This window comes from Pollachius pollachius (genome assembly GCF_949987615.1).
Source record: "Pollachius pollachius genome assembly, chromosome: 2".
NCBI lineage: Eukaryota > Metazoa > Chordata > Actinopteri > Gadiformes > Gadidae > Pollachius > Pollachius pollachius.
In genome coordinates this window covers 27,826,283-27,970,461 of record NC_136935.1, presented here as the reverse complement: position 1 = coordinate 27,970,461, position 144,179 = coordinate 27,826,283, and the positions used below count along the sequence as shown (strand labels likewise).

Here is a 144,179-nt window from a genome sequence, read left to right as displayed (position 1 = left end):
AAGATCTGTAGCATATCTGACCGTGGAAAATCCACTTCCACCAAAGTGTAAGTGTGGTTCAGGTATAACCAGACAATATTTAAATATTCATAATATTTAAACGATAAAAATAATTAGGTTATGGGCCGACTTCGGTTAAAATTCAGCCTCTGCTGGCCCACAACTAGGTAGTCTCATTTCCTCGTTACAAGCTTTAAGTTAATTTTATTTAAATTATTATAACCATGGAGCCTTTATTTTCTTGCTGTTATCTTTGCATCCTTTCTCGTTATATCGATGTCAATTCTCGAAACACAGTGGAAAGGCGGAGCCAAGTAACTGATGAGCGGACCTGAGAGGGCCTCTCTGTATATAACAAATATCTATATCTATATCTATACATATATATCAGTGGAGGCTTCTCCAGTGAGGAGAGGTAGAAAGATCCTCCTTAACATTGTTGAGAATAGAAAACGTAGATTGCCCAGACTACTATAATGAATTAATGTGCTTTAAATATGACCACATTCATGCCTTTGTATTTGTAATGTTCGTTTCCCTGGGTGAGGGAGATTAGCAGCCCCTATTGCCTATTGAAAATTACTTCAGGGCGGACGTCCTCCCTCAGCCTCCATTGACTCCCATTCATTTCCCCCGAAAGTGTTGGTGGCTGGTGAATAACATGGGGTTCAATGGGAAAGGGGAGGAAAGTCCTCCTCTGAGTGGATGTGACTAGCTCAGGGATCTGGATCGCGCCAACGTCTATTCACGAATAGGCTGGAGCCCTGGCTGCGCTATGAACCAATAAGCAGGAGTCCTGGCTGTGGAGCAGCCCGGAGGGAGGGATTATCCCCTCAAATCTAGGCTACGAGAACCAACAAACCCGGCGCTCGTCGTATGCCTCGTTTCCACTGAGCGGTGCAGTTTGGTGTGGCTCGGTACGCTTATATTGGCATTTCCACCGCCAAAAGTTGGGCAAGGTCCCGAAATAAACGCGCTTAGCATACATATTTTTCGACACTCCTCCGCTGGGTTACCAAGAATACCAACAATTGTAACTGAAAATAAACATAGCTAAATCACAACCAATAGCTTCAGTCATTGAGGGCAAAAATAGGCCCAGATTTTTTTATTTACTTTTACAAATCAAGAGTAGGCCTGATTTGACTAATGGGCTTTGCATCCTTTCCTTCTGCCCTTGTAGTCCATTTCAAAGACATGCTGCCCACCAGCCTTCAAATTACAGTGATGCCACTGGTGGCTTTGTATCAATTTTATTCACATAACTATCCCTCCCTAGTATTTTGTAGTTCACCAAAACACCCTGAAACAACTTGAGTCTCACATTCTTATGCCACCATACACCAACAGTGCAAGCAGGCCAATGGCAACCAAGCGCGCAGTCCTTCCTCCCTCACTTTAAAAACCACCAGCTGCCACTGATATACAGTGGGGCAAAAAAGTATTTAGTCAGCCACCAATTGTGCAAGTTCTCCCACTTAAAAAGACGAGAGAGGCCTGTAATTTTCATCATAGGTAAACCTCAGCTATGAGAGACAAAATGAAAAAAAAAATCCAGAAAATCACATTGTCAGATTTTTTAAGAATTTATTTGCAAATTATGGTGGAAAATAAGTATTTGATCACTTACAAACCAGCAAGATTTCTGGCTGTCACAGACCTGTAACTTCATCTTTAAGAGGATCCTCTGTCCTCCAATCGTTACCTGTATTAATGGCACATGTTTGAACTCCTTATCAGTATAAAAGACACCTGTCCACAACCTCAAACAGTCACACTCCAAACTCCACTATGGCAAAGACCAAAGAGCTGTCAAAGGACACCAGAAACACAATTGTAGACCTGCACCAGGCTGGGAAGTCTGAATCTGCAATAGGTAAGCAGCTTGGTGTGAAGAAATCAACTGTGGGAGCAATTATTAGGAAATGGAATACATACAAGACCACTGATAATCTCCCTCGATCTGGGGCTCCACGCAAGATCTCACCCTGTGGGGTCAAAATGATCACAAGAACGGTGAACAAAAATCCCAGAACCACACGGGGGGACCTAGTGAATGACCTCCAGAGAGCTGGGACCAAAGTAACAAAGGCTACCATCACTAACACACTACGCCGCCAGGGACTCAAATCCTGCAGTGCCAGACGTGTCCCCCTGCTAAAGCCCGTGCATGTCCGGGCCCGTTCGAAGTTTGCAAGAGAGCATTTGGATGATCCAGAACAGGATTGGGAGAATGTCATGTGGTCAGATGAAACCAAAATATAACTTTTTGGTAAAAACTCAACTCGTCGTGTTTGGAGGAGAAAGAATGCTGAGTTGCATCCAAAGAACACCATACCTACAGTGAAGCATGGGGGTGGGAACATCATGCTTTGGGGCTGTTTTTCTGCCAAGGGACCAGGACGTCTGATCCGTGTGACGGAAAGAATGAATGAGGCCATGTATCGTGAGATTGTGAGTGAAAACCTCCTTGCATCAGCAAGGGCACTGAAGATGAAACGTGGCTGGGTCTTTCAGCATGACAATGACCCCAAACACACCGCCCGGGCAACGAAGGAGTGGCTTCGTAAGAAGCATTTCAAGGTCCTGGAGTGGCCTAGCCAGTCTCCAGATCTCAACCCCATAGAAAATCTTTGGAGGGAGTGGAAAGTCTGTGTTGCCCAGCGAAGGTCCAAAAACATCACTGCTCTAGAGGAGATCTGCATGGAGGAATGGGCCAAAATACCAGCAGCAGTGTGTGAAAACCATGTAAAGACTTACAGAAAACGTTTGACGTCTGTCATTGCCAACAAAGGGCATGTAACAAAGTATTGAGATGACCTTTTGTTATTGACCAAATACTTATTTTCCACCATAATTTGCAAATAAATTCTTTAAAAATCAGACATTGTGATTTTCTAGATTTTTTTTTTTTTCATTTTGTCTCTCATAGCTGAGGTATACCTATGATGAAAATTACAGGCCTTTCTCATCTTTTTAAGTGGGAGAACTTGCACAATTGGTGGCTGACTAAATACTTTTTTGCCCCACTGTATATATATATATATATATATATATATACAGAGGTTAAATTGGGCCGGGGCTGTCCGGGGCGGAGCCCCGGCACATAAGCGGCCGGGTCTGGAGTTCTGCGCAGCAGATCAGCTCCAGCCGATTTTGGCAGTCTGCCTAGTCCATCACGAGCAATGTTGTCCTACTCATTTACAACTTTTCCATTGCAAATCTATGTTGTTTTAAAACACAATTCTAAATAATGGAGTAGGGATAGGCTGGCCTAGACATCTGGAGCAAGTTTGAGAAGTAGGCATATCGCGCACGAAACTTGCGCAGCAGCTCCTCCTCCCCCCAGATCAGACAACACAACGTCAAATCATTCTAACGGTCATCATCAGACATAATTATCGTAGTAGACAGGTGAATGGCGAGGTAAGAGAAACGAAATTAAACCAATAGGCTAATATCATTAGATATGGGCTTGCATTTTCATTAAGCAGGAAAAATTAACCTTATGCCTGCCACACACATAAAGATAATCGGGCTGATTTTGCCCCGATTTTCCCCCTTCCGACCACGGACAGACATCGCCCGATTATCTTAAACTCTTAAGATTATTTTATAAGATTCTCTTGTAGTGTGTGATGTGTTAAGAGTGAAATTCGGCCGACAATCGGCTCCGAAATCAGTCGGCGCCGATAATCGTAAGTATTAAACATGTTCAATATTTACGATTGTCGGCGGAGAACGTTGTGGTGTCAAATCGTCTTGTGTGGGGGGGAAGCCGACAATCGGGACAAATCCTAATGTGTGTGGTGTGCTGTGTTTGGAATATCGCAGGACACCACACACAATACGATCAAAACTGTTAAATCACAGATTTTTTATCTTCATGTGTGGGGTCTCTCACAGATAAAAAATCGGTTGAGATTTATAAAATCTTTATGTGTGTGGCAGGCTGACATGCAGGGATAGCCTGCTACTGGTATGTCAAATGGCAAGCGCTAGTTAAAAAGAACAATGCTGCTAATTCTAAATGATTTAGCAAGTAGTCTATGCGATCTCCGAATCACATTTCTCATTCCTAGCTGGATGAATTTCAAACTTATTTGTATCTATGAATTGCAGTGCATTGCCTAGGCTATTTATTTGTGAGTACAGTAGGTCCTGTGATTTAATGTTTGCATATAGGCTACACAGCAGGTTAGATTTAAAAGCCACCAAACATGATGGTGACGTAGCCTATCGGCTAGCCTTTAAGAAAAAGATAGCTTCATTCATTCATTCATTCAAAAGTGTTTTATTTAAAGAACGTTTGATTACATCATTATATAATATGAACCATTTTAAAAGACATTCTATCTACTTCTTAACTTAGGGTGAAAGTCAACAAGTGAACATTTCAGAGATAAAAGGTAAACATGAGTGGAACAAAAAGGAGGAAGCTTACAGATTTCTTCAAAAGGTGGGCAGCTGCTATCCAAGACATAATTTTGAAATAATTAAGCTAGGCCTGTGTGCAGAAGTCACTGTAACCAAGCTGTGATTTGTTGCTAGATCTTTTCATCCTGATAGTGTGTCTGTCATGTCTTAAGTGCTGTCTCTTCCTCCACTAAACTAAAAATGCAGAGTTGAACAGAACAGGGATGAGGATGGAGCTGAGGGCAGAGGAGATGAGGCTGGACAGGGCAGAGGAGCTGAGGATGGACCGGGCAGAGGAGCTGAGGATGGACAGGGCAGAGGAGCTGAGGATGGACAGGGCAGAAATGAGGACACTGAGGGCAGAGGAGGTGAGGCGGGACAGGGCAGAGGAGCTGAGGATGGACCGGGCAGAGGAGCTGAGGATGGACAGGGCAGAGGAGCTGAGGATGGACCGGGAGGGACAGGTGCAGATGAGCATGTAGGTGCAACTGACAACTTCCCTGACTGCTGGAAGAGACAGCAATATGATTATTTTAAAAAAACCTACCCATTTCTTGTGGCAAAAAATAAAAAATTGGGATGTGAAACATGCAGTGCGGCATCATCACTTGGGGCAGAGAGAACAGGTAAACTCAGATACACATTTTCCAGTGAATGGCAAAACTGCAGAGTAGGTCCATATGGCAGTAGTACAGAGAAGCAAATGAAATCTTTAAGAAAAAAAATAAATGAACATAGTGCCTCCCAAAGTCACAAAATTGCAGAAGATATACTGAAAAAACAAGGTGAGCAAGCTCTTGAGTCAAGTTTTTTGAAAACACAAGGTGAAATTTTAGCATCAACTCACAATGTCTTTAGAACAGCGTACTACCTGGCAAAGGGCAACAGGCCTTACTCTGATCATCCTAACCTAGTAGAGCTACAGAGGATGAATGGTGCAAATGTTGGCCGTGTACTCCATTCCAATGTCACATGTGCAGACATAGTGCATTTCATATCTGTAGAGATGAGACAGGCATTACTGAATAGTATTAAACAGACTCAGCCAAAGCTCACAGTTATTGTGGATGAAAGCACCTCATTCAGTAAGAAATCGTGTCTCATTGTGTACCTCAGAACATCTGTCCATGATTCTGAGCCTCTTACGTTCTTCTTAGATTTGCTTGAATTAGAAAGTACAACAGCAGATGGAACCACTGGTGAATTACTCAAATGCCTCTTAAAACATGGTCTTCATGAGGATTTTCTAAAAGAATGTCTGGTGGGTTTCTGCTCTGATGGAGCTGCCGTAATGGTGGGGAAAAAGAATGGAGTGTACACACAACTTAAAACTAAGTTCCCAGGTCTCATTGGTTGGCACTGTCTGAACCACAGGTTGGAGTTGTCCGTGTCAGATGCTGTGAAGACATGCACTGAGACCAACCACTTTACAGCTTTCCTTGACAAGTTGTACTGCCTATACCATCAGTCACCCAAGAACCATAGAGAACTTGATGCTGCAGCTTCTGAGGTTGGTGTGTGTCTTAGGAGAATCGGTAGAGTCTTAGGGGTAAGGTGGGTGGCTTCATCTTTCCGAACAGTGAAAGCCATTTGGATGATGTATGCTGCACTCCACAGTCATCTCACAGCTGCAGGTCAAGATGTTAACAGAACATCAAGTGAGAGATCTATGTATTCGGGCCTAGCTGTTAAATTGAGTTCGGATGCATTTCTGAGGAACCTGGGACTAATGATGGATGCACTGGAGGAACTCAAAGACCTGTCTGAGGCCCTGCAGGCCAGAGACATTAGACTGTCTCAAGCAGTGAACCTCATTAAAAGACAGACTGATGTGTTTACCGCCATGAGTGAGGATCCAGAAAATGCCCCCTTCTATAGAAAGGCATGTGAGGCAGTGCAGCAAGGGTCTTTCAATGGCATAGCACTTCATGGTGATAGAGGGCAGAAGGTCATCAACCCAACCAAGTTTTATGAGGCCTTATGCCAGAGCATGAAGGAAAGAATGGTGAGGAGTGAAGAGGAGTCTCTCTTCACCAAGATTAACATCTTGAATCCCGAAACATGGCCGAGCCCTCTACCTGTGATGTATGGGGAAAGTGAGTTGAGGGAACTCTGTGACCAGGTAAAAGTTGGTTTCACTGGAGTGAAACAAGCTTACCGTGAGTACAAAAACAAACCAGACACAATGCAAAAGGCCCTTCTCACACTTAGACATTCCGTTAATACCATTTCTGTCAGCAGTGCAGAGTGTGAGAGGGGGTTTTCAGAGATGAATAATGTTGTGACTCCATTGAGATCCAGATTGAATGTGGAGAATGTGTCGGCTTTGATGTTCATTAAGCTGGTTGGCCCTCCTCTCAAATCTTGGAAGCCTACCAGGTTTGTCAGAAAGTGGGTGGCAACCAGAAGGTCAGCTGATCACTTGGCCTGTAGGAAAAGGGAAAGTAATGATGTGGTATCTCCATATCAGACCATATGGGAGGTGATGAATTAGATGCACATGATGCAGTGTAAATAGAAAATGTAGTAACAAAGGGATTACCATTGCCCATTATTTGTTCAAATGTTTGTTTTCATCCATGTCAATGTACCTTAAAGACATATTGTTTTTGTTGTTTGTTTTTGTGAAAATAAAATCAGCTCTTAATGTGACCTCATCAAACACACTCAAAATCTACAGTGTACATATTAAGCAACATATAAAAAATGCTAATTTCTTTAATGTACTAATATAACGACTATCATGGATTTTTTTTTTGCAACCTTAATTTTGGCTCTGCGTACTCTGCGTATGGGGAGCGGCGGCCCCTTTGGATCAGAGCCCCCCCACATATAAAATCCCAATTTAACCACTGTATATATATATATATAATGTACATATATATGTATATACCTGTGTATATTCTGAGAAACGCTCCCATCCAAAATGCATGGGTTTACATTTTGTTCTATGCAGTTCAATAAAGTTGGACAATCTTGCTCTGGGACACGATTCAATAGATACATTTTGTGTAAAAAACAGGGAAATCAGAGTATCCCTTGTACACTACCTTTACCCTTTGATACATTTGTTGTTTTAACAAATAACTAGAGGGGGCACTGTACTATATGCGCAAACCCCTTCTGAAGCCTTTCTCTCTCCCTCTTTCCCTCCCTCTCTCTATTACTCTCTCTCTCTCGTTTCTGTCTGTGGAGCACGAAAAATACGTTTCAGTTTTTGATGTCTGCTTCAAAAATCTGAAATATTGACATATAACTAGAGGGTGCACTGACTGTACTGTCTACGCGAGAGATGGGGACTCGAGTCTGAGACTGTGACTCGAGTCGCACTTAAGTCGCACAAACGGTGACTTCAGACCTGACTTGTGACTCCACCCAAAAGACTTCAGACTTGACTCGGACTCGAGCTTCAAGACTCGTCAAGTCATGCAATTATTGCTTTTTAAATCTAAGTTTATTCATGTATTTCTATGTTCCTTTATTGGGGCATATACGTTGGGGAAACGTGTGACAAGCTTCATGTCCCGTGCCCTTTTCCAAAATGTGCAACGTTACGCACGCGCTATGTGCGTGCGCACTCACATATAAAAAAAAATCATTGATGATGGTGACACCAAGTCCTCCCGGAGTTGTGCCTTTTGTCATTAGTTTTGCGTTCAATAACTTTGTATACAGTGGCAGTAAGCGAACAGCAACATGCAAGGTGTGTGGCACCAAGATTAATGATGCCGGATCAACAACGTGGAACATCAGGCATCTCAAAACGCACCCAGATAGGTCAGTCACTTGCTAATGTGAAAGACGTTAAATTTAGCATATCGCCACAGGTAACAAGCTAACCATCGAAAAGTGATGTTGTGCTATTTCTGGGAATTGGCAAATTGTATCTTTATAGTTGTATGACGTGGCAGACTTAGGTTAATAAATCACCAGGTGTGATTATAATACAAAGCTTTTAGTGGTGCAATGGATCACGGGTTACCCATGATCCGTACGGATCAACCCTCACGGTTCAGCACGCAAGTGATCTGCGGGTCGGCTGATAAAAAAAAATAAAGGTTGTGCGTTCACGTGATCGGCGCATGTATTTAGCATATTGAGCCCCCTTTCTGGTTTGTCTAGGATGAAATATAGTGGTTGTTGAATATACCGAAATGTCGCCCCTGCCTGCTTCAGAATGGCTGGCTTTGGGAATTCACAAACCTGTCCTGTCCCAACTACCCTAAACGTTTGTTTTCAGAAATGTGCAACCCACCGAGTGGTTAGTGGTGTTCGTTGATGTTCCTAATCAAGTAGCTTAGCGAAATACAGTTTCTGTCGTGTTTTATTTGGCATTTTGTAAATCCCATTGAAACGGGGACCGGAGCCGGAAACTGAAAGGGGTTGTTTATGTTTGGTTGTAGTCTTTTCGCTCGGTTCTCTGTCTAAACAGTAGGGCTAGAACCGAGCGAAAAGACTACAACCAGCCCCCCTTTCCGTTTCCGGTCAACAAGCAATGAGTTTTCCAACAGAAATCAATGGATTTACAAAATGCCAAATAAAACACGACAGAAACTGTATTTCGCTACGATACTTCAAAAAAAGATGAGGATGTCTGCATTGCCTGGGGAGAGTGTAGACTCTAAACTCTCCCCAGGCAATGCAGACATCCTGGATTTAAAGGTGTAAATCCAGGTCTGTTGTGCTTCCTTTGGACACAGGTTTTTTTTATTAGGTGAGTGCTGCATGCAGCGCTCAACTATTGTTCTTCATAAGTTTTATTCTTTCTTTCTTTCTTTCTTTCTTTCTTTGAAGCAACTTTGGGACCTATCTCCTTCCTCAATTTTTCACCGAGAGACTCTTTAAAATAAATTTTAAAATATTCAGAATAGCTTGGAATCGCGCGCTTCTTGTTTTTTTTTTTTAAATATTTAATACTTTTTAAGATATTCTACTTTTAAAATCGTACCTTTTTTTTAACATGGGAGTCAAAGGGAGGACGGCAGAGCCTTCCTCTGGTACTTCAACTGTTTAAGACGTAACTAAATCAATTTTCAACCGTTTATCTTCGTTCAAACCATTTAACAAATCTACACACTTGTATCTTCAATAATATCTCAACGGAATTTCGATATCATTTAAACTTTCTTCAGAATCACAGTTTTAGTTTCAAACCGTCATATTCTACAGTTGGTTCCATTGACCCTGTCTGCCCATTCTGACACTTAAATTACTTAAGACATCGTAACTCGGTCAAATTTCAACCGTTTACCTTGGTTCCAATCATTTAACAAATCTACACACTTGAATCTTAATAAAATTTAAACGGAATTTCGATATCATTTAAACTTTATTCAGAATCACAGTTTTAGTTTCATACCGGCTTCATTTTCAGTTGTTCTTATTGATTTACATTGACGCTGGAGCGTGATGACGTTCAGCAGTGTTGCCAGATTGGGTGGTTTTCCCCGCCAGTTTGGGCTACTTTTGGAGGACGTTCAGGCAGTGTTGCCAGATTGGGCGGTTTTCGTGTTTTCTTTTTAATCACGCACTGGCTTGCTATTCTCTTAAAGACACACACACACACACACACACAGTGCAGGGCAATACATTTGATGTTTCAGATTCTTCAGTTCAATTCATTTTACGTTTCTGCATTTTTAGCAATGCTTTGCACTTTTCATTCAACGGTCACTTTATTTGTTTCCAACCATTTACTTTTTCTTAACTGGTGTGCATGTTTACATTGTTTACTCCATTTAGACTTTTGAACTTTTGTTCAAATCCCTTCACTTGATTTAAGCCATTTAACATTTCTTTATGTCTTAATCTATGTGGCTTTATTAAAAGATATTTTCAACCTCACTTTGTACTATAGCACTCACCGCATTTTCTGCAGGAAATGCATTTTCTAGTTTTATTTACTATCCATGTTAATAAAGAAGAAGGAATAATGCCTCAGATTGCACTTTATTTTGTTTTAGAATATTTTAAGGTTTAATTTATACATTGGAAGGACATGTTGAGTTAAGTTTTTATTTTATGTGGACACAAGCAATTTTTAAAAAATATTTACTTTGCTTAAAGGAAGCAGGATTATTACCAATTTTTTCACTTCATTTTGTTTTTACACATTTGAAGATTTTACTTAAACTCAAATTTATGTTGTTATCTTTTTTGTTGTTGATCCGAAAATAATCGGACCCATGACTCAAAAAATGTGAAACGATCCGAACTGTGAGTTTTGTGATCTGTTGTACCCCCATAAGCTTTGTTTTATAAATGTTTACATTTTTAGAATTTTTAAAGAATTCAACTTCTGTAATGATGGCTGCATATTGCACACTTGGTATTCATTCTCTAAAATCACCTTTAATTAGACAATCAAAGCCAAAAACTCTCAAATCCATCCCATATGTGTTCAGCACATCTTGAATTATTTTTGTACACTAATAATGACCATAGAGCATTCCAGTTGATTATTTCATGAAGCTGATTATAGTGGAGTTCAATGCAGAAATGAACCGGTGTGTCCAAACTTTTGGACAGTTGTGTATGTCAGTTTTAGGCAGGTTGTATTAGTGGCAAGCAAAATAATTTCCCATGTCCATCTACAGGTTTACAGAATTCACCAATGCTAAAAAAGGTAGACCCACTGTTGGAGAGGGACAGAGCAGCATGGAGTCATTCATTATTCAGCCAGCAGGCTTGCAAGTGTACAATCAGGGACACCCAAGGCAGAATGCCATCACTGAATCAATCATAAATGACCTCATCATTTCATGCAACCTGCCACTGTCATTGATTGAAACGCCCAGCTTCAGAAAATTCTTGTCAGTGGTAGAGGAAAAAATATTGTCCAGTTAGTAGGTGCGCTGTAACAACAAGAAGAATGAATGGACTTGCAGAAGACAAAGAGGCCAAGATCAAATCAAACTTAGAGAAAACAGATATCCAAAGTCTGTTACTTTGGATATCTGGACTGACAGGACCATGCGTGGCTTTTATAAATTACTGCCCACTTCATGGAGCTAGACAGAAGCAACCCAAGACTCCAGTCAGTTCTATTAAGCTGTGAAAGATTCACAGGATCTCACACTGGTGAGAGTATTGAGGAATTTTGAGGAAGTATGTGATAACTTCACATCAAGCACAATTTAGCTAACATTATCTCTGACAACACTTCGAACATGAAGAAAGCCTTTACGGTTGGTTTTCCCTCTGCTACTACAAGTAGCGAAGACGATGACCTGGAAAATGGTGACCTGTGGGAGGACGTAAATGAGGATTACAAGGATGAAGTTGAATCCATTCAAAGCAGCTGCCGGCAAAAATGACTTCAGTGCTTTGCACATTCGCTGCAGCCCGTTGTGCGAGATGGACATAAAGATATAAAAGTTCTGAACAGCGCAATGGAAAAGGGGACAAAATATTGCTCTTTACTGCACTCTGCTTGAGGCTTGAAAGAGGCATTTGAAGCAACTTTAACGTCGCTTTACGGGTATATTTGTAAATGTGAAAATGGGGATTTGGGGACATTGTCTACTTGATGTCTGCATTACTAGATCCATCATCTGCCTCTTTTGGCTAGGGCAAGATATCCAAGCACCAGATGAAGTGAAAAGTGAAGTCAAAGAGATGATAATAGGTGGGTGTACCCACCCTTTCCAAACACAAACTAACATACACATCACATTATGCATATTAAAAATGCCAATTATGTTGTATATTGCCTAGATTTATTCACAACATTGGCACTGTGTATATCAGTCCCATGATGCTGTAACTAAACATGGCTTTTGATAAACTTACAGACCTGGTCTTGGCTGAGGCTCGGAAAGTTGCTTTACTTGAAAGCAGCAGTGGAGTCGATGATCAGGAGGAGTCACCACCTGCAAAAACTCCACGTCTTTTCTCTCGCTAAAGACAGTCCAAGGCATTCCCGCGACTCTATCTTGTGGCCGTTTCCCGGCTACCAGTGCACCAGTGGAGAGGGTGTTCAGCCTTGGAGGGCTTATCATGCGTCCTCACCGTGCCAGGCTTTCCAGGATTTAAAACCACTAAGGTTTGTTGCCAGAAAGGTCATCTGGCCCATATCCAGTGTTTTGAGAGAGTTAATTTAGAAAATCAAATGGTCTTCTTATTTCAGTTTAAGTGGTAATTGTTTGATTTAAATTTCTTGAATTTTGTTTTTTCATTTTTTTCAATTGTTCCATTTTTGTTGTTAAATAGCAATACATGTTTGCACCATGGTTGGTGCGTTAACTCTCAACCCAGATGGTTCCCTCAAACTTTGAACAATGACATTTTTTTTAACGTAATACATGATGAAGTTTGGCTTTACAGCCAGTTAGCAACATAGACAAACATGTATTCTTTGGTGCAGATACCAAAATGTTGAAAAATACAGTTATGAAATTGAAACAGATTTCTTTTTGTGTTTCTTCAGATTGCATTGCATTAGACCCCATGAAGTTATCCTTCAACTGATTTTGATACTGTATTTTATGGATGGTAGCTACAAGCCATGCTTTGAATTCATAAGATTTAACAATACAGTGTTAGGGACAGATCAGATGTAGCCTGGTCCTACCAGACTCTCGTACTTCATTTCATTTGCACAGAGAGTCTGGACCTACTCAATTGACAAACGTTAACTCACTTGAAGGTGGGTGTCTGTTGAAGTTTAAAACTATTGGATCTGCCCAGTGCCACTCTGGATCTGCCATAACCAATCGCTAACATTTGGCTTGGAATCACGTTGCGAGGCAGGCTGTAAACAAACCTAACACCGTGCGTGAAGATGTCCGTCAACGAGAGCTGACTTTAACGTCATTGTTCTCAGCCACTCCCTCTGTTCGCTGATTGGATGCAGAAAATTTGGACGGAGAAAACCCACTAACATACCGCAGACCCAGACGTAGTACTGAAGGGAAATTCAAATTGAGCGGAAGTACTTAGGCGGGCGGAGCCATGCTAGATCAGATGGCCAGAGACTTGAGAATTTACTTGGACTCGTGGCGAAAGACTTGAGACCTGACTTGAACTTGCCCCTCAAAGACTTGAGACTTGACTTGGACTTGCCGTGTTCTTTTTGGAAAAAGGTTGCCGAGTCAGGATCGCTTGTAACTCACTTTATTTGGTATAGGTTTGCTATTATATCTATGAAGCAAAAGGAGAGGAATTGAATATGCACGCGTGGAGATACGCTTAGTAGGACATCTGATGGATGCGTTACCTGGAGCGTTCTGGCCCCATGGGCTATGTGTTGTGACTTTAATAATGGGCAGGCGTGGACTCCGTTATGTGCTCTGATTGGCTAAGCAAGGTGCTGAGCTCCCGCCTCCTGGATACCCGTATGTGTACTCGGTGCTGATCCCTTGTGGCTATGTGTTGGCATTGTAACTTGTTTTGTGGCTTGGTGCTGACCTCTTGTGGCTATGTGCGGGAATTACAATTGTTTTTGTTGCCTTGAGCGTCTGAGTTTCTTGAACACCCTGGGCCGCTGGTATCTCTAGAATTGATACATGAATGAATGGCTCCTTGGATGAGCCGGACATTCTTGAACACCCTGGATCGCTTGTATCTCTAGAATTGATACATGAGAAAGAAGCCTCTCTACACAACAAAAATTGTGGAGTTGAAATGACACTGTAAATAGTTGGTTTAACCATTATGGAGTCAAATATGTAAGAGAGTCAGTGTCATTAGGCAGTGTTGGGACTCAACACTCACAGTGTCATGAGACCGTGCCTCTCCTAACATTTTCTCAGCAAGACGAGGATGCCATATTTCTTTTTCTTTGAGGTGACCACGAGGTAAGTCAAGCTCCTTGTTCTAATTTTAAAAATATGTCCAAATAATTATTTTCTCTCTCACAATATGGTGACTGAAGACTTCACATTTGTATTTATTAACTAGAAAGCATGTTAGCAGTGATGGTGATTAGTTCTGTATAAGTTTGATGGCTTGCTCGGTTATAGCTATATCAGCAACTATCTTCTCTAATGGCAGGCTAGTTTTGTTTAAAGAACAATTCGTATTTTGAACCACCGTGACCATGGCCCGGGCACTCCCGCGACTCCCGGCTTTCCATTCTCCAGCGACTCCCGCCGTGCCCCGTGAATGAATGAATGAATGGCCCGGAACCGCGGACGCCGTGAGTGCGGCCACGGCACTCCCGCATCTCCCGCCGTGCCCTGTGAATGAATGAATGGCCCGGGAACCGCGGGCACCTTGGACGTCCGCAGGCCGGGAACCGCGGGCACCGTGACAGCAGCCCGGGCAATGCGGCTCAGGAAATGCGGGCACGGCACTTCAGCGTCTCTCGCGACTTCCGCCGTGCCTTGTGAATGAATGAATGGCCTGGGCACTGCGGGCACCGTGACAGCGGCCCGGGCGTCGCGGCCCAGGCAACGTGGGCACCACGAAAACAGATTGCCCGCAGAGGCCTAATTAGGCCTATATATTTTGTATTTGAAATGCAACCATCTTTTCGTGGAGACTACGCTCAGTCAGAACTTAAATCTTCAATGCACTTTCTTTTGTCTTTCTAGTGTGACCAGAGGGATATCTTGGCAATTATCCTGCTGCAAATTGCCCTGATAGTAACTCTTTCGGTGTTGTGGCTTCGCTGGTGTCATTCCTAGCTTCGGTGAGATTTGCAATTAATCATAATTATTATTAGTTTTAGACGTATCATCATAGTGCAGACCCTTTAGTATTATGTTTTTTATTTTCTCAGACAATGCTTGTAAAAGTGAAGTTCAGAGAAAAGCAGAAATCAATCAAAGTTATCGAGAGTGATGGGACCTGCAACTACCAGAAGTTCCACCAAGCAGGTCAAACATGCTTTGAAACAGAGTAATGAATATTGATTTTGCAACTTGACAACATGCACTAACTTGGCAACCTGTTACTCCTGCAGTGATAGAAAAACTTGGCCTGCCTCCTGATGTTGAAATAATTTACAAAGATACCTCTGGAACAGAAGTGGACCCAGACATTTTTTCTGAACTGTTGAAAATGGGGGAAGATTTGTTGAAGGCATATGTGAATGACGGTAAATTATTGTAATGATATTATTAATTCATATTTGGTTGATTATGAAGCTCGTAGTCATTGTCTATGTTCTGCTTATAGGTGATTCTATTTTTCTTGTTTTGTTTTAAAAGGGAGGATTGAGGATCTTGATGTGTCGGTGTCCTCTGAAGCATCATACCCCTCAAATGCCTCCACAGTGGATGACACTCCATGTCCAAGCAAGAAAATCAGAATGGAAAACCAAAGTCACAGAGAAGCCGCTAAAAAGCTAATTTGTTTTAGTAAATGTTAAATTACCAAAATCACATTGAGTGTTCATTGTTGAAGTTACATTGAAACAGGTTATACAATTATTTTATGTGGTAATGTGTTTTGCATAGATGGTCAATGAAGTTCTTTAAAGAAAGCCAGGGGGAGAGAAGATTATTGAAGAGTATCATAAAACACATACACTGTGCGATGTAACCAGAAGACAGCTTGTTAATATCTTGTTTGCCGACATGTTGGAGGTGCATGGGTATGTTCAAGAGCTTTTGACGGTGCCGTGTTCCTGAAGAAAGTAATCTAAACCGGATTGCTTTTAACTCACTTTATTTGTTAAATGTATTAACAAATTGTATTTGTATTTCGGTATGGTAACTATGAAGCAAAAGGAGGGGAATTGTATTTAACACGCGCGTGGAGCGACCCACGGCTGGCCTATTTTCTAGCCACGGGGCTACCAACGGGGCTGCCATGGGTTTCTGACCTGATCTTACTCCCGCTCCGCGTTTGTATCAAGTAGGCATGGCCTATGCTTCCTCAGTGTCTAAAGGTGCTGCTATCTGTGGCTGGAGTAGTTATTGCAGCTTGTATGTTGGGTCCTGCTCCAGTGCCCTTGTCTCCCGTGCCCTCGTCTCCGGCGGCGTCGTCTCCGGCGGCGTCGTCTCCGGCTGCGTCGTCTCCGGCTGCGTCATGGTCTGGTTTGGGGTTCGCCAAGGGATCGCGTTGCCTCGTGTCGCGGCTGCTGGTTGGCGTTCACTCAAAAAATCTCCGTAGCTTGGTCGATTTGCCTGCATTCTCCACCATATGTGATAACCCGGCACGGTGAGCGAACGACCTCCTCCCCAAACAGGACACAACTTTGCTGGGCAAAAGCCAAAAAGGCATGTTTAATCCAAAATCAAACAAAATGTCTCATGCTGAAAATAGTACAACAACGAAAAAAACCTGGTAGGAATCTACGGTCCTATCCCCCGTGGGTGGAATCCCGTCACCCACGAGGACCGGTCTCTCCGTATAGGAGATCCAGGGCTGGGAGAGTCCTGAATGAGTGGAGAAGCAGGCTATTTAAGCCCTGCTTCTCCACCTGTTCCTCAGGTGCTCTGCATGTCCTTAATTGGCCCGGGCCGGGTTGCCACAGTAGGCCAACAGAAAAACAAGATCCAGAAGTTCTACGTCATTGTGGATGGCAAGGCAATTCCATGCAGAGCACAAACATCAGTCGCTACATTTGACGAGCTGTTTAAGACACACTTTGTTTTTGGAACGTAATATAGTGAGGCACTTGATGGTTTCTACACATTCGTACAAATAGCTGTGTACAACATCGATGTTGGTATGATCAGAGAAAAGCCAAGAATTAGGGAGCTTATGGCTAGGTTTCTTAATTTCAAGAAGTAACCTGCTGTACAATTATGTTTACTTGTTATGTTTGTAAAACATCGCATCCAAATTCATATTCCATTTGTTGGCATTTGAAATTTCATCACAGCCTTTATCCTGGAAAATACTTGCGCTTGAATTGTGCAGAGAGTGGATGTTCATCAGTGTTTGGAACTTACTCTGGCTTTAAAACACATTTAGTTCAGGTTCATGTAAATAAAGTTCTGTCCAGTTCTAGTGACCTAAATGAAGGGAGAAAAGGGAACGAGGGTCCCTCTGAGTTGCACAGTGGATGTGATGCTGAGGTTCCACACATCTATGAAAATGATCTGAAAAGTGGAGATTTGGAAAATCAGTGCTCGTCTGAGACGGCGATTAAATTGAATGATATTTGCGGGTCTTTAGTTGCACAGTTACATGCCAAAATGGTGTCTCATAGTACAGTTCAAGCGGTAGTTGAGGCAATTGAGGAATTGGTTGACAACATACAAACCAAAACGTGGTACCATTCTTGGTAATGTTCCATCAGAGCTTTCTGATGGACAAAGATACTTTGGAGACAAGTGGAGAATTGTGCAACCAGTAGAACATGTTCTAGGTGTGAGATTTGATGTCAGTCGTGACAAAAAAAAACTGGGAAGTACAGCAAGGTCCCTGTTACAGATAAATTAATCTATGTCCCAGTCCTAAAAACTATCCAGTCAATGTTCAGTAACAAAGAAATACTTGAGGCCTTTCAGCACACAAAAGGAAAAACAGATGGGTTTTATGAGAACATTGGTGATGGGGAATATGTGAAAAGTAACAGATTATTTGGTTTTGAGGTGAATGCATTACAGCTTCAGTTATACTATGACGATTTTGAGAAAGCTAATCCCTTAGGGTCCAAACGGATCCACAAACTTGGTTGCATGTATTTTATTTTTAGGAACCTCCCTCCAAAATGTAATGCTGTACTGATGAACATTCAACTACTTTTGCTTTTTCACATGGATGACATCCAAAAGTACAGTTTTGATGCCGTTCTGAAGCCTCTATTGGATGATTTGAAATGTTTGGAGACAGATGGCGTACATATCCCAGTATCTGATAACTAAAAGGGGAGTGTTGTGCAAATCACTGGAGACAACGTTGCACTTCATAGTCTACTTGGATTCGTTGAGTCATTCAGTGCCACATACTGTCGTCGTTTTTGTTTAGCAGACAGGGATGCTTTTCAGAGGATCTTTTCTGAAGATCAACCTGGCATTGTATTATGTTCTAAAGAACTTTCTCAACACATCAGCAGTTTGAGAGAAAATCCACAGTTTTTGTCAAACTTTGGTCTGAAAAGGGAATGTTTGTTTAATAGACTTAGCTATTACCATACTTGTGATAACTTTGCTGTGGACATTATGCATGACATACTGGAAGGTGTTGCTCAATATGAACTGAAAGTTGATTATCAGCACTTGATTGATACAAAGAAAATTTCAGTCACTGATCTGTTTGAACGGATTCATGCTTTCAATTATGGATACCTGGAAAGAAAAAAACGGCCAAGTGCTTTGAAGATGGATGATAGCAAATATCTTGGTCTGAATGCAAGTCAGGCATGGTGTTTATTGCGCAATACACCTCTCATTTTTGGAGATCTCTTTGAAAACATCTGCTCTGTATGGCCTGTACTTCTACTGTTGTTACAGATTATATATAGTTTTCTAACCACGTTTAACTGATGGCATGATAAGTTATCTAAAACATTTAATTGCAGATCACCATAGCCTCTTCGAGAGGACATTCCCGACCAAGAGATTAATACCCAAGCATCATTTTATGGTTCATTACCCGCGTTGTTTAAGACAAACAGGCCCTCTCCTTCATGTTTGGTGCATGAGGTTTGAGGCCAAACACATTTTTTTCAAATGCTCAGTTAAGAACTTCAAAAATGTAACCAAAACATTGGTGAAAGCACATCAATCACACATGGCCTTTTACTGGGAAACATTTAACTTCGAAAGGTTTGAACATGGACCAATACGTCTAAAGATGGTTTCTTATTTAAAGGGATATGAAAAAATATGTAGTTTTGACATTGGGATTTCATGCCCATTTCAGTGCATTCTGTATCGAGGCGAGACCTAGTCCATTTGTTATTCTAAGCGTTAAGAGTTTGTTTTATTATAAAGCTTTTGATAAGCAATATGCTTACAATTCTGATGGAAACATGTATTTGATCCCTCACTGTCACCTTTTCTAATTCTGTGCTATATTGGAACCTTCATTTTCCAATAAATAATATAATGGTTGACAGCTAAACTTGTTTGTTGTGTCTTTTTAGAGCTAACTAACAATTTTTTCCATTAAACATTGTTGTATTAATTATTTGGATGGATCATTGAAAGCTTTTGGTGGAAAGCATGACACTAGTTAGAGTAAAATTTACACTAAATTAGATTTGAAGTTTAACTGCACACTAGTGCAATGAGCTAAACCAACACTTTCTTTTGTTAGTTTGTAACTCTGCACATATTCATTTTTGACACCATTTAGAGTTAAATTAACCCTAAATTAGATTTGAAGTTTAACTCTGCACACTCGTGCAATGAGTTAAACCGACACTTTTTTTGTTATTTTGTAACTCTGAACATATTCATTTTTAACACTATTTAGAGTTAAATTAACACTAAATGTGATTTGAAGTGTAACTCTTCACACTAGTGTAATGACTTAAACAAACACTTGCTGTTGTTCTTTTGTAGCTCTGAACAGATTCATTTTTAACACTATGTCAGAGTTACTTTGTTAACACTCGATGTGGTGTTAATTTAACACTGACGAGATTGGGACAAAATAAACACCAGGATAGAGTTAAAATTGACTCGGACAGATTCAATTTAACACTATGGATTTTGATGTGTAGTCTTGTTGGTATGAATGTGTGAATTTATGCCACAATTCCCTCCTTGGTCATCACATATGGCCATCCTACAAGCAATATAAAAGTATAAAATATGAAGTGAAACATAAAATATAAAGCGAAATATGCATACACCATCATGCAACAATCATCAACACCACCAACCATCTCGTATAAATCAGGGGGGACGGTGGGTCACAAGGAATACACAGTGGGCTGCAAGCCTCACTCAACAACAAAGCAGTAGACATACAATCACCATGTCATACAATCATTACTAAATCAGTAGTAACACAATCATCATTAAATCAGTAATTAAAAAATAATCATGTCATGCAATCATCAATCATAGATTTGAAAAGGCACACATATAGGGTCAATCATAAAAAATAATAGAAAACACACCAAACACCTCTTGTACACAAAGTTCTACACTTTCAGCATGCATTGAAAGTCAACACCACAGACATAAATGACATAAGATTACATTTTAAATTCAAAAATTCCCTCCAGATATGCATAGATATTGAACGAGTCAGGTGATCGTCATGTAATGGTGCGCTGTATGTATGTGGGGGGTTTTGGACATCGGTGTAGTCATTGATCCTGTTCGCTGTCATCAGGCCCTGAAGACCACGAGGCCGGCTCACATGGAGAGGTTACTAGCACGGTCACATGTGAGCCTCGTCCAGGCGTCCAGTCGTCCACTCGCCCGTACCAGAAGTTAGGAACATGTTCCCAACCGTCCAGCCGGATCAGGACTGGTGGATCCTCGTCTGTGTTCACCGGTTCATACTTTATCTCCATGTAAGCTTGGATGGCACCTGGTGCAAACAGGCTCTCCATCCATCTAGTGAAAGGGTCATCAATGCCGGAGTTCTCTGCCAACTCTAATCTGAGGGACTGTAACCCTGCCAGCGCCCTGGCCACCGACCCATCCGGAGCTGTATTGTTGGGGATAAAAGTACAACATGTCAACCCTATCATCCCATACCCCCCTCCTTGCTCTGCCAATAACATATCCAAGGCTAGCCTATTCTGATAGATCATTCGGGAGGTGGCATCTAATTGTTCTGATATTCCTTTGACTGCATCCGTTGTAAAATTGACAAACTGTTGCTGATTATAGTATATATAATTTATCCAATCAACATTTTTGTTAATGGCGGACCACCAAAACAGAATTGATTCAAACCCTGCCGCTATTTGATTGCAGCCTGTGGTTGTTGCTCCTGGCTCGGCTGGGTCTGTGGTAGTTGGTCGGCTCCGGGCGTGTCTGCATCTGGCTTCTCTTCTGGCTCTGGAACTTTGTGTTTCTCTTGTGGGAATATAAACTGTGGTATAGCAGTTAGTTGTCAAACATATTTTCTTAATTCTATTTCTAATTGCTCTTATGGAAGTCACTAACCTTAACTATCTTTAAATAAAACCAATCTATTGGGAAGGGAAATCGAAGCCAGTATATCAAAAACCAAAGGTCGATATTGGTGGGTTTACCATCAGCCGCCTTGAAACCACGCTGTTCTCAAAGTTTAACAAAGTCATGTACTAAACCGAAAACGTTACAAGAGTCAGTATATACGTGAAGGTTTAATAAATGAAAACATGATCAAGTGAGCCAGTGCCCACAGTGACTGCCAAGAAATTGTGACTGTGCCTGCCTTAGGTTGTCCCGGGTGTCAAGGTGGGATCTTACCCGTCGTTGGCTAACCAGCCTTCCATACTGGCTTATTGCAGGATGCCGTGTCTGGGATACAATCAAGTTCCACCCATAAGGTAGTATGGATTGCAAAGTGGAGGGATGGAGACAGAGTCTTCAGCCCCTGCTACCCATGCAGCCAAGTGTGTGCGTAATGGATACACATCAGGGCGATGACCCTGTGTGTGTGAGGGGGCGGATGATGGCGCCAATCAGAAAGTAACTTTTTGTTGGAGTGAGAAGGAAAATATTCTCAAATATTAACATTTGATCAAAGCGTTACAGCAGTAGTAGTGGCATTTGAAAGGTGAACCCATTACTTCTGAATGTAAATTGAGAATTTAGCATGTAGGATCCCTTCCCAGCAGATGTAGTGCTAATCCACCTGTCATCCTTGACCAAAGAGATTTATATTTTAATTGGTGTAGTCCTACTTGTACAGTTTATCAAGATTACATTTTATTTTATTTTATTATTATTATTATTATTATTATCCTTATCATATCCATATTTATTCAATTATCCTTTCCTTTGTGAAATAATAATAATCACTTAGTTAATTGCAACACCTTCTTTAGTCCAATTGCATTAGATTATCATCACTGTTAACGTATCAACGTTATTGTCCTTATAACCACCTCATGAACTTCGATGTTCATCATCATGAATGATTACTGTTGACCTAGGAAGACAAAAAAAAAAAAAACTAAACCTAAAGAAAAACAAATTAGCCATACTGTGAATATCCAAACATCTTTCACAATTTAGTAATTGGTTGACACAAATGTAATTGTAATTCATTATAGTAAAGAGCATTTCCTTATTAACTCTATTGTTTCTTCTTAAATATGCTTTCAGAACCACCTCGTGTGTTCCAACACTCAGGCTCACACACACACACGGTTCTTTCCTCTTCTTTTTTTCTTTTTTTTTTAACCCCCACTTTTCAATGTGGATAACATGAATTAGAAATTTGGATAACATTTTATCGTACTTATTTTGTCTAATCTTAATCTCGTGTTGTCGATTATAATCTCTATTATATAATCACTTTTAATATGATGTCTGTCATTACCGTAATCCCTCAGGAAATATTTTATTTGTGTTGTCATTTTGGTACTTAAACCTCGTCAGGTCTGTTGAACTGTGCCTTAACTACCGCGCCCCCAAAGGGTTTATTAGGGCGGGTCCCACATGCTCTGTTTGGTGAGGGGGGAATTCCCTGAACTCTTAAAAAGAGTCCCCAGCGCTGGTTGACCCCTGGAATTCTGTGGACGAGCGGTCTGCATGTTGTGGAAAACTTCAAATGCTTATTGTTCATGTTATGGTGTCTAGATAATAATCCCTAAATCCTGCGATCCCCATGTAACTCTAATAAGAGGGGGCTCTCCCCTGATTTATTACCTCTGGGCTGGGCCCTTCCTCCTCTCTCTGCGTGTCTCCATGTGACTTTCTCCCTCTACTTGCTTTACCTCTCTGAACTTCCTCTGACTCCTTCCTAACTTCTTTCCTTTGTTACCCCTCCTTTTCTAGCGTCTTCTTTTCAACTTTCTCATCTCCAGTCAACATCTCTCTAGACGTTCTTTCTTTTTTTTCTCCATCTCTCTCCTTCCTTTTGGAACAAAGCTAGTACTAACATCTCTCTCTCCCTTTTCTATACTGTCTTTGTTTGCTAGTGGACAGCGGCTTGCCTGCTTGGGCATTGGCTGCTAAGTGCCTAGCTACCGTAGCTCTCAGCTGGGCCGGGTTCTCTTGTTCGGGTCTCGCCTCCGCTAGTCGGGGCTGTACGTCGAGTGCGACCATTACGCTGAAGCGGGTGTGCTCTGGGGGCTGGGTGTGGGAGAAACCAGTGGAAGTTTCCCTTCTCGGCCAGCAGGGGGGTTGTTAAAATGAAACCTAACTACAGAGACTACAAAGAACTCCAAATATGGCGGATGGGGTACTACAAAGTTAGTTGGAGTAAGAGAACCCCAAATATGGTGGACGGGGACTACAAATGTATTGAATGGGAAAACTGCAAATATGGCGGACGGGGACTACAAATTTATCAAATGAGAGAACTGCAAATATGGTGGAGTCCCTGTCCGTGGTCCTGAAGCAACCGTCCACTCTCAGAAGAACACGCTGTCTATCGCTACCTCTAATAGACAAGAGGAGGGGATATGGTCCCTCTCGCTCGTCCTTCCACTTTTAGCTCTCCTTGTCTATCTTTCTCGATCTCTCTCACACAAACGCACTCGCACAAACGCACGTTGACACATACACGCTGACACGCACGTACACACTGACGCACACGGCTTCTCTCACTCTCTCGCACAAACGCACACACACAAGCGCACGTTGACACACGCTGACACGCACGTTCACACTGACGCACACAGCTTCTCTCACTCTCTCTCACATGGCTCTGTCTCGCACCCACGCACACAAAGTTTGGAAAGAGGTATATGCCCAGCTGCTCATGCTTTACTAGTGAGGGGCGAAAGGTGTCTACTATTCCTGTCTGCTTTGGTCAATGTAATTAACCGTCTGCCAACGCACCCAAAATCATCAACCACAGCAAAAATAGCGATACAAAGGAGCGTTACAGAGCGTAAAATAGTGAGCAAGCATTGCGCACATAGCAGGGTTATTTGCACAAAAAGCCTTATTATTTAAGCAGGGTAGCACAATATAGGTAACAGTGTTGCTGTGTCAGATTCTAACCGACACCTTATCACACCAAGGAGTATCTTCTCTGGACCCGCCAGACTCCTATCACGCACAGTTCTCCTTAAGCCGGACCACAAGTGTCCCTCTGCTTCTACCTAAACTGAGCCAGGCTATAGTGTCCCTCGACCCCTTACTTTGATGAAGCCAGACTTAGTGTCCCTCGACTTCTAACATCTACACGGAGCTAGACTTAATGTCCCTCGACCCCTTGTTGAAGCCAGAATATAGTGTCCCTCGACTTCTAACATGTATGCGGAGCCAGAATTAATGTCCCTCGACCCCTTGTTGAAGCCAGACTACAGTGGCCCTCGACTTCTAACATCTATGCGGAGCCAGACTTAATGTCCCTCAACCCCTTGTTGAAGCCAGACTACATGGTGTCCCTCGACTTCTAACGTCTATGCAGAGCCAGACTTAATGTCCCTCAACCCCTTGTTGAAGCCAGACTATAGTGTCCCTCGACTTCTAACATCTATGCGGAGCCAGACTTAGGGCCCTATCTTGCATTCGGCGCAATTGACTTAATCACTGGCGCATGTGTCGTTGCTAGTTTGAAACTGGCGCAGAGCGTTCTTTTCCCTCCTGCGCCAGGCGTCGGTAAATTAGGGAATGATCTTGCGCCCAAAGGGGTGGTTCGGCGAAAGGAGGAGGCGTGTTCTGGCACAAACGTTCCCTGGTGCTATTTTGCAGTTTCAGAAATCCCTTGCGCCACAAACCAGGAAATACCTGGTTTAAAGTCAGTGGCGCGTTGTTCAGATGCTATTTTAAGGGCGCATGCATCATTTTGCTTGTGCACCTTGCGCATACACTTTGCTTCTCTCATCTACCTAGCCACACATTCTTGGTAAATTATTTGGGAAAGAACAGCTGATACAGCGGTAATAAGTTGTACTTTTAAATCAATGCATCTGCAAACACCGTACAGCAAACACATATTTTCTTGACACAGACATTGTGTACAAGCCCATAACTTTTAGGATTGATGAATGTATATTAACAGGGGGACACATGCATATTAGGAACACAAGTCAATAACGATAATGCATTCAATACTGATAAGAAATTATGTTTATAATGTATTGAGCATATCATTAAATAGAACCTCAGTTACCGCATATCATATGTGTCTTAAGTTTTCTTTAGCGAAATTTATTTGAGGACAAGTATTTCTGAAGTTGTGGAAGAAAACCTTATTCCATGTGTGAATTAGGCGATATTATTTGGCCATAAACTGAGCCATTTGAAGTTTGAAATGCATGTGCATCTGTCTCATCGGAGACCGCAGACCCGCTGTCAAAATATCAACTCGTCAGATTCGAATGCGCTCATGGCTCTTAAAGGGGATGGGAGCTGGCACTCTCATTGGTTTATTGCATGTTACGCCTCAACCACACACAAGAGTCATTTTTGCGCCGGTAAAATAGCGACATCGCCATAGAACTGCCCACAAAGCTACTTGCGCTTGGCGCTTCTCACTTGCGTTTCAGACCATTAGAATAGGGCCCTAGATGTCTTACGGCGGCGTCTAGAACGTACGCACTGGTGGCCATCTTGCCACAGTCAGCTGCTCAACCATAACATTGTGTTGGTAGTGGTACATGTACTTTTTAAATAACCATAACTTTATGTAGTTATAATCTTGTACCTATTTTAGAACATTATTCTATTATTATAGAACCTAACATAATTATTCATAAGTATGCAGTTTCATAACTACATCTCTGACGTTTATAACAAACCAAACCGTTTGAAAATCGGTTGAAAATTTAGCAAGTTATGGTTATTTAAAAAGTACATGTACCAATACCAACACAATGTTATGGGTGAGCAGCTGACTGTGGCAAGATGGCCACCAGTGCAGACGTTTGACTTAATTGGCCAGGAGCGCGGACGAGACATCTAGGGCCCTATTTTAACGGTCTGAAACGCAAGTGAGAAGCACCAAGTGCAAGTAGCTTTGTGGGCGGTTCTATGGTGATGTTGCTATTTTACCGGAGCAAAAATGACTATTGCGCCCAGCGCAAATCTAAAAAGGGTTGGTCTGAAGTAGCCTAATTTCCCGTAGGTGTGGTTTGGGTGTAACATGCAATAAACCAATGAGAGTGCCAGCTCCCATCCCCTTTAAGAGCCATGAGCGCATTTGAATCTGACGAGTTGATATTTTGACAGCTAGTCTGCAGTCTCCAATGAGACAAATGCACATGCATTTCAAACTTCAAATGGCTCAGTTTACGGCCAAATAATATGGCCTAATTCCTCAAATAAATTTCGGCAAAGAAAACTTAAGACACATATGATATGCGGTAACTGTGGTTCTATTTAATGATATACGCAATACTTTATAAACATCGTTTCTTATCAGTATTGTATGCATTATCGTTATCGACTTGTGTTCCTAATATGCATGTGTCCCCCCGTTAATATACATTGCCATGGACTGTATTATGCGTTACGTGTTTAGTTTGCGTGTGTTTAAACAGATGGACGCATACACGCGCGCCCGCATTCATTAATTCTTTTACACATACACACACGCACGCCCGCATTCATTCATTCTTTTTAACACTCACTTGCGGTAAAACAATGTTTTCTCACGATCAAATACTCATCAATCCTAAAAGTTATGGGCTTATACACGATGTCTGTGTCAAGAAAATATGTGTTTGCTGTACAGAGTTTGCATTTCTGTGTGGCTAGGTAGATGAGAGAAGCAAAGTGTATGCGCGAGGTGCACAAGCAACATTATGCATGCGCCCTTAAAATAGCATCTGAACAACGCGCCACTGACTTTAAACCAGGTATTTCCTGGTTTGTGGCACAAGTGATTTCTGATACTGTAAGATAGCACCAGAGAATGTTTGCGCCAGAACACGCCTCCTCCTTTCGCCGAACCGCCCCCTGGGGTGCAAGATCATTCCCTAATTTACCGACGTGTGGCGCAGGAGGGAAAATAACACTCTGCACCAGTTGCAAACTAGCAATGACACATGCGCCAGTGAGAAAGTCAATTGCGCCGGATGCAAGATAGGGCCCCAAGTGTTGTATATATATCTATGGTAAAAAAAATCTGGCAACACTGCTGAATGTCCTCACCCCCAGCGTCAATGTAAATCAATGAGACCAACTGAAACAAAGCCGATATGAAACTTAAACTGTGATTCTGAAGAAAGCATAAATTACATCGAAATTCCGTTTAGTAATATTGAAGATACAAGTGTGTAGATTTGTCACATTTTTTGAATGAAGGTAAACAGAAGAATGATTTAGTAACCATGTCTTAAGTGTCAGAGGCTGGCCAGACGACTTCAATGGGACCAACTTAAAATGCAGCCAATATGAAACTAAAACTGTTATTCTGAATAAAGTATAAATGATATCGAAATTTTGTTTTGATATTATTGAAGATACAAGTGTAGATTTGTCTTTGCTCGCTGTTTTTTTTTTCATCTTCACGGAAGTGAAGGTGGCTGGGTGTCTAGCCCTCCAGGCGGGAAATATGTTAGACATCTAAAATATTTTTTTTTTTTGATTCAAGACATGTTGGGTCATTACAAGTCAAAGAGGCAAAGTCCGAGTCAAGTCTCAAGTCAACAGCAGTCAAGTCTAAATCGAGTCACAAGTCATGCGTAATTTTGTCAAGTCGAGTCTGAAGTAATCAAACTCATGACTCGAGTCTGACTCGAGTCCAAGTCATGTGACTCGAGTCCACATCTCTGGTACCTTGCATGTCCATCCACTGGAGGCATGGATCTGTTACATTCGTTCCCTCAAATCAAGAAACTATCATTCAAAATCAACAAAGTCTTCCAGCATCTGTGAGAGACTCTTTAGCCATGCAGGGCTCCTGTTCACAAGTAAAAGATTACAAATTCACTCGCACACACTCACAATCAGACAAGCTCAAGAAATTGGTTTAAAAATGTTTATGTGCAAAATAATTGGAACAGTTATTAGTATTAGTTATTATAAAGAGTAATAAGTTATGTATTGGTTTTAATTCATATAATTTTGGGTAAACCTAATTTATTCTAATTTTATTTAAAGGTTGATGTATTTAATTTTGCAAATAATTAATTTATTATTGTTTTAGTTAAAGGGTTGTTCGTTTTATTTTTAAGGACCTTATGTATTTTATTTAAAAGGATGTTATTTACATTATCTTTATTTGAACATTGCTGTGTTATATTTTGTTGGTGTCTATTTTATACCGTTTGTGTTGCTCTGTATATTTAAAAAATAAATCGGAGAAACTCAGTACTTCTTCAGTACTTGAGTAGACTTTTCACTGCATACTTTTTTACTCTTACTTGAGTAAATATTTTTACGAGTACTTTTACTTCTACTTGAGTAATTATAATCTTAAAGTAACAGTATTTTTACTTGAGTAAGATGAGGTCGCTGGCACAACACGGGCACTCGTGAGTGCCCACACTTTGAGTGTTTGACGTTGTGCCACCGACGTGGTCAATGAACTCATGAGTGCGCGTGTTGTACCACCGACGTGGTCAACGCACTTTGAGTGTTTGATGTTGTGCCACCGACGTGGTCAACAAACTCACGAGTGCCCGTGTTGTGCCACCGACGTGGCCAACACACTTTGAGTGTTTGATGTTGTGCCATCGATGTGGTCGACAAACTCACGATGGCCGTGTTGTGCCACCGACATGGTCAACGCACTCACCGGGGTTGCTACAGCGAACATTGAGTGCTTTCGTGTTGTGCCACCGACGTGGTCAATAAACTCACCAGTGCCAGTGTTGTGCCACCGACGTGGTCAACACACTCACCGGGTTTACTGCAGGCAAACCTTGGGTGTTTGATGTTGTGCCACCGACGTGGTCAACACAGTCACCGGGTTTGCTGCAGCGAACATTGAATGCTTTCGTGTTGTACCAGCGACGTGGTCAACAAACTCACGAGTGCCCGTGTTGTGCCGATGACGTGGTCAACACACTCACCAGGGTTGCTACAGGCAAACCTTTGATGTTGTGCCACCAACGTGGTCAACAAACTCAAGAGTGTTTTCAAGTTGTGCCACCGACGTGGTCAACGCACTCGCCAGGGTTGCTGCAGGCTAACCTTGAGTTTTATACATTATTACTATTATTTTATTTATTTGGTAGGCCGCATCTTTCTACCACCTTAGTGAGAAGGACTCTGAACCACTCTTTTGTCATTGGCAGGCAGATTTTGGCAAAATAAACAGGTGATTCGGGGGACGTGCGTTGCCGAAGCTTGAGATAGTGGAGCATGGAAGCATAAGGACAGAATACGTTTTTGATTCTCGAAATAATGATGGTTACGCCTGCCCCTAAGCTATCGCTTTTAGACCGTTTTAAGAAGATGGAAAAATGCCTAGAAGAGAAAGTGATGTTGGCGAAAGTCAGGCCCCGTGTAGGGAAAAATATCTGAGTAGATGACGTGTATTCCCCTGGACGCATAAAACCATAGAAAAACTAGTAGTAAATAGTGAGAAAAACTGTCTCGAGTAATATGTTAAAATAAAGATGGAATATCCCAGTTCTGAGAGAGCACACTGTAAAGGATACGGGAGATACGGCAGCTACGGCGGAGTTGCAGTAGGCAGAATGGCGAGACACGCGGCTGGTGCGTAGGCTGTGTTGGCAGAGGAAGCCAAGGCCGATGGGTGCGTGTTGAGGGTTCCCCAAAGCTGCGTCGGCTACCTGCAAGATTTCCTCCCTTGATAAGCTGACTTCCACTGGGACGCCTTGTTGGTCCTGGAGTTCTAAGAGTACTTTGGTTGGCCAGGATGCCCAAGAAGCTGACTTTACCTGGATCCTTGAACTCCTGCGCGATATGGTAGGAGATAGAGGAATAGCATCCTTGTCGGATTCAGAAATGTCGAACTCTGGGTGAGTACTAAGTGACAGTAGTGACAGTGAAGTGAGCTGCTGAGAATAACGAGCATCGAACAAAATACCTATGCAGCAAGAACGTGTGTTAGACTTCTCTTTATAAAGCAGGTGTAGGCAGGTGATAAGTGATTGGTGATTGGTAAACTGGCGCGCGTGAGTCCTTCTGGTAGAACTTGCGCTAAAGCTTACATTTCTCTTTGAGTCCTTATTCCTTTAAACTTTTACTTGTGTACAGGTTTTTGGCTGCTCTACCAACCTCCGGTTATCTTATGTGAAGAACATTGTGTTGCCCTGTGTATGGACATGCTATATTAATCAAGCTGGACATTACTAGCAGGGAGCTAGTAATTTGTGCTAACGCTTGCTTCTTAGCAAGTGTTAGCACATTCTATGGTTGCCAACATCTTCGTTGTTGGCAACAATAGAATGTAAACAAACCGGGAGCTTCCAGCTTGGCCACAACCAGCACGTAATGCCCCTCTACAACCGTAAGGTCATAGGGCCAACGCTCCCCTCTGTCTGTTGGAGACTGGGGCCCAATTCGAAAAGTCAAATCTCCTAACCTTTATGACACCTTTTCTTAACCTTTGAGGATAACGTAATCGGGTCAAGGCGAGATGAAAAGGTGCTTCCTTTCAAACTTAGGAAAGACAGCACTATTTAAAATGAATTAGACTCCAGTTTTCCTAACCAACGTCATTGTGCGACGGCGAGTATTGCTGATATCATTAGGCTCTAGCGTGAAACTAAAACTTTTGAAGATAGACTACAAAATGCGCTCTTCCTATCCATGCGTTCTTGTCATATTGATTTCAATCAGGTTGTCGCCAACAGTGAGAATGACTTAGGTCAGACTTGGCCAACGTGAGTATAGACCACTTGAATCCCAATTCACATGTGAAAAAAAGAGGCTAAACTTATTTTGATGTTGTGTCTGATTGTATCCTCATCTCATATAAGTGATCTTTGCTCATAACATTAAATTACAATGAATAAATTAATGAGAAATCCAATAAAATAATTAACTTATTGTGTATTATACAAATCGGTGTGCAGCATCTCTATCCATCTGTCTTGCCCTCTCTCACTCTCACACACACACAAACTCTCTCTCTCACACACACACACACACACAGAAATTTGTTTGAATGGCAGGAAGGGAGTGTAGTTGTTAATAATGAACTCTACAGATGGTGTGGGCTACTCCGAGGGCCAGCCCTTTTCCCCCGATCCCCCAAACACACACACACACACACACACACACACACACACACACACACACACACACACACACACACACACACACACACACACACACACACAGACACACACACACACACACTCTTGTGCCAGCTCCTTATCTTCCAATCTGCAGACCTAGGTTTCTCCTTTAGCTTCCTTCCTTAATAGGAAACGTTTTTTGTGTGTCTATATTATTAAGTGTGTGTGTGTGTGTGTGTGTGTGTGTGCGTGTGTGTGCGTGTGTGCGTGTGTGTTTGAGGTTAAGGGGTAGTCTCAGGGTCTGTTCCACCTTAGTTTCCTGGAAGCGACAGAAACCAGATTTAGTTTCAGTTTATTCTGTGTTTAAATGGCAATATTTCTTTCCAAGACTCTTCTGACTTTGAAAGTGAAGGCGCCTGGATGGGCATCAGAGCTTCATAAACTAGCATACTGAACTGACAGAGAAGATTAGACCTCACATTTCAGAGGGAAGGTAGCATTTCCCTAACTAAATCTTTTCAAAGAGACGTCAGCATGCAACAAACACACTTACAGCCCTATTTATTGGCGTGCTCCCGTTATGTAGCCAGGTACCTGGGCCAATGGACAATGTGTCGTATCTTCACCAGTTTCATAAACCGCTCCCTGGTACAGGACAAGAGCAGAACAATCATTTGTTTTATTAGTGACACAAGGGTTTGTCAGATGCCTCTGGGAAAAATATTGGTGCATGCAACAAATCAAAGACACCATTTATTAGCATTATTTAATGCAGTAATAAGCATTAACTAATAATTAGCAAACAGTTAATCAACAGTTCACTTATGGTCTAGGAATCCTTTACTGACGGTGTTTGTTTACTGATGTGTTGAAATATAGGTGTTGATGTTTACGCTGATGGTGTTCATGTTTACTGACGGTGTTCATGTTTACTGACAGTGCTCATGTTAACTAAGTTATAAATAGCAAGATGGCTTTGCTGTATACCCACCGCCAACCCCCTGCCTGTGGGCCCCAGGTCTCAGTGAGGTCCTCAGCCTGTGGGGCCACAGGTCTCAGTGAGGTCCTCAGCCTGTCGGGCCCCAGGTCTCAGTGAGGTCCTGTGGGCCCCAGGTCTCAGTGAGGTCCTCAGCCTGTGGGGCCACAGGTCTCAGTTAGGTCCTGTGGGGCCCAAGGTCTCAGTGAGGTCCTGTGGGGGCCCAGGTCTCAGTGAGGTCCTGTAGGGCCCCAGGTCTCAGTAAGGTCCTCAGCCTGTGGGGCCCCAGGTCTCAGTGAGGTCTTGTGGGGCCACAGGTCTCCATGAGGTCCTCAGCCTGTGGGGCCCCAGGTCTCAGTGAGGTCCTGTGGGCCCCAGGTCTCAGTGTATCTAGAGATCCTGAGCCTGTCTAGTTTGTTTTTCCTCTCCCTGCATTATTAATACATATGCTGACATTTTCACATTAAAGACTGGTTCTCAGGCTCGCACCTAGTGTAATTGTATGACACACACACACACAAACGCACACACACACACACAGACGCACACACACACACACACACACACACAAACATACACACCAGCACACACACACACACACACACACACACACACACACACACAAACATACACGCGCACACACACGCACACACACACACACACACACACAGGCTGGGGGCCAAGGTCCCTGTGGATAATTCACTAATAAAGTTGCACAAGTTGGAAAGCCAAGTTAAGCACCTAGCCTGACAAAACAAGGAAATGTAGGAAACTTGCACATAAAACATGTTATTTGATTGTTTTTAACTATCCCACCTCATGTATTTTTCTACTTAGAATGTATTGTTTTATGAGATTATTTAATATGCAATCATTGGGAAAGTAATTAGTTATTTGGTATCAGTTATAAGTAAAATTAACTAATATTCAATTTCTACCAGTGAGAACAACAACCGCAGCACACTGTGCTTTCCTATAGGGTGTTAATCACCCTTGAAATTATCTTTGGGCTGCTGCTAGTCGGAGATAAAAGATATGCAACGCTTATATTTGACATGGGATGAAACTTGAACACGGACATTGAAAACTTTAAAAATGTTAACTGTTGAGGAGCTCGACTTCCTTTTCTTTCCTGGATGCCTGTCTCCGGTTTAATGGTTTACAGACACACACAAACACACACACAGTTCCCCCATCATACAGTATAGTTCATGTCGGTGACTTTCGGATTGTACAAGAATGTAAACATAGGTGTTTGCATTGCACTTCTTGCACAGAACCCGTGCATCCATAACCTCCAGCGACAGGGAACACGTTGCTTTCCACTTCAACATGTTGATATGTCTTTCCCTCCAGGTGTACATTAGATGTTCCCAAACATTGCTAAATACATGCACACAAAAGAACACACACACGCACGCACACACACACACACACACACACACACACACACACACACACACACACACACGTGCACTCAAACCAGTGTCCTGGGCCACACTACAGACAAAGATTGATCCATGTTTACACACACACACAGACACACACACACACACACACACACACACACACACACTAGTAGTGTCAGGATTCCCGCCGCTTGGACTGTTGTTTTTGTCTCCCCCTACCTGTTAGAGTTTTGACAGTTCTGGAATTTTTTTTTTTTTTTTGGCCATGTGTTTTTAGTCATGTGCCCGGGGTCACGCCCATGTCCTTTTTTGAGCAACTTTCTGCCTTTGTTCTTTCCCTCCATTTTCTCTGTTCACCTGTCTCTCATTTTGTGTCAATTAGTTTGAGTTGAACCCTGCCTTTGTCAGATCGTCACAGCGTGTACTGTATGTTACCTGACTGCCACGTGAGTGAGACTAGCATGAATCTCTTAGTTGAGAGTTTTTCCGGTTCTGAACCCTGCCTGTTTGTGACGAAATCTTATGCCTGTCATTTCTGGATTATCTGCCTGTACCTGTCTGCCTGTACCTGTCTGCTTGTACCTGTCTGCTTGTACCTGTCTGCCTGTACCTGAACAATTTTTTGCCTGCCGGACTGTTCTGGATATAAATTTCAATCACTCCAAAGTTATCTGGATCTGCGCTTGATTCCCGTTCTGAGTGAAAGGTAGCTATGTGAACAGACAAACTTTTTTATTTGTTGAACTTGAGTCGCTGATGAATTCTTAAATAATAGGTTAAAAAATTACTTTCTTCTTTATTATATAATCTGTAGCCTCGGTCTGGGAGCATGCACATGTATTGGCTTTATGATGTATATGCTAGCCATCATGTCTCAATCTTCATGTAATGGTAACACGATAAAGCCATCAAATAAGTTAACAATATACACACGTATTGTTTATTTGACAACATATATTTTAAACGTTCCAACATATTGATCACAGTGTATTGTCATGATAAAAATGGCACATAAACAAAGAAGTTGAAAACAAGAAATTTTAATAAATTATATAATCAATATCTGACTTAAGAATAATACGGCATTCATAAAAAAATGGAAATATTTTAAACATCAATACATTGATATTCAGACAATATGAACAAATCTAAAAAGGCGGTGGGTCCGCCGGCCTGCTGGTGGTCTCTGGGGGGCACTCCCAACCAAATGTCTGTGAGACTAAGACCCGCACCAAACCACCACATGGACCCCGCTCCTTCTGACTTTCACTCAACCAAAGTTACTCCCCCAACACCCTATCATCCCGATCCATCAGCCCATACAGTCGTGTTCAAAGGGATCTCAACAAAACTAAAAAGTCGTTTTTTTTTCGTTTTCATTTTCTGCCGGTTTTGGACTGAGCGGGGCTGGGGTGCTTAGGTGTGATTGGCTAAGCAAATGGTTTGGGTTCCTGATTAGGCCGTGGTAAAGAGGAAGAGTAGCAGGTGTATAGGGGGGGCCTGGGGGTCTCTCAGTCCAGCCGTCTCCAGTGGGAGGGCACACAGCGACACACCTCCTCGCTGTAGGAGAAGCCCTCCTCACACTTCCTCCTCCGGGGCTCACAGGGGGGCCGGTGGCAGCTGGAGGGAGGGGGGGGGGGGGGGCACACAGAACGACATCACATGGAGGAAAAACATACATTCATCCATACATTAAAAGGGTTGTTTAAGTGTTAATGCAAAGATTCATGAGAGAGAAGACTGAGAACAAGACAAGAAGATCAACAAAAAACAATTGAATTCAATCCCAACAATCTACTCGGTAGTTCTCCCTCTTTGACACTAAGGACAGATAGCAGTTTCTGGTAGCTCTTTTTGCTGTTTGTCTGTTAGAGATAATGTGTGAGCAAGAGTTTGAAGTAAAGCAAATTGTGTCTGCTGTAGTAATTGGCTGCTCTGACGGAGATCCTTTGGGGAAACATAAGGGCACACACAGATCAACATCACAGACAGATTCTTACTGCTTGGCGGCTACACTCATAAATCACTCTGAACAGGGTCACACAGGGTCACGGCTGGCTGGGCACATTGTCTGCACACACACACACACACACACACACACACACACACACACACACACACACACACACACACACACACATGAATCTGCTTCAATGTATGTTGCATGTGTGTGTGTGTGTGTGTGTGTGTGTCTATCTGTGTGGGTTCCCTCCTGTTCCTAAACAGGGGGAAATGGTTAAGTGACTGCTGGTACAAGTCATTAACTCACTGAGGTCTTGTATTACATGCCTGTTACAGGCCAATACTGACCCTTCTAACCCCCCACATACACACAAACACACACACACACACACACACACACACACACACCAGGAGTCTTCCCGGGAGCTGCTGTTTCATGCAGGAAGGCAGCACCCCCTACCCTGAGGCCACATGCATGTTTCTGATAAAACTAATGGATTTCAACTCTTTATCAAATATGATGGTTTTATTACATTAGAGTTTTTGGAATGTGCTCACTAAAGGGCTTTTTTCAAGTTGAAATCCATAGAGGCTGTAATAAATGTCATGAATTACACTGCAACACTGCAGCAGTCCTGAAAAAGTCCTATCACCATGGATGCCATTAATGCAGGACAGATTCATGCTGATGGGATGAACCTTTTCTCAGAACCCACAAGCCCGCAAGTGCACATCGATTGGTCGAACGCACAAGCCAAGCATCTTTTTCTCAAATTGAAACGTGATAGCATCTCCAAGTCTGGTTCCTTTAGCTCCTTCATTGACCTGAAACCACTGCACATAACAAACACACAAAGTGGGAGCAGCTCTGGGGCCAACCTGCTGTAAGGGCCCTGTGATGGGATGTGCCTCACCTGCAGGTGGCCTGGTGAAAGCGGCGTCCTCTGAGGAAGCACCTGTTGGGCGACTCGCTGCACTCGCAGGAGCAGCGGGCCCGGTTGAGGGGCTGGTGCCGCGGGCAGGTGCGCTCGCAAACGCACCGGCAGCTCTCCCTGTCGAACACGTGGTGTGCCGGGCAGGCCGAGGGGGGCTGGGCGTTGCACACACACTGACAAGTGTTGCGGTCCAGGTGTTGGTGGGGGGCGCAGGGGGACGCGGCGCCATCGCCGTGGCGACACACACACTGGCAGCTCTCCACGTCCAGCTCCTTGTCTGGACCGCACACATCTGCTGCGAATGTGTCTGCAGGGAGCGAGGGAGAGGAACCGGGGTGAGGGAGGGGGGTCAAACAGGGGGACGTTTAATTTGTCTGACCGCGGGGAAGGAAGGTTACTCGACACGGATTAAGGTCACTGCGAGGGAACCTGGCGAGCCGGCGTGAACTACACATGACCTAACTGTGTTCACTGCAGCAGTACGGCGACCAGGAATATGACTATGAGCGAACATCACGGGCCCAAGAACCGCTTGTTTCCCTACAGCAGCTGTGACCACTAGTGTGATGATTCTCTTCACCAGGTACCCTCCTGAACTCAACCAGGACATGCCCTGCTACCTGTTTGGGCGGGACCATGTCATGTGAACTATCAGAAGAGCGCCTGGACATTGACCTAGCTCTACCTAGCTCCTACCTTTGTTGAGTGTCATATGTCCCTATGTAGAGGAATAGATCTTTGTAGAACGAGGGTCAATATAAATGCAGATCCTTTATTTCGCTTCGTAAGTGTGTATATACTTATTGATGGCGTAAGTAGAGCTTCCACTTGCTGACATATAGATTTTTGTTAAAAAAACGGTAATAAGCCGTTGGAGTTTTACCTCCCCTCACATAAGTCAAGTCAATAAGGGGAGGTAAAACTGGTTTCTATAGCAAATAGGAAATGGCCAATGGAACCCATATGTAGCTTGTGAAATAAAAACTCATAAAAGTAAAATATTAGTCCATTAAAACCAACCCGCCTCATAGAGTCGACACAAAAAACACAAGCTTATTATTTTGTCACAGCCAGGAACACTTAATCAAAACTCTGACCATCAATGATTCACACTAAGGGCCCTATCTTGCATCCGGCGCAATTGACTTTCTACACTGACACATGTGTCGTTGCTAGTTTGCAACTGGCGCAGAGCGTTCTTTTCCCTCCACTGCCACGCGCCTGTAAATTAGGGAATGATCTTGCATCCCAAGGGGCGGTTCGGCGAAAGAAGGAGGCGTGTTCTGGCGCAACATTCCCTGGTTTCAGAAAACAATTCCGCCACAAACCAGGAAATACCTGGTTTAAAGTCAGTGGCGTGTTGTTCAGATGCTATTTTAAGGGCGCATGCATAATGTTGCTTGTGCACCTCGCGCATACACTTTGCTTCTCTCATCTACCTAGCCACACATTATTTGTAAATTATTTGGGAAAGAACAGCTGATACAGCGGTAATAAGTTGTACTTTTAAATCAATGCATCTGCAAACACCGTACAACAACCACATATTTTCTTGACACAGACATCGTGTACAAGCCCATAACTTTTAGGATTGATGAGTATTTGATCATGAGAAAACATTGTTTTACTGCGAGTGAATGCGGGCGCGAGTGTGTGTATGTGTAAAAGAATTAATGAAAGCGAGATTAAGATTAATGAAATCTGTTTAAACACACGCAAACTAAACACGTAACGCATAATACAGTCCATGGCAATGTATATTAAGGGGGGGACACATGCATATTAGGATTACAAGTCGATAACGATAATGCATACTGGTAAGAAACGATGCTTGTTAATGTATTGCGTATATCATTAAATAAAAACACAGTTACTGCATATCATATGTGTGTTAAGTTTTCTTTGCCAAAATTTATTTGGGGACTCAGTATTTCTGAAGTTGTGGAAGAAAACGCTATTCCATGTGTGAATCAGGGCATATTATTTGGCCATAAACTGAGCCATTTGAAGTTTGAAATTCATGTAGTCATGCGTCTGTCTCATCTGAGACTGCAAACGCTCTGTCAAAATATCAACCTGTCAGATTCAAATGCGCTCATTGCTCTTAAAGGGGATGGGAGATGGCACTCTCATTGGTTTATTGAATGTTACGCCCAAACCACACCTACGGGTAATTAGGCTACTTCAGACCAACCCTTTTTAGATTTGCGCCGGGCGCAAGAGTCATTTATGCGCCAGTAAAATAGCAACATCGCCATAGAACCGCCCACAAAGCTACTCGCACTTGACACTTCTCACTTGCGTTTCAGACCGTTAAAATAGGGCCCTAAATGTTTATAGATTGCAGATATTCATATTTTTCAGCTAAATGCGTCCTATGTCCATGGGACGCATGTGAAAACATCAGAATTGCTCAAAATCTGTCACATATTGGGTTGATTGAAATGTGGTTTGTGGATTTTGAGAGGCTATTGTAACTTTAACAACAGGCAACTGTTTTGCACGAGTTTGAAATGTCATAATATCGTCTTTAAAATAACACTATAATCAAGAGTCCGTAGACCAATCATATGCTCGGTCAAGCCTTCAACAAACATTCACCTGTGTGGGTTAAAGGTCATGGAACATTGGTTTCTATGGGATTATCTCCACACTACAAACTAAAAGTGGATTTCCCTGGAGGGGTGGAGAATATAGGCAGCCAGAGTAGTGACCCCAAAGAGCATGCAAAAAACCCCACCCCCTTCTCCACTTCATCTCTCTGGACCTTTGGCGTTCAAAACACAGCCGTAGGAGGAAAGACATGAATAACCAAGATGTGTTGTGAGTCGAAACTGACAGGAATTGTTTCACAATCAGGTGATGTTGTACCATCAAATGTCAAATAAAACAGGGTTTCATAAGGAGTTACATTTATTTTGGGTTACAGCTCAGGTTTATGGGAAGTGACGCTCATTGCTTGGATTTGTAATACTACAAAGCAGACTTGTTTTTCTTTGCCTTCCCCCTCATGTCCTACCACCAACTCCCATCCCAGCATTCCTCCACCATGACCAGCTTTCTACAACAATACGCACCACTCGCAGCCTCACTGGGGCCTGAGATCAGTCAAAGGGCCATGTAATAGGTTGTCGTGTTTAGGGTGGGACGGCTAATGGGGGACAGCATGTAATAAATATGCAGTCGATGGGCTGATGTGCATGTTAGCTGGGTCTAGTGGTTAAGGGATGGTGTTTCAGAGAGTGGTTAAGGGTTGGTGTTTTAGAGAGTGGTTAAGGGTTTTTGATTCAGAGAGTGGTTAAGGGTTGGTGTTTTTGAGAGTAGTTAATGGCTGGTGTTTTAGAAAGCGGTTAAGGGCTGCTGCTTCAGAAGGTTCTTAAGGGTTGTTGTTTCAGAGAGTAGTTAAGGGTTGTTGTTTCAGAGAGTAATTAAGGGATGGTGTTTCACAGAGTAGTTAAGGGTTGGTGTTTCAGAGAGTGGTTAAGGGTTGGTGTTTTAGAGAGATATAAGGATCCCAGTGACAGAGAATCATCAGCATAACAAGGGAGTTGTTGTGTTATGATAGCAGTTTTTATAGAGTGCTGGTTTAGTGTGGAATGACCCGTGTGTATGTCAATGAGCTTATGTGTTTGTGCTCGCTTTTGCATATGTGCGTGTGTGTGTTTGTGTGCGTATTTGTTCTGGCCTGCGCAGAGGCATTCTTCCATGCATCTGTTTATACTGAGTCCACATCATGTTATTGTAGGGACACACACTCATAACAAGTCCAGTGTGATCAGGTTTCACTGTGGAAGCATGCACATGCAGTCCAGCACATGCACATCAAGGAAACTGAAACAGTAGCAGACTTTTGAATGAATTCAGCATAATACCATTAAATGTACCAAAATACTTGTTGTGAAGTCTTTTTTACCAGACAATCAAATTATTCCTTCCCTTCACAGTTTCTGCCAAAGTAACATAACAGCAGAACACTTTCACAATAATATGGCAGACCAATAACCCGATTGACGACAATATAGGCCAATATTTGGGTTCCAGAGCTCTATCGGTATGGCATTTCACTTGAGGGCTGATAGATTTCTTGAACCTAACATAATAAACCATATAAATTGAAGGCTTTATAACTCCATATGATCTGAAGACAGGTCAGGTTTCCCCCCAAAAAAGGAAATAGTGGTGCTGTTGCACCAAGCTTCATGACTGTGTTACTAAATAGGGCTGCTGTGACGCTGACATTGAGTTGACGTCCTTGTTCATTCCCATATCCATCTCAAATGATTATTGCACTATTTGTAAATGTGCTATAAAATGTTCTGTCATGTAGATACTTCCAAAGTCTAGCATATTGTATCTTTTGATGCGTTATTGGGACCCGTTTCCTTCGTGTGGTTTGAGTCCTAATGCTGAAGGCATGTGCGTGCGATGCATGGACGTGCACGTTGCGCATTACCCATGTGCTGCGGGGCGGGCCTCAGAGGTGGAGGTGGAGGTGGTGGAGGGTGGTTCTGTTGCCAGGTGGTTGTCTTAGCAACACAGCGGCAAAGCCTGGTGTTCCAGGCATGGCTTGACCGGCAAGTCCTATTGGCTATGGGACACCTTTAAGAAAGAGAGATACAGAGAGGAAGAGAGGGAGAGGGAGGAAGGAAAAGAGCGGGAGAGAGAGAATGGGATGGAGGAAGAGCAAGAGAGAGAGAGAGAGGGACAGAGCGGGAGAGGGAGAGAGAGCGATGGGGAAGAGGGAGAGAGAGAGAGAGATGGGATATAGGGACAGTGTTGGAGAGAGAGATAGAGGAATACAAGAAGAGAGAGAAAGAGAGATGGATTGGGATAGAGGAAGAACAAAAGAGAGGGAGAGAGATAGGGACAGAGTGGGGTGTGGGAGAGAGAGAGAGAGAGAGAGAGAGAGAGAGAGAGTTGGGGATGAGAATGACAGAAGGTGGAGGCTGTGAACATATGAACATAAAACATGAACCTGGTGCTGGATGAAAATATAGAAAAAAGCAACATTCAATGAAATACCTACACACAGATAGGGACACGAGTCCAACTAATCAACATCAAGCGAATGAATAAGAGGTCCACTAGAAATGTCTATTTCAATAAACTGGACATCTTCCATTGCTAATAGTTAATGCTTCATCCTTGTTTGTATTATTTGTGAAAAAACGTTTGCAGTTGATTTTTATAATGATAACTTTGGTTCTCAAGGCTTTAGCTCATTACAGCACACCTTAGGAAGCTCCATTGATATTAAATATCACGACAATAAATGAGTCTCTACTGGACTCCTGTTTCCTGTTACATATTATACTTCAAAACAATACAAATCTTTGACGTAATGACTAAAGTGAAAATGGAAAAAAGAATAAAATGAATCCAAAAATAATTGTTTTCGGATTGGATTCAGATACAGAGTTCCACATTTCTCCATTGACCATGAAGCAAATCTTTAAGTGCACTTAACAGAGGTTTCATCAGAGGAAAGACTGGTATTAAAAATAACACAAATTATGGGTCTGCTACTTTTACATACCAAGTAGCAGACTTATATTCATCATTTAGTCTCCTGCTCTACTGCTGAAGCGCCCTGTCTACCGTCTGCTGCCCTGGTACAAGAAATGTTGAATTGGGTATTTATCTTGGACCTTCTCCTAGACTGGGTCCTTTCCCCCCTGGATGATGTGATGAGATGAGCCGATTAGAGGCTCCAAGCATGTGATTGATCAGAAGCAGACTGGAATCTGCAGCCTCGACTGACACATCCTGGCAGCTAGCCTGAAATGCTTCAAACCCCTCTAATGGCTGGGACTTTCCTTTGAATTGCCCTGAATATGATGAAAGAGACTTCCTGGCCGAGAAACTGAGGTTATCTAGTCGATCTATGAGGGCCAGATTTCTCCACACTTAATCTTTAAGACAGGTCATATTTTTTTTATGTGCATAACCTGTATGCATTTCTCACTATAAACCAGCTCATTGTATCTCTACAGTAATTGTATGTAGAGGAACCCACAACAGAATATGTATATAGATGTAAAAAGGTTCTGAAGAAAACGGAATATGAAAGGTGATGCTCTCATCATTGTAATCAACAACAACATGTTCTGTTGAAAAATGTGCACTAATTGTGGGCAGATGTTTTATACAGTATGCTTGTATTAACAATTCTAGTCAGATATTACACAAACTCTATGTTTATGCTCTTGTTACGCATGTTTTGCTGTTTTCACATGGAGTACAAATAGTTTGTGTCTGCTGGGTCAAATTCCGCTATTGAGATCCACTGTTGATAAGAAAACCCAGAGAGACTGTGGTCAAATAAACAACATAGATCAAGAAGGCTTTTCTTGGATCAAGTTCATTTAACAGCAGAAGATGAGATGTCATTCATTTATTGTTGCTTACTGATCTTATGTATATGTACTGCGACTGCGATTACATTGTAACAGTGTTAAAAAATGACTGATTTGCGTTATGTAATATGGGTTCCTTATCTATTCGAATGCAGCGTTTAACATTTTAAAATGTGTACAGATGTTACAGTTCATATAATCATGGCTTGCTGGTTTTTCTGATGATTCGGCTCAGGGAACCTTAAGCAAAGGTATTTTTTGTGTGTTTTAAGGGGCTCAAGTCAATTTACATACCTATATATTGGGTAACATATAAGCTAAACTGCACTAGCACAACATACATATAATAATGATGATAGAAATCTTGGAAAGAGTGATAAACATTGAAGTACACAAAACTGTATCCGCTTTAAACAATGAGTAGGGAGTAAGGTGAAACTGTAAAGGTTCACCTTTTATGTTCAAAACATAAGGGTTTAGTTATGAGGAATATGCATAACTTAAACGTCATACAACATCAAAAGAATAGGAGCAAGTGGAACAAATGAAAAATTCTGATTATAAATAGGAATTTAAAATAATTGCTTCACATTTTTTTAAATTTATGCTAATGTGTTTTGTGGTTCAAGGGGGTATTTAAGTCGATGAGAAAATACAAAAATGTATACCAATAAACACCCTTGTCAAAGACGCTTTACGGGTGGACCCCAGCATTTAACAGGGGCGCAGGACTGTCTGATTCTTTAGGGGTTGACCCCAAGAACAGGATTCTCTGGTTCTTTAGGGGTGGACCCCCAGACCAGGACTCTCTTGTTCTTTAGTGGTGGACCCCCAGACCAGTACCCTCTGGTTATTTAGGGGTGGACCCCCAGACAAGGACTTCTGGTTCTTTAGGGGTGGACCCACATACCAGGACTCTCTTGTTCTTTAGTGGTGGACCCCCAGACCAGTACCCTCTGGTTATTTAGGGGTGGACCCCCAGACAAGGACTTCTGGTTCTTTAGGGGTGGACCCACATACCAGGACTCTCTGGTTCTTTAGGTGTGAACCCCCAGACCAGGACTCTATGGTTCTTTAGGGGTGGACCCCCAGACCAGGACTCTCTGGTTCTTTAGGGGTGGACTCACAGACCAGGACTCTCTGGTTCTTTAGGGGTGGACCCCCAGACCAGGACTCTCTGGTTCTTTAGGGGTGGACCTTCGGCGCAGGCCTCTCTGGTTCTTTGAACCCAGAGAACCAGACTGGAACATCTCTGTTTGCTATGCTTAGATCAAGTGACACCGCTGTTTGTTTTCTCAACTTAATCGGTCCTTCTTTCCTTCCTCCCTGCATGTCCAGGCCTTTTCCCTTTTTTTCCCTCTTCTCTATCTTTCACACTCAACTTGTGCCTGGATTAAGGACAGGGAAGTTTGATCGGGTAAAGAAATATTCAAACATTTAGTTCTTCATTAATGGGCTTTTAACAACGACATGAATATTTGAGGTATATGCAAATTGTCTTGAGTTGTTTTGAGGAGGGATATTTGTTAGCACAGCGCTAACAACAGAACCAAACGCTAACTTAACACAATCTAACAAACCAGAAGCAAACCTAAAATGCATACATTTTGAGCGTCTTGCTGGATGCACCCGGTATGCACCAGGTACGTCTAGCTCCCTATTGAGTGAGGGCTTAGGGGTCATCATAACTTTTGGAGGGAACCGCGTGCAACGTCCTGCTATTCACACAGCATAAAGACGTACAGAATCGTGTCCATTTCACACGACTCAGCACCTAAAGAGGAATGAGGCATGACGCATTATCAACAGAGCATCAATTAAAAAAACGCATCTCAACTGGCAAAAAATATTAGCGATTCACATGTTGACCCTCTACAGACGGATAAAAAACAATGATGTTTCATAACATTGTTAACGTTGGCCGTCTCATGATCTTGTGCTGTCTCCCTCGAAGTGAGATGGTACACATTGAGAAGTTCACGAGAACGGTCAACTGATCCTGCAATTACCTCTTCTGCACAACCTCTATGAAGACACACGCAAGGCATTTGTCGGTAGTTAAAACCTTGTAGCTTCACAGCCTCAGACCCTGTCACGTCTATTACGTCTACACCTTGTCTAATTTCTCTCAATGTTTTTTGTGCTGAATTGTGAGTACACAATATAGGCTGAGGCTACCTGGATGTTTTCACAAGCTAGAACTGAGTCTTAAAAAAAGCTAACAAAAAATATAATAATGATATTATAATTTAATATCCTAACTTTTTTTTCATAAAGTATTTGTTTGGTGTTTTTTGTGGTTCAAATACTGTAAAAACACAAAACGTTGTAACCACCTCTTCATACAGGCCGGGCCCACACAGGAGAGACAATACTCTTTGAATACTCTTATATAATGTAATATAACTACTGTAATATAACTACTGTAAAATAACTATCCAGTATCCTTGATGAATCACTATTTCATTATCCATGTGTGTTTTGCAGAGCTAATTTAGACAATTCCCACAGCATCTGTCATGACTCAGCTTCTGACATACATAAAGTGCTCTTCCAGTAAACCGATGTTGCCCTGATTTGACGATGAAGGAGAGTGGTGTGTGTGGGCAGAAACCTTTCCCAAGTGGTGATTGTGAGACCTCCGAGCGGTGAAGAGAACTTGGCAGTGTCAAAAAGCTAAACTGTCGGGTCAAAATAATTGAGCTTCAGTAGAGGAAACAATGGCATGGAAAAAGATTCTCACGCATCCACACACACAGGACTGGACAGGGGATCACAGTGGAAGAATTGGAAGAAGCAATGCAGAGAGAGATGGAATCAATAGAGATATACTGAAGATAGATCAGGAAAGATCAAGGGAGGGAGTGATTTTGGGAGCGAGAGAGATAAAGGAAGATAAAAATATAGCTAATAAGACTTTCTTCCTTCTAGCTCCTTCTTCAATCCTGGTTCCCGCTCTCTTTAGCTAATAGGAGACATATGGGTGTGTGTGGGTTTGTGGCAATGGAGGTTGATACAAATAGGTGGAAAAGTCCTCTTTTTTAAATATGAACTGAAATAATCAACATTGATAATGTGTTAGTTATGACCATTATAAAAAAAATGACACTAAAGAAAATATTTAAAAAATCAATATATAGCTTTTTTTAGCAACAAAAGAAAATGTGTCTGTTAGTATTAGAGCGCCGACATTTTCGATGACGTCACTGGCATGGTAGGACTAGGTCAGGGGCCTTCAATTAAAATTTAACAAGGTCCAGTTACTAAAAATTCCTTCCAAGAAAGGTCCAAACCTCTAACCTACCATGTCCTAATAGCCTACTTTTGTCAAATACAATCAACACGGCATATTTCCTTATAATTTCAGATGTATTTATTTTCAATTTCCAAATAGCTTACATTTAACCATGAAAAACAAGTAAGACAAAGTAACTTATATTAACATTTCAAGTAAACAAAACAGGTACAATAGGCCTGCATTTCAAGTAACCATAAAAAGTGCATAAGGCCTACATGTCAAGTAAGCAGAACAGGAACACTAGGCCTACACTTAAAATAAACACAAAGTGCATTAGGCCTACATTTCAAGTAAGCAAAACGGGTACACCAGGCCTACATTTCAAATAAACACAAAAAGAGCATTAGGCCTTCAATTCAAGTAAGCAAAACAGGTACACTAGGCCTACATTTCAAGTAAGCAAAACAGGTACCCCATCTGTAGTGACTGAGACAACCTTTGTTAGATCAATCCCCCTCTTTGACAGCATCTCCTTAATAGCCTCATAAATATCTTCTCGTCATGTGTGTGTCTCAAGTGGTGTTAGACCCAACACGTCCTCACAGATTTCTTTTTTGTCTTGATGAAAAAATCACACATAAACCAAAAGCTGGGCATTATCCGTTACATCTGAAGACTCATCAATGGCTAAGGATGGGGCACTCTGAACAGCCGCATCAAGCTGTGACAGTGCGTCATCTGATAACATTTCAGATTTTCTGGTTGTCGTTGCAGCTGACATTGGGATTTGCTTTATTTTTTCACACAATTCATCCCTTTGTTTACCTTCAAGTAACGTCTCGGCAGCGGCGTTCAAGCACTCCTTCACAACAGTGGCGTCACTGAAAGCTTTTTTATGTTGCCCCAAAATCCATGCAATCTTAAGTGAGCATTCATTTGCACGTTGCTGGCCTGTAAATGAGTTTGTGAAGACTCGCGTAGACCTCTCATACTGAGCTCTCAGCTCGGATATTTTCCACGCTCTTACTTCTGACTTCTGGGGATACTTTTCCTCGAAGGATCTGTGTTTGGATTCGTAATGCCGCTTAATATTCCCGCTTTTTATCAGCGCCACGGTTTCAACACATAAAAGACACTACAAAGGTTTAGTACTGCCTTGCGGGAGAATATACATGTATTGGTCAGTCCATTCATCTTTAAAATGTCTGTTTTTGTGGTCAACTTTCCTAATTTTCGAGCAAGCCATTTTCTCATTCCAAATCGCTTTTCCGGTAAACAAACAATTTAATTGGCTATTTTTTGAGTGACACTATTACGCGAGGGAGGGGGGGAGGTCGGTGAGGGGGGGAGTTCGGTGAGTGCATGATCTTCGCTCCGCAGATCATTGCTTTTTGCTGTTTTTATGTTCTACTACGGACTATTCTGCCTTTCAATTTGTATTTCAGTGAGAAATGTCTTTATTAACATAATCATGTTTTGTATAGTGAAATATAAAAAAAAAAACATGAAATTTTTTTTTGCATTATTTAAAATTGGTCATGGGTCCGGATAGGACCGTCACTTGGTCCGGACCCGGACCGCGGTCCGCCGTTTGGAGATGCCTGGACTAGGTCGTTGCTGCAGACACGCAAACGTCTTCTACACTCCACAGCGGAAAATAGTGATTTTAATATGGCTGCTTACGCGTTTGAGCCTGTGAGGGACATGCCTATAGTGTCCGACTACCACCCGGTGGAGAGGGATCAATTTCAGGCTCCAGCTCCACCTTCGGATTGTGTGGGTGTGACTGGTGTGCGTGTGGGTGCTGTCGGAGCATGGGCACTGCCATTGAATCGGTCTGCTGCCGAGAGGTCCCGGTCAACCTTGACCATCTAATGGTGGGATGAGGTTGCATAACCATGCATAGGGCATTTCGGATGCTGTGCGGCGAGAGAGAGGTTTTGGAAGTGGCCATGCTCTCTCTAAGGGACGTCCGAGCGGAGACGCTGGAGCGCCCCATAAATAGCAACCACAAGTAACAAGGCGAAAACGATCTTTCTCCCGCATCAAAGTTTTTCTTTGATGCGTCAGGAATATCTCCGTAAAGACAGACTCATTGCGGAAACACATCAAGCTTTACAAACGCTGTAGTACCTATATATTCAAAGCGCTGGTTCTCCACAAAAAAAAGTGGAGCGCATCCAGCCTGCGCGCTGTATAAAAACATTAAAGTCAAAGAGGAGATAGCAGTTGTTTAACCTTTTAGATTGAGTAGAAATACTTTTTAATTTAAGGCTATTAATTAAATTGACCAAGGGGCTGTATTTAAAGCTACAAAAATAATACAAAGAAACCCTGTAGCTTTCAACGCAACTATAACGTCGCTTCAGGCGTTTACACGAATCCTAACACGAAACCGCATAGGTCCGGTTTTATTTGAAACCACCCTGGGACCATGGATCTATTAAAGAACATGGTTTATTATCTGCCTAATAACATGGTTATGAAACACATGGTTTCACCAAAAAATCTGCTCCGTGTGGACGGTCCTGAAAGACATGTTAGATGCACTTTGGGAGATCCACCCGCGGATGAGCATAGATGCGAGGCGGATTCCCAAGCTTCACGTTTACTTTAGGTGGATGTTGGAGGTTTACTTTCTGGTGGATGTTGATGGATATTGCACAGATGGATATTGCACAGATACATCTTACTATGAAACTACTCCTTCGGGTTTAACTCTCTTTGCATCAGCAATCGGCTACTCGGCGAACATCAGGGTGAGTAGAAAAGGAAATTTGTGGAACTTCTGTTTACAGAACCGCCGTGGTTTAATTAGCAGCTTGGAAACATAGATCTGTGATATCGTCAGAGTAATAGTTTATACACTTTATGGTCGGAGTGCTAGCTTGTGGAGAGTGACATGGGGCTATCGGAGGGCTAGCCAGTTTTAAGGCTGCCAGCCATGTATTAAGGGCTGGTTTCCTATTCAAAGGTATCCTGTGGAAATGTATGATTACCCCAGCTGCCTTGGCCCTATATAATTCATTACTGCAGCCAGGGGCAATGCAGTATGATCCTCCTGTAGACCTGTTTGTTTGCTTTTCCGTAGCCATTTCAGCGAGCCTTAGAGTCTGACTCATTACCTGCTATGGCTGCTAGAGCCACAGAGTAGGAGTAGGTTATCATGCCAGTGACGTAGCTGATTGTTGAAATCCAACATGGCGGCGCCCCGTAACATCAATAACATTTTCACCATACAATTTAATCCCTTTTAGCAAGTTCAGCCATTTTTTGTTATTGTACCAAAGAGAAGGCAGTCAATACATCTGTTATATCAACTAAACTTCAAATTTCAGTTCAGTTCATCTTTAAGGACTCATCAGACACAGTGTGCATTGATTATTACAGCTTCCCACTGTGCTTTGTGTGTGTGTGTGTGTGTGTGTGTGTGTGTGTGTGTGTGGGTGTGTGTGTCTTATGTAACTATGTCTTGTTTTCTGTTTTGCGTATTCTGGAATCATAAAACTGCCAAGGCCACAGTTATAACTATCACCAAATGTGTTGTTTATAAGTTTCATTTCATTCATTAATGTAGGGAAGTGGCTGCATATTTGCACATTTCCACAAAATTGAATTACCCTATATCTCAATCATATGAAAATTTGACAGAAAATTTTATTGAGATATAGGGTAATTTCATTTTGAAGCATGCTTTCTAAAGACTTAAAGGTAAAGTGCGTATAATCAATTGGCTTCTAGCGGTGAGCGAGCGCTAAATGATGACATCTTCTACGACCACACAGAGTAGCCAAGTGTCAAATAAAAAGGTTACTTATAGACAGTGTTGGGAGTAACACGTTACAAAAGCAATGCATTACTTATTTCTGTAACGCGGTAATGTAAGGCATTACAAAAAAAGATCATATTTTACTCAGTACAAATCTCAGTAACGCGCGTTACAATGTATGTTAAACCCGAAATTAACTTGTGTTTTGTTTTCATACAAATTTGCCAACACTGCGAGATTCACAGAGGAGAAAAATATCTGCGCAAATGTTCCTTCCCCTTACTGCTAGAGGTGAAGATCACGGCAGGTCCAGGGTCCAGGGGGGCTGATTGTAGTCTTTTCGCTCGGTTCTCCGTATCAACAGTAGGCCTAGAACGGAGCGAAAAGTCTACAACCAGCCCGGCTTTCCGTTTCCGGTCAAGGATCAATGAGTCTTCCAACCGAAATCAATGGATTTACAAAATGCCAAATAAAACACGACAGAAACTGTATTTCACTACGATACTTGATTTGGAACATCAACGAACACTACTAACCACTTGGTGAGTTGCACATTTCTGAAAACGAACGTTTAGGGTTGTTTTAAGGACAGTTTTGTGAATACCAATAGCCAGCCATTGTGAAGCAGGCAGGGGCTATTTGAAATTAGACAAATACCCGAGACAGGACCACTAGTCAAGATTTCGGTGTCAACCACTCTATTTCATCCTAGACGAACCAGAAAGGGGGCTCAATGTTTGTTCTTTTTTTTACATTCTACCTAGCTCTATTGATTTCAATATGAATACCTAAAGTTACAATATTTATTTTATAAAATGTATTACACCATGAGCCATAACTGCGACCATTATATTGTACTTTTGTTAGCCTTAAGCATAGCTCCGTCATTATGCCATACCACATCACCTCCTGCTGTGTAATGAGCTGCATTGAACACAATAAGATCTATTGAGAACACCAAATCCATATTTCCTGTTATTTTGGTGAAAGTAATGCAAAAGTAATGTAAAAGTAGTGTAATGCCTTACATTTCTAAGACAGTAATATTGTAATGTAACTTATTACTTTGAAATGACAGTAACAAGTGATAAATTATGCATTACTCTTTTGAAGTAACTTGCCCAATACTGAGACAGATGTATACATTGTATTTAGTGATTCAGTCTGTATAATGATATAGGCCTAGGTCAAAGCTTACAAGTGAGATAGTGAATATTGTTTTTAATGTGGTAATATGTCTTGTTTGATTGTCAACATAATAATCGACTTGGTTGCTTTTAATTAAATAAGACAGCGGCTCATGTTGATGGCCACCTGCGAGAAAGTGCAAAAGAAGTAGGGATAGCAAGTCCCTCCTCCATTACTAGAACTTCCAGCCCAAAATGCTTCCCTTTTTGTATCAGGAATTCAACTGAAAAACGGGGCTCACTTACACTAGAATTGAAAGTTAATTAAATTAAGATCTAATAGAAACTTGCCGAATCAATTCCCTGAAGAAGACCTAGATATAAAGGGCACATTCTAATCCAAAAAATACACAACAATATTAATTTTCATGGGATTTTACACTGATTAAAACATGCTTCTGAATATTATATTCCATATCTGCAAATCTGTCTGCTAGATGCCTCCAAATTCTACAAACCACCTTTTCACATTTAAAACGCAACAGCTTGTGATACTGACATTGGGTCTCTGCCGTCCCCACCTTAGTCATGTCACCATATTGGAGGTAGACATGGATATAAATATGTGTGTGTTTTAAACAATGACCATTAAGCTTCACACAATCAGCTATCTTGAAAAAGATAGAGCCTCATTGAGAGAGAAAAAGAGAGCGAGAGACAGAGAGAGAGTAAGAGTATGAGAGGGACAATGAGAGAGAGCAAGAGAGAGAGAGCAAGAGAGAGATTAAGAGTGAGAGAGAGCGAGAGCAAGAGAGAGATTAAGAGTGAGAGAGAGAGAGAGAGAGAGAGAGAGAGAGGGAGGGAGGGAGAGAGTAAAAGAGAGAGGTGGAGGCTCTTACTCTGGCAGGGCTCTGCGGATGATGCTGTGGACCTGTTTGTAGACGTCGGGTTTGGACAGACAGTTGCAGCGGGTGTGGTTGGCCACGCTGATGGTCACCGGCTTGGTGTCCTGGGTGTTGGGCACCGTGATCTCAAAGAGCTGCAAACAGAGAGCGGGAACATCAGCAGGATGAAGGGAATCCAGTGGTTCATCCAGCAACACAAACAGGCCAACACGGTGTGTGTAGGCACATGCGCACCTGTTGTGAACTGAGAATGTATGACTTTGTGTGAAGCTGCATCTTGGCAGAGGGGGGTGAGGGCTGACAGGGCTCAAACCGCAGCCCGCTGAGGAGCTGTGTGTTGCGCTGAATGTCCAGGGGCTCAGAGAGCCTCTTTATCTCGTTGTATAAGGCGCTTAAAATGCCTTTATCGAAGGCTCATTAGTCTCTGTGCCTGCATTTCAAAGACTCTTCAAACTTTCTCCCTCTCTTGCAGACGCTCTCGTATACTCCCTCTCTGACACACATACACACACACACGTACACATGCAGACACACACACACACACACACACACATACGTTTTCATATACTCACACACACACGCACACGCGCAGAAACACATACGTGTTCATATACTCACACACACACACACACACACACACACACACACACACATCCTCACACCCACACATTCTCTTGCTGTCATGTCTCTAGAAATCCTCTCCCTCAACACAGATCAAGACCATTAAATCTGACCTGACCTGGAAAAGTGCTATGCTAATGGCTGCTTCAGGCACACACACATACAGGCACACACACGCACAGGCACACACACATACAGGCACACACACAATCACACACAGGCACACACACGCCAACGTCTTATGGCCAGAACCAAGTATAAGTGGCGAATCCAAAACACTATGGAAAAGGGTACAGGTGTCAAATGAAGTCAACATCAAATGAAGAAATACAAACAAAGGTGCAGACACGGTCAGGAAGCCGTCTTAAAGATACCTGAAGCAGAACAGCCCATTGAAACACTTTACGACCACATCTATTATCCCGGTCTCAATTCTACCACCACACACCAAGCCCCTCCTGAATGGCTTCCAGATGCCTCAAGATGCTTAAAACAATATTCAGCAGCAAAGTGCTCCACTGGAAAGGGCTGTGGACCAGGAAATGTTGGTGTTTCAGCTCTGCTCCAAGCACCTTCTACACAGAATTACAGCGGAATAAGACACTTTTTATGTCATTCAAAAGCTCACTCTACTCTTAAAATCCTCTCTTCTAAGTCTCGAGTTACATAATTTACCCAGCCTGCGGCAACCTTTCAGGAAAGTGCCAGCGACAATGTTTTAAGGGAACACTTAACTAGCAGACTAACAGTATGTCTGATGAAACCTTTGGCCAGCACCCACGTCCCAGCACCCTGAGAGGCTCTGTGGAGGCTGAGCTATGTGATGACGTGCTTAACAGAGGAGCTGATAGGTTGGATGGGCCCCACATGGATGGGATCCATCGCACATGGCATTATGTGGTAACTTGGTGGTGGAGGATTGCCATATTTCAGCAGGACAAATAAGAAACATAGTTGATAGGGAGCTTGATTTGATTATTAATGTTTGTTATGTGGAATACAGTTACATGCACACAGTACACAGTTTATGTTGTGTTTATGTTATCTTTTTTTGCATTTGATTATATAAACGCAACTATCCCAGCCTTCATCCATCTGTCTGGGAGAAGGCCTTAAAGTGAAACCACTAATGAGTTCTCAGCCATCCATTTATCCAGCCCAGAGTTTGCAGACCAACAACAGCTGTGCAACCTCCTGAACAATCCAACATTGTACAGCTCCTCTTCAGGACCGCATCCCGGCTCCCGGGTCTACAGCTTCTCTGAGCAGGCGAGAACGTTATGTCGCCGCTGCTCTTCCACCCACCAGAGAACGGCCCCACTGCTTTCATCTGACTCTCCCGTCTCCCTGAAGACCCTCGCTAACTCAGTTCAGTACATCATCCCTTCTGCCTGCTCTGCTCTTAAACCAACCAGATCGCACGCATGTTCCCTCTGCAGTCTCCCTCCAGATGACACACACCACCCTGACGTAGCAGCGATCACCGGAACTCCCTCAATCTTTAAAGCTTAACCAAAAAATGAAACCAAACACAGCAAGTGTATAAAAGAACCAGTGGTTGAGACCTTCTGCGAGATGAGTGCAGAGCTAATTCAGTTCAGACTTGTTGCTTTGTGGACCGATGTGTGGGACATCGGTCATTTATTCAGCAATAGATCTTTGTATTCATTATTATTATTGTTATTGTTAGGGGGGGGTCCCTAGTTTTCAAACCCTGACTACGGCCTTGCACAACATTCAGTTCATCCTCCAATCTGCTGCCTCTGCTCTACAACCCACCAGAGCAAGCGCATGTCCCCCTGTCCCCATGTCCCTCTGTCCTCATGTCCCTCTGTCCCCATGTCCCTCTGTCCTCATGTCCCTCTGTCCTTATGTCCTCATGTCCCTCTGTCCCCATGTCCGTCTGTCCTCATGTCCCTCTGTCCTCATGACCCTCTGTCCTCAGGTCCCTCTGTCCTCATGTCCCTCTGTCCTCATGTCCCTCTGTCCTTATGTCCCTCTGTCCTCATGTCCCTCCGTCCGCATGTCCCTAGGTCCTCATGTCCCTTAGTCCTCATGTCCCTCTGTCCTCATGTCTCTCTGTCCTCATGTCCCTCTGTCCTGATGTCTCTCTGTCCCTCGGTCCGCATATCCCTGTGTCCCTCTGTCCTCATGTCTCTCTATCCCAAGGACATGAGGACAGAGGGACATGAGGACAGAGGGACAGCACTGTCCTCATGTCCCTCTGTCCTCATGTCCCTCTGTCCTTATGTTCCCCGGGGCCACTGGGCCCCTTCCCAGCCCCTGCTGTCCTCCTCCCCTCAGGGTCCATCCTGATGGTATTCCCTTTGTGTAAGGTGTGAAGCACCACCTTCAGACTACTCTCACGCTCAAGGTTCAAGGTTAATTCACATCATCAATGGTGTTGTTGTGTTGTTGTCATCAATGGCTGATGTTCATGTTCCATCTGCATTGACCAATCATCACTCAAACCTAATTGAAGAATACAATTTACTTTGATTCCAAAAGTTATAATACATTAAATGCCATCCACCAGTAATCCTTTCTAGTTAAAACCACATCCAATAATGATTGAATAATTGATAATAATAATAATTGAGCGTGTGCATGTGCCCACTGTCTTCTTCTGCCTCTACCGGCTCCCTGAAGACGACCGCCCACAACACATTCGGTTCATCCTCTGTCCTGCCAGTTCTTCTCTTCAACACACCAGAGCGCACGCATGTTTCGGCCGTACCCCCCTGACATAGCAGCGATGAGCTCACCGACGACCAGACGGCTCATTTCGTTAGAGCTAAAGATCAAACTGGAGACTAAATACAATTTAATGGAGAAATCTGCGTTTAAGACCTTCTCTGTTCAGACTTCCTCCTGTTCCCCTTCCGCTTTGTGTCCGCTGTGTGGCACATCTGTTATTTAACCAGCAAAAGATCTTTGTACTGTATTATTTGCCCTCTATAATTATAAATGCCCTCAGAAACAATGAGGAAAATAAACTAATTCTGAGTTCCCACAAAGAAAGGTCTATAAAATAATCTGTGTGGAGAATATGCAAATGTCATTTTTCTACATTCCCTTTGTATTATAAATTAATAAAACAAAATCTCATGATTCTAAATTAGCGATCAGTTCATGGGAGGTTTAGGGTGATTATGGGCGTTCCTAGGACCATGTTTGCTTAACGATGGGCTGTGACAGGTTTGGACTCTCAGCTTGTTCTCTTACCATCTCAGGACGGTTGGTAGGTATGAACAGAAGCCCTGTACCTTGTCTCCATGCACTGTTTGAACCCATCAGAAGTTCTCCATGTATGATGACCAACCAAAAGGAATATATCTGCATTCACTTTGTCAACTTTGACGCCGAGGCTAAAAGTCTGAATAGTAGTGAAATCACGTGGGATTAGTTCATTAATGGAACCGTTACGGAGAATGCCTCTAAAAGAAATAAGTACATTCTGCCCATGGCAAATTAATCCAAACACTTATTGATGAAGTGAATATAATACTTATAATAATTACAATAATACTAATTATGTACCATTTCTATAACTCCTCAATTATATTCAAACCCCCCCCCCCACATGCCATCATAGAGTATCAAAATAACAGCCTCAACAGCAGCACCACCCGTAATATATAAAGTAATATCGAAATAATATATAAGTAATCTATAATACTTTCAGCAGCAGCAGCAGCATTACAATATAATAACAACTGCCGGCTCCAAAGATGAACGAAAATAATGATGCACATGAATAAGGTATAAAAGGAAGTCATCAAAAAAAAAAAAAAAATTTTCACACAACCAAAAATCGACCTCAAAGTTCAGTATTGTATTGTCTCCGCCTCCGATGCGAAAAGACAAGAGCTAAGAAGGCTGTACCATTTCAGGGAAGCAGGGGGGGGGGACTCTTTTTATATACAGTGGGGCAAAAAAGTATTTAGTCAGCCTCCAATTGTGCAAGTTCTCCCACTTAAAAAAGATGAGAGAGGCCTGTACTTTTCATCATAGGTATACCTCAGCTATGAGAGACAAAATGAAAAAAAAAAATCTAGAAAATCACATTGTCTGATTTTTAAAGAATTTATTTGCAAATTATGGTGGAAAATAAGTATTTGGTCAATAACAAAAGGTCATCTCAATACTTTGTTACATGCCCTTTGTTGGCAATGACAGAGGTCAAACGTTTTCTGTAAGTCTTTACAAGGTTTTCATACACTGCTGCTGGTATGTTGGCCCATTCCTCCATGCAGATCTCCTCTAGAGCAGTGATGTTTTTGGGCCACACGGACTTTCAACTCCCTCCAAAGATTTTCTATGGGGTTGAGATCTGGAGACTGGCTAGGCCACTCTAGGACCTTGAAATGCTTCTTACGAAGCCACTCCTTCGTTGCCCGGGCGGTGTGTTTGGGGTCATTGTCATGCTGAAAGACCCAGTCACGTTTCATCTTCAGTGCCCTTGCTGATGGAAGGAGGTTTTCACTCAAAATCTCAAGATACATGGCCCCATTCATTCTTTCCGTCATACGGATCAGACGTCCTGGTCCCTTGGCAGAAAAACAGCCCCAAAGCATGATGTTTCCACCCCCATGCTTCACTGTAGGTATGGTGTTCTTTGGATGCAACTCAGCATTCTTTCTCCTCCAAACACGACGAGTTGAGTTTTTACCAAAAAGTTCTATTTTGGTTTCATGTGACCATATGACATTCTCCCAATCCTGTTCTGGATCATCCAAATGCTCTCTAGCAAACTTCAAACGGGCCCGGACATGCAATGGCTTTAGCAGGGGGACACGTCTGGCACTGCAGGATTTGAGTCCCTGGCGGCGTAGTGTGTTAGTGATGGTAGCCTTTGTTACTTTGGTCCCAGCTCTCTGGAGGTCATTCACTAGGTCCCCCCGTGTGGTTCTGGGATTTTTGTTCACCGTTCTTGTGATCATTTTGACCCCACAGGGTGAGATCTTGCGTGGAGCCCCAGATCGAGGGAGATTATCAGTGGTCTTGTATGTATTCCATTTCCTAATAATTGCTCCCACAGTTGATTTCTTCACACCAAGCTGCTTGCCTATTGCAGATTCAGACTTCCCAGCCTGGTGCAGGTCTACAATTGTGTTTCTGGTGTCCTTTGACAGCTCTTTGGTCTTGGCCATAGTGGAGTTTGGAGTGTGACTGTTTGAGGTTGTGGACAGGTGTCTTTTATACTGATAAGGAGTTCAAACAGGTGCCATTAATACAGGTAACAAGTGGAGGACAGAGGAGCCTCTTAAAGAAGAAGTTACAGGTCTGTGACAGCAAGAAATCTTGCTAGTTTGTAGGTGACAAATACTTATTTTCCACCATAATTTGCAAATAAATTTTTAAAAAATCAGACAATGTGATTTTCTGGATTTTTTTTTTCATTTTGTCTCTCATAGCTGAGGTTTACCTATGATGAAAATTACAGGCCTCTCTCGTCTTTTTAAGTGGGATAACTTGCACAATTGGTGGCTGACTAAATACTTTTTTGCCCCACTGTATATTGGGTAAAAACTTGTAATTTGGCTGAATTGAGCGATAGGGTACACAATTAAGAAAAAAAAAGCGGTGGGCCTGTTCATAACTAATTTAGATATTTTGTAATGTAATAATTATCATGGCCCCCACCAGGCACTTGGGGCCCTGTGTACTCTGCATATAGGGAGCGGCGGCCCTGTCTACTCACACCCCATTTGACTCCCTCTCCTCTCTCTCTCTCTCTCTCTCTCTCTCTCTCTCTCTCTCTCTCTCTCTCTCTCTCTCTCTCTCTCTCTCTCTCTCTCTCTCTCTCTCTCTCTCTCTCTCTCTCTCTCTCTCTCTCTCTCTCTCTCTCTCTCTCTCTCTCTCTCTCTCTCTCTCCACGATGCAACGGGAATGAAATGGAGTGCTTCTGATGATAGTTATTGGAGAGAGAGGACCTTCAGGTTTGGTTTTAAGAGGCTAGAAGAAGTTTGGATGGAGAGGTATCCATTTCTGTTACACGTTTTAGATATGGATTGGTCAAATTCTTCAAACTCCATCTGCGTTCTGCTTGTCTCTGTTGTTTTTCTCATAGGAAGCAAGAGAACAGAAATTGTGTTGCGGGGGAGCGGGATAATGCTCATGACCCTACAGCCTACTTCCTCCTTCCCTTCTTCCTCTTCACTCCCTTCCTTCCTGCCTTCCCCGCTGGCTTCTACATCATTTTGCTTTCCATCCCATCCCTCTCTACTGCCCGTCCTCTGGATGAGGGCTCAAAGCACTTCCTAGATGACCACAACTTATCATGCTCATTTGACCTCAAGGTTTTATCAGAAATATATCTAGGCATCTATGGAAGAGTTGGCGAAATCTCCTATTACTTTCCTCACTTCTGCTTCTATTGCTATTCTTTATCTTCTATACATCTTTTCCACACTCATGCTCACATCTCTCCCCTTTCTGCCATTCTCCTCCTCCCCTGGTCTACTTTCTCACCTCCCCGGTGTCACTGCCAAACTGCATCTTCATCGTGAATCAGTGAAAGCCCCCTGCCTGCTACTGAGTTCCTCTCCTCGCTCTCTATTCTCTTACCGTCTCACTGGCTGATTCCAACTCTTTCCTTCTGTTTATAAGCATAGTCAGAGCACATATATATATATATATGTATATATATACATACATCATCTGATGTGGCCACAGGATCATATACACACACATATATCTAGATATTGGAATGTTGCCTTGCCTGTCTCACCTCAACTCCGCAACCTCTCCCATGCCCTCCTCTGTTTTTCAGAGGACATGGGACATGGGCATCCTCCTCTGTTTTTCTACCGCCTGCAAACGTTTGATGCACATCCTCATAAATACACACACACACGCGCACAAACAACCTCGCCCTTTCCTACCTGATCCAATGTTGAGACTCGAGACTTGGAGGAAATCATTTGAGCCGCCGCTGCCTCTGCCAGTTCATTAAGTTTACAAGCTGCAGGAAATGAATAAAGCCGCTGGGCTAAAACAATAGGTAATCAAGTCCTATCGTTAGATCTTCAGTAACCACTGTTGTATCAATTGGACTGACTCACTAGGAGGATATACATACTACTTTCGGAAAGTCAATCACCATTAATGGTTGTTGCTGTGGAATTCATTTGTCCATCCAACAATTTAAAGTTGACAACAAAGGGTGTTTGGAGGGAACTGCTAGCTAGCATATAGCTCGGGGGCGGGTTTAAAGAGGTGTTTCACAAAACCTGGAACACGGCCGGCGCCCCATTATGGGCATGGCTTGGTGGGCTGTATGATGAATACGCCAATTTATAAATCATACACAATTTGGCAAATAAATAACCGAAATTGTTTTGGGGTTTCGAGTATTTTTCAGGCTTTAATTGTCCTGTTGACCTTTCATTCTGCAGTAGATTTCTCTATAATAACCTCATCTCCTATCTTTCAGACAGTAGCAATAGATTTCTCTGTAATAACCCAGTGTCCCCTCATTCAGACAGTAGAAATAGATTTCTCTGTAATAACCTCATGTCCCATCATTTAGACAATAGCAGTAGATTTCTCTGTTATAATCTCATGTCCCATCGTTTAGACAGTAGTAGTAGATTTTTCTGTAGTAACCTCATGTCCCATCGTTCAGACAGTAGCAGTAGATTGTTCTGTAATAACCTCATGTTCCATCGTTCAGACACTAGCAGTTGATTTCTTTGTAATCCATTGTTTAGACATAAGTAGTAGATTGCGCTGTAATAACCTAGTGTCTCCTCGTTCAGACACAAGTTCATTGATGTGGAAGAGAGACACAGAACTTGGATTAAACAGATGTGTTTATTTTCTCTCACAACGAGTGTTCTGAATGAACTTGAGCTAACAGAATCTTCATTCAATCGACCTGGGCAACACCCACCACAGTTGTAATGCCTTTAAACTCTCTGGCCCTTTTCCTAGTTAACCACATGTAGACTGTTAGATAGCCTCCTTTGATGACCATTTTCCTAAAAGGGTTATTTAAGTAGTATATATAGCATTGCCATACTCTCCCATGCATTATTCCATACATATGTACATGTACAAAGAAAACGTAAGGATAAAAAAAAAAAAAATTTGGGGCCATTACAAACATTACCACAGATTCTGCTTAATGGCAGCATTCCCCATATTTCCCTTTTCATCCATTATTGACCACTGCCCATGGCCTGAGGAACGGAACGGAGAGGAACATTCTGGGCTCCATATTCTCACTAAAAGCAGTTTTTTGGTGGAATAGAAAACACATGCTTGCCTTGAAACCGGAGGGCAGATCCTTTCTGGTCATCGACGGAAGCTGTCCCTGTATTGCGGTTCTACATCTCAGTAAGCTATTTTTTTATTCAGTGGTCACCGTATTTCTTCTGCACTACAGAACATCAACGCAGACCCAAAGACAAACACCACGATCTTGGAATAGTCATATCTTACTCATAGGCAGTGTTGCCACAGTTACCTTGAAAAAGTAATCAGATTCCTGATTACTAATTACTCCTTAAAATAGTAACTTAGTAACTTTACTGATTTTTGATTTTAAAAGTAACTAAGTTAGATAACAAATTACTTTATTAGTTACATTTAGCTGCGACAACACCCCCTGCCGCCTCAAAATAAGCGGCAGGGGGTGTTGCCCCCCCCCCCCCACAATTGTGCGCAGGGGGCTGGTAGTGGGAATTCGGGGGGGCCCATCAGTACCTCTTGTATACAGGGCCCAGAATTTGGTGCTACGGCCCTGGGTGCACACACTGACACACGGCTTTCAACCGCTTCTGCCAACATTTAATGCGTAGACAAAATATCACAGCACGCTTTACGGGGCGATCGCCCTACGCATCTCCACGTGCGTGACGTAAACAGCGCGTTGTAGCGCTCAAGCTGCTCGGACCTCCCCGTGGGTTTAGTTCTCTGGCGATAACGTAGAGGCTCCCACAAGCTCTTTCTGCTGCCGTCGCTCCAGCGCAACACACGCACGCACGCACGCACGCACGCACGCACGCACGCACGCAGCACCGCGCGACTAACAACTGGTCGCCGCTATTAACAACCGGTGGCGCGGACTCTGGAGAGTCAAGGTCGACACTCGCCTCTGACAGATTGAAGTCTTTAGAGACTTTCGCTTCACACGCACACGTACTCTCACACAAAAAGGCAGACAGACACACACACACCACTCCATCGCTCTCAACGCCAATCGGTGATCCGGTAAAGAAATAGTACCGCAGTGACTTTGATTAGTAACTTTAATCTGATTACTGGTTTGGAAATAGTAACGCGTTACTGAAAAAAGTAATTGGTTATAGTTACTCACTACTTGTTCCAAAAAGTAACTGAGTTAGTAACTGAATTACTCTATAATAAAAGTTACTAGTTACCAGGAAAAGTAACTATTTGCGTTACTATAAAAAAAGATAGTTGCTATGTGTCAAACAATTTGGATTTTTCTGAGCAGTTTTCACTTGGCCTTAATGTGTTAAATGGTTGAACTGCCCATTCAAGGCCCTGATATACTTCCAACTGAATTTTAATTTGCTTAGTTGCAAAGGCTGTGGAACATCTGCTGAATACTACAGAAAATGCCAACTTTTCATCGGATTGCTCCGGACTCGCCATTTCTGCTGCTTCATCGAATCTGTTTGGTGTGTGCGTTTGCGTGTGTGTGTGTGTGGCGTGCGTGTCCTGGCTTGTGTGTAAAAACACTGGCTCCGATTGGCTACCATGAAACATGATTGGCCTTAGCCAATCATAATCGCTTACCTCGTTGTTAACCCACCCAGCGTCTTCACTAGCAGTTTGTGTTTGAAGCCAGGGGTGCGTTTGAATTACGCAGTTTATTCAATCAATTCATAGTAACGCACCGCATTTAACGTACAGTAACGGTAACGGCGTTGTAACGACGGAAACAGTAATTAGTTAGATTACTCCGTTACTGGAAAAATAATGGCGTTACCTAACGGCGTTATTTTAAACGGCGTTATTACAAACACTGCTCATAGGTCCGTAAATCTAACAACAAAGGCACCACTATTTTCTTATGCTTTACAACTGGTCATTGAGGAGTTCAAGGGTCCTCCATCCATCTTCCGGGACCTTCTGGTCAAGGTTGCAGGGGAGGGGGGGAGACTGACAGGCCATTAGCAGGCGTGTTCATGGGTGGCTGACCCTGCCGGGACGGAGGAGGTCAAGGATGGGAGGTCGGCGCCCATTAGCAGCCGATCCTAGCGTATCCAGATGAGGAGAGCCATGAAGTGTGAGGCTCAGACACAGAGAGGCCAAACAAAGGAGAGTGAATGGTAATCCTGACGTGTTTAACATCAGTCGATATCAGTCAATATTTATAATCCTTTGCACCCAATGTAGTGCTACACCTCGTCATCACCCTGTATCACCCAAAGGGTGGGTATCTTTGTTAATTTACATACTTTAAAGGAAGTCACCTCTGAACTCACCTAATATTTGAACACACATTCTTTCTCTCTCACTATCTCTCACTCTCTCTTACTCTCTCGCTCTCACTCTCTCTTACTCTCTCTCTCTCTCTCCGTCTCTCAAGGGCTGATTATGGTCCCACGTTCACGCAATGACCCGCAGACACTTCTATGCAGTCGTGAACCTTTATGGTTCTGCGTCAGGTATTAGTGAGCGGACCAATCACAGCCCTTGCGGCTGCGTCGCCTAAACGGAAGGTTCCAATTTTTGGGAGGCACACGTCAGGCCCTTGCGGTGCACACAAGGAGGGTCCCCAAGGACGTAAGGGGTCCCTAAACCCCTTTGGTTGCGTGAACGTGGGACCATAATCAGTCCTTTAGTCTCTCTCTCTCTCTCTCTCTCGTACGGAAAATAGAAAAAGGGCTTTTAGATCCAAAATATAAAGAATTATAGGCAGATTTGTTAAGATGTCAATGTTTTAATTTCCATGATTACGAGTACTCTTTGCTGACTTCTTTTTGAATGTGTCCTCTTTTGTCTTCTGTCTGTAACTATATGTGCTTTGTATGCTGCTGCCTGTCTTGGCCAGGTCTCCCTTGATGGGATTTTCCTGGTTGAATAAAGTGGAGTAAAATGGAGTTACCGGGTAGAGAGAGACGGCCTTCATGGGAACACAACCTAAAGATATTCCTTAATACTTGCTTCCAAAACCAAGAGGAGCTCATTTGGCTGTCATCAACCGAACCGTACTCAACGTGTATTCAATCATTTTTCACAGCAATTTAACACGCTATTCAAATATTTTTTTTATACATTTCTAGTGTCTTATATCTGCCTTAACACCATTATAGAGAAAAATGGGTGTAAAAGACAGCGTTTTGAACCACTGAAATGGTGTAATACAATGTTGACTTCCAACTTTCTGAGATGTTATGAGACAGCGGAACACACCTTGCACTGGTTAAAAGGATGAACACAAACAGACATGCCTATCAACACACACTCACACAACTTCCACAAACCCTCAAAGTCACCATCTCCGTAAGGTGTAGTGTACACGATCAATAAAACAATCAGCACTCAAAGAAAGGCGCCTCACAGGGAGGGGCTAGGAAGCCCCGTGCGAGCCCTCCATAACGGCTAATGTAAATTTGTAAATCAGACCACATTTGTGTGTCGCTATATGAGTAGGGACACATCGCCGACGACACACACAGACACAGAGAGGGGGCCCACTGACCGTTTTGCTGAGGAAGCCGGTGGAGATGTTCCGGCACTGTTTATCCTCAGACTGGCAGCAGCCCCCACATCTGTAGACGGACACACAGGGCGGTTTATAGAAGACGTTGGTGGGAGCCCCGAACTCTCGGCCCACGTCTACACATACCTCCCTGGGCATGCACTGGGTCTTCCTCCACTCCGCGTCAATGCCTGCAACACACAAGGACCGTTACAGCTGGGCCCCACAAGGTCACAGAGACCTCCTGCACATCCCCTCCATCCTCCATTAGGATGGCCATTCTGCATGAACATGCATCTACACACACATGCTCACACACACACACACACACACACACACACACACACACACACATACACACAGCCACGGACAGAGTTAAAACAAGCTGTTCTTTTATGTTTACATTTTACGTTTTGGACACATGAGGAAAGATACCAGACTCAATTTAAGCCGGTTTGGTGATTGGTCCGAATGCTGCTCTTTTTTCCACGATGCCAGAAGGCTTTTCATTTTTTTGCAAATGTTCATTATCTAGTCACAAGGCCACTCGCCCATTTAAGGGGAGGAATGTGAATCTCTCAAAAACAATTTCTCTTTATACAACAGTTAGTTCTGACCAAGTCACTTGATTGGGTAACAGGGCATTCCATGAGTGCTGATATGGAGTATAACAGAACTGGGTCTTTTAACAGCACATGTATCACTTTACAGGTGTTTCTAATCACTGTCAATGAGCCTACATTCATGATGGTAAGCTAGCCTGGCTAGCCTGAACCAGAAAAATCTCACCAGATCAAGTTAATTTGCTCTGCAGATAAGGTCTGGTCTCCATCCCATACAAAAGCATTTTTGAATGAGACCGACCAATCATAACAGTTTATCTAACAGGAGGCGGGATAAATACGATGACGGTGCAGAGGAACGCTGTAGAGGCATACCAACAACAACAAAGATGGCTGCCGCTGATGTAGAACGGTCTGTTGATTCCCCTATGACTGTATTAAGCATATATTTAGTATTAAACAAACGTGTGTATTTAGTTTATTTTCACTAAAAGAAGAAAAGAGGACTGCACTTAAAGCTTTCGTTGAGGAGAAAGATGTATTGTTTTCGTGGCTCAGTGCTGCGTCACCTGTTTCATAGCTATGATTGGTTGAGGGCCTATCCAATTGAGTCCAGAGGCCTTTTGCTCTGCGCCGATTAGTGACGCCCTTTAGAAATGGAAAGTGAACGGAGTGGTTCCAGACTAGTTGCAGTTTGCCATTCTTCTGGTGATGCCATGGTAACTAAGCTGCTAACGCATCAGAATCACACACGCCTCCTCAGCCAAACCCACCGACTCTAACTCCACTGGCTGTGTAATACAGGCCCTCGGCCTCGTACCTACCGCAGACTCCCAGCAGGCTGACACTCAGTATAACAGCACTCTGACGGGCCCTTCACTGTGACATCATGAGACACATTCTGAAGCCTCCCAGTTGGGTTCCACTTATTCACTATCTGAACAGTTTACTATTTTATGTTTTTTTTATCCATTGTGTTTCTTATAATAATGTAGATAATTGTGTATCATGATAGTCTCAACTTTTCAGTCTCAAATTGTAACGTCATGTTGATTCATGTTGTTATTGTTTATTTGTTTGTTTTGGTTTACTACTGTATCTTAGAGATTTTGTATGTTTGTAATGGAACAATCAGCTCAAATCCAAACAGGAACCATAGAATCACTTACTCTTCATGACGTCCATGTTGTAGAAGGCGGCCGCGTAGCCGGGCTCCTCCAGGGGCCGTGTGGGGGCCCCATGGGCCCCTGACAGGCGGAAGGCGGCCTGGGCGCCGGAGGCCATGCCCCCCATGCCACCGGCCGCCGTCGACAGCTTAGAGCGGCACTTGAGTGCGGACCAGTAGGAGGGGTAGACCAGGTTCATGAGCTCGTCCACACTGGAAGCCGAGCGCAGCCTCTGCTCCATGTCGGACTCCGGGGGGGGTTCCTGTGGGGGGGACAATCATCATCTCTGGATCCTCACGCTCTCAAATCCCCTCAACCCAATGAGGGTTTGCACTTTGAACAAAGCCAATAGGGTTTTAACACAGAATTCAATCGCAGGACCCTTTGAAATACGTTGTACGGGGACTCAAGAATGTTATAGTGCCTTGAAATCCTCATCAAATCAACGTAAGCCAGGCTAATCAAAACCTTGTTTAGCCACGTCACGCATGTAAAAGCTGCATCATTCTAAAGCACGACAATGTCTCCCTGTAATGACAGTTCAAGATTAATTAACGACCAAAACACCCGTAGTACCAACCACACTGCTATGCTGCTCCACTCCTAAAGTATTGTGGTCATTGAGATGAACAAGCTCTGTAGCTGCAGTGAAACACTATAAATAAGTTTGAACATAATATTATGGCTGCATTGCACACATTTTGTTGCATTATTGTATTATAACAATGAATCAATGTAATGCTTATATGTTCTGTAGATAATTCTAAGTTATTATATTCAATATGTATTTAGTCACTGCTTCCAGTAAAGCCTCTCTCCCTATGAACAGTTTAGACCCTTTTTCAATGCTTCTTAAAGATATTCTTGTAACAACACAACAACTCGTAGTAATGTATTATCAAAATCAATGTATGAAATGTACTTTCAGTTGCCAATGCCAGAAATATTATCGCATATCGTCACTAGGTAACCAAAGGCTCAGAAAGGCCAGCAAAGACATGGAGACTAAATACTGGAATGAACAACTGTAGCAGATATTATATCTCTCGCTAGAAGACCCTCCCTCTCTCCTGTCTATCGCCACTAAACCCATGGAACTGAACCCGATAACCCTCTATTAGAAGACCCACCTTCTCTCCTGTCTATTACATTAATCCCATGGAACTGAACCGGATATCTCTCTCTAGAAGACCCTCCCTTTCTCCTGTCCATCACCAATAAACCCATGGAACTGAACCGGATAACGCTCTTTAAGAAGACCCTCCCTCTCTCCTGCCTATCACCACTAAACCCATGGAACAGAACCAGATATCACTCCCTCCGCAGTATGCCAGGAAGTCCGGCCCTCTCTCACCAATATCAGACAGGGTGAGCACCCCATGTTGAGCACCCCATGTTGATAACCCTGTTCAGGTGTTCTGTCCAGGTGAGAACACCGTGGAACGAGGTAAGATAGCAGCATGTCCAAATAAATCACCTTACTGGAGTAGTAACTTCAGATTGGCTCGAATAAAAAAATCTTTAAATTCTGATTGCCATGAGTCATCATTAGTGCTGACGGACACTACTGGCTAACAATCTAATGAAGGCTACTGCAGGCTTATAACTGATCTGCTCTGCAGGAGCTACCTCTGCTATTAAAACATGCAGAACAACATATACCTGCTTCAAACGAGATGCTTAAGGTATATAAATGTATATCGTTTATTGGGATATGAAGCAATTGTCTAATAAAGTATGGTCTTTGAACAGTCAAATCAACAACCAATCATATCACCTGAGTATCGTTTGTGTGTGTGTGTGTGTGTACACAAACACGCACGCACCAACACTCAAACACATGCACCCACACCCCTGCAGACAAACACACACATACACACACAGACATTCACACACATATACCACCACCAAACCCATACCACCACTCAAACACACGCACACACTTGCACGCACAAGCAAACATATACAAATACTAACACACACATCCAAACACACGCACACCCAAACACACACACATACAGACATACACACAAACACCCGCACTCCAAATCACACACACACACACACACACACATTCCCTGGGCAGATGAAGTGTGAAAACAGAAGCCTGTTCTCAGTAAGTTGATCTGGAACACACATGTGCTCTCACAACATAGGCTTACACACACACACACACACACACACATGCACACACACACACACACACACACAAACTCTGCCACTGAATACCAGACTGAAGGACAATAACTAAAGAGTAGAAAGCTGGTCTATTAGACTGGGGCATCAAATAGGACACAAGCAAGCATCAGAGTTTACAGAAACACACAGATTGACAAATAAGCACATGCATGCACAAACAAACACACACATATACAAACATACACATGTGCGCGCACACACACACACACACTTGTAGGTAGCTAAGCCAATATAGTGAAAGACAAAATGACAAACAAACTCACATGCACCTATGCAAACAGACAGACACACCGCACACAAGCACATACTGAATACTGTGAAAAGACAAAAAAGTACAAACAAAATGCTCAGTCAACAATTCACCAAATTGTTTATAATACAGACACACCAAATAACTCCTACTAGAAACAATGTCTCTGTGTTTTTGTGTGTGTGTCACAGCATCACAATGTCTGTATTACCAATTGGTCTCATAGATTCACGTGTGTGTGTGTGTGTGTGTGTGTGTGTGTGTGTGTGTGTGTGTGTGTGTGTGTGTGTGTGTGTGTGTGTGTGTGTGTGTGTGTGTGTGCGTGTGTGTGTGTGTGTGTGTGTGTGTGTGGGCTGCAACACTCCTTACAGGACACATGTATCACAATGTCTGTACTACCTATTTGTCTCTTGGATTCACGTGGGAAAAAAGTGGTTCTACAATTCACAGTTCCACTCAAAGGAGTCCGAACCAAAACAATTGACAAAGGGCCGCCGGCATACATCTACAGTGTCTGCCTTAATACAAACGCTGGTCTGCTTTTGTTCTTCGCCTCACAAACAATTGGCCAGGCCAAGTTATTTTTGCAGGAAGTGAGCCAGCCTGTTACCCCTCGTGGGACACGGGCCCAACTTCCCCAGTCCCCTGAACGCGGCTGTGTGTCCATGCATGGGGTGGACTGCTGTGATGGGGGTCCTGAAAGAATCAATCAGGGCCACTTTCAGTTTCCCCACCAAAGTAACCTTGATTGTCTGCAGCAATGCAGACATCCTCAATCAAAATCCACCGCTTTGATTTCGGACGCATCCAACAGAAGTCCAACATTGACCCGGTGTAACACGTTATGGCAATGCTGTTTGTTAAATAGACCAAGCAAAAGACCTGGGTACAAAAGATATGAAACATAATCACATGGAGATCTCCACACCACAACAAGGTACAATAGCAGAAGAAACGAGTGTCCTTGTTCCAAATCCATCCAATATTAGGACTGCAACCTATGGAAATATCTTTCAGAAAAATATGTATTCTTCTGTTTGTGTTCCAAGAAGTGGGTACCATCACTTGCCAAAGCACCAAAGTATGTGCAGTTCCAGGTATTTCTTTGCAATGATTTTTCAAGATGTTCGATCATTTATTTGGAATAAAATCCTATCTAGTTAAGTTTCAAGTTGTATATACACTAGGCTAATATTGTGAGTTTGAAAGATATCAATGGAATACATCAATGACGCAGCAAATATTCATTATACACATCATACATCATACTCAGTGCAAACTTGCAATATTATTTGATCACCAAAAAAGATTTGTAGACAGGAAAATATTAGTCCTTGCAGTGGGAAGGTGGCTAAAGCAAAGTAAGGCCATGGCCACACTGGTCTAGATGAACCTGGTACAATGTAGTAGTGTAGACAAAATGGTCAAACTGAGAAAATAAGACATTTTCAAAGTATCCAGAATAGTGTGTTCAGAGACTGTGGGATCCAGAAGCTGCTGAAACACTCCCCTGTCCTGGAATTCTCATTCCCTTCTGTCTGTATGTCTGTACAACTCACAGCGCGTTTCTCTTTGTGTTCTGCATCTGGAATTGCACTCAATCCCATCTCAGATAGTCATGGCCACAAATATACTGATGCTGTGTCTCGGAGTCTTGGTGGGTTTGGTCACGGCTGCCAGAGGCACCACGGTTCCTTTAGGCTCCGCACGCATCTCACAGTCTGCTGTGAGAGGGACCAGATGAAGGAGGGATTGCTTGTCATCATAGTAAGCTAGGATCATTCATTATCTGAAGTATCTCCAAATAACTGAACAGGGCAACGAAACTGATTCACTTCACAGATTCGTTGATATGCTGTCAATAAAATAGTAGTTCTGAACAGCAGTTTAAATTCAAATGAGTATATACATTTTTTGATAACTTGTGCTCAACATGTTTGCATACACACACACACACACACACACACACACATGCACACACAAACACAGAGACACACACAAAAACACACAAACACATGCACACACAAACACAAATAGGCACACATGCATGCACACAACTGAAATTGCATCATCAGTCAATTACCTACTCAACCAGATACACTGCAGTCACACCTTTACCTCTTTAGACCCAAAGCCACATTAACCTCAAGTCAGTGCACTGCCTGACAGACACAACGCGTCCTCCCTGACAGACGGACACAACGTGTCCTCCCTGACTTATGCCTTGTTCACACTACTTGCGTCCGTCGACGGATGACCGAGGGCGTGTCTGACGTATAGGGGCTAGTCTTTGTAGACGCATACTGCAGCCAATCAAATCGCTTTCCGCTACAAAGCCGATGTGTGGATATAAATACAAAAGACGACACAAACAACAGGTGACTAAAAACAATCCTATCATTCCACATTTCTTTAAAAAAATGTAACGACCAGATTTTTCCTGCTTCTTCCTGCCCCTGACCCTCAATGCATTTCGCAAGCGCCCCATGGAAAGTCAATGAGATCCGTCAACGGACAGAGGTAGTGTGAGGGCTTGTTCACACTAACTCCGTCCGTCGACGGATCTCATTGACTTTGCATGGGGCGCTCGCGGAATGCATTGAGGGTCCGTCCATCCATTCGGCTCCGTGGCCTGCGTCAAAAAGTTGAGAAATGTTCAACTTTTCAGGCAGCAGTGGATCCGTCGGCCAATCAGATCCAGGTTATGCAAATACGCTCCATGCATTACCTGGATCCATTTTGCAATAACAAGCAGGAAGAGGCAGGAAAAATCCGGCCGTTATATTTTTTTAAAGAAATGTGGAATGAGAGGATTGTTTTTAGTCACCTGTTGTTTGTGTCATCTTTTGTATTTATGTCCACACATCGGCTTTGTAGCGGGAAGCGATATGATTGGCTGCAGTATGCGTTTACAGAGACTAGTCCCCTATACGTCAGACACGCCCTCGGCCATCCGTCAACGCATTTAATGTGAACAAGGCAACAGACGGACACAACGCGTCCTCCCTGACTGACGGACACAACGTGTCTTCCCTGACTCACAGCACCAGCAGGCTCCGCCCCCAAAGCCTTGAACTATACATCTAAGAAGTCAACAACCTAAAGTGTGTACATGGGTTCCTCTCTCTCTCTCTCTCTCTCTCTCTCTCTCTCTCTCTCGGTCTCACTCTCTCAGAATAAGCTTTTTATGTCACGATTTTACAACAAACTGTAATTCATCTTAAGAACTATACAATTGCTTTAAAAGAAAACCTCCACTAGAAAACAATCTGTCCGTAAGGCAATTACACCTCTGTGAGTAATATTTTCCCTTTCTGAGTTCTCTGTTGGAGTGGACGATCATGCGTGTATACTGGAGAAGGAAAGCGAGTCAAACACAGAGCAGCAGGTTAAACGCTGACCGCAAAATGCTCTTCATAGCAGATGGTAGAAAGCTTGTGGGAAGGAGAGAGCAAGAGCTTGAGAGAGAGAGAGAGAGAGAGTGAGTAAGAGAGAGAGCGAGAGAGAGAGAAATAGGTTGACATAGCTTGTCGCACTGATTTATTGCAGTCATTAATAGGCAGTAGGGATAGAATCAATCTGTATCCTTATCCAACATTATATTAGGCATATTTTATTATATTTACTTCTTACTATCTACAATAAGCTTCCCCAGACTCTGTTTGAGAAACGATGATATCAAGGTAACACAAATAATAGTGAAATAGTTCAAATCGTTCATTTGAAGACCTGCATTTTCTTCACTTCACTAGAATAATTTCTCTCAGGTTCAGTTTGGTCTGTGGGTCAACATCAGAAGTCAACATCTGCAGAAAACCACACACATTTAAACATGTTTGTCTTTGTTTGCACTTCCATGCAGTCTTTTAAAGGTAGCATGCAGCTAAGCGGTTTACATTGCTGCTCTGTTATGAACTGTTTAGGCCTGTTGCGTAAAAACGATGTCTTCAACCTCTTAACACTTGTAATACAGTCCGTGAAATACTTGTGTTTACGTTCTAAAACACGTTATTGTGTCATTTGTTTTGCGCTGGTCCCTTGGAATGCACACACCAATGAGATCATCCCCATGAGTCTGAGTGTGTGTGTGTGCATGTGCGTGTGTGTGTGTGCGTGTGTGTGTGCGTGTGTGTGTGTGTGTGTGTGTGTGTGTGTGTGTGTGTGTGTGTGTGTGCGGGCATGCTTAGATGTTTGTGCTTCAGTGGTCAAGGCTAGCCAGGCAGACATTTAAGCAAACATACAACTCCATTAAATCTTTAACTCTTCTGCACACACACACACACACACACATACACACACACACACACACACACAAACAGACACACACAAACACACACATACACACACACACACACACTTAAATGAAAAAGCCTTTCTATTCTTTATAGGACCACCTACTTGGAGATGTTTTTGGTGAACCTTGATGACTTGTAGATAGACAACACTGAGTTTGGATCGAATTGCAACACATAAACAAACACAATTTCATGAATAGTTCTGGAGAACAAAAAACAGAACCGAAAATCTGATGGACCCAACAGATTGACAAGCACGGTGATCTACTGGCTCCCATTGCCAAACCTGAGCAGACAGAAAGCTATGTTTCACTTCATCAGCCCTCAGTCATTGTTTTTTATAAAGACACTACAGTTCTGCCACAATTTTATTCAGCATGAATGAAGAGCTTTTAGAAAACATGAAAACATCTGAAAACATAAACAGGGCTGTGCTTGAGTAAGAACTCTGTGAGACGCCTGAGGTCATTCCTCCCTTTGTCGACTGGTCTTTATTCATATTTAAGGGATGTCCTTACCTCAAGTCCTTAGTTTCTATATTTAATAACAAATATTAGGTATGCAGGAATTATGATGCATTGTTTTGAATACACGTTCCCAACGTCAACGAGCGGACCTAGTTGTTTTGAAGGCACTTTCTTTTGGTTCGCAAACAACATTCAGCAGTATTTTCCACCAATTTACCAGTATGGAAAGTTGGTAACACTTTATAATAAGGTGCCATAATAAATAGCAAACTAGTCACTACCTAACCCTTTGTTAATATTTGTTAATTGTTACTAAAATATCTATTTGGCACAAGTTAATAGCTTTTTATCACTAAGCACAGAGTGTCGCTGGTTAGGGTTAGGGTAAGGGTTGTGTGTTATGGTTAGGGCCGTGTGTTATGGTTAGGGTTAGGGTTAGGGCCGTGTGTTAGGGTTAGGGTTAGGGTCGTGTGTTAGGGCTGGGTTAGGGTTATGCAAACAACTAATATTTAATTAATTATGAAAATACTATTAACTTGTGCCAAATATATATTTTAGTAACAATTAACAAATATTAACAGAGGGTTAGGTAATGACTAGTTTGCTATTTATTATGGCACCTTATTATAAAGTGTTGCCGGAAATCTGTTCAATATCCAATACATTGCTAACTTTAAAAAACACTTGACACCTGAGGAGACTGTAATAACATGAACCCTGAGAAACTGTTATAACATGACACCTGAGGAGAGGGTTATAACATGACACCTGGGGAGACTGTTATAACATGACACCTGAGAAAACTGGAATAACACGACACCTGAGGAGACTGTATAACATGACACCTGGGGAAACTGTTATAAAATGACACCTAATGAGACTATAATAAAATGACACCTGATGAGACTATAATAAAATGTCACTGATGAGACTGTAACATGACACCTGAGGAGACTAATAACATCATACATTGGAGACTGAGATAATATGACACCTGAGGAAACTGTGCTTACATAACACCTGAGGAGACTGTAATAACACGACACCTGGGAGATTTTTATAACATGAGACTTGAGGAAACTGTAATAATGTGACACCTGGGGAGACCTTAAAAACATGACACCTGAGAGACTGTAATAAGATGATACTTGGGGCGACTATAATGACATGACACCTGAGGAGACTGTTATAAAATTACACCTGAGGAGACAATAATAACATGACACCTGGGGAAGCTTTAATAACATGACACCTGAGGAGACTGTATAACATGACACCTGGGTAGACTGTATAACATGACACCTGAGGAGACTATCATAACATGACACCTGGGAGACTGTAATGACATGACACCTGAGGAGACTGTAATAACATGACACCTGATGAGACTGTATAACATTACACCTGGGGAGACTGTTATAAAATGACACCAGATGATAATTCTATAATAACATGAACCTGAGTAGACTGTAATAAAATGACATCTGAGGAGACTAATAAAATGACAGCTGAGGAGACTGTAATAACATGACAGCTGAGGAGACTGTAATAACATGACACCTGGGAAGACTGTCATAACATGACACCTGAGGAGACTGTAATAACATGACACCTGTGAGAATTAATAACATGACACCTTGGAAGACTGTAATAACATGACACTTAGGGAGACTGTTATAACATGACACCTAAGGAGACTGTAATAACATGACACCTGAGCAGACTTTAATAACATGACACCTGGGAGACTGTAATAACATGACACCTGTGGAGACCTTAGTACATGACACCTGGGAGACTGTTATAACATGACACATGAGGAGACTGTAATAACGTGACACATAGGGAGACTGTAATAACATGACACCTGAGGAGACTGTAATAACATCTCACCTGAGGAGACTGTAATAACATGACACCTTGGAGACTGTCATAACATGACTCATGGGGAGACTGTAATAACATGAACCTGAGTAGACTGTAATAACATGACATTTGAGGAGACTGTAATAACATGACAGCTGAGGAGACTGTAATAACATGACACCTGAGGGGACTGTAATAACATGACACCTGTGGAGACTGTTATAACATGACACCTGGGGAGACCTTAATAAAATGACACCTGAGGAGACTGTAATAACATGACACCTGGGAGACTGTAATATCATGACACCTGAGGAGACTGTAATAACATGACACCTGTGAGATTTAATGACATGACACCTGAGGAGACTAATAACATGACACCTGAGGAGACTGTATAACAAGACACCTGGGAGACTGTAATAACATGACACCTGAGGAGACTGTAATAACATGAAACCTGGGAAGACTGTAATAACATGACGCTTGGGGAGACTGTTATAACATGACACCTGAGGAGACTGTAATAACATGACACCTGAGAAGACTGTAATGACATGACACCTGTGGATACCTTAATAACATGACACCTGAGGAGACTGTAATAGCATGACACCTGGGAGACTGTTATAACATAACACCTGGGAGACTGTAATAACATCACACCTGAGGCGACTGTAATAACATGACATCTGAGGACACTGTAATCACATGACACCTGAGGAGACTGTAATAACATGACACCTTAGGAGATTGTTATAACATGACACTTGGGGGACTGTAATAAAAAATAAACCTGAGGCGACTGTAATAACATGACACCTGTGATATGTAATAACATGACACCTGAGGAGACTGTAATAATCTGACACCTGAGGAGTCTGTAATAACATGACATCTGAGGAGACTGTAATAACATGACACCTGAGGAGACTGTAATTACATGACACCTGAGGAGACTGTTATAACATGACACTTGGGGGACTGTAATAATAAGAAAGAAACCTGAGGAGACTGTAATAACATGACACCTGGGGAGACTGTAATATAATGAAACCTGAGGAGACTGTAGTAATATGACATCTGGGGAGACTGTAAGACGTAAAAGTAGATAGAAAGAGTTAAATTACTGTAGATAAGCAAATGTTTAGTAACATGTTATAAGTAAAATAACGTCAAGCAGTTAACAAGACTGCAGAAATACGAAGTCCCTTTCAAAATAGTGAAAGGGACTAATGCTATGGCATTGGCGTGCACTGGTCCACAGGACTCAGATGTGATAAATATATCTATATATATTAATCTAAGAATATCACAACATAGTCACAACAAGGTAGAAGTCCCAACCATGTACCTAGGCAACAGTGATGCGTTTTAATGCTGCAGCCATGGGGGACAGTACTGCCAAAAATTATTATTAGTAGAATTCACTTTCATTTTTTACTCAGAAATGAAATTGAGCATTTTGAACAGCACTTAGATAATGCGGCCAGTGAAGTAACATTATTCATAGTTCCCCAATCACAGACCTCTGTCCCATTGCCTGACTTCATCAAGGAACAAGAGAAAATGCTTCTATTCTGCTCCCTGCTCCTTTGTGCACTTCAAATCCTCCCCAAAATCCTTAGTCCATATACATCATGCCACGTTTGATACAGAATTCCCCTTGAACTCAAATCCCAGCTGCATTTTGCCTCTGCATTTAGTTTTTTCCGCAATGAACATAAAATGAGACACATTTTATTATTGATGTCATAGGTTAAACCAGATTGAGAGAGATAAATGCATAAAACCACGATGGGATTGCTACACAAAACAGAGCGGGAGCCCAGGAGGTGACATATGAGACCTTAAGCGCACGGGCACTTAAGTAAGTCGCATGCGCGCTCCAAATAAATTGCGCGCTTAAGTAAATTGCACGCGCCCTTTAGTAATTCACACGAGCGGTTTTAGTAAATCGTGCGCTTTCAGTAAGTCGCACACGTGCTTAAGTCAAGCCTGCTATTTTTAAATGATTTTTTTTCTCTGTTATTTTTCTTTTTAATCTAGTTAGTCTTTAATGTTGTATTTATCTTTTAATGTGCATTGTAGCACTTTGAAGATTTAAAGATTTAAATAGTAATTATAGTATTTGACAACACACAAGTCGTATTACATGTGTGTGTTATGCTATGTGTGTTGTGGCATCACAATTTTTTGTATAAGCTTCGGAAAACCCTATTTTCCGATAATTTGGGTTATCCTTTAGAGTCCTTTGAATAGTACCCAGACAATGTACATCCTCTGAAAGTGCTTTCATCGGGTCAGATTCTATTCTAACCTTATATAAAGGATCCCTACAGAAAATAAAACAAGTCTCTTTACCTTTCGGTTAATCTGGCACTAAGACCCAAATGATCAGAACTAGGGTCCTGGTTGAAAAATCCCAAAGCTTTCCTTTAACATCTTATAGTATGTGTTCAAAATCAAACACATACTATTAGATTCGTACAAAGTTTCTCTGCACTAGTTCAAAAAAATGTTCCTGGAAGTAATCCCCTCATAACATTTCTGATAACTTTACAATGATTGTGTTGCTAATTTTCCAATAACACACTGGGAAATATTGAAACACAGTTTTGCAGTGTTTCAACATTAAAGGGCACAGTCTCCCAAATGTCTGTTTAAAAGAGTGCAGAAATCCCAAAGAGATTGTCTCCAAATGAGGCTACAAAAAAGCCATAGCCTCTAGGTAAAACAATGGCATTAACCCTTTAGCCTCTAGTTAAAACCTAACCTTAACAACCACAGAAAACATGACCTTAACTTTACCAATGCTCACCTGACCTCTTTTGACCCTGACACTATATAAAAAAGGTCAGCATTTCACGTTGTTTCCAAACTGCAATGGGTGATGCTAGAGAATGACCCAACGGGCCATTGATGAACCACTGTTACGCACGGTCTGATGCTCCAATCTTTTGCATGAGCATTTAAGGAGAACCTCTGGCCTCCACCAAGGCCCTCGTGTTTAGAACTTTTTCTTAGGTGAGCACACAATCTACGAGGGGTCTGGACTTGTCGTTAGAGTCATGAAGCCTGTGGTTCGCCAAAGCTATTGTTTCCTATTCCTGGCTTTGACACATGATAATTAACAAAAACAACATAAACTAGTTCTACATATAATTATTATGAAATTGATATCAGGCCTACTGTTTTGCAGTCAAAATTGCAGTCAGACTTATGTAATTGTATTAGTTGATATCCATAATACAACAATAAACATTTTGCAAATAGTTTTAAATATAACTGCAAGCAGCATTAACTGGTGTCCAGTACACAGCTGTGCCTGAAGTTGGAAACATTTAGAATTGAATCACTTGAAATTAAACAGTCATAATCAAAACTGGAACATTCTGCCATCTTCCTCAGTATGAGAAAGTTCCCCTATGAGGCCAAAGCACCCCTGTTACTGGAATTGCTCCAATATTGATGGTGGTTCTGTTGCGTGCAATCTCTCAGTCCAGATTGCTGGACGTAGCCGTATGTAGACCAGGCCATTACCGCCGCCTGGCCCAAGGTTTGCTCCGTTCCAACCACACCATGTGTGTTCAGAGATAGTGTGTTGACTGCTGGAAGTTTTAGGCCATCACTTAGAAGTAGACCATAGAATTAAGGATGATGGCTCTATTGCTGAAAGGAGTGGACCATTGTAGACCATGGACTCAAGGATAGGGCCTTCATTGTGGGAAGTAAACCATTGCTTAGTATTAAACCATAGAGAAGCAGTTTCCTCAGATCATATGAGGGACCCGGTGGGATCGAGTAACGTACCAACACTGGGAGATCAGGACATGTTTTACAAGTGGGCGTGTTCTCCACACTTAGTTGTTTTTTCAACTACATTGTTTTGTTTTAATGGCAAAAATGGGGTCGGTGTTTGTACCTGGAGGGATTGAAACAATTCTTGACCTTCAGGCGATCAGTCATTTTTTCAGGAGTAGGCTCTTTCTACACACTTATGTTTGGAGCATGACAGACTATAGGATGTGGCAGAATAATAATATTTTTTAACTAAAAATTAATTAATTAGATAACAATGTTATTTCAACCTGAATGATAAAGGACACTGGGATAATCTCAAACATTGACCGGTATAGGTCAAGGTATAGAGTGGAATCAAACTACAAACCTCTGGAATAAACACCGTGCTCAAACCAATAAGCAGCTGGGCGGTGAGAAAGATCAGGGGATAATCAGAACATGATTGAGGAGTGTAATTTCCTCCATGTCGTTGCGGAATGATTATAATAAAACAATAAGGCAATAACAATAAGTGCCATGCACCTTCGGGGTTTGAATCCTAATACAGTAAGCATAGGCATAGGGCTTTGTATGTTGCTAGGATATAGAACAAGTGAGGGATCCGTCAGAATGCAGACACGGGTTATGGTGATCAAGCCTTCTGTTTTAAGAGTGTGGCGATACAGCTCTTGGCTGGTTGACTAATATATCAACAAGAATGACTGTAGCGTGTCTGGGTTTATATGAGGTGTGTGTGTGTGTGTGTGTGTGAGTCTGAGTGTGAGAGTGAGTGTGTGTGTGTGAGTGAGTGACTGACTGACTGACTGACTGACTGACTGACTGACTGACTGACTGACTGGCTGACTGTGTGTGTGTTTGTGTGTGTGGCTTAAGCATAAACTGTACCAGAGTTCTTCAGGATGCTGTTCTCTGTGAGTTGGCCCAAACTGTCTTACAGCCTACCCTCAGGACAACTCTCCTATTTGAAGCAGGCATTATTCATATTTTAGGTTGTATTAATAATAATTACAGCTCAAAATACATGGACACACGTATTGCTTTGCAATTTTTTAAATAAACTCTGCATTAGCAACATTCATTATATTGTCCCTCTCCTTCACCTTAGCAAGTGCTCAAATACCATTACTGTCACTATTGATTTTCCAAAAGGAGGACTTCAAGCTCTGCACTCTAAAATAGTTGTTCCTTTGAGCCATTTTTTGTATTTCTATTGCATATGTACAATGTCATCTGACAACCAGGGCTGATGTTCTATCTACACCGTGGTCTCTGAATGCAGTGGTCTGTGCGTGTTCACCATGTTTCTTAGGTGTTTAAGGTGTAAGTGAAACTCCTTTTTTCAGCTCCAATTCAAACAAGATGAGATTTATGGGCCGAGAGCTTTAGGAAGAAGGGAGGAGGTGTTCCAGCCATGGTTTACGGCCAAGGGCAACCCTGTATTTCTTATTTTAGCTAGTACAAGGCGTTGAGTATTAGCGTTTTAAAGAGCGATGTTGTTTATGAAATATACTACACATCGTGGTGTTTTACTACAAGTGTCTGAGAATCTTAACCTTTCCTTGGATGCAGTAAACAACATCCACTGAGACGGAGCTCCACACATCAACACACACACTGTTATTAGCATGGCCTCTCATCGTCTTAAGGGTATGCTAATTTTAAAGTGCTTTCTTCAAGGTAGTTCTACATACCGAGAAGAAAGCAACTTAAAATCTGAATTATTTTTTGGATTGTTTTGCTTTTATTTTTGTAACAGTGACAAAAGGGCATTGACTCAAATTGTGAAGATCATAAAAAACATACTAGCATGTTTAAAACAAAATGAGACAATTTATGGTTTGCTGACTGTAAATCACATTTAAATGGCTAGGGAGCCATGTATGAATAACCATATCCAGGAGTCATTTTCCACCTGTCCTCATCTGTCTCCACTTTGTGGCTCTATTGGGCTCTCTTTTTCACACACAAAAACCAACCCATACACAAACATAGCCATTACCTATTCTGTATATAGCATGTTATATAGAATAGGGCATTTTCAAGTAAAGAATGGTGGGGGCATCGAAAGGACAATGGAAAGACAAGAACGCACAAGAAAGTGTGTGTGTGTGTGTGTGTGTGTGTGTGTGTGTGTGTGTGTGTGTGTGTGTGTGTGTGTTGCAGTGGCCAGGGCAAATGCATAATCCCTTCCACCTGGTTTCTAATCTTAGATTAGAGGTGACCAGCTCACACACTGATCTACACAGTGCAGTGAGTTAAAACACAGATGGCCAGACATCATTCCTAACAGATTATATTATTATATGTGAATCACTTCATCTAATCACCTAAAAAGCAGTTTTTAGGTGATCAGATAAGATAAACAGTCCCGGTTTAAAAGACATCCTCAGCAGTGTCTTGTGATTGGTTCGTCGCTCTATCTGACAGTGTCTTACGTCAGACGGACGTCCCCTTTCCGTGTCTCTCCCTGCAATGTGACTGCTTTCATTCACGTCACAGCCGTACAGTGATCTAAAACGTCACTCCTTCTTAAGCAGGAAAATTGCCTCTGCAGATTTCCCAGAATATCGCCCCCTGTTTCCATTCACACATTCCCCTGCTGGGAATCCTCTGTAACTTTGCAGGGTAAGACTGCCTGTGTGAAATGGGCTACACACACAAGGTGATGCTTTCAACAAGTTCCACAGACCTCAACCTTTTTTGAATGCTATGTCTGATATAGTATTCAACAAAGACTCTCCAAGTCATCTGGGTCAGTACCCACAGAATAAGGGCCAGTACCCACAGATTACAGGGCCAATACCCACCGATTACAGGGCCGATACTCCCAGATTACAGGGCCAATACCCACAGGTACAGGGCCAATGCCCACAGATTTAAGGGCCAATACCTGCAGATTAAAGGGCCAATACCCACAGATTAAATGGACAATACACAGTTTCCAGGGCCAATACTCACAGATTCAAGGGCCAATTTGCACGGATTCCAGGGCCAATGACCCTGTAAGTGGGAATGAAGACCGGCTGCCCCTTGAGTGCTCTGAATGTCCTCCAAGGGGTCCCCATGTCAAATCTCCAAACCCTGTTTTATTCAGACAACGTCCAGATGGCTTCCAGAGAAGAACATGCCATACCACTTGGCCTGTAGTCATCCACAGAAAATCTTCTACAATTCAACCAACATCTAAGACCAATCGATTGGTCTAAAAACCTTATAAATAAAATATGTGTGTTATCTCGAAATTCATTTAATCTGCCACAGTGCATTCTACATCAGATAGCATATATATCAGTTAAGTGCATTTCGGAGGAAGTCAGTGGGTTTCAGATCCTAATGTATGCACCAAGACAGATGTTGCAGATAAACTCATCAGTTAAATGACTCAGGTCACGACATGGCTTAAAGAGCGCTGCCTCCAACAAAACGTGCCAAACAGTCAATATGTGAAGTCAAATATGTAACGTTGTTCATTGAATCTAACCTCTCTTTTAGCTTTAATATTAAACCTGTAAACGGGTAATGTTATCTTGCAAATTTCTGATCCATTACAAAAGTCTACAGAGGCTTTCAAGATGTTTCTACATTCTTTGATTTTCACAGATTTTCAAACGACTGTTTAACAAGCTGGTCAGGGGCTAATCAAAGCATGCTGAAACCACATCACGGTAAAAACAAGCACTCAAAGCACTGGTAAATTATCTGGCAATTATCCACTGCCCTATTCTTAAAAAAAGATAAGATAAGAAAGATAAGATTTCAAGCTGGGATGACCGAATAAAATATGCAAACTTCTGGTTGGTATACAAAGTCCCCCATGACTCAGCTCCAGCACCACTTGAAGCCTTAATCAACAGAAGAACTAATGCTAATCACTATAGGCACTAGAGGGTCTATTAGTGCTTTTCAACCGATGGGTACGCTTCGGACCCAGCACGCCTCAGCCCAGTAGTGAGGGTACTGAATAGCCAAGCTCAGTTAAGGCTCACGTTTTCCACCTCCAAAAGTAACCTTATGGTAGGGCAGGATTTAAGCCAGATGGTGATAGCCACGGCAGCTACGTAAACATTGTGACCTTATAGCAACCCCACACAGTGAAGCCTGCTAATAAATCCAAGGAAAAGAAAGAACACGACACAATGAACAAAGAGCAACAATGTAGGTAATTAGTAAGTAAGTAAGTATTTTATTGTCTCTCTCACAAGAGAAATTTGCTTTGGGCAAAGAGAGCATCGGCGACACATACATAAAGATTTTACATAGACAAACATAAAAACATGAAACATGAAACACATTGCATTACCCAAACACATGGCCTCACCCCCACCTTGAAACCCATTATAAAAAACATAGTCTAGGAACTACCCAAGCGCGTACAAGTATCCATAAGGATGATGCACTGCCCACTAGTTATTGCACTATTTCCCAACCAGTTACTGCACTATTGCCTCAAAAGTTATTGCACTGTTCCATCAAGGAATGCTCCTTCCATTAAGTAGCTTAATTGATAGCGGAACTAGGGAGAACTTTAATCTATTTAACCTACAAAATGGGAGCCGGTATCTTTTGCCCAGAGGCAACAGCTCATACTCCATGTTTAGGACATGGGTTGGGTCTGTGGCTATCTTAGAACCTTGCTTCCTAACTGTTTCCTCAAAAATCTCCTTTAATCTCCTTTTCCCAATATTTTCCCTGCCCTCCTAACAAGGTTCTGGAGTTGTGCTTTGGCTCTTACGGTCAGGTTACCGAACCATGTTGTGATGCCATAGCGTATTATGGACTCAATGGTAGCTCTGTAAAACAACATCATAATGTACTTATCCACACCATGGACCCTTGGTCTACGCAAAATTTATAGCCGCTGACAGATCTTTGAACAAACACTCCACATGAAAGCTCCACTGTAACTTGCAATCCAAAGTAATACCCAAGTACAGTGGGGCAAAAAAGTATTTAGTCAGCCACCAATTGTGCAAGTTCTCCCACTTAAAAAGACGAGAGAGGCCTGTAATTTTCATCATAGGTAAACCTCAGCTTTGAGAGACAAAATGAAAAAAAAAAATCCAGAAAATCACATTGTCTGATTTTTTTAGAATTTATTTGCAAATTATGGTAAAAAGTAAGTATTTGGTCACCTACAAACCAGCAAGATTTCTGGCTGTCACAGACCTGTAACTTCTTCTTTAAGAGGCTCCTCTGTCCTCCACTTGTTACCTGTATTAATGGCACCTGTTTGAACTCCTTATCAGTATAAAAGACACCTGTCCACAACCTCAAACAGTCACACTCCAAACTCCACTATGACCAAGACCAAAGAGCTGTCAAAGGACACCAGAAACACAATTGTAGACCTGCACCAGGCTGGGAAGTCTGAATCTGCAATAGGTAAGCAGCTTGGTGTGAAGAAATCAACTGTGGGAGCAATTATTAGGAAATGGAATACATACAAGACCACTGATAATCTCCCTCGACCTGGGGCTCCACGCAAGATCTCACCCTGTGGGGTCAAAATGATCACAAGAACGGTGAACAAAAATCCCAGAATGTCATATGGTCAGATGAAACCAAAATATAACTTTTTGGTAAAAACTCAACTCGTCGTGTTTGGAGGAGAAAGAATGCTGAGTTGCATCCAAAGAACACCATACCTACAGTGAAGCATGGGGGTGGAAACATCATGCTTTGGGGCTGTTTTTCTGCCAAGGGACCAGGACGTCTGATCCGTATGACGGAAAGAATGAATGGGGCCATGTATCGTGAGATTTTGAGTGAAAACCTCCTTCCATCAGCAAGGGCACTGAAGATGAAACGTGGCTGGGTCTTTCAGCATGACAATGACCCCAAACACACTGCCCGGGCAACGAAGGAGTGGCTTCGTAAGAAGCATTTGAAGGTCCTGGAGTGGCCTAGCCAGTCTCCAGATCTCAACCCCATAGAAAATCTTTGGAGGGAGTTGAAAGTCCGTGTGGCCCAAAAACATCACTGCTCTAGAGGAGATCTGCATGGAGGAATGGGCCAAAATACCAGCAGCAGTGTGTGAAAACCTTGTAAAGACTTACAGAAAACGTTTGACCTCTGTCATTGCCAACAAAGGGCATGTAACAAAGTATTGAGATGACCTTTTGTTATTGACCAAATACTTATTTTCCACCATAATTTGCAAATAAATTCTTTAAAAATCAGACAATGTGATTTTCTAGATTTTCTTTTTCATTTTGTCTCTCATAGCTGAGGTATACCAATGATGAAAATTACAGGCCTCTCTTATCTTTTTAAGTGGGAGAACTTGCACAATTGGAGGCTGATAAATACTTTTTTGCCCCACTGTATTTGAATTGAGTGACTTGCTTCACTACCTGTCCTTTAATGGACACAGGCTTATGATCACCCATGCCCCTGGGATCAAAGACCATCTCTTTTGTCTTTGTCGCATTTAAAATAAGGTTCAGACCGTCACACCATGATACTTTGCGATGCACCTCTGTGTGATACACAGTTGTGTCTATATGAGTACCGTATTTCCCGCACTATAACGCGCACCGGATTATAAGGCGCACCTTCAATGAATGACCTATTTTAGAACTTTTTTCATAAATAGGGCGCACCGGATTATAAGGCGCATAGCATAGAAGATACTGCAGTCAAACGTTTGTCTGGGGATGCGTTATGCATCCACTAGATGGAGCTGTGCTAATTGTATAGCTCGTCACGCGCAACGCAACTGTGAGGACGAGTTGCTGCATTTAGCAGATATAAAACTGGAACCTTTATGACAAAAAGTAAACAAAAGTAAAACACAATTACGCAGTTCCAAACCTTAGATTTTTTAAATATCTTGCAAACGTGAATGATACAAAGTAGAGCATCGCACCCTCGAATCTTGTAGTGTGGCCAGTCTTCCGCCCCGATTTCCTGGCTCTGTGATCGTATAGTGTGACCTTCCGTGAGTAAGCGCAGTAAAATGCTGTGTTCACTGACTACGATAGACGTAATGCTGCAAGCGGTGTGGCTTTATCGTAGTCGTAGTGAAACACTTTATTATTATTATTAAATTGTTTTTATTGGTTTTTCATACTGAAACATTTTGACAGAGCGCCGTTTACAACCAGTATGGATCAACCAATTAACCAATTGATCCATATATAAGGCGCTCCGGATTATAAGGCGCACTGTCGTTTTTTGAGAAAATTACCGGCTTTTAAGTGCGCCTTATAGTGCGGAAAATACGGTATACAGAATGCTCAATAGAGCCGTATCATCAGAAAGCTTAATTACAAAATGCTCACTGGGCTTACTTTTACAGCTATTAGTATACAATGTAAAAAGAATTGGAGAACTTACATATCCCTGTGGAGCTCCCATGTTGATCTCCTTTACACTAGAGAGAGTAGAATTGACCCTCACCTGTTGCTGCCTTCCAGTGAGGAAAGCAAAGTACCACTTAATAACAAAGGGGTTCACCTTTGTTAATCATATTGAAAGCTGAACTAAAATCAATGAACAATAGTCTGGCATAAGCCTTGGGGTTTTCAGTATGTTTTAGTACAAGATGAGTTGCTGTGTTTAGAGCATCATCAGTGCCCCTGCTGTTCTGATAAAGATGAGATTATAAGATGTTTTACCTCATGCTTTAAAACGCCCAAAAGCTATTATTATACGCTCAAAAACTTTCATTATTATCGAAGTCAGGGCAAACAGGTCTAAAATCATTATTGTCCTTTGGGCAAGGTTTCTTAGGGACTGGAATAATAATAGCTTTCTTCCAGCTTTTTGGAACTGTATAAGTGTCAACGGAAAGTTGAAAGAGAGGGCTCCAAGCTGGAGTTAACTCCTGGGAAAAAGATTTAAGGAGGAAGGCAGAGATGCCATCCAGCCCACTAGCCTTTTTTATATGTAGCCCCCTGAAACCCCTGGCAACCTCCTCAGGGCTAATTACAATTAACCCTAGGACGTCCAAGAAGGACATCAAACTTTCGCGTCACATTTTCTTCAATAAACGAAGCTTTCGCCTTTGTCCAGAAATACCTAGCGGGTACTGTGTTTGTTTGCATACAGAACCGACCCGAACCCTCTGGTAGAAATGTGCCATATGTGAGGAGACAAGTGCCTTTAGCCCACCATCCTGGTCTGTCAGAGGTGGAAGAGGGTGGAATATAACTTCAAATCACATCAGGCAAAAAACACCTTCAGGAACCAAACAATGGATGATTAATGCATCCCAATGTTGCAAAAGAAATGTGTAGTGTAGGATGGTAAAAAATAAAAATGTTGGGATGTTGGTCTATATATTTGGCCCTTCTGCCTTCAGTGTTTGAACGATTTATGTTTCCTTTTCAAATATTTAAACTGCATGTCCTGTTGTAGGAAAAACCTTTTCAACACCTTTGCTATGGACTACTGAAGAAAAATAGGGCGTATTTAAAAAACAAAACCTGTGTATTTATAGTTTGCACTGTCCCTTCTCTAAATAAACTAAACTAACTCCATTTTCAAACACTCCCATGTAATGGAGAGGTGGTTTAACAACAGCGTTCAGGACGCGTCCTTAAACACCCCAAACATACCTGGCATTGTTCTGCTAGACCAGGAGAGGGGCTTGTTATAGAGGTAGGCTGCTAATACGAGCTGAGCCTGGACCATGTTTATAATGAATCAGCAATTTAGGCCATTGGCATGAAATCACAGCTCTTATATCGGGCAGCCTGGGACATGTACAAATCTAGCTGTGACGAGGCTGCAGCCTGCAGGCTCACCAAAGAAGAAGTTTAGACAGCTGCCTAGGTATTGCTCAACCGCAGCCACCATGGGCAGCCTGGCAGAGTACTGAAGATTAGTTAAGGGCTTGGTGATTACTCAGATCTTAATTTCAATAACGATTATGAAAACAAGATTATCTGGACAAAACGATGATGACTGTGCCTCATTCAGTTTCGCAATGATGCTCTGTTTTGTGTTATGAATCCAGGACACCGCTTTCCTTCCTTCCTTTATGAATCGCTGCAGTGATAAAGACAGATGGATTCAACCCTCCATCTCATAGTGAATACCAGTGTATGCTCCGTAGCATACTTCCATCAAAATATCCTGTGTGTTTTGAGGACTATATAATAAGGATTATTATTAGTTCGATTTTTTATCAAAGTGTAAATTTGTGTAGCGAAGGGGCAGTTCGCGGATATAGGGGATTATGATTGTGGGTGGGTGGGCATTCTTTAATGCATCCATGTTTTGGGGACGTTATTTTTTTAAGGTGGTTTCCATGTTCGATAACTAAAAGTTCGCCAAACTCCTTTTTTGGAGAAACTTAGTATCCAATACCGACTGTTGCAATATTCTGCACACATTCATGTTATCAAAAGCAACCTATATTAAGTTGCCGCAGTGCTAGTAAACATTGGCTGTAGCGCTGACTACTATCAAGATGGGTGATCAATTAATCTGTTAATAATAACAGAAAGCGATAATTATTTAAGTTTACCGCTATGGATGGAATAAGAGTAGTGTGTGTGATGCACTGCAGGTTGAAGTGAACAAAAAAACGATCTGTTTGCAGCTGCAGATGTTGAAATGTCTGAAATAAAAATACTTTGAGTGCTATACTAATCAGATATGTTTAACGCTGCAAGCCCCAGCCCCCAAGCATCTGTAATTTTGGAGAGCACATCCCCCAAGCTTTTTGGGGGTCACATAATGTCCCCTCTTTTGTGTATCTCCAGAGGTCACAGCACTCAAAGGCAGACTTTTGTTTATCGGCTTGGTTTAATGAGTTTCTATATGGTGTGCTACCTAGGAGTCAACCTTTAGTTGAATAATGAGAGTTGGGAGGCCAGACAGTGTGACCAGATTAGTGCCATGGTCAAAGCTAACACTGAGGGTGTTTGGGGGGCTACCCTTTGTTTTTTGAGCATTTCATATAGAATGACTCCCTGTTTTTGCTTTTCTCTAAGCCTTCATCAAGTTTTCCATTCAATTTGAGTTTGCCGCCAAAGTGGTCATTCAACCCATAATGCTTTGTTTTGGTTCGCTTCCGATAGTACGGTTGGATCAAGTTCACACCAAAAGTGAACCGAACCAGAGATCACTTGGGGTGGAGCGAGACCCCTGTTTTCCAGCGGACGTTTGGTCCACACCAGAGCTCAAATGAGCATCACCAACAGAACCGTACGATTGGAGGAAAGGCTGCAAGTTTGGATTGAGACAGACCAAGCAGCTCAGTGTGAAAGCCCCTGTAGCCTATCACCACCAAGGGAGTACCAGCAGTAGGAGTCTGTAAATTCAGTAAGCCACACGCCAACACATATTCATTGGCAAAAAAACTTGATTTTAATTGTTGTACGTTTTGTTATTGCAATGTTGTGATATTTTATTTAATGGCCTAATAATAATAGAAATATACAACCTAAAAAAAATACAGCAAATAAAACGTTTATTACTGGCCAAGATGGCCGTCAAGATTTATATTAACCCGGACAATTGACATTGTAGTCAGCCAATGGCTGGTAAATTCCAGCTGTCGGAAACCTTCTGCACCTCCACGGCGTGTGAGAGATATGAATGTGTATCAATGCAACACGGTCCTCAACTAAGAGAAATCCTCTTTGATAGAATTTTCTTGTTACCTGTTCATTTAGTATTTTATAGAAGAATTTGCATTAGGCCATAACAATTAAATGTAACGTTAACGGCAACACTTTTGGACCCCATTGGGAAAGAAAGATGTTCAAACACTATCTATACCCATCTTCCCTATTCCCCTTGATTCCCTCTCCAAATCCTTTCCTTGTGTAGCTGTCCCTGAATCACAGTCTGGACGCCGTTCACAACCGATACTAAAGTCAAGCATAGAGACTCCAAACTTCAAACTTCCAGATTTGTGTATGAGCATCACATTGTAAGCATTTAAAGGCTACTGTGGATTGAGAAGTCATTTAGAATCAGTTGGTGCATACAGGAAATTAAATATGTATGCATAATAAGTCAAGGCAAATTGAAAATGTCTCACACACAAATCCCCATGGACATTTACACACTCCAAAATTTACCATTAAAACACTTATGAGCCGAGTTTTCAAATCATTAATAGTGATGAGTTCCTGCAGTTTAAGTGTTTTTTGAAGACTGTTCCAGGAGGAGGAAGCAGACTACATGAAGGCCCTCTTCCCTAACTCAGTGCGAGTTCTGAGGACTGAGGTAGATAGAAAGAGCGCAAACTGTATGATTTGATTTAAAAGTGAGGTACGTGAAGAGGTATGAAGGTATGGGGTCAGAACACTCTCATTAATAATGAATGCACAGAGAAGGATTCACAAATGTATTTTGTAATTTATATATAAATGACTCTCTTCTCACAAATACATTTCAATGCACACACAAATGGATATCGGTATGTATAAATGTAAAATAAATCCATAAACAAAAATAGGTTTCACAAACACATTTCTGATCCACACACAAATGTGTCTTGTTTTAAATAAATGTAATATAAATCCATAAATATATGAATAAAAACAATATTTGCAATTTTCATAAAAAATGTATTTGGATGTTGTTACATTTATATACAAACTGTTAAACTTGAATTAACAAGACGCTTTTCATTTGTGAACTTGTTTGAATTTGTGTGTGAACTGGTATGTATTTATATGTGGATTTTTGAGACTTTCCTGACGTGACTGGATTCACAAATGCATTTTTTTCAACAAGGGACTCTCTGTAGCCAATCAGATGCCTCCCTCGTTTTCAGCCAATCACATGACTGCAGTCCCGACCTCTGAAGAATAACTCCAGCCTCCAAGCCTCCCGGTTCCCTCGGTCAAATGTCTATGGGAAACAACGGGTTTTTTGAATGATCGTCCATAACAATCTCTAGGTGGCGAAGAAGTAAAAGCTGCGTCACGTTTTGAACTACACACTTTTTCCATCTAGTTTCAACTGGGTTTGGGATTGTCGGTGCCGTTAAAGTAGTAAACGGCACCCACAATCTAAAACCCCAGTCACTGCATTCATGTGATTGGCCGAAAACGAGGGAGGCATCTGATTGGCTACAGATAGTTCCTTGTTGAAAAAAATGCATTTGTGAATCCAGCCACTTCAGGAGAGTCTCAAAAATCCACATATAAATACAGACCAGTTCACACTCAAATGACAACAAGTTCAAAAATGAAAAGCGGCTTGTAAATTCAAGTTTAACAGTTTGCATATAAATGTAACAACATTTACATTTACAACATCCAAATACATTTTGATGAAAATTGCAAATATTTTTTAATTAATATATTTATGGATTTATATTACATTTATTTAAAACAAGACACATTTGTGTGTGGTTCAGAAATGTGTTTGTGAAACTTATTTTTGTTTATGGATTTATTTTACATTTATACATACCGATATCCATGAGTGTGTGCGTTGAAATGTATTTGTGAGAAGAGAGTCATTTATATATAAATCACAGAGTACATTTGTGAATCCTTCTCTGTGCATTCATTGTTAATGAGACTGTTCTGACCCCATATAAAGGGAGTAGTCCGTTAATTGCTTTGTAAATGAAGGTGTACAAGTGAAGAAGCCTACGAGCTGACAAGGACAGCCAGCCTACTACATAAGGTGTATGTGTGACAAGGCAAAGCATAACTTTGCAAGACCCACCTGGAAAGTTTAAAAAGTATTACAAAAACATTGTCCATAAAGCACCAAAGATTCATGGCCTTGTATTGGGAATCTGACAGCCGGTGCAGTTTGACTATTGGTCTAGAACAGATGGCGCACTTCAGAGAATTGAAAGAAGGCCTTTCGAATCAAATGCACATGAACCAACCAATTCCTCACTTTATATAGTTCTATATTTCCATCTTATGCAGCATTGACTAGTGCTTTTGGTGCTGGTAAGGTTGACTTTTTTCACATGGACTTTGATGGATTTCTTAAGTAGAGATAAGATGACCTTTGCAGACGTTTCCTCATAACTTGAAAATGTAATTTTCTGATGCTTTAACAGAATCAAAAGTTGTTAGTTGTTTGGCTAGGTAATCGTGCTTTTCTATATATTCCCTAATGAAAGTTCCCTTGGCCAGTTGTATTTTCCTAAGGGTGGATTATTGTATTTGGCTATGGTTAAAAAGGATAGTTAGTGTCCTAGGTTTAAAATGTCTAAGATTATCCTCTGATGTGTGTTTCCTCTAAAAGGCACTTTAAAAAAAACACATTTCAGTGAAAAGGTTAAAAATGGTTAAGATCTAAACTCCTTCCTCATAGTAACACTTTTAAATGTACCATGTCCTTTAAGCAGTGGATGACACAAAGGCCTATAAATAAATGTTATAGATATATAGATAGAAATATATATATATATATATATATATATATATATATATAGAAATATATATATATATATATATATATATACATATATATATATATATATAAATAGATATAGATATAGATATAAATATAGATATAAGCATTTAATGGTTTTAAAGGCTACTTTAAATGATTGAGAAGTAGTTTTTAATGTTGTTTCTGCAGATAGTGAATATTGTGTGTTCTCCAGTCCTAATAGTTCAGCAGATTAATGGCATATTTCAAGAGAATCGTTCAAATTGCTGTGTTTCCCCTAGGATGGAGTTGCAGCAGCGGAGGTGAAATGTTTTTTTTTTCAGCTCGCAAATTTTTTTGTGTGCTCGCAAAGCGCACCCTGCCGGGAGGTTTCTATGTGTCTGCTGGCACCAGAAGGGTGTACATACAGTACATTTGTGCACAGTAATGAGCAGGGGAAATATGGAGAGATTGAACATAATAAGTCTAATCTTTAAAACAATTATTTACATTTATTTAAAAAAATATATATCATATCAACAACCACAGTAAAATCACATAACACAAATACTACAACAATCGAAAAGGTCTGTGCCTCTAACCAATGCATCTTCCCACTCCCTCCCCTCTTCCCATAACAAAGGTTGTAGTAGGACCATAAAGAGGCCGTGCCTCTATTGAACAAGTTTTGGGGCTCTAGAATCAATGACAGCGACGCTACTGAAATTGCTGCTAAAAAAAATGTATATTGACATTTTTGTTAAAAAGAAATTCCTTAAAAATAAGTAGAGATATATTTTTCAAAACTAAAGGTTGCAGTAAGACCATAAAGAGCCCATGCCTATATGGAAAACGTTTAGGGGCTCTAGAGTCAACAATGGCGACGCTATTGAAATTGTTGCTAAATAAAAAATCCTCAAAAATAAGAAGAGATATATTTTTAAAAACTAAAGGTTGTAGTAGGACAAATAATAAAGAGGCCATACCTCTATGGAACAAGTGTTGGGGCTCTGGAGTCAATAATAATAATAAGCATAATAATAACACTAATAAGAAGCTTCCGTAGCGCAAAATAACATTTGTTTCCAAAGAGAAGACGGAGCTCTCCTCTCCATTTATATGCTTTACTCAGGTTTGTGAATTGACCTTGATATGAAGCGTCCGTAGCGCAAAATAATATAACATAAGTTTTTTAGAGCGATAAGAAGGAGCTCTCCTCTCCTCTCCGTTTATATGCTTTACTCACAAGTGTGTGAATTGACCTGGATATTAAGCGCATATCCAGCGTCCATAGCGCACAGAATGTTATATTATTTTTTGTAGTGAAAAATAATATAACATTCGTAATTTAAAGAGATAAGCTGAAGCTCTCCTCTCCTCTTGTTAAAAAAAAAAGCAGCGCCTAGCCGCTGCTAGGTGCATATAGGGGAAACACTGAATTGGTATACAAGCATGAAATTTGGCAGAGATACTCTCTATGGGTCACTTTTTGGGAGAAAGGCGTTGGCAACCAAAAATTCAACATGGCAGACATTTTTTCAAGATGGCCGCTATTTCTGTCAAATGCTCATTATGTCAATCGTTCAAATAGTGTTGTAGGCATGACATTTTGTGAAAGTACTCTCTTAAGAATGTTTTTTTGGAAAACGGTGCTTGTCCCTCAAAATTCAAGATGGCAACCGTTTTTCAAGATGGCCACTATTTCTCTTGAATCCTAACATAAATTTTTCAAATGGTGATGCTATCATCAAATTTGGTAGAAATATTCTTCAAGGAACATTCTCATGGAAAAAGCCACTCAAAAATTCAAGATGGCGACCGTTTCTGTCAGAGCTCAATTTAATGTGTTAAGGAAGGTTTTGTTTAATAGAGTGAACGTCATTACACAACCAGGGCACACTGGTGACTTCACTGCTGTGGAACTCAGCATGGGGTTCAGTGTCAGCTGATCTAGTTTTACTTACACTGTAGTTCTTGACTAGTAGTAATAGCATAGCTAAGTTCAGTGTCCCAAATGCTGTCTAACAGCCCCTCATCAATTAGCTAGTAATATATGTAGTTAGATAGCTGCACCTGAATTGACAGGTTGTGCCAGTGTAACAGGGTGTAATATGCCTTTAGTTATAATTACACAAAATTGCCTTTTACAGTTTTATTACCTGAAGTTTAGCTTTCCAGCTGCCTTATGTGCCCCTTTCTATTTGATTTTGTTCTTTGATTTAGCTCCACTTCCTTCTGTACTCCCGTCCACATTTCTGAGAATCCCATACGTTTCCTCTCCCCCCCTGCCCTCTTCCCTTTTGTTCTGATTCTCTTGGGAAGAGGTGGGTGCATTTATTTCCCCCCTTTTTGTGATCAAATCTTTAACCATCTTATAGTTTACCATTCTTTATATTAATTATTTTGACTATACATTGTTTAATGGAAGTGTCATGTAAATATCAATGCATAGATTCAGTGTTTTGGAAAACATTATATTTAATTAGGATATGCTAGCATGCACCTAACCTTTGTGTAATCATGCTAGTACCCCTCCCCCTCTGTGTGCTTTATATAGGAGTTGGAGGATTGTTTAAGGGCACTTTCCGAAAGGAAGCTGTTATTTTATATTTATCTTCAGGTATGTCTTTTATTTATTTTATTTCAAACATTTTTGTGATACGGCCCTTTTGTTCTGATTCTCTTGGGAAGAGGAGTTGGAGGATTGTTTAAGGGCACTTTCTGAAAGGAAACTGTTATTTTATATTTATCTTCAGCGGCAAACAATAAATGGACGTCGGATTTCCCGAGTCCGGACTGAGATCCTGGGTCACGTCTTTGCTCAAGAAAAATACACAACGCAGATTCAGCCGGTCACACCAGTGCGGGAGAGCCGAGCCAAGGGTAAGCGGGGCAATACATGACTTCTCCATGTATGCTTACCTGGAAGGTGTACAGATTACACGGAACTTAAATGGTAGTGGATGAATGATCAGGCTAGGTGTAGGTGACCCAAACCTAGTTGTATCCCATACATGAAAGTGTACTATGTCTATGATTGAGGTGGTAAAAGGATAACCCCTCAGCCCCCCATCCCTCCAGGATCTTGGTCTCCAGCAGCTGTGGGTTGCATTTCGGCATGGTGTGAGCCTACGGTGTATTGGTGTTCATGACCTGCACCATGTTATTGGGCCGGTTAAGACCAAAGGCATTCTATTCTTTCACACCTTTTCAGCTTGTGATACTGTATTAGCCTTTTGCTACAAAAGGCAAAAAGACTGCCTGGCAAACCTGGGACATTTTCCCTGAGGCCTCTCTCATCTTCAGCAAACTAAGTCAATACCCTCCTGTTCTGACTGATAGTGACCTGGAGATCCTTGAGAAGTTTGTGGTCCTGCTGTATGATCGATCAAGCACAGCTGTTAGTGTAGATGAGGCTAGACTTGACATGTTTGCCCGAAAGCAGAGGCCATATGAAGCTATTCCTCCAACAAGAGCAGCTCTACTTCAACACATTAAACGTGCTTTATATCAGGCAGGCTGCATATGGGGTCAAGCAACCCAGTGTCAGCCAGAAGCAGAGAGTTCTGCTGACTGGGGATGGAAAAAGCTTGGTGAACAATGTGGGGTCTTCTGGACAGCAAATGCACCAGTCGCACAGTTGTGAACAACTAGCCAAGTGTGGCTGCAAATCAGAGTGCTGTGGAAGACGCAAATGTTTTAGATTGGGTTTCACTTGCACAGAACTGTGCATTTGCAAATCTGAATAAAAAAGTAAGTAGCCTTGCGGTTGGCCGAGAGACGATTTCCTGATTCTGGACCGTGATGTATATGTACACCTTTCTGGATATGTTGCCCCCAATACAACACTTGCTGACTGGCAAGCAGGGAAGCATTGGCTACCATTTTTAACAGTCTTTATTATGACTCAGCAGGGCACAACCTCTCAATCTCAGGTTGGACACTCTATCCACAAGGCCTTTGAGCTGGTAAAAATGTGAATAGAACTTATGTTTTTCTTTTTCATCCATCCTTTTCACTCAGTCCCAACAGAGTACACTATTAAAGCAGCACCCACCTTAAAAAAATGAATCTTGGATTTTCGCGATTGCCTTTTTCTAAAAGTGTGGCTGTTACATTATTTTTGCTAACATGCATGTGTGCATCAGTGTACATACTACCGAAATGACGGCCATCTTGGAAAAGGTCTCCATCTTGAATTTTTTTTGGCCATCCAATTTTTCCAAAAAGTGGCCTTAACAGAGTTTTTGTGGCATATTTTCTGTATCACTATTTGGAAACAATGGCAATGAACATAGGACATGAATGGCAGCAATCTTGAAAAATTGCCGCCGTATTGAATTTTTGAGTGGCCAATGCCTTTTTTTAAAATAGTGGCCCTTAGAGAGTATCTGTGCCAAATTTCATGCTTGTATACCAAAGTGAACGATTTTTTTTACTAATCTGCTTTACTACAACTGACGGAACGACCATCTTTCTGAAACACATTATTGTTGAGCATCATCAGCTGTTGAGCCATAATTTTCTGACACGTTATCCCCAGTGTGTTGCTATTGGACAGACTACTGTTGAAGTAGAAGAGTGTGAGATTGGTGCTTGAGAAAAGGAGCATAATGGAGGCCACATGAGCCTGAAGTGGTAGAAACATGCTGTGATGCTGTAGAGGAAGATTCTACCACATTCATCTGAATCAAGAAGGGTGGAAGGTGGATTGTAAAGACCATAGGCCAGATGGCAGGTTGAAGGTGCTGATGGAAAGCATCATCATTTTTCTGCACTCATCAGATTTCAAAGAAAACAGCTTATGGTGACTTGGAGAGAATTTAGCAAATCTTTAAGGAAGGGGAATACAGGACAGAATAAACAAGTCTCTGTTGTTTTACAACAGCACATTATTTTATGGGCATTTCAGGAGATGGCCTTTCAAATTATTAATAATTTCTATTGTATTGTTGGCTGAGTAAAACCAGAGTGACTTTGATTTCAGACTCTGTTCTGAAACATATATAATGGTAATTATAGGTTTATGAACGTAGTTTACCACTATGGATGATCAATACATATAACAGAGAGTTATAATTATAGGTCTATCAATGTAGTTTACCACTATCTGATCATTACATATAACAGCTAGTGATAGTTATAGGACTATGAATGTAGTTTAACACAATGGACGATCAATGCATATAACAGATAGTGATAATTATAGAACTATGAATGTAGTTTACCACTATGGATGATCAATACATATAACAGATAATGATAATTATAGGTATATGATGGTAGTTTACCACTATGGATCCAGTTAGAAAAATGTCTGTTGGGAAACATTAATAGGCTGTTACCTTTGCCTTGTCCTACAACTTGTACAGCGGCCATGGTGACTAGGACAAACATATCATCATCTGATTGGTTAAACTGATTTATTCACTGGCTAGGACACGGTGTGAATAAAATTAATGTTACCTTTCAGCAAAAAGGAAATCGCAAAGTATGTGTACAGTCCCATTCAACTCAGTTATATAGCATAACACGCATAACGTGTGTGGTGCATTTAATAATCAACATATCCAATGTCATTTTAATGCTACTTCACAACAAGGCTACTAAAAAGTAATCACAAATGGGCCGTAGCCATGGAAATACCGCCCCCCCCCCCCCCCCCCCCCCCCCCCCCCCCCCCCCCCCCTTCCTACAACTCTTGGCAAAGCAAAACAAAAATCCCCCAAAATGTACATGCGTGAACACTTTATAAAGGTATACATGTAAAATCAAAGCTTTGTTTTTAGCAGCCTTCTCTCTAGGTTTTCTGTCTGTCCTGGGCTCCTGTACAGACAAGGACGTTCTGCTAGATGCCAGTTAAGTCTAAACACTGCCTTTAATAAAACTTTAAAGTGGAAATGTGAAACATTTCAAGTAGCTCATAAATGACAATGACAATGCTGATCGATAGTCATTTAAATTATATTATTATTATATAACTGATATATTCTACAAATAAAAAATAAACTTGAAACTCCCAAAACCCTTCCCATTTACACCCCCCAGTCAGCCAGTACTCAGAGTGGACAGAACATTGTTATTGAGTTTTTGAATTCTGAAAGTCTTCCGCCAATTCACTGGGAGGGGCCCAATCGTACACAGGCGGTCTCTCTCCAATGTATTGAATCTTGATTGTGAGTGACGTTGACATTTTACAACAAAACCACTAAATGCTCTCAAAAATCAGTAGCAGAGCTCATCAGACCAATGAAGTGTGGTGTGTGATCTAATATTAGATCAATAAGTGTAACTATGTTATACGTCACAGCTGGGTCGGAATCCGAGAACTGCATGGGGCGGAGGAACACTGTTGGCTGATTACGGAAATATTATACCAAAGAAAAGGAATGTTTGCGCGAGTGTCTGCAGCCTTCCAATAGGGTGTATTTCCGCAGTAGGCAGTCCATACGATGTTGATTAGAAACCTTTACAGAGACTTTTCCCCCTGCCAGCCAAGTTTGTGTCTGTAAATGACAGATCCCTCCAGCAACATGATCGGTCGAAACAAATATAAAGCGTAAATTGAAACACACCCGTTGTCTTCTGTCCGACTTCAGATGTATAAATCAGATTTGTAACACTAGGTGTGATCAAATAATTGCCTGGTAGTGCTTCAAGCTTACAAACTACTCGTATCCGCACAAAACGGTGTACTCACAAGCATGGCCCCTCTCTCTCTCTCTCTCTCTCTCTCTCTCGCTCTCGCTCTCTCTCTCGCTCTCTCTCCCGCACACACACATACGTATACAGAAACCCACCACTACAACATAGACAGGAATGCAAATAGGGCGCACTTGACCATCTGACACCTGCTTCCATTGGCTAATCTAAAAACACTCGTTCCAACTCTCTCTCTCTCTCCCTCTCTCTCTCTCTCTCTCTCTCTCTCTCTCTCTCTCTCTCTCTCTCTCTCTCTCTCTCTCTCTCTCTCTCTCTCTCTCTCTGTTTGTGTTTAGGACCATGTGTGTGTTCAGTTTTTTTCTCTATATCCTAATCACGTGCCCTGGAAAGCGCATATAACACGCAGGAAGCGAAGACGCAAACGGAGCAGCTACAAGTGAGCGCAAAGGTTTGGATCAAACTGCAGTCCAAACATGTTCGATTTAGATTTGTTGACCTTAACCTGACACGTGCTGCCGATCCATACAAAGTGCCGCTCGCTGTGATCACTAACCAACTCAGGCCTGTTAAGAGAGCTGCTTACCATAGTGGAGTTACTCTTACTGCTGTTAGTAATGCTGTTAGTGGTAAACATGCCATTAATAACGTGTTATATTTTTCTCAGTGAAATACAACTCTAGTGTTTGCGTGTGTGTATGTGTGTGCATGCGTGTGCGTGCATGTGCGTGTGTTTGTGCGTGCGTGCGTGTGTGTGTGTTTGTGCGTGCGTGCGTGTGTGTGTGTGTGTGTGTGCGTGTGTAAAAAACGAAAGAGGAAAAAAAGAAAGATTGCACATCTGGGACGGTGTCAGCGGTTACCGTGAAACAGTAAAGCAATACAAAGACGTTACTCTCTACGTACCGGCTCGTCTCCCTGCTCCTGCTCGTAGTAGTCATAGTAGTCTGGATGGCTGAACTCGTCACTGGCGAGGCTGCTGCAGATCAAGTATACGAGCACCACCGATACTCCGAGTAAATGCATGGTTTACAAAGTTCCAGGTTGTGATAATCCGTGTGGGGGTCCCGGGACGGGGTCAGGTTTTCCTGTTAAAGTCCTGTCTCTCTGCTTGGGTTAGTCCTGCGGTGGTGGTGTGGAAGTCTACACCGCTTTCCCCTCCGGCTTTCAAGGTCTCGACGATAGAATTTGGAGCAGCCGACGTAGTATTGGAACTCACTTAATTCAGAGAAAGTATACGACGCGCAACAAGTCTCACCCTGACGTGTAGCCTCAGCTCTGCAGCGGTTCACACGTGTGAGTGAGTCCAGCCTGAGGAGACGGGAGGGGGGTCCGGTGCAGACAGATGAGCGCTCAGCGAATGAGAGCAGAGGGCAGTGGAGCGGGAATAGGGGAGTAGGAGGCGAGCCTAGGGTGAATGATGAATGGCAGGTTTATCACTAAGTTTCACGCCGTCACACTTCTCTCATTTGCTGTAAGAAATTAACCTTTTAAATGACCGTGCAGATCGGTTACTGAATGACGTCGAGTCTCTGGGGGTTAGGAATTCGGCAATCCTATATAGTCTATAGGCTAGCCTATAGCCTATAAACCCCAATAACTAAATATATAATTATCATTACAGGAGGTTAAATGATTACAAGAGGTTTTCTGCAGTAAAATACCTAAAATAATTAAAATAGCAAAAGCATATTGTAGGCCTAAATAATCTCCAGAATTTGCCATGAAACCATCCTGGCTAAGCAGGATCAACTGAAGACAACAAGCAGATAAATTTCTCCCTTTGTAGTATAGAGCAGATTTCTCTGAGCAGATGTTAGATGATACAGGGACAACAAATGAAGCCCATGACATTTGGCAAAGGTTGGCTGTGAGATTGAACTATGTTAGGGTTTTATTTACTTTAGTTGTTAAATGTGCTCACTTTTATGCATTGTTGTTGTACTAAGATATCTATTCCTGCTTCTTAGTGTGTGTGTGTGTGTGTGTGTGTGTGTGTGTGTGTGTGTGTGTGTGTGTGTGTGTGTGTGTGTGTGTGTGTGTGTGTGTGTGTGTCTACACGCGTGTGTACGCGGGGGGTAGGGGGGTTTATGTGGGTGTGTGTGTGTGTGTGTGTGTGTGTGTGTGTGTGTGTGTGTGTGTGTGTGTGTGTGTGTGTGTGTGTGTGTGTGTGGAAGGGGATGTGTAAACCAAACCCTGTGGGAATGTGATTCACAGCGCAGCGATGTGTTGTGTGGTCAGGGCAGGCCTGTCAGGCCGTGTCATGTGTTATGGTTGGCCAGGCCTGGTGAGGGGCCGTCGTGGTCCCTCAGAACGTCTGTAGTGCTTGGACGCAAGCCAGCCCACACATCATTGGCCCCGAACCCTGCTATGAATATAACAAAACGTAAAGGTCACTGCACCCCCCCCCGCCCCCCCATCTTGTCACTTTCAGGGGATCAGTGTCATTAAACTGACAAGTGTTACTAAACTGATCAGCGTCATTAAACTGACCAGTGTCATTCAACTGATTAAACTGACCAGTGTCATTCAACTGATTAAACTGACAAGTGTTATTCAACTGATTAAACTGACCAGTGTCATTAAACTGCCAAGTGTTATTAAACTGACCAGTGTCATTCAACTGATCAGTCAGTGCGTTTACATGCAGAGTCATTATCGGATAAAGAAACGAATAAGACCTCAACCAGACTTTTAAAATGCATGTAAACACCTTTACCCAATATACTTCGGACCGTAATCGGTACATGAACGGACAAGCGAGATCAGATAAGAACACCTAGATCAGAGGTCTTCAACAGGGGGTCCGCGACCCCTAGGGGGTCCGCGGAGGTACTGCAGGGGGTCGCGACAGTTTTGGTTTGTTTAGAAATTTTTTTAATATTCACACCGCAATTTTTTCCACAATATTATATTGTGGAAATATTACCAGTATTTCTGTCTTCGATAGTACTGAAATCGTAGCTAGCTAGGCTACGATTTCCTAAGGTGTCAACAGTCCTACACATCGTCCGAGGGGAGATTGGAACAGAGGATGTATTTCTGATGTATTTATTTTCACATCCTCAGGTATTGGTAGGTATTTTAGTGTTGTGCATGTGTTACATTTTTGCATGTGTTCCATTGTTATCCAAGTTATTGTTCTATTGTCTACAAGAATGGGTTATTACACAGTGTCTCCCCTATATGCATTTGCAAAAAAGAAGAATAAAAAAATGTTTTTGCCAAGTTCAAGGCACATTTGCACAATGATCTGGTCTCAGCAGATACCTTGACTCTGTTGGTTGTTGTGTCATATTTGGAAGCTCAATCTGTACATTTTTCCCAAAAAAGTCTCACCAGAAGTAACCATTAAAAAGGTTATTTTTCAAAATGTTCTTCTGGGGGGCATGCCCCTGGACCCATAGACATCCTATGTCAGTGATATAGGATGTCTATAGAGTGGCGAAGTCACGGCCCTTCCGGTAGAGCCCATGGGACCTATGAGATTGATAAATATGAATGGGTTTCAATAGATTATTTTCTGGTCCCAGTCTTTATATGCCCTGGATTACACATATGTTGTTTTGGGGATTTAAATGATATTTTTTCATGCAAAGAAAACTAAAAAAAATTGCAAAGAAGTTTGATAATGTTAGGTTTTGTGTGAGGCCGCTTTGTGAACTACAGCTCTTCGCTGCTCTCAACGCGAATAATATACGTCACCACCCGCACTTGGAACTCCGGTGCAGACATGGCGATGTCTCTGCTCTCCACCTCACCGTTTTTTTCCAAGGGGAGGATAAAAGCATCGAAAGAGGTGAAAAACATTATAAGTCGGGGCATGTGGAGAGTATCAGTTATGCCGATGGGGAGATTGTCGGTCTTGTCCACGCCAGTTGCAGGGAGCGTGATGTCACATACGAGACATGTAGTCTTTCTCATTGTGTTTTCTCTACAGCCTTTAACTGAACATTTGCATAATAAATGGTCAAACTCTTGGCTTGAAAATTATTATTTAAATCCACAAATAACATATGTGTAATCCGGGCCATATAAAGACTGGGACCAGAAGATAATTTCTTTCCTCCATTGAAACCCATTCATATTTTTCGATCTCATAGGTCCCATGGGCTCTACCGGAAGGGGCGTGACTTCACCACTCTATGCCCGGACCCCCCTAGCGTTGCTAGGTTACCAACTCACAGCACCACTGCTCCAAAAAAAATTTAGGGGAAATACTGTATTACACATTTCCGATGGTTTTGATGGAAAATTCAATTACTGCTTTGAATGTACAAAATCACATGGTTCTTTGTTGGGGTGTCTTGTTTCACCATGATCAGGGTATGATCCTTAATATTTTTTACTTTCACATTGCCTTGCATAAACTACATTGGTTAGTCTGCATTTACCCTGGCTGCTTTTAATTGTATTTTGAATTTCACTCATTCTGGTCTGATCATTTTCCTGTATCAATTCCCACCTGCAAACACCAGTCCATTCCATCCATCCATCCACAAATAAACATTCCATCAGCAGATTTGTATTATGATGCATTCTCATTTTAGGCAAAGTATAAGACAATACTTTCTTAACAGTATAATTGTAACCATGAATAAGTCATTCAAGTAACAATATTCAAATACTAACATTGTAGGGTAAGACAGAATTTGGTTTCATTCTGAATCCAGTGAAACAGAAGCTATCAGGTGTTTATATATGTTTTATGTTTAAATATTTGGCAGACGCTTTTACCAAAGCGACATTCATAAAAAATACATATAAAACAATCACTGTAAACATAATCATTTAAGGAAAGAATGTTGTTAAAACAAGCAAATACAAAATATCAATACAAAGTGTCAAGACAGAATATACTCTGCTGCTGCAGCAACAGTCAGTGATACAGTCTATAAGGTCCCTAAGATATATACATATCTAATGTATTCATACATTGTTTATGCAGGAGGGTCATATTGTTTCTTCAACTTAAAAATAGCTAACCGTTTTTTTTCCCCTTCTCTGGGATTATGTTCCCAGTTTTGATCTCGTACGTCTGGTCACTTAAAGCATATTAGAATATTCTATTACTGTTAAGCCAACTATGAATAATAAAACACGCCAAAACATGTGTCCTTTATCATAGCTACACGTATGGCAAAAAAAAACGCATCAAAATCATACCTCAGTGAGGTATGATTAATTAAAAACCATTCCAAGATGGCGGCCCCACGTCTCGTCAGCGCCAGTAGGCAGTAGCATTCGATGCTCTGTCTATGATATAGGATGTCTATTGTTGTCACCATTGACATATAAACAATTCTTATTTCTTCATAAATATAAATATTAAATTATTTTTTTATATGTTTATGGTTGCCGCCGTCGGAATACGAGAAACGGCGATTTATTTAAAAAGGTGGCGCAGAAGATGGAGGAAGCCGGTGTGATGCCATTACCCCCTATAAGAAGTGTATCATTATCAACATGCATTCACACACTACGCTTCGATATCACCCAAGGCTGAATTAAAGGTACATGTTTTCCTACAAATTGGTCATCAACAAGGTTGTAAAGTAGTAACTTTGGGCACATCTGGCAAAATAAATGTTTTTTCTTCTGACGTGTATACGATCTTTATTCAATCATTGCACTGCGACCCAACTGACGGGGATATTCTCTGATATTATGAATCTTAAGACTGAGTGGGGTTCTCCGACTCTCTGGTACTTCCACAACAAAGACTCGTAGTGGGGGTTATCTCGGCCATGGTGGTGAGGAATTGGAATGGTGGAGAAAGGAATTTTGGCTTTGACTCTCTGAAGTCAAGATTGAAACGCTACATGGAGGAGAAAGGGATTGTTGCCGTATGCGGGACAGCTGTCAGTTCACTTCGGATCTATGTCATTTCTCCAACGCTCCATTGTTCCGACCCAGGAGCGTCGCTAGCAATTGAAAACATTTGGGGCTGTAGCCCAGAAGTTAGAGTCCTTTTAAAACGGGGATTCAGGGGTTTCTCCCCCGAGAAAATTAGAAAATCGGCTGATGAACATGCAATTGTAACGTATTTTGAGAAGTAAAGGAAAGACCAATCGTCATGTCTGGCTCACGTCGGGGCAGGCCTACTGAGGAGGTTAATGTTTACTTTAAGGATAGGAAAGTGCAGCACATGCACCAGCAGCCAAAATAAGACATTAGAAAAGCCTGTAGCCAAATAAACACTGTAATGCGCCTACCCGACATTTTGCAACAAATTATTCAAATCTGCCCATAAATGTAAAAGTCCGAATTTTGCGGTTTTCACTGGCTACAATATTTCGTTGCATAGATAGTATATGAATTGGATGTAGCATCCGGGCAGACCGGAGTTATTCCAACTGCCAGTGTTGGGAAAGTTTACTTTCTACTTGAACTAGTTCAAAGTTCTGTTCACAAATTTTAAAATGAACTAGTTCAGTTAAACGTTCATAATTCAAAATGTTGAACTAAGTTCACAGTTCCAAAAAATGAACTAGTTCATAGTTCTTTTTTTCAATATGTTGCTGTAAGCTATTCTTTTTTTCCGGTATTTTGAACATTGAGCCCCCTTTGTGGTTTGTCTAGGATGAAATAGAATGGTTGAATCAAGTATCGTAGCGAAATACAGTTTCTATCGTGTTTTATTGCACATTTAGCGCATTTTGTAAATCCCATTGATTTCTGTTGGAAGACTGGAAGGCTCATTGACCGGAAACGGAAAGGGGGGGTGTTTACATTTGGTTGTAGTCCTTGCGCTCGGTTCTAGCCCTACTATTGAGACGGAGAACCAAGCGAAAAGACTACAACCAAACGTAAACAGCCCCCCCTCTAGCACGCTGATTGTACATATTTATAATTCGAAATTCGTCTCAGCCTTTATACCACAGATACTCTAGGGTCTATAGCATATAACCGCGTGGTCTGATTACAGTTTAATTCATTTTTCACAATTTAACAGCTCTCATTTTGAAGAATAATCACCGCGCCATTCGTTTGAATGGGAATCACGACGGTCTATACTTTCATAAATAAAAAATATTTAAATATTTATAATTTGAAATTCATCCCAGCCTTTACACGACAGATACTATAGGGTCTATAGCATATAACCGCATTTTCTGATTACAGTTGAATGTAACAGTAAGTTGACAACATCGCAACTGCAAATGAACCGCACGGAGATAACCATGGCAACCGGTCAAACAACACGGCGTTCTGCGCGCGCATCCGCCGTGTTGATAAACAAATAACCCCCCAATTGAACGAAGTTAAACCGAGTGAGCGTGCCGTTCACAGACACCAGAATGAACAAGTTCACAGTAACGTTCATCAGGCAGTAATACAGTACGTTCAGTTCACGTTTGCCCAAAATATGAACGAGTTCATGAACTATCGTTCAATGAATGCGTTCAGGCACAACACTGCCAGCTGCATTCAATTCTCTTGGCTTATGAGCGTCGCCATCTTGTCATAGTTTTACTCCGCCACATAAACTCTAACCAAAAAAGGGCATTGATGTGACGTCGGGGGGAGGGAGATATGCCCATCTAGGGGACGTACACCGAATTAGCTCATAGCTCATTAGTTTTTAAACAATCGGTTGGTGCAGTTGACCGCAGAGCAAGGCATCTTGGCACCGGAATGAACAATAGGAATGAACGCAGTCGAGGTCAAGATGACGGAAATAGAATGCTAATCCTGAAAACTAGCCTCCGAGTTGAGGTCAAAGTCAGCGGCTAGCTGTCAATCAAGAGGCTGCGCCCCTAATTATTCATACATTTTAACCTCAATCAAATAAAAACTAGACTGCTAAAAAAAAGACGGGTAGCGGATTCAGCCATGCTCCGGCCATTATCCGATCTCTTAAAGGCCATGTACGTTCGGATAATTGACACGAGTAGCAAAATTGGTATAAGGCTTTATGCGATCTAGCTGTCATCTGAGTGTTATTAAACTGACTATTGTCATTCAACTGATTAAACTGACCAGTGTCATTCAACTGATTAAGCTCACCAATCTCATCAAACTGACCAGTCTCATTAAACTGACCAGTGTCATTCAACTGATTAAACTGACCAGTGTCATTCAACTGATTAAGCTCACCAATCTCATCCAACTGACCAGTCTCATTAAACTGACCAGTGTCATTCAACTGATTAAACTGACCAGTGTCTTTAAACTGACTAGTGTCATTAAACTGGCCAGGTTAATTAAACTGACCAGTCTCATTAAACTGACCAGGTTCATTCAACTGATTAAACTGACCAGTTTCACTGAATGGACCAGTGTCATTAAACTGACCAGTGTCATTAAACTGATGCATTGAGAGTTCCTACTGGCTTTTACAAAAGCAAGGCGTGTGTCCTGGGGGATGGTTTGAACCATCAACCCCAGGATTTGAAAATCGTAGTGTTGATGAGAAGTTTTTTAAAGGAAAACAATTAAGTGCAGTAGCCTGGCTCCACCCGCCTAAGTATTTCCGTTCAATTTGAATTTCCCTTCAGTGCTACGTCTGGCTTTGTGGTATGTTAGTGGGTATTATCCGTCAAAATTTTCTGCATCCAATCAGCAAACAGAGGGAGTGGCTGAGGTCTTCACGCACGGTGTTTGGTTTGTTTACAGCCTGCGCGCAACGTGATTCCCGGCCAAACGTTAGCAATTGGTTATGGCAGATAAATTATAATGTCTGACCGTTTCATCTATGTCTTATTCGGCAGGTTAGTCTGCTAATGTGGGACTTTCACTGGAAGGGCCTGCTTACACAAAGCCCTCCATGTGAGGTTTGTTTTATAATAAGAGGGACGTTTCCCTAGTGTTTTAGGTCATTGCAATCACAGCGGTTCTGTGTGTCCTGATCTCCATGGCCATCCGATGTGTAGAATGTCACTCTGATTTGTTCTGTAGACTACAGCTGCTTCAGACTGAGATAACATGCTGTAAGAAAAGTGGTTGACTTGTGTGTGTCACAACATGTGTGACATGCACACACACACATACACTTACACATGCATGCACTCACACACACACACACACACACACACACACACACACACACACATGCATGCACACGCACACACACACACACAAACACACATGCATGAATGCTGCATAAGTTATGATAACCTACCAATAAATAGTTGGAACACTGTTCTTCACAGGGGGTCTTGTTCAGTCTCCAAGTTCTGTCAAGACCCCTGAAGTGAGTAAGTGCGTGTGCGTGTGTGTGTGTGTGTGTGTGTAGGTGTGTGTGTGTGTGTGTGTGTGTGTGTGTGTGTGTGTGTGTGTGTGTGTGTGTGTGTGTGTGTGATTGTGTTGTGTGTGTGTGTTTAATGACTTTTGTAATACTTTGGAATGCAGTCGATGCTGATGGAGTTCATATCCTCTCTAAACATCTAGAGTAGAGTTGCTGCCAGCAAACACATGCACGGGCACACACACACACACACACACACACACACATACATACACACGTATATTAGGATCAGAATAAATTGGTAAATATAAAGTGAGCTTTTAAGAAGGAATGACACAGAGCTGAAATACACTGTGAATTTTTATTGTGCCAAACATTATGTATTGCTTGTTGCCATTACAACTAATGCAGGCCATGCCGTTGGACCAAGATGTGAGGTCTGACCCTTTCCTCTGCAAACTACCCTTGAAAGAGATTATGTTACAACTGAAATGCTTTTAATATTTAAAACATCTATCCTTTATAAACACAAGGCATTGCTTTATCAAACGCTTAACTGCCTCTACTACCAAGCAATGTTTGTACCTTGCCTTTTCAACGGGGCTTCAGGCAACATATAAAAACGTCGTTTATAACAGAACTTGGGTTCCCGTGACACCGTCTCTGCCGTCAGCAGCCCTTTGTATTCCGCACAATGAAGACGAGGCGTTGTGAGCGGAATCATATAGCAGAGGTACCTTATCATGTCAACCGGCAGGGAAACATGTAACCACATACTTTAGCACTGACAAAAGTACATCTATCCGTGTAGATACAGCTGTTCATCCCCCACTACCTCTATAGCCAAGTAATCCCGAATGTGTCAACGGTGTGATGTACAGGAAGAGTAGGAGTAGGAATCTGACATCGCTCAGGAGCTGGAGCCAGAGCTGGCAGCACATTGACAACAAGTGGAAAATACAATAGAAAACATCATCCCGGGTTGGATGACCCTTGAGGGTCATTGTTCTGCTGTACTGCCATCTACTGGTACCAGTGGGACATCAGTGTGTACGAGCGCTGTACAGCTTGATCAGATCTGGAACGTGGCTGGACTTATTTCATCTCTGTAGTCTTGAATAGTTCAACAGAACCTACCAGTAAAACCTACCCGTCGTCCCTCACTGGTTGGTTAGTCGTCCACCAAATGGTCAAACTGTATTCTCCTGCTGATAGCAGTGAGACATTATGATGCATTGCTGACCAAACCAAGTACACACCGCACACAGTGGCTGCCACTAAACACTAAACACTGCTGACAGCCAACCAGAAATGCATAACTTTTGAGGCAGTTCCTGGTAGACAGTACATGTACTCTGGGTCGCTTGGCCGAGTGTGTGTGTGTGTGTGTGTGTGTGTGTGTGTGTGTGTGTGTGTGTGCGTGTGTGCGTGCGTGCGTGCGTGCGTGCGTGCGTGTACATGCACAATTACCCATTTTAACTGTGGGAATGCTTCTACCGGAAGTTGGCAACAATTGGAAGTGGGTGTGTGCCAGTGTGTGTGTGTGTGTGTGTGTGTGTGTGTGTGTGTGTGTATGTGTGTGTGTGCTTGTGTGTGTCTGCGAGTGTATGTGTGTGTGGTGTTAGATGATGTCTGCCGAGCTCTTGTAGGATTATTGATGTGGAAGAAAGCATATGACCTATAGATTGTGCTCTAAATGGGTTGTCATGTCTGCCTCAAGGAACACACAGACACTAGATACACACACACATACACACACACACATAAACATAAGACAAACACACATAAACATAACACACACACACACACGTAACACACAATGGAACATAACAGTCACACAAACACATACACACATAAGAAGCACACACTTAATGTACACACACACCTAACACACAAAGACAAGCATCACAGACACACACAAACACACACATACACATACACACACACACACACCATAATACTGTAGCAGCTCTTAAAACAGAATGAAAGTCATGACCTTGTGATTAAGTTGTGAAGCACAACATGCTGGATAACATTTCCTGCTCAGATTGTTCACATGTATCAAACACTAAATTAAAGTAAAAGTTGTGCTTCATCTGAAGGATTAGATTTCTGAAATCAGAAATCCCTACATTAATCAGTAGTTAAATATGAAAGAGAGAAGTTAAGACTTCCAGGGATCTCTTATTAACTTGCGCATGTGTGTGTGGTTCAGTGTGTACCTGCCTGCGTGAGCGTGCACGTGTGAGTAAACACACAGAGGAAAGAGAAAAATAGGTTATTAATGACACTATTGTCTCTGAAGCACGCACATTCACAAACACACACATACACTAACACACACACACAGTGGTGGGAGCTGGGCTGGGAATGGAGAGGGGGTAGAGGCTGAGGGAAAACATGTTAGAGGAAAGATAAGCCCCCTTTGTTAGTCGGTTGACACTAAGACACATTAATTAGACGGGCCCAAGGAGTCAGTTCAACACAGTTGAAGTCATCTAGTTAGGTTGTGGGCTTGTATTGGTTTCTTGCTGTTTCTCTAGAGCGTGTTGGTGTGTGCGTGAGTTACTGCCTGTGTGTGTTTATGTGCGTGTGTGTGTGGTTGTGGGTGTATGTGTGTGTGTGTGTGTGTGTGTGTGTGTGTCTGTCTGTCTGTGTGTGTCTGTGCCTGCCTGTGTGTGTTAGTGTGTTTGCTTGTTTTATTTAATTGTTTTGGGTTTTCTTTGTTTTGCTTGGTGTGAAAGAAATTATTCTTATTGTATACATATATTTAACAAATATATTTGTTAAATACATACACTTATATATACATTTGGTCCCACACATTGTGCCGATATATTTGCTGTATATTGAATCATCTCCCCTCAGAGTAGCTCATGGTACACCATGACATACCTCTCACAGCCCACACTGAAACAGGGGCTTCCTAACGTAGCTCACAGAGCGTGAGCACAATGTATTTTCACTCTGCTCAGAATGTTATCTTGGAGACCGATTTTTCCACTGCTCCAGGATAATTATTTCACTGTTTTGCAATTACACAGCCAAAAGCCAACCCGTTTTAATATAAGAAGAGGGAGAAAAACATAATACGAGGGAAGGCAGAGAGTGAAAAGAATGTGCCACTCCATCAACCTTGACCCGCTCCTTTTGGAAGGTCTGCTGAGCTTTTAGGATTTTAGATTGGAGTGTGTGTGTGTGTGTGTTGGTGTGTGTGTGTGTGTGTGTGTGTGTGTGTGTGTGTGTGTGTGTGTGTGTGTTTGTGTGTGTGTGTGTAAGCATGCCTGTGTGTGTGTGTGTGTGTGTGTGTGTGTGTGTGTGTGTGTGTGTGTGTGTGTGTGTGTGTGTGTGTGTGTGTGTGTGTGTGTTCGCTGAAGCAAGGGGGCTCTGGAAAAGGCTTTGTGAGCCAGGAGCAGAGAGACCCCCGAGACCCAGACAGAACGGGGTTCAACTGATAATGTGATGTGGGGGTTTACTGCCCTGTGATTATAGCTGTATCAGCAAAGGAATGTTTTATGTTTTTGAATTAATATTTGTGAACTATTTATTACTTTCACTTCCAAACCAATACTAAGTGGCTTTACGGTGTTCATGGCAGAACCAAAGATACACGCCAACAAGCACTACATGTGAAACTAAAGTAGTTTTTAACAGTTGTTCCTAACCTCTGTCTTTAGGTGAACCACTAAATTGTCATCAAGACATTTCGAGGACTCGTATGTCAACTTAGGCAATAGACATGCAGTGGCTGGGTGCAGAATGCCCCTTTATACACACTTACACCTGCCCTGTCCAGTGGAACCGAAAGAAAGAACTTGGAGCATACACTCCCCGTGTCTTTATTCAGCAAGCACAAATCAATAAAAAAATTAATTGGAAAACATAACTATGGATAACATAAAATGGATTGAACAAAGCACAGCATTTATTTTAATAACACATATAATAAGTAAATATAAAAAAAATTAATATGTTGATTTTAATGTATCGATATTATTTGTTCGATTATACATTTGTCAATTTAAAGACTAAAATCACACCACAACATGGTCCATGAGGACATCTAAACTCAATGTCCTGATGTTATGTTTCATGATGACATCTAAACCCTATGTCCTCATGTTATTGTTCATGTAGAACACAGTCACTTTTATTCATGCACTTTCATTATATTTTTTGTGTACTTTTTGGTCTGAGGGATGGCCAAACATAAACTGGCATACCCCATTATGCTTTCATATCGCACTGACACCTCTTTATTCATCTGTGCAATACAAATATTAGCCTTACCAGAAACATTTCGGGTCATTTTGGGTGTTTTTATTTTTACTATGAAATAAAGTGAGATAAAATAAAGTCCAACCAATAATGTGAACCCTTTTTTCATAGTGTTGTTATAAGAAAAACTCTTTTGAGCCAATAATAATAATTACAATATTAAGATACATCATATTACTCATTGGAGTGAGGCTGGTTTGATTCATCGTGACACAAATCACTTTCACAGTTGGAATGCGTCCTGGCAGCTCAGCAGGTCCTGATGTTCCACCAGCGTTGCTCACTCCTGACCTGTGAATGCCCCCTTCTCGCTCTTTCTGCTGGGCTAATAAAAGCAGAGACCTCCAGGGTTCTGGGTGTCCTTGAGCATGTTTCATTTTGGTCTGTGCTCTTTGGTCCTACAGCTATAAATTGATTCCATATGCATAGCTATGGACCATGAAGTTTAGACAAGTAACTGATAAGCTTTTATGCAGCCAGTCATGGGCTGACCGCCAAACCATTATGAACGTATAAGGTGATAACCTCCATCGAATACAATACGCTTGTACACATACTACGCACTTAAAGTGTTTTTTCTCCTTTACTCTTTTAGATTATTTTTGCTTCAAAGAATTTACTTTTGATGTCATGTCGCGATGGCAGCCAACTCCCAAAAGTTGTCTAGCAAACAGTTACTGTTTGATAGCCAAGTAAAAGTCAGCTTGCATTGCGTTTTGAATGGAATCTAAAAGTGCCTCAGCTAGAATTCCCCCCTCCCAAACCCCCACATCATATGAAGTGAGCCCAAAGATTTTGCCCCAAATGACTGTGCTACTTTATATGCTATTCATCTCAATGGCTGCTTGAATGAAACACTTACTTACCAACTTTGCTGAATTATTAAAAGACTTTATGTCTCAATCGAATATGTCCGCACTTCAAATTGCTACTCACTACGTTAACACAAAGCTGGTGGTGAGCCCGTGGTCAGTAAGGAACAATCATCGTCTCTCTCTTTCTCTCTTCACAACTCTAGAATCTTCCATACAGCTGCTTAGGGGAGACTTCGTAGGCTGAGGCATGAATAGGGCATGAGTACACAAGCACTGAGACACTGGGGATACTTGACTCATTTCATATAAAACACAGCTGACATAGCACGGTTACCATTCAACTAAATTTACTAATCTTCAATTGAGTAAACAGATTCTAAAGGATCCTGAACTTTTGCAAAGAGTTTGTTAACATCAAAGTCTTGTTTTATACTGAGCAAAAAACTGTTTGAATCCAAGTATGCTTGAATCCTGACAGAAGTGCTATCTAAAGCCAATATTATACTTCCCACCAATGTTAGCAAACAATTGACATATCGTTTGGAAACCTTGATAGCTGAAAACTCCTCCTAAACCAGAACATGTGGATATAGTCCTGCTCAAGGAAGGAGTGCGAGAACGGCGTGTGCATGACCCCCCAGGCCCGTCTAGAGATCAGGAGGTGCGTTACGGGTTGTCGGGGAATTGGGGGGGTCACACAACAATCATTCAGTACCCTGGATAAACCTTTCAGGGTAATCTTGGCGATGTCATGCAAATCTATGGGAAGTGATTTATCTTTTAGGGATATGACACGCCCTCTTTTGGCTGATTGCCCTGAAAAGTGAATGCATTCTTACTCCACCCATGACCAAACTGCTCACGAACTTGGGGTGAATCCAGGCCTGTCTTTTGAAGATGCCCTGCTCACAGACACCTCCCACATGCCCCTTTGGCTGATCTGCGTGAAAAGTGAAGCACTTCTTAAAATGTCCCGTTACCAACCTACCCACCAAATGTGGTGATGTAGGAGGTAGGACACCCTCCTGTCCACAACACCTTGCAGGAGGCAGGACGTCTCCTTGCTTGTTTCCTCTTCTTCAGCTTCTTCCTATCGTAAGTAAGTATGTATGAGTAGCATTAGAAACAAAGGGATTTGAACGCCAAAAAGGAGAGATTTCAATGTTCTCATTACCGGTTACATTTGATACTATAATCTCCAAAAGTACATTTCTCTCGTATATTTAAAAAAAGCAAGAGATAATTTGTATATGAATAGCTGTGGCTACATTTTTAGAGGATTGTTTAGAGCTTTCAAATCTTGTTCTCTGTTTGTTTCAAAGTCAAGCGAACCGTCACAAATTATTACCAATTTCAAGCCTGAAAAGGGACTGCTTTCAAACCAAAAGAGAAAACCAGGATCAGACACACGAAATAGGTTTAAATTGAGTTTAACATGTTTACTAAACCTTGGCGACTCTAGAATAGCCAGACATTCTGCCAACTCACAGCAATGTCATCCATTCAAAACACTTATCCTGCTTTGATATCTTTTTTTGCCCAGATATACCGTTTTACATACACTGTGTTTGTGAGCTGAAATCTCCCTTTCCTCATTTTTCCTTGAAGGGAAAAATGTGTTCCTGACCAATTATTTCCATAATGCCCTGTGCTGTGTAACCTCGACGTGCTGTTATAGCTTCTAGATATAAGAGATTTCCTATTTAGCGACTGGTCACACCATCACTTCCGTGCTTTCAAACATTCCTAGGAATTTAAATTGACGGTGGTAGAAGAAAGTTAGCATTTATTTGGAAGATGTTTGGCAAGTGACGCATCATCAGACTTCCCCCAAAAGGGGAAGTCACATTACTGTTGCTATGCACATGCTCGTGTCTATCTGGGTGTTCATGTGTTTGTGCATGTTCCTATATTGGGTGATTGTTTTTCTACTTCTGTGGAATGCTGATGTCAATGTTTGTCTTTGGAAACACAATGAGTGACATTGGGCTGTTAAAAAAACAGAATACACAAAGGGACTAAAAGGTATTTGACAAACACCATCTGCTGTGTGTGTGTGTGTGTTTGTGTGTGTGTGTGTGTGTGTGTGTGTGTGTGTGTGTGTGTGTGTGTGTGTGTGTGTCTGTGCGTGTGTCTGTGCGTGCGAGCGTGCGTGCGTGTTTGTGTGTGTGTGTGTGTGTGTGTGTGTGTGTGTGTGTGCTTGTGTGTGCGTCTGTCTGTTTGTATGCAAGACTGACAATGCAAGACCAACACCTGCTCGGTTTATGACCCCTCAACCTTTACCCTTAGACCAACATGATCTTCAGTCTCAGTCCAGCAGTAAAGGTGCACATCCCTCACACTCCAACTTATTTCAGTTGATACGTCTCATTGTTAGACCATTCAATTCTTTGTTTGTTTTTCAGTGAAGCCGAAAGCATTTTGCAACTCAATGATGTAAGAGCAAGTAACTCAGAGAGGAAGCGATATTTTTCCAAAGAATTGTCTGCATTATTTCATCATTTTAGATGATTAGAAGATTTTAATTCTAGTAGAATCAAAATTTCAATACTAATTGAAACCATTATTATAATTAACAAAATGGGATGGTGGAAGAGGCTGTTTGGGCACTTGTCTAAAACCATCCTCTGTGGCCCGTGGCATGGCTCCGGGCCCCAGGCGACACTGCTTGTGTTGCGTTTCTAGAGCCATAGCTGGGCCTTTTTCATCTAGCTTGCTAGCCTCCCCTCCCTTACAACATGTTTGGGCCCCGGGGCCTGTCAGGCCTTCTCAGGGATCTCCTTCTATGTGCATGCTGTAACAAGTATTTTTTTTCAGCAGTGTTTCCCAAGGACTTTTTCTCTGGCCACACTTTGGTCCCTGGGTTAGGGTTAGGGTCCCCCTGAGGGGGTCAGCTATCCAGCCACAAACGTAATGCATCAAAAGATTTAACAGATTTGACAGATTTGATGCTGCTGCTTGTATTTAAAACAATGTATGCATGTGTGTGTGTGTGTGTGTGTGTGTGTGTGTGTGTGTGTGTGTGTGTGTGTGTCTGTGTGTGTGTGTGTGTGTGTGTGTGTGGTTTGCGTGTGTGTGTGTGTGTGTGTGTGTGTGTGTGTGTGTGTGTGTGTGTGTGTGTGTGTGTCTGTGTCTGTGTGGGGGGTCCCCTTGAGAATTGAAAAAGGAAGTTCAACTGTTTTTCTAGTCCCTAAATTAAAATGCAGGGCGTGATGTGAGTATGTTAGGAATTGTTTCAGCAGTTATTTAGCCTATCACAGTCAAACAACTGCTGAAACAATTCCTAACATACCTTTTCCAATACCTTTTCTGTTTCACATCCGGCATTTAAAGTTGTAAAAAGAGTCACTGCAGGAAAGGAACAAGCAATGACATCCTATTGACTGGCCTTTCTTGAAACCCGGCACTGTGGTGTTGACTCAATACACCTTTTATTATCCTGGGAATCAGCCAGGGTGCTTCCCGAAAATCCTATTGTCCCTTTTGCAAAAGCAAGAAGTAGTTGCTCCCGAATGCTGTCAGTGTTTCATGAGTACGTCTGCTAAGAGCCGCTAGTGGCACCAATGGACATTTGATCTGCTGAATAACAATAGGGCTGTCCAGGAAGCACCATTTCTGGACTAATCATCTGACCCTCAAGGCTACGTCACTAACAAGATTCAGAACCACTATTTAAAAACACTCAAAATAAGAAATTTGCTGATAAAAAAGACATTTATATTGCTGGGTTTTGCTGTTATCAAGACACTATATATCTTGTTACAATGAAAAGTACACATATGCACTCCATACATGAGCACTTTTGTATAAGTCGTGCTTTACCAACGCATGCGAGCACACACACACACACACACACACACACACACACACACACACACACACACACACACACACACACACACACACACACACACACACATGCACACACACACACGAACACCCCGATACACAGGCCCAGAGGAACCCGCACACACATACAGGAGTTCATCAACTCTATGACGTGTAACAGGTATGCACTGCCATCTACTGGTGATATTTAAACTTAAAAGTCTTGAGATTTTAATATGAGAGTCCAGCACTAATACATTTTCATTCATTCAACAATCCCTTTTCATAAAACCCTTGAATCATATTATATAATGATAACATTTCAAACTGATATTTGTATGTATAAATAATAAATAAACGGATTTAAATCAATATTAACAAATGGGCACGAGCCCTTGCCCTGCCAACCTTGCTCCTGGAGGCGCGGGCTACCTCTCCAACGGCCTCCTCCTTCTGTCGCGTTGCCGGGAAAACGCTGAGGTTGTTTGAAACTGGTCTGCAGCCGGTCGTCAAGAATCACTTCTCAGTTGATGACCTTGAAGTGGTCTGGACGAGGAGTGTCATACAATCAAGGAACAATGAAACACACGCACACGCACTCACACACACACACATACACACACACACACACACACACACACACACACACACACACACACACACACACACACACACACACACACACAGCACACACAGGGGCGTTTCTAGGTTTCTGAAATATCCGGGGATTAGCCCAGAGGGAAAGGGAAAATGCGCGGCAAATTTTTTTGTATGCTTTATTGTGCATGCAATTTTTTTCAGAATGCTTTACATAAATACTCAAAATACGCAGTTTATTATAGCTTTAAACAGCTTCCTGATTGCTGTGCTGCTTATCCCCAGACATCTAAAGTTCCATTCAAGTTATTTCAGAGTAAAATGAATACAAGTGAGACAGACCTTACATATATATATATATATATATATATATATATACCATATATATATATATATATGACTGGAGATAGAATAGGTTAATTAATTTGAGGTGGTAAACAGTCCGCATATTCGCATATGCAGGGGACACATTTATTCAAATATGCCGCTCTTTCACCGCATAAATTGCAGATTTCCGCGCAAAAATATGCGGGGCTTGCATGATTTCATAATCCCTGCATTTTCGCTGCAAAAAAGTCACATATATCTTAGCAGAAATTTGAAAAATGTTGTGTTTACTTCACACAAGAGCAGCCATTTCCCCCTGTTGCCATGGGAACATTATGAAGTGACGTAATTACACGACGTGAAAGTCATCGAAAAGCTGCATTTTTCGCAAGTTCCCGAATTTTTTCGCAAGTTTCCGCAATTTCTGCAAGTTCACGCAATTTCTTTGCAAAAAATTGCATAAATATACCACATATTTCATCGCATTTTTTAAGAAAACGTGCCGAATATTCAAGGATTTTTTGCGCAACAATCACAAAAAAACGCCACATTTTTCTGGAGGGACTGATTCTCTTGCCAGAAGGACTATCTAGAGGGACTAGGCTACTTTGAGATGCCCCTGGAATCCCCATGTTTGTTTCTAGTGTAAAGCAAGCAAAGAATTATTTTAATTTTAATTTTTTTAATATATATAAGATTCGGGGCTAATTGAATAATATCCAGGGCTTTAGCCCCGAATGAACCAGCCTAGTGACGCCACTGAGCACACACACACAAACACACACACACACACACACACACACACACACACACACACACACACACACACACACACACACACACACATGGTACCGTGGCAGCAGCAGCTTGCTGCCACGGTACCATGTGCTCTGTTTATAGTGGAAGCATCGCAATGCAAAGCGCACACAGCCTTTGGCCGTGTTCTGTAAATAGTGTTTTAATTTATTTTTAAAAGAAGTTACAGTTGGAGCAGATTTCATTTCTGTTGGTATTTGGTTCCAACAGAGGACAGCATGATGGCTAAATGCCATTTCACACTGCTTAGACCTTACCCTAGGCACAACCAGCTGACCAGTGTCAGTAGATCTAAGTGACCTTAGATCATTTAAATCCATAAACAACATATGTGTAATCCAGGGCATATAAATACTGGGACCAGAAAATAATTACTTTCTCTCCATTGAAAACCCATTCATATTTTTCGATCTCATAGGTCCCATGGGCTCTACCGGAAGGGGCGTGACTTCGCCACTCTATAGCCTCAAATGCCAAGTCTAACGACGCGCCTGTCTCTGATCGTTACTATATTTCTTAGGCACCAGAATGCTGTCTTAGTTGTGGCTTTTATAAGATCACAAAAGCTAAGTTCCCCATCCATGATAACACCAAGATTCTTTACATGGGTTTTTGTCTAAAGACTTTTAGACTCCAATTAGGCACTGAGCTTCTCTATATTTCTAACTCTATGTTTTTGTCTCCGCCAAACACTTTGTGAACTTTCACAGCATTCAATTTTTTTATTGATATCATAGTGTTCAAATTCGACCGGAAACAATGGGTCAGAGGCGGAGCGGCCATCGGGACGATCGGGAGGTTTCCCGGTGAGCCGGTGTGGGTACCAGATCGACTCAGCTGCCAGATCAACTTGGGGTCCTGCGCTTACAGATGACGTATCGACACTTGACGTATCGACACAAGCCAACGGACAAAACCTGGAAGGGTTGTTTATCAACGGGGCTCAATCATGGACATATAAAGAAGGCTCAATCCATTTTGTTTGTGATTTCATTGATTCTTTTGCACAAACAAAGCCATTGGAAACACGTCTAAAAGCACTGATGAATGCATATGTAACCCAGTTCCTGTTAGGGGCTCTTATTCTGAAGGAGCAGAACGGAAGTGTCTGCGTGTGGGTCGCTGTTTTGACTCTGTGTTGTGAGCGCTGGAATTAAAGTGGATGGCCCCGTTCACTGAATGGAGTTAACCGATTCTTCTTTTATATATTACCCAAGTATAGGCAACAATAAAACGCTTGGTTACACATATATTTTTATTTTCACATATGTTAAAGTAATTATCACCTGTAAAACTAATCCTATATTGATGAATGCCCCCCCCCCCGCTAACGTTTATTAGCTCATGTTAGGCGTCAATCTTAAGCAACAAATATTATCTGATCAATCTTTGTACATTAGATTATTATTCATAGATTAGAAAACAAAAGGAGATTGTTAATTCTTATAACATGGGAAGTGCGTCATTATTGCGCATCTAGGACCCCGAGTCGATCTGGCAGCCGTGTCGATCTGGTACCCACATCGGTCCACTTTGAAATGTACTTTGGGTCGCGGTGCGGGGGCACCTCCTAGTGATAGGAGCCCCAAACTGCGCCCAGTTTGCACGTGCCGCGCGAACGAGCAATCGCGAAATGCTTGTCTTCCATATTTTAACTGTTTCACAATAAATAAGTCAGATATAATAATGCATCAGGGTGCAATGATGTAATGTTTGGAAAACACATTTGGAGAGCATTTCTTGCACTAATATAAGTTTGTCTTAGCACTCTCAACTCTCTACCTCCACTCTGCCGCCCTCTAGCGAAGACGAATGGAACTCCGTGGGCAAGACACCGCGCATCAGATCTGCGCAAACTAGGAACAATACCACATAGCACATGTTTGAAGCTTCAAGCATCCCTGGCTGCAGACCGTCCAGTTGCATGGCATGGACTTGAATTAAAATCTGTTTACTAGTATCGTCGGTGACAGGTCAAGCAGGTACGTCAACTCAAAACATACCTTTGTAAACTCTGAGTTCAGTCTTTATTATTGGCATATTATTGTACGTATAAAGAAACAAGTTTGAGAATGAAAATAAGTCCATACTACGAGCCATGCTGGCTTGTTTGGGTGCATGAATCATTTCGATATTTCTCAATTCTGAGCTACATAATAGACCAAACATGACAGATCGAATATGTATTTAACTGATTGAATGAAGTGGTCATTTGCCATGTCGTTCGCTTTGTTAAACAACTCAAACTATGTATCTAGCGTTACACGTGTGGTCTTGTTGATGCCTTGGGGTTCTGTGGTCTCCAGTTGAAATGGCCGGTAAGGACTCTTCAGAGGTCGGAGAGCAGCCCCCACAGCCCGCAGAGCAGCCCCCACGGCCCGCAGAGCAGCTCCCACAGACGGCAGAGCAGCTCGCACCGCCCGCAGAGCTTGAGGAAGAGATGGACACCAAGGCAGCAACGCAGTCGGAGACCCTCCACGCTGCTCATGGGAATACACCCACACCACAAGAAGTGGATCCACAGCCCGCAGAGGAGTCCCAGGCTCCAGGGGAAGCCAGCGCCAAGGGGGACGTGTGTATGGACGGTGATCAGTGGACCGAGGACAGGCGGGCGGACCCTGGAGACGGTTCGGAGGACTCGGACAGGTAACTGGCCGTTTCACACATCGTTCTTGCTGTACAGTGTACATCGGGGTAACGTTGAGTTTAAGACTCATCTTTTAATGTCTTAACCTGTTAAGCCCTAGGCCTATTTCACAGGCCTCCTGCCCGAAATGACATGCCCAAAATGAATAGAGTATGCCTCCACAACTACAAGGACTATATGAATAAAGTTGGTTTCAAAAAGAAGGTAACACCTGTGAGGTGGCTGCAGAAGTGTCAGAATCAATATAGATGTTACTGTCAGAGTAAATTCAGCTAGAACACAGTAAGAAATGTCAATTTTCGCCTAGAGAAAACACATTATTTAGAGTGAATACCACCTTGAAACTATGGGATAGTAGCCCAGAACCTTTAGGGAAACATATAACAACATCTGATGAGTACCTTCTAGGTTCTAGTACGTTCTAGGATAAATGCTAATAAAGTGAATAAAGTGATTTTAGAGAGGTTTTAGTACAGGTAGGTTCAGGCGGACTAAATGGTGCCATTTGGGCACTTTTGACTTTTTCTTTTCCATTTGACCTTTCTAAGGTACCAGACTGTAAAACTAATTTTATTTCACTGACATATCACTATAGGTATTAATTCCATCCAAATTCAACAGTTTTGACTTGTTTTGAAAATTCACCCAGACCTCTTTACATTTTCCCAGTCAAAGAAAACCATCCAATCGAAACGAAGTTTGACTCCAACTGGAGCAGATATATTTGAGAACCACATATAATAAAACAAACTATAAAAACAAAGGTAAAAACACAGCTAAAGACTACAATCACTAGGGATATATATATATATATATATATATATATATATATATATATATATATATATATATATATAAATAAATAAATTAAATAAAAATAAACACGCTGGCAGCAACTTTGAACAAATATAACTAAAACTAACTATACACTAAGGGCTGTCATGGCACTTCCTGCAGTACAATTATTCTGTGTCCAGTTCTGGCAACAGCAAGTCACTGTCGTCAGACGAGGACTCGAGAGGGACTACAGTAGCCCCACTGTCGCTAGTCATGATAGTAAGTGCCTCCGCAAACGTATAGGTCTTTCTCCTGCCTGCCATTATTTATTTGAAAAGGATAACAAATGGAAAAAAAAGGCAAGAAAATGCAAAATAACTAGCTAACTACTAGCTAACTAGGAATGCCAACGTTGTAAGAAGCGTGTTGTAGGAGCATATGTCTCTATCTAGCCGGAGTGTCTGCTCTGAGAATGTTCTCGACCCTTCTGGCGCAAATTATGCTGACCTTCCAGTCAAACGCGGGAAGATATCTTGGGTATGCATTGGTCAATTTGGATGATTGACCCCTCTACCGAACCGTCAGAGCCAATAGCGTCGAGGGACAGTCAAATCGAGGGACCCAAATCCATGTAAAAAAACACCATTCGCCAATCAAAAGTATCGCACTGCATAACGTTTTTTATTTGTTTATTTATTTTGCTCTTCTTTTGCTGCTAGTTCAGTGAGTTTCCGTCGTAGTGATGAGAGTGATATCATTGGAATCTGTGGAGCCTCAGCTTTCATATGACATATAGATTGTGTGGGTGGCATGAAGTAGCGTAATCTGTGGCGGCCAGTATGAGCGCATGCACGTTTTGCGTGTTTTGCTATGGGCTCATTTAGTTGCTTGGTGTTAGAATTGTGTTTTGTTTGGGTAAAAATGGTTATCATGGGCTTTTAGCCGAGCTTCTTCCCGTTACATGGGTATGCACCATGGACATCTTGGAGCATGACGGTGCTGTTTACAGCAGTTTACAGCACACGTTGGCGCAGCTGCCCCCGCCCCTGGGGGCGCTCGGGTTTAAGAGGTTAATAAATAAAACCCCAAATTGGTAATCCCAAGGGAGGACCAAGTTTTCTGAACTATAAGCACATTCTGGACTAAAGTTATAGCCGCCTTGAAGATGGTGTACTATTCAATTAATTGTTTAGTAACTATTTTATTAAAGGTTATATCAGTGATTCTAGGCCGAAACATATATGATCACATTCATCTGTTCTTTCCTCACGATCCACTAGCTGACCGCCCCATAAGCAGGACGTCAAAAAAACGCGTCTCTGTAGGCAGTAAGGCTGTCACTTTTTCCAAAAATGAAATTCGAACGAATTTCGAATGTCCATAATTAATTCGAATACATTCGACCCCCCCCCCCATAGAACACGACAACAGTCTTGATTTTTTATGTTGCTCTTTTTATTTCTTGTGGAAATCACGTATACCTACTGAATTCATAACAGCACAGGATAAAAACACATCTTTGATAACACATTTGTAAACACAACAAGAGGAAGCTCCGACACTCAAGTGCGGCTGTCTTTTACACATTAACAATAACTGCTCGGAGCGCGATATGCGGAGCGCATGTCGTCCATGGCACACACAGCCTATATAAACGAACAATCTGTGAGGCCGACCTCCAACACGGAATGCTGCTCTTTTTATTCGTTACGGAAAGAAAATGAGACTTTCACATGCCTCTGAATTCATATAGGCTAACATAGGAGTTGAAAAAAAAAACTCAAATAGAACATTTTTAAATAAAGAAAAGAGTGCGCCGATTTTAGCTAGAACAAGGCAGCATGGCCCGACTTAATTTCTTAGATTATTGGCCAGAAAAACAAGTCTGTCGACTTGGTCTGGATCGAGTGCAGCTCTCTTTTTATTTACAATATTTCCTGCTGAGGAGAACACGCAATCGGAGCGCACAGACGTTCCTGGCACACACAGGTACTTACGCGCCAACTTTGAAAGCTGTGGGTACCTGTGACACCCTGTATCTCTCCACCAACTGAGCGGGTTTTTATCTGCGGAGAGAGTCTCCTTCAAGTAGTCTCGCAGCTCTCCGTTACCGCTGCAGCTGCTTCTGTCAGCCGTGCTGTATAAGTCCCCAAACAGGCTGCCCATCGCGCCCAGCGCAGCAGCGGACTTTTCTCCCTGTCGTGTGCGATCAGTGTCGGTCTCCGTTTTAGTGAGCTCGTGTGAGAGGCTTTCAGTCACGAGATGTTTCTGTGCAGGGGAAAGGTGGACTAACCGGGAGAAGCGGGGATCCAGGAGGGCCGCTTTATTGAGGAGAAGCCACTCGCCGCTCTCTTCTTTATAACGCATTTTTAGATTCGCCACCATTCGGCCTACGAGAATAACAAAATGCATAATTATTATATGTAGTGAATTCGGCACAAATTTAATGTTTGGCTTTAAGGCATGGTCTTAATATTTATTTAAAACATAAAAGCAAATACCTCTGACTTCTTTGATGGCGGGTTTATGCGCGGCTTCATGCGTGCTCAGCTGAGACACCATGACGTGCTGCAGGGGGAGGACAGCTGATGCTGTCGGGTAGGCATCGGTGGAGAGGGCCTGAGTTGCAACTTTGAATGGCTTTAGTGTGTCTTTTAGCTGCTCAACTATAGTCCACTCTGAAGTGCTCAGTTCGAGATGTGACATTTTTTGGTCAAAGATGACTGCAGCCACTGCTGCCTGTTGCTCTGATGCGCGGCAGATCATATCATAGGTTGTATTCCACCTGGTTACACAGTCATTGATCAGCTTTTCCTTTTTTAATCCGAGGAGCTCCTGCTTCTCTTGCAGCAGGCAGGTGTCAGATGGAGACCTCCCAAAATGAGCCGCTGTCTGCTTTACCCGGGAAAGAGCTGTGTCAACGGCTTTCACCTCCAGCCCCTTACGCACGGCCAGGTTTAGCGTGTGGGCTAAACAGGGAACATTTATAAGCCCTACATTCCTTATGGCGTTTAAGTAGTTTAGAGCATTATCTGTGGCCACGGCAACAACCGCTTCACGGGAGATGTTATATTCATTCAGCGTGCTGGTGATGCTTCCTGCAACATGTACAGCTGTGTGACTGCCTCTCAGCTCCTTAGTGCACAACACATAATTGTCTAGTTCCCACAGGTCTGAGATGCAGTGAGCTGTAACGGTTATATAAGCGTGTGTGGCCAGCGATGTCCACCCATCTGTGGTCAGAGCGAGCGTTTTGTGTTGTAACATTGTCTTTAGGTTTTCCCGTGTCGCATCATAGAGCTGCACTATCTGTGATGAGATTGTGGTTCGACTTGGAATTCTGTATCGTGGCTCCAGCTCTCTCAATAGCTCCTGAAACCCGTCTCCCGAAATGACAGCAATGGGGCGCATATCCTTACATATAAACCGTGTGATTTTACCGGTGATGGCCTTGTTACGGGCGTCAGGTAAGGGGCCTGCTGAGTGAGCCGAATAGTATGCTGTCACGCGCGGCTGTACACTCTGCTCCGCTAGGCAGTTGTTCCTCTACTGCTTCATTTCGGTGGTAAGCTAGCAGATGAGTGCGCAAATTTGATGTTGTCGATAAGTACAACAGCTCTCCTTTACAAAGACAAACGGCCTTGTCTTTGTTTGTGACTTTTCCACCCACGGTGTAAAAGCCAAAATGATTCCATACGCTGCTTTTTAAATGTGATGGTGTCGTTATGGTCCGCTCAGCATTGTACTCCTCGCAATTCTCCATTTTTAATAGCAGTTTTTTAATAGCCGTATCTCGGTTCGCGTTCTCTTCAGTTACGTTTTGTTTCAAAGCCCTCTTGGCCTATCTGTATCGAATGTTGATTCAACATTCGATACAGATAGCCAGGCCAAGAGGGTCGGCAACAGGTCAAACTGATATAAAATGTTAGCGCGCCCTCTGCTGGATCGAAAGCAGACTACTTAAAATGGTCTGAAGCTCTTATGAGACGGCAGCACACACAGTTCGAATGGAGAATTACACTTCGAATTCGAACTTTTCACCCCACCTTCGAACGAATATTCGAACTTTGAATAAAAAGTGACAGCCCTAGTAGGCAGCCTATGCTCCGAGATCCTACACAAAAATGAATGGTACTACCAACCACTCAAAATAAATAGTATTCCAACCAGTGGCGGCTGGTGAATTTTATTTTAGGGGGGGCTGAAAGTTTGTAAACCAAACCCCTGTAGGGGTGTCTGGGGGCATCTTCCCCCGAAGATTTTATTGTGATTTTCACATACAAACAAAGCATTCTGGTGCATTCTGACAAAATAATAAAGACAAAATAGAACATTTCCTTACAAAGACGAAAGGAGCCAGGGAACAATGTTTTAACTTAATTTATTTGCCTTGTAGAATTCAGCAAGATTAAAAGTGCAAATACATCAATAATAGGGAATTATACACAAGTAAACATTCTCTCTCTGTCCCTATCTGTGAGAGAGAGAGAGAGAGAGAGAGATTCTAAAAGGGGTGAGTGTGTTACGGCCAATCTATTGTGTTGGTAACTAACTCAATATAATATGTGCTACCTTTTATGTGTGGTTGTTCAAGACACACTGAAGGCATGATGCCACCATAGGTTTGCAGAGAACTATATACAATATACACACTGAAGGCATGATGCCGCCATAGGTTTGCAGAGAACTATATACAATATGCACACTGAAGGCATGATGCCACCATAGGTTTGCAGAGAACTATATACAATATACACTTGAAAGGGGTGGGGTGGTGAGGGACGCTGTAACCCAGTGTCCATCCTCACGGGAAGGCGGGGTGGGGGGCAGAGAGAGAGACTACATTACTTGTACTGAAACTTTGCTCGTCTCTCTTTCAGTGCAGCAAAGCGGTCAATGACTTTCTCATTGAAATCACGCATATTGAGGACTAGTTCCCTCTCCATGGAGAGCATGGCCAGTGCATTCAGACTTTCCTGGCCCATTGAATTTCGCAGGAATGTCTTAATTCTTTTCAAAGTTGAGAAACATCTCTCAGCTTCAGCAGTTGTCATAGGAGTAGTTATGAGAATGTTCAACAAACTCACAGTCTCAGAGAATGTCTCCTGGAGGTTGTAGCTCATGATAACCTGGTACAGTGCCAGTGCACCACAGCAAGCCTTGAATTCAGGATTCTCATAGATCAGAGACAGTTCCGTCTTGAGCTTTGCCTTGTTCAGTGTGGGATATGCCTTCATAGTGGAATTCAGAGCATCAGCAGGAAATGAATGGCAGTACCTTTCAAACATATTTCCTTGTACTAAGGTAGCACTCACAAAGAGAACCCCGCTTTGATGTGAGCGAGGATGGTGTCGCAGACCTCTTCAGACAGCCTCTGCTTCGCCTCTTCTGTCAAAGCCGTCCTTGGTCTGTCTGTTCCTGATGGCTCTTGCAGCTGGTCAGTCTCTGAATGCAAACAAACCAATAATGTGTTTGTTAGGCTGTGTACAGTACTGTAGTCTACATGATGCACATGTTCACACTTTATCCAGTACAAAGATGTCAGTATACCCACTTAAAATGGGCAGGGATGCTTAATGTTAGTGTTAAACACTGTTTTTTATCTATTGTGTTGGTAACTTCACTCATAAATCTATCTACAGTCAAGTATGCATTTAGACAAATACGATAAAATATCAATATAATATGGGCAACCTTTTATGTGTGGTTGTTCAAGACACACTGAAGGCATGATGAGTATACCTACTTAAAATGGGCAGGGATGCATAATGTTAGTGTTAAACACTGTTTTTTAAGCTATCCATTGTGCCTTGCCTAACCAGGATGTCCAGCACAGAGTAAAGCAAGCTAGATTACACCACTCTCAATATATTATAAAAAAGAACATATATTATAAAAAAGAACACAAATACAGTCTCCTTTCATGCATATGTTCTCATAACAAAGCTTTGCTTTGAGAAGGATCAAATAATATAAATGTTATCTTACCTAATGGTCTGCACACTGCTTGTGAAGCTCTCGAGGGCCCTTTTGATGAAGACTGCATCAATGCCCATCTTCTGGAGCTTCTGGTACAGAATGTCGACGTGGGGCATGATGTTGTGAAAAAAACACAGGAAAAAAATGAAATCTTCGTCCTATAGCATCCTCACGTAGCCAGATGCCTCTCTCACGCTGAGCTGGTCAAATGGACCATGAGAACCCGTCTTGATGGCTTCAAAACATTTAAGGAGGTCATCTCGGTTCTCGTACACAGTGTTGACGATCCTACTGTTAAAATTCCACCTTGTAGATGAAGCTCTTGGCAGTCTTGTCCAGAACTCTGCACCGTTTCGGTGATCAGGAAAAGAATGGCGCAATTCCGCTCAGATCGGAAAAGAAAACGTTGACTTTTTTGATGCAGGAGGTAGCTTGCTGCATCAAATTAAGCTGATGTGCATAGCAATTCACATAATGGGCATTCTTAAAATGTTGACGCACCTTTTGCTGCACACCAGCCTTCTCTCCCCTCATCACACTGCCACCACCGTAAGCTTGTGCAACGAGTTTCATTTTGTCGTTATCGTCGGCCAAAAGCTGGTTCAGTCTCTCCAAAAGTACACTGGCAATTGAAACGGACGTTGAATCCGAGATGGGAATAAACTCAAAAAAACGTTCCTGCACTGCATGGTTGTCATCAATGTATCTAAGCACAAGCACCAGCTGTGTCTGCGTGGAGACGTCCGTAGTTTCATCAGCTTGGATGGCCAGATAGCGAGCTGACTTGACCTCCTCCACAATCCTTACCCCTGCGACCGCTAGCATACATTCCAAAAGCTTGTTCTGCACCGTCTTGGATGAGCCGGTTGTCTGTGTCGATTCTTGCTCACCTTATCGATGTGGCAACAACGATGAGGTGATCCCTCGTCCAGCCGGTATCCCTCGTCCAGTTGAGTTGCAATGTTCACCCTCCCAATAGTCGCAAATCTCAAGCAGCTATCCATGTGGATCTTTGACATCTCATGCTTCTTGCTTTTCTCAGACAGATGGTGCATATATGTCACACCAGTCGATACCCAAACAGTGCTGTCTGTCGTCAGGGTGGAAGAGTAGGCAGTGGTAGCAGAAGACTGCGTTAGCTTCTTCACAACCTGCAAGCCAGCTTTTTTTCTCGTACCTATTTGTTGAAAATCCTCGGGTTGTAGGACTTTCCCCCCTTTGTAGAAATTTGTTTAATTATTAATTTTGGTCTTGGAGGTCCTGATTGTTTTAATGCCAATTTGTCTGAATTGGATCGTCGACTAAAAGGAACTTCTTTCAGAGACGTAACTGAATTGCACACATTAGCAGCCATGTTGAAATTAGCAAGTGACTTGATCAAAGATATCCCTTCGCGCTCTTTGCTCAGTTACGTATGACGCAAGCACATTAGGGCGAGTCCCAAATCCCCATTGAAAATGCATTGAAGGCTCATTTTCCGAAAAAAAAAGTTTTAGCATGACAGTCAATGGGAGAATGCTTGGGCGATTTTCCACGTCAATGAATTCGCCCAGAGAGGCGGCGGGACCATTTGAAGCGCGACTTGATTCGGACGATTCTGATTGGACAATGACAGATATTATGTCTAGAACACTGAAAACTACTTTTGCTGTGATAGAATTTGTTAGGAAAAAAAACTCTTTCTCCCAGTTGGTAGTGCATCGCCCCCATACACCATCCGCCCCTGATTCCAACCAATCACCGACAAGGGGTGGGTGTTGTGGGGTTTTGCGCTGCGATCATGATAGTTTTTACTGGATGCACGAAAGATGGAAGGGAGGTTTGGAATCTCGCTTCAGATACCAACAGAAGTGACGTCACCCAACATCACTGATACAACCTTTAAGACTGTTTTGTATGACTTTATTTTACAGCTCTTCCTCCTCGTCCTCCGCTGCCTCCCCTCCCTGTGTTCGGATGTTGGATGAGGAGGATGACGAAGGCTTTAGCCAACAGGCTCAAATCAAAACACGAGATGAGGTTCTGCTTGAGGTAAAAAAATATCTATACAAACTGATATATCTAAAACACTGAGCATGTTACGTAATATCATTTTTAATCATTAATCATTATCTGTGTGTGTGATCGTTCCTAGGAGCTTCCAGCTGTGGAGGAACTGTGTGTGTCCTTACCAGAGTCTGCGGAAATCCAGCCAATCGGAACAGTCACCAGTGTTATTCAGCAGCTCAGTGAGTACACCGAATCGCCAGCCACCTCTCTACGTAACGCCAGCTCGCCCCTGGGCCTCCACGAGAGGGAGACATTGTGCCATCCTTTAGGATGCATAGAAAACAGTGTTGGGAACGTTACTTTAAAAAAGTAATTAGTTATAGTTACTCACTACTTGTTCCAAGTAACTGAGTTAGTAACTGAATTACTCTATAATAAAAGTAACTAGTTACCAGGGAAAGTAACTATTTGCATTACTGTAAAAAAAAGAAAGTTGCTATATGTTAAATGTTGCTATATGTTTTCACTTCAGTTTTCACTTGGCCTTAATGTGTTAAATGGTTGAACTGCCCATTCACGGCCCTGATATGCTTCCAACTGAGGCCCCGTCCAAACTAACCCGGGTAAATCTACAAGCGCATAAATATTTATCCGTTTAGCCCTTCCGTCCACACTTAAACAGAGAATTCCAACACTGAAAACAAGGCTTTTCGAAAACGAGACCGAGACGCTTATCAAAAAAATAGCAGGTGAAATGCAAATGATGATCTCTCTGTACAATGTACTAATTCATCTCCAGAAACAACTCAACATAATGGCTCAAACATATTCGTTGCTCCAACGCCGGAGGCGAGCGCTGTATTTAATGTTCTTCAGTGATGGTAAAAAACCCGAAAGACGACAGTTCAAACCGTACTTGGAGCGGCGTTTCTGGACAAGGTCGAAAATGATTAACCAGCTGATCAACTGTAAATATCAGCTGATTGCACGCCTGTAATCTATACGGAGAGGGGTGGCGGAGTTACGTAACCATGACAACAACTGTTTATCAAAATAATTTCAGTGTGGAACGTGGATGCAAAACATTCTGTAAACGATAGTGTGGACGGAGATCATTTTCATTGCGGATGTGCGTTTTTACATTTACCCGGGTTAGTGTGGATGGGGCCTGAATTTCAATTTGCTTGGTTGCAAAGGCTGTGGAACATCTGCTGAATACTACAGAAAATGCCAACTTTTCATCGGATTGCTCCGGTATCGCCATTTCTGCTGCTTCATAGAATCTGTTTGGTGTGTGCGGTTGCGTGTGGCGCGCGTGTCCTGGCTTGTGTGTAAAAACACTGGTTCCGATTGGCTACCAGGAGACATGACTCTGCCATAGCCAATCATAATCGCTTATCTCGTTGTTAACCACCCGGTCTCCTCACTAGCAGTTTGTGTTTAGAGCCAAGGGTGCGTTCGGATTACGCAATTTATTCAATCAATTCATAGTGACGCACTGCATTTATCGTACAGTAACGGTAACGGTGTTGTAACGACAGAAATAGTAATTAGTTCGATTACCCCGTTACTGAAATAATAACGGCGTTACCTAACGCCGTTGTTTTAAACGGGGTTATTACAAACACTGATAAAAACATATCCCTTATAGTGTTGTCAAAAATATCACTTTTTCGCTAAATTCGAAATAAATCTTGCTTTTCTACTCTTCTCTCCGACAGCGAGTTAATACACACACCGCTTCAGCGCCAACATAGCCACGCCTCCTCTGAGTAACTCTCAGTGCGGTTTCTCACAGCAATTTGGCAGTAGTGTCATTGCTCTACACTCGATGTCAAGTGCAGCACATCCAAGACAGGTTTTGAGAAAGAAAAACGTCAGGAGTGCTGTAAAGAAGTAATTTAGCTTTGAGGGAAATTCAAAGGTTTTTGAATCTTTAAATCTTTGAGTTCAAATGACCAGAGAAAGTCAAAAGACAAATGTATACCCATATGCAAGAACAATTTGCACAAAAAACTTTGCAAATTCACAGCAATAGCAATATTTTTCACGAAATTTGACGCACAAACTATTCATGATAAACTAACAAACAAACGTCCCCTTTTTTTTTACCAAAAGTTTTTATAAAAGTTAAGTGTCTTACCTTTTGTGTTTTTTGTCCTCAAAGTAGGATTTGATTGCATAAGACCACCATCAACAGGTAATCCAGTGTCTTGGCCCAATTTTTCTACTAAACATGGTGTTAAAATCAGTGGCGGTGGGTCAATAGAAGGCGCCAGGGCGCCGCCCCCTCCAAGAAATATTCACTTGAATATATCTGCCAACTATTAATCAACTATTATCAATACGAAATAAATCAACAAAAATACATAGTGTTTATCCTCGTTAAATTGTGTGACATACTTGTCACTGCCAGGAACCATTTAAATGCGTCTAAACGTGAATGATTTGGGCTTGGCTAGTTATTGGTCATTCAAAATCAAGCCCTCCTCCAAGTCAGGGGCGCCGGCCACGTTGAAGTCAATGTAAGCTCGCTAACTTTTTGCTGTCTACCAAGCAGAGACAGCTTTTCGTTGGCGCAAGAAAATTCGCCCTCGGGTCGCACCAGTGTGTGCCCCAGGCCAATGGTATCACTTTTCTTTTTTGTTATCACCACATGATTGGACAATTCAGCGAATCAATCAAATAGGCTACCTCCCTCAGCAGCATTCGCGCAACACAACTACATGTAGAGAAGAGATAGATCGCTAACTAGCAGAGAGTTGTAAGCACTTTACACTAGAGATAGGCCGATATGTTTTTTTCAGGGCCGATACCGATTATTAGTAGTCAAGGGGGCCGATAACCGATATTTGGCGAAATTAATTTACAGAAGAAGGGAAAAGATTGGTGTCAAAATTTTGAATAATACAAACTCCAACACTTAACTTAATTTATGAAGTTGTTAAATAAACACAACAGCTTATCAGATTTGCAACATAACACAATTTAAACAAATAAATGGCTCACTAAAATTTTCCTGAACTGAACTGAAATGTTAATTTTTTACTTATCTTTCTTTTAAGTTCAAACAAAAACAAAAAGTGCAGGGTGTTCTAATGAAGTTAATTAAAAAAAAAAAAAAAAATTTAATATAAATAAATAAATAGTTCCCTAGTTAAACAGACATTATTGCCCAACAGTTTTCTCTCAGACAGACGGTGCTTTACTGTCAGTTTCTGCAGCTTCTCATGTGGTTTACACACACACACACACACACACACACACACACACACACACACACACACACACACACACACACACACACACACACACACACACACACACACACAATTCTATAGCCATCCCCTCATCGTGCTTCCCTGCAATAAAACGAACTGAATTTCTCTCTCTCTCTCTCTTTCTCTCTCTCTCACACACACACTTCTTACTTTTATCACTGACTATTTCCCCATCAATATTAGCAACCTTGTTTCAAGTGATTAAGCCGTTAAAAAACACTAAATAGCCTACAGCATCTTCACTTTAATAATCAGTGTTTATCATAGGAACAGGCTGCTGCTAACGTATTGGGCCTCACAGTAACGTTAGTAGTCGTGGGTTGTAGAGTTTCGCTAGTCTGCTGAGTGTCTAGAGCCAGAGAAGGAGAAAGCAGACCGCTGGGCTAACGTTACGCTAAAAGCTAATCAGCCTTCACCTAAAGGGCTCGAGGGGCTCCGTGGTTACGCAGTTGGATAGCGCATTACGCAGTTGTAGAAGTATAACCACCGCTTAACGTGCTTCCCTGCAACAAAACTGGACTGAATTGAGTTTATTACGTTTTTACTCTCACTCACACACAGACTTCTTCTATCACAGACTATTTCCATATCGATATTATCAGCAACCTTGTTTCGAGTGATTAACAGGCATGCCTGGACGCCGGACTGCGAGCAGAGCTTCCGCTTATGTTTATATAACGTTAATGGGCTCACAGTAATGTTACTAGTAGTTGTGAGTTGTAGAGGACTGGGATGTTTATTACATTTTCGGGAGAGTCTGCTGCCTTAACTTACCTCGAAACCAAACCAGACAAAACCTTTTCTCCTCTCCGCCGTGTGTGTGAGCACTGTGCATGCACAGCTTTCACTGCTGATTGGCTGTTACCCGTCGTGGCTCTGCGTGTAACCAGAGTGTGTAACCAATCAGATGGTGCTGTGGATGGGACAATGCTGGAGACAGCGTAGTGACAGCAGTCAGAGACAGCAAGAAAAAGGCAGATGCCGATATGCGTCAAAATGCAGAATATTGGCGCCGATAATCGGTCGATCCCTGCTTTCCACACTTTTCATTGGAGGAATTGGACTCCCCAAGCAATGTTATACTTTTAAGGAGCAAGTAAGTTACATATTAATTTAGTCTTTCGGCCTGTAGCATATAAACAAAATGAAGCAACTGCCCCATATTTCTAACTGCATTTGAAGTAGACATTGAGACTCACAAAAAATGGACGCTATAGGACAGTGATCATGATTTGTCTCAATATCAGAATAACAACAATGGGTCAAATAGCAATGGCTGGTGAAATGGCCATAAAGTAGGTCTGTATATGCAGTGTAAGCTTGGCCAGGCCCTGAAAGTCAGGATGTAGGCGATGAATCTGAATGAATAGTAGGTAAATAGGTAGTGGCCATCACCAAAATGCACCAGAATACAGGAAATCAAATCTATTAAATTCCTTTTTTTTTATAGGGGGGGGAAGACCCCAGACCCCAGACCCCAGACCCCCTGTCTATTACTGTGCCCCACCAGCATTTTTTGATCACCAGTCGCCACTGTTTAAAATCAATGACTAAGAAGGTTTCTGAGAAAATAGGCATGGTCCCCTTGCTGCCTTAAATCAGAACAAATGTTCTTCAGCGCTATCTGGTGGCCATATGGTGTATTTGCGACTGTTTAACTTTGTGTCATTTTTAAATTATATTTGCCCTCAACTTTCAAGAGAGGGGTCAAGTGTCAACATTACCAGTCCCTGTAAGTGCTGAAAATAACCAACTGATAATTATTTCAGGTGGAAATGTAATCTTCAATTTATGCTGTGTTCTAGCTTTATCCACTCAAACCAATTGATTGACATTGAATATTCCACTAGCACAGCAACCTATCTTTTGGCACCAAGATGACATATTATGGCCATTACAGTTATGGGGATAAACTTGATTTATTTTCGGTATGTTTTCCCTGTGGTATTGAAAATGGTGTCGATATTGTATTTCAAAGTTAGAAAATCCAGTATTGTGATAACACTAATCCCCAATATGTTATCCACTATATTGATTATTAAGCTGAGAGAGGGCCATGAATTGTAGCGTTATCCTGGTCCATCCTAAGGCAATTTCTATTCTTCCTGTATTCTGGTTTACAGCCCCTGTAGAAAGAGAAATTAAAACATAGCAAGAAGAAGAATAAAGTCCTCTTCCACCCAGCAACGAGAAAATGGAAGCTAGACTTTATTGCGTGTCTTGTGTTCCAGCTCTGGGCCATTCCAATTGATCCTCTGATAAAAACTTGAGCTCTGTGCTCATAAAAAAAGTTGGTTTCTGGACAAACCATTAACCAAAACATGATGGAAACTTTCTCTTTTGGAAATTCCTCCATCTCTCACAAGTAAATCCATGCTACATGCTACTGCGAGTCCACGCGCTCCACTGTGTTCCCACTGTGTGTTCCCCTTGTGCACTCCTCCGTTGACATGCGTTAGCCAGCGTAGTGTTGTCATGGGCGACACCCCAGATCATCCGTCCATTTGATGTTGGGCCGGTACCCCCAACAAGTGGCTAAATCCTTTTTTTTTGTTTTGTTGTTTTCATTAGTGATAGTCCAATCACTGAAGGGAACTCCTCCGTTGACGGAAGACAGCATCATCTTCACTTCGGACCGGCTAGCAGTGGGCAAGGTAAGCAGCCTGCCGGGGGGGACACAGCATGAACACTGGGACTATAGAGTCTTGCCTCCATCTGTGAGGAATGTCCTCTGAGTTTACGTGTCGTCACACAATAAGAAGACGCTATTATCAAAGTTGTCAAATGTCCTTTGTTGGGGTGCCACCAAATGAAAAGGTGAAAGTCTTGAGCCCTGTGTAAGACCTGCATATTATCATCAGGCTAACTGCTTTGTGCTTTCCCCTTTCCCAGGTGTTTGAGGTGTTTGGCCCAGTCACCACTCCCTATTACGTGCTGCGCTTTAACTCTGAGGAAGAGATTGTTACAAAGGGGCTGGTGGTGGGCTGCACGGTCTTCTACACACCAGAACACAAAGAATACACCGGATACGTGCTCACCAAACACCTCCAAAAGTAAGTATAGGCCCTCAGACAAGCACTCAAATGACATGAAGGGTACTGGAGATTTCAGCTGTTTCAATGGTCCAACCAGGGTTTCAGTTAGCCAGCATTAACCAGCCAATAGCTGAATAGGATTAAGATTGGCTGGTAAAAATAAATCGTTATGCTTATCTTAATCTTGACCCTAACCCTTTCTCAGGGTGAATTGTCAGTGAATGTGTTGGCGCGTGGCTTAATAAATGCATAGACTCCTCCTGCTCTACTGTCACACGTTCGCTGCAATCAGAAGAAAACCTTGGGGCTGATGGGCTACAGGGGCTTTCACACTGAGACAAATTTTATGTATCTGGTTTGGTTCGCTACTGTGTGAACGTGATCCGACCCAGCAATAGGAAGCAAAACAATTTTTTTGTTGGGGGGGGGGGGGGGTAAATTAACACTTTTACAGCAAACCCTAAATAATTATAATCAGCCAGGTATGCTGCAGCCTACGTGAACTTTTTTCTTTTCTTTTTTTTCCTCAGTCTAAAAGGATCTGACGCGTCTTGGAAAAACGACCAGGAGCCCCCCCCAGAGGTACACACCAGGACAGAACAGGACTCTGGTACCGGGTTGGCCTCCAGTCTATGGAGCTAATGCATAATGAGGGCACAGCCCCATACCTATTCACACCCTCCCATCTAGAACTAAGTCGAGTGCCCCCCCTCCCCTTATACTATGCAGTTGTCTGTCAGCTGGAAATGTGTCTTTGGCGTTGCACATTCACTTTAGTCTTAGTTTTCCCCCCCGAATAAACCGACCCGTCATCTTTGGGAATCGCAAACTCTCTTAAAACCACCATTGATTTGCAAGAAGAAGTGTCCCAAACGTTAGTATTTTGAAGAACATAATGAAGAATACAGAGCTGTACCTGGCTGAAGAACCTTTGATGCAAAGGAAATGCTCTTTCTGCCACTGGTCTGGTCATCATATCCCTGTTGTGTTCTTCTCCCTTTCCAGGCTTTAGATTACAGTGACGACGAAGAGGAACAGGATGCTAAGAAAAAGAAGAGACAGGGCAGCAAGAAGAAGAAGAATGAAAACGGTGGGTTAGCACACGCGCACACACACACACACAGCCACAACATTATAGTACCTCCCAGATGTCGCTATATATTGGGGGTCTAACTCTTCATTGTGCATCCAGAAGGGAAGGTCCTTGGGTTAGCATTTGCTTTCTGTTAGCCGTCTCCATCGACTTGCAGAGTTACAGTAGCTCCTATTCATTTGAAGGAATACACTTTAAATAACTTCCCAAAGATTTCCAATCGGTTCCAACTACAACACAAAACTGATAATTTTGCACTCTTTTTCTGGTGCTGTGATTATTTGGTTCTATCTGGTGCACCGCTGACAGGTTACCCTCCTCAGTGTATACGACCAGACAGACGTTTTAAGTCCTGAATTCCAAGTCAAAGTGGAGTCTTTTGTTGATGTTTATCAAGCACGTCTCAGGGTCTCTAGTCATGTGGTTTGAGTCCCCACCTCTACCTCATGTGCATACAGGCTCTCACAAGAGGATGCTGGTTTAGAAGCAGAAAGGTCCAAACAGACCACCTAATAATGCTCCTTTCACTTGGACATTGATTTTACCCGCTGAAATTTATATATTTAAAGCGGGAAAATTGTAAAAGGTATGCATCAAAATCATTTTCAAACCTTAAAAAGGGGTTTCAAGACAAAATATTTTATCAATGCCTGCGTCACAATTGAAAAAAAATAAATCTATTTTGCATCCATGGTTTCTTCTATGTGATACCCCAGTAAAACACTTCCACATGATTGGTGAATAACATTCCATGGTCTGCATTACGTAACGAATGAGCCACCAGATAATGGACCCCTGGGCAGGGATGCAGATGAGGGGAAGCTGCCTTTGCTTACCAACCTTGTCGCACAATTTCCACTAGTGGACCTCCCATCATGAGGATCACTGAGGTAGTAGAGGACACTATTGGACCTCCCATCATGAGATCACTGTGGTAGTAGAGGACTAACCACTAGTGGACCTCCCATCATGAGGATCACTGTGGTAGTAGAGGACTAACCACTAGTGGACCTCCCATCATGGGGATCACTGGTAGTAGAGGACTAACCACTAGTGGACCTCCCATCATGGGGATCACTGGTAGTAGAGGACTAACCACTAGTGGACCTCCCATCATGAGGATCACTGTGGTAGTAGAGAACACTAGTGGACCTCCCATCATGGGGATCACTGGTAGTAGAGGACTAACCACTAGTGGACCTCCCATCATGGGGATCACTGGTAGTAGAGGACTAACCACTAGTGGACCTCCCATCATGGGGATCACTGTGGTAGTAGAGGACTAACCACTAGTGGACCTCCCATCATCGGGATCACTGGTAGTAGAGGACTAACCACTAGTGGACCTCCCATCATGAGGATCACTGTGGTAGTAGAGGACTAACCACTAGTGGACCTCCCATCATGGGGATCACTGGTAGTAGAGGACTAACCACTAGTGGACCTCCCATCATGAGGATCACTGTGGTAGTAGAGAACACTAGTGGACCTCCCATCATGAGGATCACTGTGGTAGTAGAGGACTAACCACTAGATGACCTCCCATCATGAGGATCACTGTGGTAGTAGAGGACTAACCACTAGTGGACCTCCCATCATGGGGATCACTGGTAGTAGAGGACTAACCACTAGTGGACCTCCCATCATGGGGATCACTGGTAGTAGAGGTCTAACACATGTGATGCCCCTCCTCCAGAGTCCAGCCACCAGGCCCACCGCGGCGTGGCCGCCGCCCCCCAGGACCAGCAGCCAGGGCCCAACTACCGGCCCTTCCCTCAGAGGCCCCGCGGAGCAGCACCTCACCGCTTCAGGCACCAGGGCCCCATACATCCCCCCCGTGCCCCGTACCAGCACCAACACCCCGGCCACCACCCCCATGCATATCCCCCTCCGCCCTGCCCCTACCCTCCCCCACTGGGGCCGTTCTCTCCACATAACTACCCTCTCTACCCTCCTCCTCACCACCAACATCTTCCTCCTCCTCCCCACCACGCCTCCTCCATGTACGGCCCTCCCCAGCTTCCCCCACCTTGGCCCCCGGGTCTCCACGCGGGTCTCCACTTCCCTCCCCCTCCGCCTCCCCCTCCCCCGCCCCCCCACTGATCGAAAACATGGCCACCGTTAGCCAGTGGCAAAAGATCGCGCTGTTTTTTCCTTTTTTTTCTATTATTTTTATCACGCTGGTCCATCCTGTCTCATGTTAAAATATGAGCCGAATTTCTTTGTAAATGTCTTCAGTTTCCAAGTAAAACGATCCTAAATTCCACATGTTTCTGATTGAAGTTGAACAGAAAATGGCCTTGTTCGTCTTGAAGCCCTCATCTAAATCCATTTGTAGTGTTGAACCACAACCAAGAGAACCTCTTTTTATAGATGTGTATTTGTCTGAAAGGTGACCCTTCTCACAGTTAATAAAAGTTATCTTCTATGAAATGTTGGTTCTTCCTCTTTTGACACTTCCCATCCACGGTTTGTTGTTCCGTTTTTACATAACGTAATCTTTCAACCAAGTTGAGTGTAACCAAGGCGTTGTTACTCATCAACTAATATGCAGATGGAAGAGCACCTCCATAGCGAGGGGAAGAAGGGAAGTACTCCCAAGCTGGGACATGGCAGGGAACAGAGGATGGTAGGAGGGAGTAGGTTGTGGACATCTATGACAGAATCAATGCCCACGCCACCGGACCCCCGGCCCTGCAGCAGGGGCCCACGGAGACAAGCGAGCCACAGACATGGGCACAATGTTCTTGTGAATAGTGATTTATTTATTATCTTCCTAATGCTGAATGGCATATAATGTTCTCGGACTCTTTGTCATCATGTGTATAACCCTCCCCCTTTTAGGAAATGATTCATTACACCAGCCTGATTAAGGACATCAGCTGTTGTGTCCTCAAGTGTGTCTGTGTTTGTGTGTGCAGCCCCTGCTAGCCCTCAGAATAAGAACTATCTGAACACCGCTGCTTGGTGTGTTGTCCTCCTGTGTCTCCTGCTTCTGGCTGGCCTCACAGTTCTAGCCTTCCAATGTGAGTTCCTCACAACACACATCAGTTTCTCAATGGGTTTGTTGAGAATGTTCCTGTGTGTTTATGAAGACAATTTAACAGCATTGGTAATAAGCAATCTACTCAAACCCCATTGTGTATTGCAGTTGATGTCAATCACTGATACAAGCCACAAGTCAATGCGATAATGTTTTGCTTCCATCTTTGTTTGATTTCAGTGTTTTTCTATTGTTTGTCATTCTGACGACCATGATCATTTTCTGACCTCAGATTTCACTTTGAGCGGGAAAAATGAAAAAATGCATAGCGCTTTAGGCAAAATGGAGGAAGGGAGGAATCTCTTGCTGAGCGCTTTAGGCAACATAAAGGGAGAGTTGAATCGCTCGCAGACTGCTCACAACACATTGCTGAAGCAGCATGAGGCCTTACTGAAGACCATGCATGGTGACAGTATCGCCGTCAAACATTTTTTCAATTTGTCATCACTTGAGGGCTTGTATGTTTAGTTTTTATGTTTTGATTTTTGTTGCAGAAAACTTCTGCTTGTCTTGATCAGCGATTGGGCGCAAACACTTCAAATGCATTGGCTGAGAGAAAAGAAGGGCGGAGATTATTAGCATACTAGAGAGACGCCGGTTTTTACGCGCGTTGTGATGTGCACAAACGCACGTATTTTATGCGCGGTTTGATGCTCAAAATGGTGTTTTTTTACATGCGCTCTAGGACTTCATTGTGGCATAAAAAGCAGCGCTTTTCTTGCGCATTACAGCGTAAAAAAGTTTTTTTCACATTTTACAGCGTTTTTTACGGCGTAATAAAGGTGATACGTGTCTGGATGAGGTTTTCTGGCGGGGTTGGCTTGCCATAGTAAAGTTGTTCAAAACGGCGTAAATTAACGGCGAACTGTGGCACACTTGGCTTGCCATAACCAAAGGCTACGCGTTCTGTGGGGCCATGAAGCTGAGCTGGTTCTTCTGCGGACTCCATGGTGAGGCCCCAGAGTATGGCTAGGAGCAGCATCGAAAAACCCTGGCCTGAATATATTTTATACATTATATATATATATATTATAGTATATTAATCTAGGTAATATTATTTGATATTGATCTGAATACCAAATGAGCCTCATAGCTTATAGACTACACAGCATATTTTAGTAATGAGGACCTAATTCAACCTCAGGCCTTGAGTGAATATGACACTGCAGTGTCTGTAGTCGTAACACATGTCAGAAACAGGAAGGTTGATCACAGAAAATTATCGTCTTCTTCTGAGTCAGCCTGCAGATCGCCTCAGTCTGCGAGGAGAGAGCTGGTGAACGTTGTCGGCCATGTCGCAGCGCTCAGGTGATATCAAGATGCACGTCGAGACCAGCGAATACCAGTCATATTCAGGGAACCAAACCGAAGTGATTGGGCCAGATCATACTGCAAACTCGAGTAGGTAGTCTCTCTCTCTTTACGTCTGTCTGTCTGTCTTTCTGTGTTGCGTTTTCTTTTTGTGTAAACAGTTGAACAAGGAATTTATTGACCAATTGAACGATTTTCATCAATTTTTGAAGATTGACTATGAAGTAACCCGTGTGTGTTTCTCTGCAGAAAGACACCTGCACCTGGCCTTCCTCAGCCTCGGCCTGCTCTATATCCTCCAAGCTCTCCTCAACATCACTCTGAGGGTCCACCTGAACGGGCCCAGAGACTCCCCAGAGACGGCCTTTCCAAACCTGACCTGTGAGTCAGGTGGATGGGGATTCAATGAAGGTCAGAGCATGTAAATATATTATTTTAAAACATGGCATGACATGACATATGAAATATACGAACACCCTACGTTTTTTCCATATAGGTCGGGTGTGTGATCTTATGCCGTGCTGTTCTATGTTTAGCAACGTCTTTTTCCTTGGTTTGTTATGACCCAATGGCATGGGTTGCGCTGTGATACGAGGGTTGTGTGTTTCGGTGGAGCAATGTTCCTGTGGTATTGTGTGAAATAGACAGGCCAACACGGTGTCACACAAGCTGGCAGATGTTCAGAAGCGGTAGCTACTACGTCTCCAGAGGGCGGGGGAGCTGGAACACGGGCCGCACGGACTGCCTGGAGCGCGGGGCCCAGCTTGTCATCGTCAACGACAGACAGGAACTGGTAGGGAACACACTTTATCCTTCTCTGTACGGTATGAACTAATTGTCTTCAACTGTGTGTTCATATCTATACAGTATATACGTGTGTGTGTGTGTGTGTTTGTATATGTAGATAAATGTGTATATATATATATATATATATACACACATACAGTATATATATATACATATATATTAGTGCTGTCAAGCGATTAAAATATTTAATCGCGATTAATCGCATCAATGTCATAGTTAACTCGCGATTAATCGCGATTAATTGCACATTTCTTTATATACTAAATATCCCTTGATTTCGTGCTGCTAGCCTTTTAATGAGATCAGAGTGTTGAGAAGGACAGTAATAAAATATATTTGGTAAGATGGATATAAGAAGAGACCCGCAGTGAATTCAACCCGGTCCACTTGACATCAGGGAGGTGCATGACAGTGGTAGGCCTACCGTAAAACTTCAATAACCCAGGCTTTTATTTGTTTCAATCACTGAACTTTCGAACAAAACTCTTGCTCATTAAAGGTGGGAAATACTATAACATTTATTATTTAAACCAGCATGAATATTCCTACCGTACGAAGGCCTATACACATTACCAGGCTATCGAATAACACCTACACACACACACGGCGGCGGAGTGGTAATCGGGAGAGCTGGGGTGGGCCGTTAACGTTTCGGGGCTATGGGGCTGATTACTGCGGGATAACAATATTGCGTTTATAAAAGTTTCTTGCAGCGCCGTCCGACAGCCTGAGCTGTGCGCCCACAACCTCTCACTCACTCAACAGCCGTAACACTCAAAAACTGTCAACGTCGCAACCAAGTCGATTTTGTCTAGAGGTGAGTAACTGAGCGGCCCCTTCTGAAGTGGTAAAGCCCAGGTGGTCCTTGAACTGCGATTGGTCGGAAAGAGGTAACAGCTAATGACAACATTGAACTCTAGTACCAGGCTCAAACAGAGTGACACACAAACACACACACACTTTTAAGGAGTTTTTGTGCGGCGTGCTTGTTGTCTTGTTTCCGGTGTAGCTAGATCCGGTATGGTTTTGGAGTTTTTCTTAAGTGACTAGTTGTTGCTAGACAGCAGGTGAAAAAACGACAATGTTTGCCAAACCAAAAGAGCGTTAATCGCGCGATAAAAAAATTAACGCCGTTAAAATTGGTTTGCGTTAACGCCGTTAATAACGCGTTAAACTGACAGCACTAATATATATATATACACACATACAGTATATATGTGTGTGTGTCAGTTATAACATCCTGAATCGTATCAACGAACACACCCAATACAATGCATTGTGGCTTTGCTGTTGCCAACAGGCCATTGTGACGAGGCTG

At 42.3% G+C, this 144,179-nt stretch overlaps 2 protein-coding genes across 2 annotated transcripts; one reads left to right on the top strand and one right to left on the bottom strand.

Annotated features, from left to right (window-relative positions):
- Positions 1-35,005: 35,005 nt before the first annotated feature.
- vegfc (vascular endothelial growth factor c) lies at positions 35,006-100,092 on the bottom strand. The gene is made up of 7 exons (XM_079758589.1): positions 99,955-100,092; positions 66,203-66,461; positions 64,471-64,661; positions 52,161-52,300; positions 41,225-41,370; positions 36,751-37,078; positions 35,006-35,494 (listed from the first exon to the last, which is right to left on the bottom strand). The coding sequence occupies exons 1-7, from the start codon at positions 100,072-100,074 to the stop codon at positions 35,386-35,388; spliced, it is 1,293 nt and encodes a 430-aa protein (XP_079614715.1). The 5' UTR covers positions 100,075-100,092; the 3' UTR covers positions 35,006-35,385.
- Positions 100,093-120,783: 20,691 nt separating this feature from the next.
- Positions 120,784-140,037, top strand: naf1 (nuclear assembly factor 1 homolog). Its single transcript, XM_079730750.1, has 9 exons — positions 120,784-120,881; positions 121,206-121,545; positions 130,216-130,333; positions 130,437-130,530; positions 136,144-136,226; positions 136,465-136,625; positions 137,138-137,189; positions 137,613-137,697; positions 139,397-140,037. Exons 2-9 carry the CDS (start codon positions 121,211-121,213, stop codon positions 139,801-139,803), a joined length of 1,335 nt encoding a protein of 444 aa, XP_079586876.1. The 5' UTR covers positions 120,784-120,881; positions 121,206-121,210; the 3' UTR covers positions 139,804-140,037.
- The last annotated feature ends 4,142 nt before the right edge of the window (positions 140,038-144,179 follow it).

Coding starts and splice junctions, on each gene's coding strand:
- vegfc (XM_079758589.1), bottom strand. CDS start 100,074: ATGCATTTACTCGGAGTATCGGTGGTGCTCGTATACTTGATCTGCAGC. Junction 66,462..99,954: donor AGGAGCAGGGAGACGAGCCG/GTACGTAGAGAG, acceptor TCCCCCCCACAG/GAACCCCCCCCGGAGTCCGA. Junction 52,301..64,470: donor CCGGCTTCCTCAGCAAAACG/GTCAGTGGGCCC, acceptor CTCTGTTTGCAG/CTCTTTGAGATCACGGTGCC.
- naf1 (XM_079730750.1), top strand. CDS start 121,211: ATGGCCGGTAAGGACTCTTCAGAGGTCGGAGAGCAGCCCCCACAGCCC. Junction 121,546..130,215: donor GGTTCGGAGGACTCGGACAG/GTAACTGGCCGT, acceptor TTTATTTTACAG/CTCTTCCTCCTCGTCCTCCG. Junction 130,334..130,436: donor GAGATGAGGTTCTGCTTGAG/GTAAAAAAATAT, acceptor GATCGTTCCTAG/GAGCTTCCAGCTGTGGAGGA.